This window comes from Vipera berus (genome assembly GCF_964194415.1).
Source record: "Vipera berus genome assembly, chromosome: 1".
NCBI lineage: Eukaryota > Metazoa > Chordata > Lepidosauria > Squamata > Viperidae > Vipera > Vipera berus.
Genome location: NC_138202.1, coordinates 175,706,356 through 175,850,534, shown reverse-complemented (window position 1 = coordinate 175,850,534; position 144,179 = coordinate 175,706,356). Strand labels below are relative to the sequence as shown.

The window sequence follows — 144,179 nt, the reverse complement described above, 5'->3', positions numbered from 1 at the left end:
GGAACTTCTTCCATATATGATACGATGAAATGAAAAAAGAAGGGAAGTATATTTTAAGTCTTTGGATAGAAGAATCTTAATATGATGATGATAGTGCTTCATTATTTATACAATATCCTTTCATAGAAAGCTGAAGGGGTTATATGAACAACTCAAGTACTTCAACAAATGTATTTATTTTCCAGAATACTGGAAATTAACTTCTACCGGAAAGCAATGCTAAAAATTTATTTCTCAACAGAAATAGAGGAATTAAAAACAACTATTTTACTATGTACATGTAACAACTTATGTAATTTGTCCTAATTTTCAGCAATAATTTGGCAAGGGTAATTGTACACGGGACTATACTGATTCAGATATACCATTTTAAACAACATGGAATACACATCTTGGAATCATAGTATAACTGCAATGCATCAAAATTCATAGTGCATAGTTTTAGATAAAACATTAAATGCCAATGTTTAAAAATTGTAAAGAATTTTTTAAACATAATTAAGATTAATTTATAGGGTGTAGAATTTAAATACTTAATGAATTTCTGACTCAGTATATAGAGCAGGAAAGCACAGCCACACAATGCAATCTAATATATACTGACCTGCCTTAGTAATTCAGGACTCAGCCAAGGAAGCATAGAAGTACTCAACTGGGGGAAATCATACACAGCTTTTAATTGCTGTCCACTGCTGACTAAACTATAGAGGTGATTTAAGCCCGACAAGTAAACTAGGCCATCCCCTGAAATCAGTATGTGGCTAGCTTTAATACTTCTGAAATACAAACAAACAAATTAATTATATAAAACCCCAATTGTCTTGCTAGAAAAATTATCCTATTAAATACATATTAAGATTCTGACACATCACCTATGTAGGTTTGTTTCTTCTCAATAGCTATGATCTTTTCTATAGCTTAAAGGTTATACTATTCTTTATTTATCAGAAACAGAATTGAAGCATACTGCTTATGTTAAACTTGATGCTGCTCTTGCCTGTGTTACTCTTGAATTTAGTTAAGAATTACTCTTGACTTAAGAAATAGCAGATCTCAGTCTGTGAAGATGTATCTAGCAAAGATGCTCACCTCAATATAAATGATGCCTTGATTTGAAGTGACAATTTCAAATGATCGATTAAATAGGCCTCAGCCCAAGAAGGTACCAACTCTTTCTCATTCTACTTCTCTGCAAGCCAGGGATGAAAAACTGGCTTGCAGGCTGGATTCATTCCACAAAGCCTCCCTAACCAACCATACAAAAGTTCAGCTTATAACAGGGGTGTCCAAACTTTTTTCAAAGAGGGCCAGATTGGATGAAGTGAACATGCTGGAGGGCCGAACATTTTTCCGAACATTCTTTGAACAATTACAATTAAATGCAAATGAATTATTTTATGCCAAGTTAATTGCAAATGGCATACTTTTCATTTTATAACATAAGATCAACTGACAGCTGAGTTTTCACAATGTATTTTAAATAATTTTTAAAAAAAACTTACCTGCACTAATGTGAAGGGTGAAACTGATTCAATTCAATTCTCCGTGCTATAGTGTTACGAGCCAGGCAAATGTTGGCAAATGTTATTTGCTTTGACAAGGTCAGACTCTCTGGTAACTGCTCACACACTTCCACCACTTCACAAATTCTGCTAGGCCAGGGCCCTACCTACCCCTGTCCAGCTCCCCACATCCCAGCCCATAAAATGGCTGTGAAACACAGAATGCGCGCACGTGCACACACACACACACACACACACACACACACCCGCCCTTCCCTGGACGTCGCCTTCGCCCAGGGGAGCCAGAGGGCTTCGAAGCCGGGGCAGCTCCGGCGGCAAAGAAGGCGCACCCTCGCTGCACCGGCACAGACGCCGCGCCAAGCCCGCGGCGGGGGGAGGAGCGTGGCGGTTCGGCCAGACAGGAAAAGGTGCGGGAAGCGGCCGCTGCCTGGTAACGGCGCCCGGGCTCACAACATGGAGGCGGTGTAGCGAGGCTGACGGTGCGCGCCTGGCCTGGCTGAACGGGAGAAGGGCCTGGCGGGCGGAGTCTCTGAGCTGGCGCCAGGCAGAGCAGAGCGGGCGCCCCGGCCGAGCTTTGCTCGACAGCAGCGCAGCCTGGCCGGCCACTCCCTCGTCGCTCTTCCCTCACTGGACCGCGGCCGCCTCGCCCTGAGCGCGCGCTTGCTCGCCGCCTCCACGTTGTGAGCCCGGGCGCCGTTACCAGGCGGTGGCCGCTTCCTGCACCTTTTCCTGCCTGGCCGAACCGCCACGCGCTCAGCCAGGCCAGGCGCGCACCGTCAGCCTCGCTGCACCGGCACAGACGCCGCGCCAAGCCCGGGGTGAGGGGAAGGAGCGCGGCGGTTCAGCCAGGCAGCCGGCCCTTCAACCCACCGGAGGAGCGGCAGATCGGCGCGGCCGGAGTCGGGAAAGCCACTAGAAGGGGGAGGGGAGTCACCTCTCCCCGCCGGGGGGTCGCCCAGCCCGTCCCGGGAGGCTGACATTTCTGCAGCCAAAAAAGTCGTCTCGGATTCCATGGCGGAAGGTCACCCCCGGGACTCCAGCGCCAGGCAGGGCTGAGAGGGGGAGGGGGGGAGGAAGGGAGGGAAGGAGACAGGGAGGAGAAAGGACGAATGGGGGGAGGGAGGGAAGGAGAAAGAGAGAAGGAAGGAAGGAAGGAAGGAAGGAAGGAAGGAAGGAAGGAAGGAAGGAAGAAGAGAGAATGGAGGCAGGAGAGAGGAAGAAGAAAGAGAAGAGAGAGAGAGAGAGAGAGAGAGAGAGAGAGAGAAAGAAAGAAAGAAAGAAAGAAAGAAAGAAAGAAAGAAAGAAAGAAAGAAAGAAAGAAAGAAAGAAGAAAGAAAGAAAGAAAGAAATCGGAGGCTTGGACAGACCCCGCTCCAGGCTCCGGGGCCGCCGCCACGGAATGCCCAGCCTCGGGGGGGAGTCTTCTGCAGGCGCGCCCTGGCCCCCTCCCCTCCCCTCCCTCCCTCCCGCGGCCCGTTCCCAAGGCGGCGCCCGCGGGTCCCCGGACTCACAGCACGCAGAGGGCGAAGGCGCCGGCCACGCTCTCACTGTCGCGCACCAGGAAGCTGCCAGCCCGCCCGGCCCACGCCAGCAGCTCCTCGGCCGCCGCCCGGCTCAGGTCCTTGTGGTACCAGAGCGGCCAGCCCGGCACCGCCGGAGCCCCCGCGCCCGGGAGCCCCAGCGCCGCCGGAGCCGCCGCCATGGGCAGCCGTGGCGCGCAGGGAAGGTGCTCAGTGGGACGGGCGGGCAGGCCGAGACCCCCGCCGGCCACCCCTGCCTCGCCCACAGCGCCGCATGGCCCGACCGGAGACCCCCGGCCGCTCAGGGCATGCCCGGCCCAGCGGCTCCTCCTCTGGGCTGCGCTCCGGCCGGGATGAGGGCGCGATCCGCTCTCCGGGCCCTTCCCCTGCGCACTGGAGCCGCCCCGGGCCCTGAGCAGGCCTGGAGGAGGAGGAGGAGGAGGAGGCGGAGGAAGCCGCGTGGAGCCCCGGAGCCTGGCTGGCGGGGTGGGGGCGCCAGCTGGGCCGGCCTGCGCTTCCTGGGGCGGCCCCTTGGTGGGGGAGGCGGGAGCAGCTCCCAAAGGGGCGGCCCTCAATCAGAAGGGAGGGCCGTGGGACGTGGGAGGGCCGCATTTACATACAGCAGGGAGGGCTGTTGAGGGCCGTATTAAACCGCCCCGCGGGCCGCAAATGGCCCGCGGGCCGGACTTTGGACATGCCTGGCTTATAATTACATGCACAGAGAGAAAATGGAGAGCGACTGGGTGGCTTCCTCTGTCGGCTAGGCTAGAATGAAACAGAAAAGGTTCATGGGCAACCATTACCAGTTTATAGCCCTCAATCTTTCTAGTACTGAGGAAGATTTTTTAAAAACCCACATATGAAATATATGAGTAATCCTTTGGTCAGTGCAACATAAGAGAATTATTCTAGGTTAATGTGACCCATTTTTTCACATTATTTTTTTCTAAATGGCGAGGGTCCGGGATATTTGAGGGAACACCTGCTGCCAGCATCAAGCTCCCTTCGTCCAGTGCGCTCCCACAGGGAGGGTCTTCTCAGGGTGCTGCCGGTTAAAGATTGCCGGCGGGTAACACCCAGGGGTAGGGCCTTCTCAGTGGGTGCGCCTGCCCTGTGGAACCAGCTGCCTGCGGAGCTTAGGACTGCCCCCGACCTCCGTTCATTCCGCCGGGACCTGAAGACCTGGCTCTTTGAGCTCTCTGGCCCAGGCTGAGAATTTTTTAATTTTAATTTTAACTGGGTTTTTTATTTTTCTCAGGGTTTTATTTAATCTTTTTTAATTTGTTTTAACGTTTGTATTGACTTTCTTTTAAATGCCCTGTAAACCGCCCTGAGTCCTTCAGGAAAGGGCGGTATATAAATCTAAATAAATAAATAAATAAATAAATAAATAAATAAATAAATAATTCTCTTCCCGCCTCTCCCAATCAGATTTCAAGTCTAAATATTTGATAGCAAAATTAGCTTGGTGACTCCCCCCCCCCTTTCCCCCCCAAAATGCAAGTTTAAACAATATTGCATGAATTCTAATTTTAATAAAGCTATAAGTATTGTATTATATGTTTTTATTTGTTCATTTGTTTTCCACAAAACTATGTAGGGATCTTGCTACCTCAACATACTCAGTTTATACCTGAGGGTCCCTACTAGAACTCTATAATGTAACTTAAGCCCTTATAAAGTAGAAGTCATAGCGTATAGAACACGTCCATATTACTTCACTGCAAACAATTGTGATAATAATTCAGAGAGATCATTTAGCTATACACAAGTGCTCCTACAGATGGCTCAAGCTTTCCTTTTCTCCTATCCCTTGTGCCAATTCTTCACAAAGTATTTAGAAATGTCAAATACTTCTTAAAATTTAAGAGTCAGCAATTAGAGACCAGGGGAAGGAACTCTTAATGAGCTCATGCATCTCATCAGAAAATACCTTAAAGTTTCATATTGTAATACACTCAAACACAATATATTAAAATAATTGGAGTATTTGTGGAGGTTTAATCTATTTTAAAGCATTTTGGAATTCCATCTGAGAATGAGAAATGAAAACAAATTGTTATGCTTGGTAAGGACATACATCTTAATCAGAGAATGCTACTAAAAGAAAATAGATAAAATAATCACAGAACTTTTCAAGCTTCAGCTTGGATGGATTCCAATAAAGTTCTTCCATATTACCTGTGAATATAACCATGTTGATGCATATAGTTCAATCCACTAATTGCACCAAAGAGGATATTTCCTATTAAAGCTTCACTCATGCCTTCAGGGAAGTAAGTCCTCAGGAGACAACTGGCTGAATCTAGAAAAAAAGAGCCCAAGGTTTATAATAAACCTTTATTGTCAAGGTACAACATGTGTACATTGAGATTAGCTGAGCCTCCCCCCGTGCTCTCTCCCCCCAACACACAGTGACAACAAACCCTCCATCCTACCACATCATGTGAACCAACTACACCACACACCGGCCTCCCAAGTCAATTCTGCATAAGATTATGTCCCATTTAAAAGCCTAACAGCCCACGGATAAAAGCTATTTTTCAGCCTGTTGGTACGGCTGGCTATATTCTTATATCTCCTACCGGATGGTAGGAGAGTAAAGAGATACCATCCAGGGTGTGAGTCATCCCTGAGAATCTTCCTCACTCTTCCAAGGCAACGAGCCCTGGCGATGTCATCCAGTGGTGTCAGGGAACAGCCCACAATGTCTTGTGCTGTGCTCACTACCCTCTGTAATACTGTCCTGTCCGCGGCTGTCAGACCAGCATACCAAACCACAATACCATACGAGAGGACGCTCTCTATAGTAGACCGGTAAAAGAGGGTCATTAGCTGTTGTTCTACCCAGTTCTTCCGCAAGACCCTAAGAAAGTGAAGCCTCTGTTGGGCCTTTCTAGCCACCTGGGTTGTGTTAACTTTCCAGGTCAGATCTTCACAGAGGTAGACTCCCAGAAATTTAAAGGAGGAAACTCTCTCTACACAGTCCTCCCCGATGTAAAGTGGGGCAGGTTCCTCCTTTTTTCTCCGGAAGTCTAACACCATCTCTTTCATCTTGCCGATGTTTAGGTGCAAGTTGTTGTTAGTAGTAATTCCTCATAATATCTTTATAAATATAGGAAGGTCAGGGCTGGCCCAGATATTTTCTACCATAATTAGGATGATCAAATTCATTGATCTTTTGCAATGTTTCAAAAGAAGCTCAAGAAGAGCTCCTGGGTAGAATATAGATGTATATGATCAAAGAAGCACATTAGCACTGGCCTCAATTCTGTTTCAAAAGGTGGTCTCAATGGTTTCCCCTTTTAAGTAATTATTCCACTTAGAAGTATAAAAGATTGCACAAACTAGGTACCAATAAACTGAATTGCTCTGCATGTGCAGAAGGAATTTAATAATAAGGATATATTTTTGTAAACAGAGTACTTACTGTAAGCCATGAAAGGGGAAATAACCCAAAGCCACCTTCCAGCAGTAAACATTGCCCAAAAAGTCAAGATATTTGGATGTCGGAAAAAGTGGGATAATATCACCTCATTCTAGAGAAAGAAAGGTTTTAATAATCTAAAAGACAGGAAGTACTCCATACAGTTTTAGCCATAGGACAATGTGTGTGTGTGCGCGCGCTTTCAAATCATTGTTGACTCCTGGACTAGTCCCTGAAGTTTCTTGGCAAAGTTTTTTGGAAGTGGTTCACTCTTGCCTCTTTCCTAGGGCTGAGAGTAACTGGCCCAAGGTCACTCAGCTGGATTTTTCCTTAAGGCAGGACTAGAACTCACAGTCTCCTAGTTTCTACCCTACCTCATTATAAGGCACTAATGATCTGAAAACAATCCTTGAATCAGAAAAAAATAGATGGCTCATTATAATGTCAGAAATATAAAACCGAAATTACTTGAGAAGGCTATATGCATGAAATCTGCATGAGCATATTTCCAGATTTCTTTGCATATCTAGAATTACTAGGAATATGGGGATACAGGTAAAAGTCTCAACTTATTATATATCAAGTTTAAAATCATGTTTACTTGTAAAGCTTTTAAGAGTTCTTCAGAACATCTTTCCAGATCTGTAATTCTTACAGCCACTAGTGTTCCTGTCGGGATATGACGGGCGAGGTAGATTGAAGTTAAGTTGTTGCATCCCTTTCCTATAAAGAAAAGTTAATATACCACTTAAAATTCTAATTAATTCACTTATAATCTTTTGGAATGGATGATACACAAATAAGGTAAATAAATAAATCATTTTTTATGACTCAGAAATTCTCAACTATTGTGAAAAAGAACACCTTTCAAAGCAAGCATAATTAAATATCTGACTTGAACTAGAAGACAACAATCTGATTCTGAAAGCTATTTCCTAGTTGAAACAATCTAAAGCAGTTTTAAAAAGAGGATTACAGATAGTCCTCATTTAATGATCACAATTGGGACTGGCAACTGTTGCTAAGCAGTACAGTCATTAAGTGAAACATCACATGGCCACATCAGACTTATGTCAATTCCATACAATTGTTAAGTGAATCATCCCCAGTTATTAAGCACAATGTCATGTGACTGTAACTTGCAACTTCTTACTGGATTCCCCATTGACTCTGCTTGCCAGGGGCCAGCTTTGAAGCTCACAAATGGTGATCATGTAACCATCCGATGTTATAATTGCAAACCAATTGTGACGCACCCAAATTGTGGGCATGTGACTATGGGGATACTATAATGGCCATAAATTTGAGGGCCAATCAAAAATCTAATTTTTCAGCACCATTATAAGTTTGAATGGTCACTGAACAATGCTGTCCTTAACTGTATTATGCTCTGGGAACTATCAAATAATAGACCCCAAGTGTAATTTAGAAATTTACATAGTATTCAGAACAGATCAATGAATATTGGTATAGCATATTAAATGTTTAAGGCAATAATGTACCAAAAAAATGAAATAAGAATCAAAATTAGTATTTTAATAGGGATTACCAATTGAAATTCATTTGAAATAAATCTTAAGCAGCTCATTAGAATAACAGATATCTTCATATCAATTACCAGCACCATGTGCTAATATCATACAAAGATGCTTGTGTAATACCATCGTGAAGAGGCAATATTCCAATCTTATTCATTCAAGTAGGATCTGAGGCAATGAAAAAGAATGCAAACATGCATTTTCTTCTGGCTAAAAAAGAGGTGATAGATATTGCATCTGAAAAACAATTATTCATGCACGATTCCACAATGTAAGTTATCCTTATACTACTGAAGCTATCATGAATAAAAAAGACCAATATCAAGACTTGCTAAATCAAAGGCAAGAAGTTAAATGGAAATAGATTGTAAAATACAAGCATTAATGAAGATAAAACTATATTTCAGACCTATTAGCAGGGCATGGCAAAGGGTAAAATTTCCTATCTATATCTTCAGTTCAAGTATACACTTAAAGATCTCTCACTTAAGACAAAATAGGAGCATCTTTCCATCACAAAACAATCACCTATTTCCACTTGGAGATCATAGTGTGATACATCAGAGGACCATGGTATCTGTTCATCTCCTCTTTGAGTTGATTGGCCCCAACATACAGCAAGTTCTTCTGTCTGTATAGCAAAAATATTTATTAACTTTTATTGTTTAAAATGGTGTCATTTCAGATAAATTTTGAAAATCTGCCAATATTCCTCCTGTCTATGTATCATTTCAAAAGCACCAACTGATTTTTAGTTTTGCCTGGTTTTCATGGCAAGAACTTCTTTAATTGGGGTGTGATTTTTTTATCAAGTTCAGTGTATTTAATTTCTAAAGAACCCTATGTGGCTGATTAGATATGGTACACCTTTCATTCTATCAACCAATCCATGAAAAAGCCAGGCAACCCTTTTCACTCAAAATATTATACAGTGTAAGTCCATTAAAACCAAATTACTAAAAAATATATCCTATTTAAAATGCTACTATACTCTACAGGACAAAAATGTATTTGGTATGTAATTATAATTCTCAAATATATAAATAGTTCTCACTTATTAACCCACTCATTCGGTGATCATTTGAAGTTGCAACGGTGTTAAATGTGTGGCATTTACGACTGGTCCTCGAAGTTACAGCCATCACACAGTCATATGTAAATATGATTGAGATCTGGCAACCAGCTTGCACTTGTAGAGCTGTTGCACTGCCCAGCAGCCATGTGATAACCATTTATGACCTTCCCTGCTGGCAACAGCAAGTTACCAGCCTGCTTGCAAGTCACTTGTGAGTTGCATCTTCCTGCTGGGTTCCCCACTGATTTAGGTTTTTGGAAGCCAGCAGAAAGTTGCGAGGAGGTCTTCTCTTAATGACCTGTACTTCTTATTTAACAACAGCAATGGGGACAGTCAGGACTGCCAAGTGACATTTTATCACAAGCGAAGACACGATTGTAATAGGAAACATAACTACTGGTTCTGTTAAGGTGAGATGAATTTTATCTTACCAAGTCTTGACTACTGATGTTTTCAAATTGCTTTTCTACTCTAATGGATTCAACTCGTGTCCGTAGAATACAGGAACAGTCCTAAAAGAAATATGAAAGTAGAGAAATAAAGCCTTTAAATTGTAACTCACTAATCTACACTCATCTGTTATGATATGAAACTGCAATCTTACTGCATAGTAATAATGAATTAAAGTCAACACACACCAAATCATCTTGGTGGGTTTAGGGACATCTAAGAGCCCATTTTTAAAAATCATGATTAAAAATCATGATACACTTTTTCAAAACTACAGTATAGTTCTCTGAATTCAAAGCTACATAAATATGAGAGATGCTGGACTTAATCATCCGAGTAACTCCCTTTTTATGACCCTGTAAAGTGACCCTTCCAATTATTAATTTTATCCCTGTAATCTTTAGTTTGGGATACAACAACTTGTTGTGGGGCCCAAACCTGAACATTACATTAAGATGTAATAATCATTTTAATGTATATTAAGATGTAAGAGGAGGGGTTAAAACACAATTTGGGGCTATATTCTTACAGTTCAAAGAAGATTCTATTTCAAAGCTTTCATTCTGAAAAGTGAACCAGAGTTCTGACCCTTTCTCTGCAATGGACAAAAGAATCTTATTCTCTTTATCTCTTTATTATATTTCCAACATTTATATAATATAAGTATAAACTTAACATGTGCTAGATTTCAAAGATTAAAACAAATATATGCTTACCAAACAAGACATGGAACTGTTTTAATTCATGGAAAATATCATGTTAATCCATTTATTCTGAAAGAGAACATTAAGATAGTAAAGATTACAGTACATTCAACATCCAGATATCAACCAAAGATGTCTCTTTTCCTGTTTGGCCATAAACATCCCCAGAAATCCTCCAGCATATAGTGTTCTGGACAGAATTAATGATCCCTAGCACAACTCATCAAAAATTTTTAAAATCATATTCAAGCATTATTGGAGTTATAGCAGAAGCCTTTTCAGGACATGATTTAAACAAAGAACAAGAAGAAAATATTGGGCTTTAATTTCTTTATATGGTCTGTATTAAGACTGAGCTATCACATGTCTGAAATCAGTCCATGTGACCATGACAGTAACTTAACCACAATTGGTACCCATAGCTTATAAGGTTTACAAAACTTAACCATAGCACCACTTGTCTGAACTAAATTGAGAAATATTTCTTTCTGCTGCTTTTGAAGAGATAGAAACTGGAGGTAAGTACATATGGAGAGTAGGGAAATTAACAACAGCAAGAAAGCTGGTCACCACCTCCTTTTAACTCTAGTGCTGATAATGATCTGGCATTATATTTCTTTTTACTAAAATGTAACCCTCTGTCAACCTTAACAAATGAGGCACAATTGGTTGTGATTTGACATACTGACTGAATATACTGTATATTTATGATTGCATGTCAAATTAACAAATCATGCAAACCTATTATTTGAGCAACCACTTTTTTTAAAAAAATGTACTATTCCTTTATATAGACATATTTTATAAAATTGTATGTCCAGAAATGAACTCTGGGGAAATTATTTCCAAAATTCTTTGCATCAAGAATGCTTTTCATCACACAAACAACACAGTAATATTCTCCTCAACGTCTGCAGTTCCTTTTAAAGGGTTTCCCTTTAAGCAAAGCATGCTAACTTTAAAAACTCAGAGTTTGCACACATATACCTAAGTCCTCATCTCACAAATCCAGCCTTCTCAAATGCCAAAGATTTTCTGTAAGTTATTGTTTTAATATTATTAGCTAAGATGGGAGTAAATACACAGGTGGAAAACATCTCTCTCTCTCTCTCTCTCTCTCTCTCTCTCTCTCTCTCTCTCTCTCTCTCTATATATATATATATATATATATATATATATATATATATATATAAACTGAGGGGTATTAGAAAGTGTGGTTTTTAAGCTGAACATGCATACTTTCTATTTTGACTACAACCTACCCATATTGTCCCCTTAGTAAGATCACAGATTCTTCCATTAAAAAAGGATTGTGTATATCTCTTTCAGAGCCAGCTTGGTGAAATGGTTAAGGCATCAGGCTAGAAACCAGGAGATCTGCCTTAGGCAGAAAAGCTAGCTGGGTGACTTTGGGCTATCATTTTACTGAAACCTAGGAAAAAGGCAATGGTAAACCACTGCTGAAAAATCTTGCAAAGAAAACTGCAGCGACTTGTCCAAGCAGTTTCTGAGAATCAGACATGATTGAACAGAAGAAAAAAATATTTATGCCTTAAAGATGAACATGTTAATTTTATTATAAAAGCTTTTCTCAATTTGGACTACATCATCCATCTTAGCTAAAAAAAAGCAAGAGTCAGGAATTATAGCCATCAATAGAGTCTAACTTTAACAAACTCTAAGAGTTCTCCATCCCACTCCCTCTCCCCAAATATATTACAAACTACCACAAAATAAGGATGAAGGGACACAGAAGGAGCAAGTCAGATGCCTAAGGTCAATATTCAAATCATTGAAATGTATTAGGAAGATGCAGGGGACAACTCAATCCATAACAGAAAGATATGTCAGTCTTGCTTAAACGGTTGACCTGTTTGTTGGGCTAAATGCAGACAGGTATAATAAAAATACCTGTATTCAAGCTGCATATAGGATCCAAGATATATCATGCTAGGCATCTTAACGTTAACAAATACTAGTGCTAACCTTCCAGTAAGGACTATGAACGTAGAACCTTCAAAATCGCATAGGCAGCCTAGAGAAGCAACATAAACATAAAGTTTTGTCAGAGTGCATGATATAATCCAGGGGTCTTCAAACTTGGCCCTTTTATGACTTGTGGACTTCAACTCCCAGAATTCCTCAGCCAGCAAAGCTGGCTGAGGAATTCTGGGAGTTGAAGTCCACAAGTCATAAAAGGGCCAAGTTTGAAAACCCCTGATATAATCCATTAGAAAGACGCAACCACTTCATTCTCCCAATGAGTCACAACTAATTCAGCCGGAATAATAAGCAACTAGGAAAGTTTTCAACTTTTCCCTCTTACGGGAACTGTGTAGGGAGGTGACTTTGGGCGTCCTGCCTTCCTATTCCACACGTACGCTCGTTTCTTCCCACTTTGCACGGACTCTTTTTCCTTTACGCCCGGCCCGACCTCAACTTGCGTCTGTTACCTTCTGCGAATTTACCAGGAACTCTGCCCCATAGCGCCTCGTTGGGGCTTCCTCCAGAGCAGAATCACCCCCCGAGCGAATTAGGCTTGACCCGGGGCGCGCGTGCCTTGCTTCCCCGCTTCTCGGTGAGCAGAGGCGGGAAGTGTCGGGGTGGGGTGGGGCAAACGCCCCCCAGTACCCTGAGGCAGACCGAGAGCCGTCCGCCCTCCACCAGCTCTTTTTCCAGAACAAAACGACCGACGACGGTCCCCAGGCCCCTAAAAACTTTAGGCCCCCCCCCCGCCCCCCCCCCAGAGCGACTGCGAAGGAGTCCAAACCGGCGGAGGAGACCAGCACGAGCGCCTCCCACTTAAGGACTACGAGCCCCATAGTGCTCTGCGATTCATATTCGCTCGAGGGACGTTTCCAAGGGGGGAGGAGGAATGGAAGGAGCTGTTCCCGCCCCACTGTTGCACGATGGGAATCGTAGTTTCAAAAACCAACGGAGGGAGGGGTGGCCGAAGCAATTCGACGAGCTCCTTACGGGATAGGCAGCTCGACCTCCTTTCCGGGGGGCCGCCATCTTGTAGTCCAGCGTGACCGCCTCCTCTCTCCCTACCCCTCCCACGTTGCCTCGCTGCGTCCGGTGCTCCGAAAGAGGGAGAGGCAGCTGCAGCGCGTAGCTTGAATGGAGTGAGGTGGAAGCGCCCAGGTGGAGAAAAAAAGTCAAACCCAGGAACCGGTAAGGAGCAAGGGAGGGGGAGCCGAGATCATGGCTCCGCGTTTTCCCTGGTTTTTATGCACCCGCCCATTGCTGTCTTCTGTCCTTCTCTTTCTCTTCTTCCATATCTACAGTCGGTTCCCTCGTCCCTTCCCCCAATTCCGTGTTAGATGGATATTATCTTGAAGAAGAAACCCTGGAGCGAGAATTTGATCTGGGCTCCAAAACGACCGCGAGATGCTCTCCTTCCAAGAGATTAGAAAATCTGACCTGTGTCCATTATTAGGGCTGGAGGGAGTCGAGCATGACAACGATTGCGTTCTCACACTCTTCCCTCCTTCCCTTCCTCCAGTGTTGCCTGGTCCTCCTCACCTCCGTTTGAAAAGGGTCCCTGTCCCCAGATTTTCACCCCTGCCTTTCTCTCCTATTTCACCTGCCGTTTCCATCTCCTGAACAGGCTCTGCTCTTTCCTCTCGTAGCTCTAACGAGAAATGTTCAAAAGCGAAGGGAGAGGAGTGTTGTTTTTTTTAATTCCATTTATATCCCGCCCTTCTCCGAAGACTCAGGGCGGCTTACAAGCTTAGCAGTAGCCTTCATTCTATGTATATGCCTGCTTATTAGGGCTTTCACACACACCCCAAGCGGCATTATTACAAAGTCAGCTTAATTGCCCCCAACAATCTGGGTCCTCATTTTACCTCCCTCGGAAGGATGGAAGGCTGAGTCAACCTTGAGCCTGGTGGGACTCGAACCTGCACTAATTGCAAGCAGCTGGTGTTACTTTAAGGAGGCATTAGCCCACTGCTCCACCAAGGCTCTTTTAAAAAAAAGAATCAAAAGCCAAGTTGGAAAAAGAGGGGGCTGTTCCGTGAGCATCTGCGGTTTGCACATTTTTGTATCAGTGCCTCATATAAATCCATCCCAAGCTCCAAGCAGCTCCTGGTGTTGATATTTTTTTGTCATTGACGTCTTGCCTAGGACAGTCGAGATTAGCCGGTGCCTGTTTCTCCCTCCCACCGTTCTTTAGGGAAATTATAACAATCGGCTCTTTCTCTATTTCGGGATTAGCTCACTTGAATCCGTAGTCAAGGAATGAAGAGTAATTATTATGAGCTCCGAAGCTGGTACCGTTGTTTGTTGGCATGGGCAATCAAGGAAGGGTAACCATGTCTATGGACTACAGTAATCAGGTTGATTTTAAGTATCAGCAATGCACTTATTAAAACATATGTATTGAGTCTTTAGTTTTATAACCACTCCTAGCTGCAGTCTCTTGGTATTTAATAGTACACATATTTTGATCAATTCAATGAATTACAATATAAATAAATATAATCATAATATAAACTTAAAAGTATAAAATAAAAATAAAGACTGAGTTATATCAATTCATCTTTCAAAGACTCCAAAAATGAAAGCTAAAACAGGGGCCAATCTGATTTCTAATGGGAGTCAATCTACTAACAACAAAATATTCTTTTTTTAAAAAAGTTGATAAGCAAATAAAAATAACAAATAAATTAAAAGAAAATAAAAACAAAAACCTTGATGGACCATTGGGTCTTTTTCTGTTATCAGTTTTCTATGTTTCTAATGACAATTTTCATTGATAATCAGTGCCTGATTTTACATAATACTACTGTACAATGTGGTTTATTTGTTTTTAAGATAGTAAGAGATGCAAATGCATCCCAAGTAAGAATCTGTGGGTTACAAATTATAGAAGATAATTAACATGTATTACATCAAAACCAAACTACTTTATGAGTTAATATTATATGTGAATCAAAGCCATGTTTTAATGTAAACTGTTAACTTTATTACTAACTTCATAACAAAGAATTAAATTTTTTATTTGAAAATTAGCATTTATTATTCAAATGAACAGAAGATTAGATAGAAGATGGACTTTCTGAAAAGTCAGATAAAGCAGATCGCATATGTTACTCAAAGTCATTCAGTTGGAGCAAACTTTTTCCATTGTAAAATTGATATCAGAAAGCAAATATGTGTATCCATCTGTAAGAAGATTAAGGCAGGTAAGGATTTACAGGTAGTTCTTAACTTACAACCTCAATTGAGCCCAAAATTTCTCTTGCTAAGCAATACAGTTAAGGGAATTTTGTCTCATTTTACAATCTTTCTTGCCACAGTTGTTAAGTGAATTGCTGCAGTTGTTAAGTTAGAAATGGTTGTTAAGTGAATCTGGCTTCCCCATTGACTTTACTTGTAAGGGGGGTGTCACAAAAGGTGATCATGTGATCCCAGGACATTGCAATTGTCATAAATATGAGTTGCCAAGTGTCTGAATTTTGATCACGGGACCATGGGGATGCTGCAACGGTTGTAAGGGTGAAAACGGTCATAAGTCACTTTTCAGTGCCATTGTAACATCAAATGGTTATTAAATGAACTACTTGTCTGTCTTTCTCTTGTATATCAGAAGCGTTCTAAGGAGTGCAGGGTATAGAAAAGGTTGGGAGCCGCTGGCATAGACAAAAAACCCTTTGTGCTTAGTGTTTATCCTTGAAGATTGCTATATTGTTGAATAATATCCTTTATGGTATATCTTGTTCTCAAAAATATTAACCATATGGCTTGGGGGAAAGAGTTCTTGATTAAGGTTAAGATGCAAGCCTGAACAAGCTGCATAATATATTGCCAAGTATATTATTGATAATGTAACATTCAGGTGGATAATAATTGATGATTTTTTAAAAAATCAGATTATTTTATTTAAATCAGATTTTTTTTATTTTTATCAAATTTAATAAAATGCTTTTGGAGTAAAAATCTATCTAAATATAGTTTTCTATTTAACTTACATTAATAATTTAATTTATTCAGTATGAAATGGAGCTTAGTTATGTAGCATGAGGCTGTATATTCTGTAGTATTTACATTTTGGTAAACTCATTCAATGAATCCAAGCTCTGCAAGCTGAGATAACATGCACTGCATTGATGCATTCGCACAATTTCTTTCTTAGCCTAACTCACTTCACAGAGTTGTTGTAGTGGAGAAAATAGGAGAAGGAAGGAGTATTAGATATCTTTGCCACTTTGAGTTATTTATAAAATAATAATGATAATAATGGAAATAGCAGAAGAGAAGAGAAAGAATTAGAAAAAAAATCACAAAAGACAAAGAGCTGCAAATAGTAGAACAACTATGTCAGAAGAAAGTAAAAATAGTATCAGTAGTAATGAGGGCCTTGGGTACAATCCCAAAACATCTGGAGCACCACATGAACACCACTGGCATTGACAAAATCACCAGTCAGTTACAAAAGTTTACTCGGGACAGCTTACATCCTGCAATGATACATTTAGCACCATCAAATAATAACATCTGCCTATCTTGGCTCCTTGGGAGAAACTCCATAAGTGGATAAAAATGCTTAATTATTATTTTCTTACTTTCAAAAATTTGCGTTAACACAGAGTTCATTGAAATTTTCCAAATTAAAATATTCAAAATTTTCTAATAGGATAGTGCTGAAATGACAGGATCATCTGTGATTTCATAAACTATCTGAAAACATAGTTGTTAGAAAAATAGCATTACTGTACAGTTCATTTTTGTCTTATTTTTATAGGCAGTAGATAAAACAAAATTATACTAATTTTTTTGTTGCCAGTCTAGTAATACTGCAGTCTTTTACTTTTCCAGCATTTAGATTTTCAAAAAGGTTTAATGTTTACATGTTTTAGTTATTTTTCGATGACAATAAGCCTGACATATCATTGAATGTTGTCAGTATCTGAATAATGCTGCTAGAAAAACCCAGGCAAAGGTTTCTTTTTAGGTTGATATGCAGTATATATTCCTAACTGAAAAATCATATAGTTAATTAAATTATATTTCTGATTCTGACAAAGCTTATAAGTTATATAGAAATTGTTCCGATTTGTTTCTAAGAAGCTGTCTTTAACTAAATCACAGTAATGTTTTTCCAAGGTGGAGAACTTTTTATCTATGAATGGCTGTTGACTGACATAAAGGATCAGTATGTTAATAAACAAAAGCAAAAATAACCAAATATTTGGAGAGTTTTAAGTAATCCTTATGATGGTGTTTCTATGTCTATATTTCTCTGTATTTTGAATTCTTGAAGGTAATAACCATTCTTATTTCTGAGTGAAAAGTAGAGGGTCCTACTTTTTATGAATAAAAAGCAGGTGAATAATTTATGAATGTTATAAAATCAAAATTTGTTAATTTAAAAGTTTTTTTAATTTTAAAAAGGCTATTTCCCCCTGATTTAAATAGTCATTTGTGACAGAAGTTTTCCTTCTCCTCTAATGCATCTTGAAGAACTATGTAAGGACTTTATAGGAAGCAGATTAAAATGTAGCAAAAAATAATCAAGCAATTGCAGATTCAGATAAACATATTACTGAGGGACATCTAGAATTTCTAGCCAAGAAGTACTATGGAATCCACTTATGAAAATCTTGCTAAGAAAATTGTTAGGACTTACCTAAGCAATTTCCTGGAGTCATGACTAACTTAAACACAAAATAGAAATTGTTATATATAGGATATTATTGTCTAGCTTCAAACTTTTGAGCATGATTCTTAATCAAGCTAAGGTTACTTAATTGAAATGTTAAAAAATGGTGTGCAATCCTTTACATGTAAGAAAGAAGGCTATAATACTTTTAAGTTATGTAAAATATGATTAACCTGTGTTTTTTTAAAAAAAAGTATTGTGTATTTATGTGTGGGTGTATAAGGGTGGTGCATGTGTATGCATTTTTCCTAAATGACTTTGCACTAAGAAAACACATGCATTATTATATATGTTATAAAGTTCAAAGTTTTAATTTGCTGTAATTTATTTCTGTTCTGCTTTTTAACCAAGGACTCATGGCAATTCAAAATGATTAATACAGATACAAAATTATGTATTGCAATAAATTTTATATAATTATATTAGTAATATCTTATTTGTAGGAAAGTAATCTTTCCCACTTTGTTTAATTAAACAAAACAATATAGAGGGGGGAAATAAAACAGCAAGAGTATTTGAATTAAGCTTGGCATTCTTGCAACTGATATTTAGACTTGCCTATGAGACATCTATATTTTAAGCCATGAAAAGAAATTTGGATTCTCATTATTAATTTTATAGGTTCAAAGCTCTCTCTACTATTTTATGTTTTGCTTCTTTTGTTTGTTTTTAATTCATTTTTAAAGAAAACATTATTCCTTTTTAGTATTTGGGACCTAGCAATTTATGCATGTATGTAATGCAATATACTTTTCTATAAAATCATGCAATGGTCCCTCCCAAAGGAAAATTCATTCTAATATCAAAGTGTTTGATGTTGGGATATTTCGATTTCATATTTGAGTATACAGTGTAACTGGATATATATCAAAAGTAACTTTGTTATATATTCAGGTTTCTTTTCCATTCTAGATTTTCATATGCAAGGATAAAGCAAAAAAGAGTGACAGAAAATGAATTAGAAAACTACTTTGATTAAGATGGGGAAAAGATACAGTTACTCATTTATCAGTAGTTAGAAGAATTGTTTAACATTAATGTCTGAAATTGAATTTTAACCCTTGTTTTCCTCTCCCCCCCCCCAAGATGGTGAATGAACTGGGCAAGATTGTGATGTAAAGATAGTGAACCTGGCAGTTTCAAATGTATCTTCCTTTGGCCTAAATTATCCTCTTGTCTTGCTAGTTGACATGAAATGAATGCCAGCAATAGATTATTGCCAAATGATCATTCAGCTCAAATGAGAAGGAGCAAGATATAAAATGGAAAGAGGATGTGGTTTTCGAAGAATTGAGGCCTGAAGCACCCCTCATGAATTTCAACCACAGCAATTCAGAGAACATCACTGGTAAGCTGATGAGTTAATTAAAAGATGCTGGTAGATGTTTTGGAAATTATAACTGCTTCAGCGGTGCAATCTTCAGTAGTTTATATTGAACTTTAGAATTATCTCAAATTTACAATGAAGCAATGCCTTTATTAGGCCAAACTCAAGGTTGATTAAATGGCATATAAATTTTTCCAAAGTGCTTAAGCAGGCAAATCATATAAAAATTAGAAAAAGAATTGGGAAGGGGAAGAAAGAAAAAGCAGCAGGACAAATTAAAATACTAATAAAAGTTGTATTAAGAAAGAAATCCATCTTAAAATCAGTACAATTGATGAAGAACCATAGTTGTTTTGTTTTTAGTTACGGATAATTGTTTCCTAGAGACATCACCCTGCCAACAAAAGTGCGTATAGTCAAGGCTATGGTTTTCCCAGTTGCAATGTATGGCTGTGAAAGTTGGACCATAAGAAAGGCTGAGCGCCAAAATATTGAAGCCTTTGAACTATGGTGCTGGAGAAGACTCCTGTGAGTCCCTTAGACTGCAAGGCGATCAAACTGGTCAGTCCTAGAGGAGATCAACTCTGACTGATCTTTAGAAGGCCAGATCCTGAAGTTGATACTCAAATACTTTGGCCATCTACAGCTGAAACTCAAAAAATTAGAATATCGTGCAAAAGTTCATTTATTTCAGTAACACAACTTAAAACGGGAAACTAATATACGAGATAGAGTCATTACATGCAAAGCAAGATAGTTCAAGCTGTGATTTGTCATAATTGTGATGATTATGGCTTACAGCTCATGAAAACCCCAAATCCACAATCTAAGTAAATTAGAATATTACATGCAATCAATAAAACAAGGAGTGTAAATAGAACAATATCGGACCTCTGAAAAGTATAAGCATGCATATGTACTCAGTACTTGGTTTGGGCCCCTTTTGAAGCAATTACTGCCTCAATGCGGCGTGGCATGGAAGCTATCAGCCTGTGGCACTGCTGAGGTGTTATGGAAGACCAGGATGCTTCAATAGTGGCCTTCAGCTCTTCTGCATTGTTCGGTCTCATGTCTCTCATCTTTCTCTTGGCAATGCCCCATAGATTCTCTGTGGGGTTCAGGTCAGGCGAGTTTGCTGGCCAATCAAGCACAGTAATCCCATGGTCATTGAACCAGGTTTTGGTGCTTTTGGCAGTGTGGGCAGGTGCCAAGTCCTGCTGGAAAATGAAGTCAGCATCCCTATAAAGCTCGTCTGTGGAAGGAAGCATGAAGTGCTCCAAAATCTCCTGGTAGACGGCTGCATTGACCCTGGACTTAATGAAGCACAGTGGACCAACACCAGCAGATGACATGGCTCCCCAAATCAACACAGACTGTGGAAACTTCACACTGGACTTCAAGCATCTTGCAGTGTGTGCCTCTCCATTCTTCCTCCAGACTCTGGGTCCTTGGTTTCCAAATGAGATGCAAAAGTTGCTCTCATCAGAAAAGAGGACTTTGGACCACTGAGCAACAGACCAGGTCTGTTTTTCTTTAGCCCAGGTAAGACGCTTCTGACGTTGTTTGTTGTTCAGGAGCGGCTTGACAAGAGGAATACGACATTTGAAGCCCATGTCCAGGATTCGTCTGTGTGTGGTGGCTCTTGATGCACTGACTCCAGCCTCAGTCCACTCTTTGTGAAAGTCCCCAATGTAGGGAAAAGAATTCAGACCCGGGTCGATAGAGATGCTCTGAAACAGCCAGGCAGCCTCGTTTCTCTAAAAACACACTGAGCACCTGCCCGCTGAACTTTTATTCAACTCCTTTTTCTGAATACCAAATACAACATTACATAAACCCCATCAATCTCAAAAAAATAGGATACATAGTGATAATTGGATACGTAGTGAGAACTTCTCAGGTGCCTATGAGATCATTACAAAAACAAGATACTAAAAGATATATGTGAAAGCTCTATCATTGTTCTGTACCAGCCTACTACCGGCCCTGCAGAAAAGGCAGGGACAACCCCTTTACAAAACGGCAAGAGGCTGGAACTAAGCCTGCCAAATTTATTAACATAAAACAGAGCAAACAGAGCAAACACGAACCATGAAACAGGAGCTATTCAAACGGTTGCCTTCAGCAAACCAGCCCTCCCATACATTCCCCTTTTAAACAGTTCAGGGCGTGGCTTCTCTCTGCCTCCTTCCGAGGTGCCCCATTGCCTTCTTCTGTTTACTCCTGATTGACTGCCTCCTGCGTTGGGTGTCCTTGAACAGGGCCAGCTGTGGGTCATCTTCATCCACGCTGTCAGGCTCACACAGCTGGGTCTGCGTCGTAACCAAATGGGAGGGGCCTGGTGAGGGCTCTGCGAAGCCTCAAGGCTATCCTCAGCAAGCTCTCCAACACCCCCCTCCTCCTCTGAATCGTCCGACCCAACTGCCGAACCCACAGGCTGACCCTGAATCACAACAATCATAGCGTTTCCCAAACCTCCCACATGGCATCCTTTGCGAACCAGGAGAGTGTGCTCATCACTGTAATTCACGTAGAGGCCGATAAGAAACGTTTGGGAAAGCTGAAGGTTGGGAGGCCAAAAACTGGCCGTTCCCACACCCCAACACTTTTGAATGGCCTTTTCCTGAATCCTCTCCAGGCTGCGGTCATCCCTGCTGCTTATGCACCTTTTTCTTCCACACTTTTCCCTTCCACATAACTTTCTATTAATGTGCTTTGATACAGCACTTGGGGAACATCCAACTTCTTTTGCAATTACCTTTTGAAGCTTTCCCTCCTTATGGAGGGTGTCAATGATGGTTTTCTGCACAACTGTCAGGTCAGCAGTCTTCCCCATAATTGTGATTCCTACTCAACCAGACTGAGAGACCATTTAAAGGCTCAGGAACCCTTTGCAGGTGTTATGGCTTAATTAGCTGATTAGAGTGGGACACTTTGAGCCTAGAATATTGCACCTTTTCACAATATTCTAATTTTCTGAGATTGTGGATTTGGGGTTTTCATGAGCTGTACGCCATAATTGTCACAATTATGACAAATCACGGCTTGAACTATCTTGCTTTGCATGTAATGAGTTTATCTCATATTAGTTTCCCATTTTAAGTTGCATTACTGAAACAAATGAACTTTTGCACGATATTCTAATTTTTCGAGTTTCACCTGTAATGAGGACTCACTGGAGAGGAGCCTAATGCTGGGAAAGATTGAGTGTAAGAGAAGAATGGGACAATAGAGAATGAGATGGCTGGATGGAGTCACAGAAGCAGTAGTCATGAGCTTAAATGGACTCCCGACGATGGTAGAGGACAGGAAGGCGTGGAAGAATGTTTTCCATGGGGTCGCGATGGGTTGGACATGATTTCGCAACTAACAAGAATAAATTGATTTCTAATAGAAGTAAATGTTTAAGATTTGTGCTGTTTCTTACTAGCCTTAGTTCAGAATAGATAACATTACTCATTTGTTTCACAATGTTGAAAATCATTTATTTAACAAAGAAAACTGGTTTTCTTTCAAAGTTGATCGGTAGTATGTTGTCTTCATATATCTTTAGATGTTTGCCCTAATGAAGACCTTCCTGAAGTAGAGCTAGTAAGCATGCTAGAAGAACAGCTGCCTCAGTACAAATTACATGTGGATTCTTTATATCTTCCTGTAAATGATGATTGGATCCAGTCAAGAAGCTCTCACAGTCATGATCCTGAAATTTCTTCTCCTGTCCTTGCCGAGGAGGCACTCCATTATATGAGTAAGTAACCCAATACAAATATAAGCATTAAAGATTCGATCAACCTGCAAAAAGGGCTTAAGTATCTCCAGATTTGGAAAACTGTATGTTTTCCAAAATTGATACAAAGAACGAAGCTTGAATATTTATTTATATATTACAACCTAGCAGTTCGAAAGCACGTAAAAAATGCAAGTAGAGGACTTCCGGTGGCGGCGCGGCGCCGGAGACAGCCCTTTCGGGCTGCCCGCGGCTCAGCTGTGTTATTTCCACCCGAAACAGCGCCGATCAGCTGTTCGGGTGGATTTGAAGCCCCCTCCTCGGGAGAAGAGGAGGGGGTGAGCCCCCAGGTAGGGGTTGAGTTCTCCGGGGCCGCCTGAGCTTAAAGCTTGGGCGGCTGAAGGATCGAACTCCCCCGTAGCCTGGGCTGCTCCCAGCTGGTCAGCGTCTCTGCTCCGTGATTTCTGGAGCGGAGCCAGGCGTTTGCGACCACCCCTGCCAGAAGGAAAGACCATGGAATAAAAGGAGCAGGCAGAGCGGTACAGGAGGAAAAGGTGAAGAGGATTTTTATTGCTGCTTTCTAGCTTAATGGATTTTATAAATTTAAAAGTGAAAGTGCGTAGTAAGTGAAAGTAAAGATGGCGGCTAAATCTCTCCCAAAAGCTCTTTGGAGTGCTGGAACTTCTCCGGTGCAGCAGTCATCATTGCAAGCGTTGCTTCTTCCTGATGTATTGACACCGAAGGATTTACAAGATGCTCTTGGAAAATTTGCCCAGGTAATTCTGGAAGCAATGGGTGATAAATTTGCAAAGATGGAGGAGAAGTTGGAGAAATTGGAGGAGAGAATAGAAGAGAGGATGGAAGAGAAGTTCAGAGTGATGAAGGTAGACATTTTGTCTTCAGTGTATAGAGTGGCTGAATGTGTGGAAGATTTGGATGAAAAAGTGGAAGACTTGACTCAAAAAAATGCCATATTAGAAGCAAAAGTACTGGAAAATGAAGATTTAAGAGACAAAATGGACAAAGAATTGAGTCTTGCTCAATATTACCAGATGCAGTACGCTGTTAGAATCAGAGGTTTAAAAGAGAATATTAAGGAAGATCTAAAGCAGCTGATTTCTGAGGCTTTGGAAGTAGTATTGAGGCAGCCAGCATCTGAAATAAAGGGAGGCATGGATAAAGTGTTTCGTGTGAATTCATGGATTGCCAGACAGAGAAAGCTACCTAGAGATGTGGTGGTTTATTTTGCAAAGAGGGAAATTAGAGACGAAGTTATTCAAGCTGCTTATGGTACTAAAGTCGTGATTGCTGATCAAGAAGTTTTGGTTCTAAAAGAAATTCCTCCAAAGATTTTAAGGAGAAGGAAGGATTTTACATTTGTAGTGCAAGAGCTCAAGCAACGAGATATAAGGTTCAGATGGGAGATTCCAGTTGGGTTGATGGTGATGCATGAAGGTAAAAGGTACCGTTTGGCTACTGTGATGCAGGCGCGTGATTTTTACAATAACGTTTTAAAAGCAACCCCACTATCACTTTTGGAAGCTGCAAAGGGATCTGGAGAAGGAGAACACCAAGAGGCTGAAGATGGACAGACAGAGGAGAATGGTGCTGGAGGAGATCAAGCTACAACTTCTTTGGATGATTCTAGAGAGCAGAGGGAGACGCGTGCTGCTTTAAAACGATCAAAAAAAAATAAAAGAATAAGATCAGCAGAAGTCTATGGAATTTCTAAAATGTATTTACAGCCAAGTAGTGGGAGGAGCACGGCCTAAAACAGATAGTCCTATTTAAGCAAAAGATGCTTTTAGTTGGATTATATGCTCCTAATCAACAACAAGTTGACTTTTTTAGTTTATTTCATACAAAGTTTACCTAGTTGGATTATAAAATTTTTATTTTTATGGGGGATTGGAATGGTGTTTTGGATGTACAGATGGACAAGGCTGGAGCTTTTAAGCGCGGCCCAAGTCATGCTAGACTGTCTAAATCCTATTTTGAAATGAAGGATGACTTGGAACTGCGAGATATTTGGCGTGAAAGACATTCGCATGAAAAGGATTATACTTTTTTTTCTGACAGACATCAATCTTTTTTCAGGATCGATTTTATTTTGTTGACTAATGACTTTTTTTTTAAGGATTAAGAAGGTGAAGATATGTGCAAGAACTATTTCTGATCATAGCCCAGTTTGGCTAGAGATTTATAAGGAGAATAGAGATAGGCGCTCGTGGCGCGTAAATGAGAATTTGTTTAGAAACCAGAGAAATGTGGAAGAATGTAAACAGCGGATGAAGGTTTTTTTTTTTAAATTTATATGAATAAGGGCACCTCTATGGATATGGTTTGGGATGCTAGCAAGGCCTATTTGAGAGGGGTGTTGATATATATGAACAATAAACATAGATGTGCTGTGGAAGCTAGGAGGGAAGAATTGGAGAATGAATTTGGCTTTGATTTTGAATTTAGAGGTTGTGAAGTCTAAGGAGGCTATTAAACTGTTAAGAGGAATGGATTGAGTATATCCAGAACAAATATGGGATTAAGAAGTTTCATGTAGTATTTGAATAAGTCTTCCTTTCCTTTTTTTCTGTTTTTTTTTAATATATTCTATATTAATAGTGTTTGTAGTTATCCTATGTGAGCTAGAGAGTGATAGATTTTAGAGTCTATGGTTGTTAGCATATGGTTGTTTATGATTCTTTCTTTGTTTTTTTATACCTTGTACTTAGCTCTGGGAAGTCGGGGGTGGGGGGTGGGGAGGGGGGGAGGGGTAAGGAGGGAGGGACAGGGGAGGGGTAGGGGGGACTGTCAAAGATAAAATGTATGATAAAACTTTTCAATAAAAAAAAATGCAAGTAGAAAAATAGGTACCACTATGGTGGGAAGGCAACAGCGTTCCGTGCGCCTTTGGCGTCCAGTCATGCCGGCCACATGAAAAACGGAGACGTCCTCGGACAAGCGTCCTCCTCTTCGGCTTTGAAACGGAGATGAGCACCGGCCCCTAGAGTTAGAAACGACTAGCATGCGTGTGCGGGGGAACCTTTACCTTTTTAAAATTCTCAAATCTGTAATAATTAACTGGCTGAAACTGTATCATAGGGCAATATGTTTTGAACCAATGCCTCAAGTAGGCTACTTTACAGAATGTTTCCAAAATCCAGGATCCATCACTCCCATGGAATTGTAATTTGGCAAATTTTATAAAACATTTTATGACATAAAAATTATGATAAAGCATTTTATGATATAATACAAAATGCCATAAAACATTTCCTGTAGTCAACTGCTAATGTTTGACTGTGCTATATGGTTCAATAAGGGTTACTCTCAAGGCAGATATATCTCTGAATATCTCCCTAAATTGTTAAGAACTTTCCAGCCACATTAGAAGCTCTTCCATTGTTGAAGGCATTGAAGAATCTAGTAGGGACATAAGTAGTCTTTTGTTGTCCTTTTTCTAACAAAATTTTAAAAACAGTGGGATGTCCTATGAACATTGCTCTTGTTAAATGAACTGTTGAGGAACATGGGAATAAACAACAGTGAACAGATTTGTTAAAATGGCATTGATTGCAGATTATGTATAAGGCAATAACATCAGCCTATGTCAAGCCCTACAAAATAAGACTATTAAAATCTCTTCCTACTATCTGTTACTCAAAAACAATGTATCAGTTGGTTAAATATTGACTTATACAACTTTTTATTATCTGTATTTTTGATCAGCATTGTGTGTGTGTTCAACTTTCTGATCTTTCGGATTGACTTTCAGTCAACCCAGAAAAGTGAAATTCAATATTGAGTAAATAAAAAGTGCAGCTTTAAGGAGCTGCTGGCAAATATAACAATTATGCTTTTGCTTGATCCAAAGCACTTTTCTACTTCAGATTGAAATATTGGATTCATCTAATATTGTATTACATTAGTATGCTAACATCTACAGGTGAAACTCAAAAAATTAGAATATCGTGCAAAAGTTCATTTATTTCAGTAACGCAACTTAAAAGGGGAAACTATGAGATAGACTCATTACATGCAAAGCAAGATAGTTCAAGCTGTGATTTGTCATAATTGTGATGATTATGGCGTACAGCTCATGAAAACCCCAAATCCACAATCTCAGAAAATTAGAATATTATATGCAATCAATAAAACGAGTGTACATAGAACAATATCGGACCTCTGAAAAGTATAAGCATGCATATGTACTCAGTACTTGGTTTGGGCCCCTTTTGCAGCAATTACTGCCTCAGTGCAGTGTGGCATGGAAGCCTGTGGCACTGCTGAGGTGTTATGGAAGACCAGGATGCTTCAATAGCGGCCTTCAGCTCTTCTGCATTGTTTGGTCTCATGTCTCTCATCTTTCTCTTGGCAATGCCCCATAGGTTCTCTATGGGGTTCAGGTCAGGCGAGTTTGCTGGCCAATCAAGCACAGTAATCCCACGGTCATTGAACCAGGTTTTGGTGCTTTTGGCAGTGTGGGCAGGTGCCAAGTCCTGCTGGAAAATGAAGTCAGCATCCCCATTAAGCTCGTCTGCGGAAGGAAGCATGAAGTGCTCCAAAATCTCCTGGTAGACAGCTGCGTTGACCCTGGACTTAATGAAGCACAGTGGACCAACACCAACAGATGACATGGCTCCCCAAATCAACACAGACTGTGGAAACGTCATACTGGACTTCAAGCATCTTGCAGTGTGTGCCTCTCCATTCTTCCTCCAGACTCTGGGTCCTTGGTTTCTAAATGAGATGCAAAAGTTGCTCTCATCAAAAAAGAGGACTTTGGACCACTGAGCAACATACCAGGTCTGTTTTTCTTTAGCCCAGGTAAGACGCTTCTGACATTGTTTGTTGTTCAGAAGCGGCTTGACAAGAGGAATACGACATTTGAAGCCCATGTCCAGGATTCGTCTGTGTGTGGTGGCTCTTGATGTACTGACTCCAGCCTCAGTCCACTCCTTGTGAAAGTCCCCAACACTTTTGAATGGCCTTTTCCTGACAATCCTCTCCAGGCTGCAGTCATCCCTGCTGCTTGTGCACCTTTTTTTCCACACTTTTCCCTTCCACATAACTTTCTATTAATGTGCTTTGATACAGCACTTTGGGAACATCCAACTTCTTTTGCAATTACCTTTTGAGGCTTTCCCTCCTTATGGAGGGTGTCAATGATGGTTTTCTGCACAACTGTCTGGTCAGCAGTCCGCCATGATTGTGATTCCTACTGAACCAGACCGAGAGACCATTTAAAGGCTCAGGAACCCTTTGCAGGTGTTATGGCTTAATTAGCTGATTAGAGTGGGACACTTTGAGCCTAGAATATTGCATCTTTTCACAATATTCTAATTCACTGAGATTGTGGATTTGGGGTTTTCATGAGCTGTAAGCCATAATCATCACAATTATGACAAATCACGGCTTGAACTATCTTGCTTTGCATGTAATGAGTCTATCTTATATATTAGTTTCCCCTTTTAAGTTGCATTACTGAAATAAATGAACTTTTGCATGATATTCTAATTTTTCGAGTTTCACCTGTATAATAGAAAAATGGATTTGTCAGTGAAGCTAAACTCCTAATATGATTGTGATAGTCCACTTTTAATGCCCTTTATAATTCCCAAACTAGAAAACTAGTTGACTTCTGTATTCAGAACTGCAATAGCCAGTATTGCAGTATAGCTCCTCCTATTTTATGATACTTCTGCTTGGAGAAATGTTGATTTGATAGCTGAGTAAATACTAGGGAGGGTTGCTTAAAGGTTCAGTAGCATATGTACTGCAGAACAAAAGGTAAAGGCTATCCATGACTTCAGCTTGCATTCAGTTCTTCCAAACTACTCCTTGAATATAAGTTGCCAGATGGATATAGCCCTAGATAAAACGGATATGAACCAAAATGAAGAGCTACTTATGGGTATAACTCTACAAGGTAAGTGTACACATAAACATTAGCATACACACACACACACACACACACACACACACACACACACACACAAATACTAAAATCTAAGAGTTTTATAAAAAAAACTATGCATTTTTATATGTTTATAACTGATGTTTGGATTTTTTGATGTTTGCTACCTGATTACAAATCAGAAAGTCCTGAGATTCAACTTTTTCAAAAGTTAAGCAATTTTAATAAGGTCTTTTTGTCTTAGACTATAAGGAAAAACTGAATACAATCCGCAACTGAATACTCAGTTGTGTAAAGTAAAATATTGTAAACTTCGCATAGGCAAGAGGTGGTAAGAAGGAGAGTATTTTCACTGATTACCCCCTTCTCTATTATTTCTTTACATCTATTGCCGCTAAAACTCTTTCCCAGAGGTTTGGGAGACCATTTGGAAGACAGATTGCTACAGTGAGGAATAATATGTATTAAAATGGATCCTCCTTCCTGATGGACAGAAAAACATCTAGTTTACAGTGCAGAAATCTTCAATGATTTCTACGTTACTTCTGAAAGTAGAAGGAACCCTTTTATTTTTACTTGTGCAATTTATTTCAGATATTTTTCTTAGTGGACTTTTAATATTGCTGCACACTACTTAAGAAATAGGATAACTTGGTTCTCCTATCTTTGACTTACTGGTTAAGCTGAGCAGGTTTTTGACCTTTCCTTTTAATAAAAATGGGTACTTTGATAATTGGGTCTATCTTCTCTAATAATTTGTAAATTATTAGGATATAAATATCCACAGGAAATATTTGTCATACGTCTGTTTCCTGTTTGTGTGGTAGAGGGTATTGCTGCATGGAATAATAAATTGAGTCTTGGCTACATTTTTTTCTTTCAACCTGAAGAAGAAAAAAATTATGTACAGTAAAGAAGATTGGGACTGTGTCTATCTGCCTGTCTTGACTATTTGCCCTTTGGCTAGATAACACCAATTTTGAAAGAGAATTGAACTAAATTTGGTTTTTAGAGATAGAAGTGAGCAAAAGAAAGACTATGATTCAGAATTTTGTTGACTTCTCTACTCTATCCTTTCCTCCTCAGTCACCTAACCCAGAACAGAGCTATTATTAAAAATTTGGAGAAGAAAAACCCGAAAGCCATTTTCTGTGTGTTTTTGCTACTTTATTTTTTGCCTAAAGTTAAAAAATCAAAACTTCTGGTGACTACACCAGCATAGGATTTTTCTTTGAAATAACACAGAAGTAGGCTTGCCACTGCTGTCCTTCAGGAATGTTATTTTCTTTCTTACAGCCCACCAGCCTAGGACTTGTTAGTGATGTTCCATCCAAGTACTAACCCCTTAGATCAGGGGTGTCAAACTTGCGACGTCACATGACGTCGCGCAACGTATCAGAGCTTTTTCCCCATTGCCGGCAATGGGGTGGGTGCAGTTTTGTCGTGACGCGTCTGGCCTGTGGGCCGGCCGTTTGACACCCCTGCCTTAGATTCTCAATATCCCTTTTATCATCTCTTATTGAGATCAGCTGTGTTCAGCCAGTTGCTGCAACATGTTCTGTCAATCTTTGCATACATTTGTGTGTGTGCGTGTCCTTAAATCAGTTTTAGACTCCTACTGAATGTCTGGACTAGTCCTTGCAGTTTTCTTGACAGTATTTCTGGAGATGATTTGCCTGGGACTGAGAAAGAGTGACTGGCCCAAGGTCACCCAGCTTGCTTTCTGCCTAAGATACAACTCCGAGACTCCTGAACACTAGATCAGACTGGTTCTCTTGGCTCTACCAATTTTTTTTCTTTTCATTTGGAAGTATTGCTTGCTTATTCCTGCAACAGTTGATAAGGGAAGAAGAGAAATGGTTGCCCTACTCTTTTCCCTGGGTAGCTGAAAGATGAATACAATTGATTTGTGAGTAGCTGAATGGTGGATATAGACAGTTTGTGAATAAGCAAGCTGCCACAACACACTTTTAGGTAAAAATAGTAAAAAGTACAGGTTTTCTTTAAATGAAGTTTCCTGCTTCTACTTGAAGATTGCCCTTACAGTATTGAATGAAGTTGTCCAATTCTTGTATTAAAGATAATACTTCATGACTCGAACATGCAGACCTTTATATACCAAAATGTCTTTTGTTACTATGAAAACTATTTTTTCCTTATTTTCTTTAATTAGATTTTATTCCACAATAATATAATGCAATGAAGTCTAAATGTCTTTTTTCCAATTTTTAAATCACTGGTCTTCACAATTTTTTGTACATTCTCAAGTATGTTATTCTTGGGAGTATATTATTTTCATTTGTTTAATCACATTAAGAAATTGTTTTGTTTTTCAGTTGTTGGCACAGATAGAGGAGAGTATGTACCAAAAAACTGCAATGATATTGAAGTAATCACTCATCTGTTGGCTGAGGTAAAATTGTCATTGTTGTTTTATAACTAAACATAGTTTTACAAATTGGAAATAAATATTTTAAATTTTAGAAAGAAATGGATAACTTTAAGAATAGGCATTTTAATAGTGTTATTAGGGTGTTCCAACATTATAATATTTCGCTGATTCATGTGACCCAAAGGTGGCTTAAAATACGGTAGAATCTCTCATGAAGTGTCACTGGTAGAGAAATAGTAAAGACATTGCTGAACAACACTGGCTCTTTTACATTCCAAATTTCAGCCTGATTTTAAACCTGAAACAATAGCCAGTGGACTAGGATACAGGCTGGGAAAAACAGCTCAAAGTTTTATTTTCCCCAGAATAGATCCTGAGAAGAGCAAAAACTGTAGAACCACTTTTTTTTTTACATGACTGGCCCCAAAGCTCTAGGAGAATAAGAACTAGTAAGATGAAGTCAGCAAAAAAGTACAGCCTGAACCACCAGAATTTTAAAAAAGAGACTGGACAAACATTTGTCTGAAATGTTTTAGGGTTTCCTGCCTGAGCAGGGCGTTGGACTAGAAGACCTCCATGGTCCCTTCCAACTCTGTTATTGTTATTGTAATGATTGGAAATGACTTTGAGAGACAGAAGAAAGAGCCCAGACTAGCCAACAATCTAATAAGAAACAGCTAACATTCCTTCCACAGAAGGAATGTGGGCATGGCAAATGTCTCAGAAGGGATTCATTCTAATTTTTTGGATCGTAAAGGCAAAAGGAGGGATTTGCAGATTCTGTTAATGTAATCTTCAAATAAAGATAGAGTGTAATACTCCTGGGTGTTCTTGTCTGGATTATCTTGTAAGGGTGACAATTACCATTTTCAGAGTTGGTTTGCTTAGTAGCTCGTGCTTCTATCCTCCATTCCTCCAGTGTTTCTTTCCTTGCTGTGTTAATGATTGCTAGCATTGGTATGTATATCTGGGCCTTTGTTTTCTTGATTGTAATTATTTATTCTTTGATCAAGTGATATGGTGGCCTACTACTGAAGGCACTCACCTCCCACTCGGAAGGGTGAGAGTTTAATCCTACATTGTGACAGATATTTCTGTCCTAGGGTGAAAAGAAAAACATTTGCTGCAAATTCTGCCTGGCATGAGGAAGGGCATTCAGCCAGTAAATGCTCAGCTCCATCCAATTGCCCAGATTCTACCCCGAATTAAGGGATGTAAAAAGGGAGTTTTTAATTATTAATTCTTTGATATTCCAGTGTCAGATTTATATTAGAACCATGGCCACATTCTCCAAAACAACTTGGACACTGATAAAACCCATTTACAAAGGAAAACTGAAGCCGTTTATTAAAAAGTTTAGTTGTCAATCTTTATGCTTGATCCAGATTCTTAGTAAAGTGGGGAAGGGTGTCTTCCCATTCAGTAATAGGCTGGCAGCTTAATTCCAGATTTGGGTGGAATTTTTTATATTGGGGGATAGCTATATCCAAGGTACCCACAGAACTCAAGAGTTTGGAAGTTGAAGATTAGAGATCTCAAGAAAAGAAATGACTTGTGTTTGTGGTACAGCTGATTCTAGATTATTTTTTCCCTAAAGGGCTGGCTCAGAGATTCAGTTGTGGATTGTATTCATAAAAGCATAGTAATGGCTTTTATGTTGCTTTTGATTTCTGTCAGTTCTCAAATGACAAATATTTGAAAAAGATCCTGTGTTTTCCTGAGGTATTTTTGAAGTGCCACAACATTATCAAACTCAAAAGTCTGTCTCTTTTCTTCATTTATGTGCAAAATGAAGAAAATGCTACCATTTGAATAACTTCTGGGGGGAAAAAATAATGCTGTTTTTAATGGTTTTCTGAGCAGAAAGATAGAGATCTAGAACTAGCAGCACGGATTGGACAAGCCCTTCTTAGACGAAACCATAGCCTAACTGAGCAAAATGATGTTCTGGAGGATCAGTTGGGTCAAGCCTTTGACAAAGTAAGTGAACAGGTTTAAGCTTTGGGGATTTTAAGGGGTTAATGCATTATTTAAGCATCTGTTGAAGTTATATTAACTATGAAAGCTGCTTTTGAGAAATCAGATGAAAACTTTCAACCTATTGATGTTAGAAGCTTTCTTTCCTACAAAGTTTCAAGTTACTCTTTGTTCAGTGAAGAAAGATGGAAGAATGTTGCGGCCTATTTTATTTATTTCAAATGTGGAAGCGTGTATGTATTATGCAGAGCTGAATATTCAGCTGAACTCTTCCTTGTGTACTTATTTTTTTGCACCATGTTTCAAACTATTTATGTGTGCTGCATCCTAAATAGAGAGTAAAAATGGGAATTACAATCCATGTAAAGAAAATAAAAATTGAGTCTAATATTTGATGTATGTGAACAAAATTCCCAATTGTCATGATTCTTCTACCTAAAAATAGAAAAGGGTTAAAAAAACAAAGAATATATTTGAAAGTATTTGATTCAGCAACTTTAGTGAATCCTAGGTCTATATAATGTTTGGACTGGTACCCATTTAATTTAGGTCCCAGGGAAAAGCATCTGAGATATAATTGAAATAAATAAAATTTACCTATGGTTTTAATCTCACTACATACAGAAGCAGTTGGACCATGTATAGATATATCACATTAAAAATAAAGAATTCTGGTGTTTGATGAATATGGAAAATAGTTCTTTATTTTCCTAGAATTAAAAAAATACTGGATGATAGACTGGTAAATATTTCTTTAGCCTTAGAACTATTGGCTTTAAAAAAGGGACTTCTGTCAAGGAAAATTGATGTATTTTCACATTATTGAATTTTAGATAATGACAGTCCGGGAAAGAAAATATGATACTTGGAACATGGAATGAGCAAAGATACCTTCCATTAATATTTCTAAGCTTTTTCATAAAAATGTAATTTGGAGCAAATCTATATTTAATACTATTTTTTAAAAAAAAAAGTGGGGGGAAATTAGCATATTCTAAAGAAGTGGTAATGAAGATAGCAGTACAATTGTATTTTAACTAGTCTGTTGATTCACTAGCGTAAATTGCATTGTTTTCAGTAAATGGTTACGTTTACTAAACAAATATGCTTTAAAATCAGATTCACCAGCTACAACATGAACTAACAAAAAAAGATGAACTGCTTCGTGTGGTATCCACTGCTTCTGAAGAAAGTGAGACTGACTCTAGCTGTTCCACACCACTTCGCTTCAATGAGTCCTTCAACTTGTCACAAGGTTTCTTACAGTTGGATATCTTGCAAGATAAACTCAGGGAACTGGAAGAGGAAAACCTGTTACTTCGAACAAAGGTAACTTACATCCTTATTCCTGTTGGGAATTATTAACTGAATTAAATTCAAGCATTGAAAAAGGATATATTAACATGGCTAAGGTCATGCTTATGGAAGAAGTAATGAGTAGGATTGTTCAACCAAAAAAGGACAGCAAAAAGCTCCCAAAGGGTATCTCCAAACTGAAGAAATGGACATCAGAATGCAATGTAGATGCAAATGACCCAAAAGCAATTCTAACTTCACATGGATGCTGTGAGACTTGAGATGACAGAGACTGACCAGGACAGAAATGTAAGCTGACTGTGTGGATGCTTCAGTGAAAACCTTTCTACACTGTGGCTGCTATAAAAAATGTGAATTCTTTTATTCAAGGCATTAGAAATTGAAAATAAAATTAGCAATACTGTAATTTCTTTATACAAATCAGTGGAATAACTCTACTAGAGATATTTATAGAGGTATTAATTCTGTCTGTCTTGGTGCATGCCCTACTTCTCTGTGGTGTATCTCAAGACCATAGTGTCTTCCTTGGTTCTGCTTATGTTCACTCACTTTTTTTCCAGATAGGTGCAGCTACAGCAGACAGATACGGCCCCGGGTCAACATCCAGGAAATAAATAAGAAACATGCAAATCAATTTCAACCAAATACGGAGCCTCTTTTATTCCCCAAAGTCCTTGATTGTTGATTCAGAAGTCTGGCAGCTATGCTTGCCTAATTGATTTATAAGCGAGAATTTAAAAAACAGGTTCAACCCAAATTGGACAGCTTGAAAATCATCAAATTGACTATCCAAATTAGCAATGATTTAATTCTTTGGTTAGATTTCAGATGAAGTTATATACTTTATATTTAGAAAAAATTAATACAGGTAGTCCTCAACTTATGACTGATCGTTTAACCATATATTGTTCACGTGAGGAAGGTTCCTGTTGCTGAATCATGATCACTATTTTGTAAGAAAGATGTATATCCAGTGAAAGAAAATTTGGGGGTATTTAGTTATGAAAATTTTGATGCTTCTAACTGATACTGGTGACATTATTTGATTTCAGACAAACAGATTCTTATGACATATGCAGTGAACTTGAATATTTTACTTTTGGAATTATTTGTTCTGGACACTTATCTAATTACATATTTGATCTTAGCAAGTCTTATGTTTTTAGATACTAGTTTAAATGAAACAAGTGCCACAATGGATTGTCGTATTTTTAATTCTAATGTAGGGCTATATCCAGTGGTGTAGATGTGATGACATCCATTAGTGGAAATATTCCTCTCTTCCCTCAGAATGTTGGAGATCCTTCTGAAGAACTTTCTGTTGGAGCCAGATTGTAAATACTCCCCTAACATTAAATATATTCCAGAGTGAACATTTTGTTATATAGAGAATGGAAAAAAAGAATATATTATAGTGTTCCTCATAAAATTAACGAAACTCATAAATTTTTGAAGGCATGCCATCTGAAGACTGAAACCATGACATACGAAGATAAGGAGCATCAGCTAGTCACTGATTGTGTTAAAGAAATAAGTGAGTATTTTGATCATGTCTTCCACAGAGAATATACAAATTCAGTTCACCTGTATACCTGCCTGTTTGAGCTCTGTACTATTCTTAATTTCATTCGGTCCTTTAAAAGGCAGTTGTCATGGTTCTGGCTGAAAAGCCCAACGAAGTAAATCCACCAGAGACATTGCAACCTCTAATGTAAAACTTTATTAGTCATAGCATACCAGTACTGTAGAAGGAATTCCAGCTCTGGCAATATGGCGGGAAAAAGATAATTAAAAGAGTAAAACCTTTGCACCCCTCTCTGATAGTTCATGTCACAATGTCCAATTAGTCTTCGAACAGTTGTCATGAGAAGACAGCCTCTGTTGCCAAAACATCTCTTCTGTAACCTCCACTCTCACACTGATAGAAACCACTTGTGAATGCCAAACCTTAACCCTTCCCTCCCCCCTCGTAACTGTAGGCAAGCTAGAAGCATCATGGCAGGTCTTCATAGCTTGATAGTGTTATTTCAGGGTCCTTCAGCATATAATTGAATTTCAATTTATATCATCCCCCATATTTGGCCATACTTGCTTGAGTGCAAGGGGTTGTAATTCAAATAATTAGCAGGTAATAAATCCCCCAATTTAAAATTTATATGTGAATAGAAACATGTACACTTTTAAACTGTATTTTTTTCTATCGTTCAATTCCCCATACCTTTTATCTGCCAGTCTTTAAATATGGTTATTAATTGTGAATCCACTTGCCTTCAAATTAGGTTAATAGCAAATTACCTTTGCTATTAAGTAGGGTATTAAAACCAGAGTTTTGGACTGGCTTTAAAAACTTGATTAATGGAGAATCCTTGTTGTGGACACCTACGATTCAAGCAGGCACACTTATTTAGTTTGCATTTTTGGGGGGGATTTTGCTTAAAATAACTTTATGAAAGGCTTTAAGGAGTTTGTTTTTCAGAAAGGATGATATGCTGCTGGTCTCTTAACAAAGCATGTATCTTGCTATATATTTTAGAGGAAACAAATGCTCAGATTGCAAGAATGAGTGAAGAACTGATGAGGAAGGATGAAGAACTGATTCACTACCAGGAGGAAATCTCATCCCTCTTATCTCAAATTGTTGATCTTCAGCATAAGATCAAAGAGGTAGATGTGCACAAAGTTCAGAGAAGAAAAATGGTGAAAGTCAAACCATTACTTGTAGTAAGAAGTTAATACCTCTAGCAGAGTTCATATAGGATTAAATAATCATATTTTATATACCCTCAGCATGTAATCGAAAAAGAAGAATTGAAGCTGCATCTGCAAGCTTCTAAAGATGCCCAGAAACAGCTGACAGCAGAGGTATTGATGCCATCTACTTTCCCATTTTTGATGTAGAGAACAAATATGAAAAAAGAATAAAATGTAAATATTTTACATGAGAATATTCAGATTTTTCCTGAATATTGATGGAGAATTTCTGGGACACAGCTTTGATTCGGGTGCCATTCACTTTGGTTTGGTTTAACATATTATTATTATTATTTATTGTATTTGTATACCGCCCTTCTCCCGAGGGACTCAGGGCGGTGAACAGGGCACATATAAATAGAGAATACAAAAATTAAAAAATTAAATAATCGCCCAGATAAGAACAATAACAGTATAAAAACCCCATTAAAAACCCTAACATCCCCCATCAGGCCAGGCCAGCTTGTTCAAATAAATGGGTCTTCAGACCGCGTCGGAAGGAGCGAAGGTCCGGTGCCATCCGGAGCTCGACCGGCAGCTGGTTCCATAAAGCCGGAGCGCCCACAGAGAAGAAAAAACAGATTTTTTTTTAAAAAAAGAATCCAGATTAATTTTTATTCATTGTTTAAACATTTTTCCTACTGCCAGAATATTATGGCCGGAACATTGGAAGGAGAAAGAAGCCATGAAACGTATTTCAAATGGTTCATGGTGCAATTCTGTATATGTCTGTGTTGAGGCAGAATTCACTGGTTGGTAACACCAGACTTCTGCAGAATTGTTGCTTCTCTATTGCTAAAAGGCTCAACATGCCTGCTTTCATCTCTTCCTTGAAAGGCTTTTGATTGTCCCTTAAGTATAGCCAGAAGACCTTGGTGGATCTTAAGGCAGCGTAAAGCCTTCAAGAGACTGTGGCTAATGTATACTTTATGCCATGAATCTGGCACATAGACCTAATATTTTATATAGTAGCGATAGGTTTCTGGCCTTATATATTACATGCAAATAAGTTTAGAGCACTACTTAAAAATTAAGATTGCATCCAATGTTATTATTCCTAGTTTTACCAGAATAGATTCCTCTTCTTTCTGGCAGCTCCTTGTGCTTCCCTCAATTCTATCCTAGCAGAAAAGAAACGCTCTGGAGAAAAGAGAAAGCCCCCGTGCCATGCTGGCTGTTGGCTTTTTTTGGAGGTGGGGGGGAGGAGGATACTGTAATAATTTATATAGCATTTATTGTATCTTGTGTTTTTAGCAGCTGTTAACGTATTTCGGCCACACTAAGTGTTTCATTAGTACAGTTGTCATTTTCTAATGGTAATTGGTTATCTTCTATTTATTATACGCAATTGTCCCCAAAATTTCTGTTGGTTAAGTGAGACGTTTGTTAAGTTACCGTTCTCACGGCTGAGCAAATGATTGACCTTTTCTATTCTTGTAAGTTACATGAAGTGCAAGAGCGGAACGTGGAATGTCTGGGGATGCTGCATGAGTCCCAAGAAGAAGTGAAAGGATTGCGCAGTAAAACAAGCCAAGCTGCCCTTCACTGTCGACCCCAGTTGTGTGGAGCATTTCCTGTGGTAATTCAAGCTTTCTGACTAGCAGATTTCATTAGTTAAGCTCTTTCATCCTGCCAATAAAATTTCAAGGGCAAACTCAAACTGTTCTGCGGAAGTTGACACCGGTGATCCTTTCTAAATTTAGCTTCTTTATCTACATCCCACTTTATTCCATAATGGCTGAGTAATTTCTTTCATTTGGAGAACAAAGAAGGCAATGCTGTATTGAACGAGGCCTGACACTTCTTGTTTAATGTGACTTTCTTAATTTTATTGTTGTGAGCTGGAAGAAACACTACGCTGCTTGAGCTAGAGTTGAAACTAAGATTTGTGTCCACCACCTCCTTCTGACTTTACTCTCATTATAAAAGAGTCTCCTATAAACTTCTCAAGCAGTTTTTTTTTCTGTTGTGTGTCAGTTTCTGAATTCTGAGGGAAATGGAAGGAACAGATTCCTTGGAGAGACCTTTGATTATCTGCTTGTTAAAGATGTCTATTATATTTGCTGACTTTTCCCCTTTTAAGAAAAAAAGAATGTTGGGAACATACGTCTTTGGAAGCTATGTTTTATTTGAACATGTGGTTTGCCATGACATTAGAACATGTACATTTTGATACAACTCATAAAAAACTAGAAAAATTACATTTCCTCATCTGTATTAACATCAGTTGCAATTTTTCTATGTAGTTGTCCACTTGTAATACCTGCTAATTTCTTTTGGCATTTATTGTAAAGAAATATTGTATGAAATATTTTATTGCTACATAAATAGATTAAACAGCAAATTTACTCTTAAGCAGGATAGTCAGAATAACACCAGTAGCGTTACAGTGGCAGAAGCCCTGCTCCTTTTCTCAGTGTGTCATGACATTCCACACCTTCCTGGCAGGGATAGGCTTATATCAAGAATGCCATCCTAATGAACAGTCAATTCTTGTGGATACTAGGAATTACCTCATTCTTTTATTGTTGTAGAAAAAAACTCAATATGACTGTACTATAGAAATTAAGCAATGAATTGCCAAAGTAGTGCTGCGGACAGGCTGTCAAAATCACTTCTGAATGGTTTTTAATAAAGCTACTGGTTCCTATTGTACTTCATTTTTTAATGAAAATACAATAAATATCTCTTTAGAAAAATGTCTTTGTTCTGAATTATAGTTGTCAATTACTTTGGCACCCTTTACATTTTGTTAACATATTTAGCAAGAGGACGAGGATGAGGAAACTTTTGGATATGAATGTACTGATTTCCTAATTATTCCAAATTAGGTACTTATTTTGTCCTAATTGGAGATTCCTCAAAAGAAGTAATAATTGTTGTAGCTCTTAATTATTTTGTAAACTGAGCTTAAGAAACTTGTTAATTCCCACTGTCTTAAATTTGAAGGAATCTCTGGCAGCAGAAATCGAGGGAACAATGCGGAAAGTGCTAAGTTTGGATGAGGAATCGCTGTCTAAACAAAAGTAGGTGCAGTTCTTGTGGTTTTTTTCCCTTAACCTGTTTTGCGGGTTCTCCTGTAGAGCTTCTTCCCTATAATATTATAGTATAATATTAAGAGAAGTTGATATAGTTCCACATAGATAGCCTTTATTATTTTATAGTAATATACTCTCTCCCTCTCTCTCTCTCTCTCTCTCTCTCTCTCTCTCTCTCTATATATATATATATATATATATATATATATATATATATATATATATATATATATATAAAGCTATTATGCAATTTGTTAATTACACTCTTAATGAATGCAAGCTAAAATCAAATCCTTTGTGTTTAATTCATGCTAAACTCTGAAAGATTATTCCATAATATTTTAAGATAAGAACATACGCAGTTCCAGTAATTACAAGGCTAGTTTTCTTTCATTAGAAAAATTACCAGCTACATTTTTATTTTCACAACTTTTTTTCAGGCATATAAGCTAATTGCCCTCTATGTGATTTCCATTAGAAAATTGTGTAGTCATTTTTTGTATCTTTTACTGCATATTAGGAGAACATTTGCAATAATTTCCTTAAGGTTTCTTGGCACACGGATATATTACACCGCTACTTCTCAATCCATAGGCTAACTTAAAAAAGTTAAAAGTGGAAGGAGCTGCAGCATAAATCACACATAGGACCCATTATCTCTCAGTGCACAAAGTGCATTTGTTTCTGTAACTCCCATACTGTAAATAAATGGGTGAGATAAAGCCCGCCTATCAAAATGAGATGGTGAAAGGAGAAATACGTGCATCACTTTGTATGCATTGTTCCTGTTCTGCTTTCAAAAGCACGCAGGATCTTTGGTACCACCCAGCCATTTACTGGTCCATCTCTTCTCATATGAGTGTTGTTTCAGCAACTGGGGAGATGTTTTTATTATCCAGACAAGGTTTTTGTATTCATGGTCACTTTCCCTTTTTCCCTAGGATTCAACAGAAACGTATATTTGATACTGTTAAACTTGCTAATGATATGCGTGGCCGTTCTGCTTCGTGTCCTGTTTCACTGTCCATTCCAGGATCTAATCGTTCAAGTGTTGTCATGACAGCAAAGCCTTTTCATTCTGGCTTGCAATATGTGGAAGGAAAAGGACCTCAAACTCTAAAGGCCAGCCCAGAGGATGTTTCCAAGTAAGGAAACAGCAGTGTTTGAGCTTTAATTGGCTATCTTATATTCTGCACAACTGCCTTTTTTGGGGGGGGGGAGGGGGGAATTGACAGCAGTTTTTAAGCCAAATTCTGCTTTTTTTCTTATGCTTTATTCAACATATATGTTGAGGACTATCGAGTAGAAGGCTGCATATAACCATTTTTCCTATCAGTAATTTAATGTTGTGCCTGCCACGGACAGCATTTTGGCATCAGTCAAGTAGTATAATAACATCAGTTTAGAACATGAAGAAGCAACAAAGAAAATGTAGTTTTACTTCTGTTACCCAGATTTCCTTCATGGAGTTTTCACCCAACTCTCTTCACTGTGGGTGGAGACAACACAGTTAGGAGACAACAGGGACAGGATGGAGCTTAGCACAAATCACTTTACAGTAGCTACCAGAGGAGCAGATTATTATTATTATTATTAGTAGTAGTAGTAGTAGTAGTAGTAGTAGTAGTAGTAGTACCTCCAGCAACATGTAACATTATAAATGCTTCTATATCATCTACAAAAATAAAAATTGTGCTAAAATTAGACAATACCAGTTTATGTCCTATTAATGCAATATTTAATTCTGTATTTTGATAGGGAAACTCAGAAGCTAAGCCACGCAGGTATCCCTTCAGAAGATGATGTAGCCACTGCTTTACATAAACTTAATCTCCGTTGTCAGAACTACCTAAGTGAAAAATGGTTTTTTGAAGAAGAATGGAAGCGTAAGATACTTTTGCTGGATGACCAAAAGGAAGAACTCACTGGCTGTAGCACACCAGTAGAGAACTGTTTTTCAGTGAATAGCAGTTCAGAACGTGCTGATTTCTCTGGATCTTCTACCAGCATGCGGTCCCTTCTCCCAGAGAAATTGCAAATCGTCAAACCCCTTGAAGGTAAGGTAATCACAATCACAAAACACAAAACTGTTTTCAATCACAGTTCACTGTGAGCCTATTGCGGGTGTCTTCCATTGGCTACTTTGTATCCTGGCCTTAGGATCAGTTCTTGATCATTCATTATCTCTCAGATTACTTCCAGATATAAGTTTGTGCTGTGCCACAAATGGGTGTTGGTTCTGTTTCTGTTTATTTTGCATCCAAATTATATGTATTAAAGGGAAACCATTGAATGCAATTTTACACCTTTTGGTTTTTCTGCCTGACGTACCTCAGCTTTTAATCCTTATTATAGAGCTCTGTGTCTCACACCTCAACTTACGTTACTGAAAATAATCCACATCCAAGCACATTTTTACAATAGAACAGAAACAATAAACTGTTAACAAGCAAATAAATTGCTGCTGTTTAGTCCATTTTTTTTTCTTTTTATGACTAATCCCTTAATTCGGGGTAGAATCAGGGTGACTGAACGGAACTGAGCATTTCCTGGCTCAATGCCCTTCCTGATGCCTACATGGGGTTTACCATAGATATTTTTTTGTTTATGTCTTGAAAGAGAAACATCTGCTGCTACTTAGTATTAAACTTTAAACCTTCTGAGTGGGAGGCAAGCATCTTTACCACTTGGCTTCTTGTTTAGTCCATTAAAAATGCTATCTAAATATTCACTGAAGGAAAATAAATGAGTGAAGGTTTAACCCAAATCATAATTTTCTGTTTCAAAGTAAAACCTCTTTGATTTAAAATCTGAAGGATCCACAAGTGGAAAGGTCCTTTCTAGATTTGCTACTGTTTTACAAAATCCTACCAATTTGCATTATATGCGGCAGTCTCAAGCTCCCAATTAATACTTCTTTAGTTGGCTGCCAAGTATTAAGACATATGGAGTATTAAGTATTAAGACATTTGTGATTTGTACTTCTCCAGGCTCTCAGACCCTATTTCATTGGCAACAGCTAGCTCAGCCCAACCTAGGTACAATTCTTGACCCTCGCCCTGGCGTTGTCACAAAAGATTTTGCACCACTGTCTCAGGAGGATGTTTATTACCTTTCTGATTTGGAAGAAGACGAAGAAGAAAGGGATGAAGGTATAACCTTCCAAGTGCAGCCCTCTTTACAGGAGGAAAGTAAACAGACAGTGCCAAAGTCAGTGCCAGGAATTTTCCTCCCACTTGTTAAATTAGCAACAGTTCCTCACGCAGGTAAGGATTTGTGGCATGACCATTACAATTTTTGTTGAATTTTCTAATCACCAACTGTTGTAGATCTGCTGAAGATCAATTTTTACTTATTCTTTTATGGTGTGTGATCAGTCCTGTTAAAGCAGTTCAGTTCTCATAGGAAGCTATATATTTTTGAGAAATGTGTGGAATTCTATCCCACTTGCAAAAGGGAAGCTGTAGAAACATACTTTCCACTCTCTTAAGATACACACACACACACACACACAGAGAGAGAGAGAGAGAGAGAGAGAGAGAGAGAGAGAGAATTCAGAAACCTCTTGAATGGGCTACACTGTTATGTGAGGACGAGCTGGAAAGATTCCTGCCAAATTAGGCAGACACTTTCAATGATCAAGCTTACTTGCAGTAACTTTCTTCCATTAATATAAACCGAGGCTTATGTATAATTAAACTTGAAAACTTTAAAGTCTGAATCATGTTTTAGTCACTATTTTATTGAGGAAAGTGATTTTATGTGTTACTTTTGTAGAAAGAAACAGTAGCCTTATATTCAGTCAAGAATAATGACTAGTACAGTAAAGTAGATGTTGAGAAAGACAATGTTGAGCTAGTGCTCAAATAATAGTAATTTTACAGTGTGACCATGAGATTGGCTTCTTCCTGAATTTCTCTCTACAGGTAGTTCTTGACTTATAAATATTTGTGTAGGTGACTTAATCATTTTTCACACTTGCAACTGTTACAGTATCCCTGTGGTCACGAGATCAAAATTCAGACACTTGACAATTGTCTCATATTTATAACGTTGCAGTATCCCAGGATCATGTGATCTCCTTTTGTGACCTGACAAGCAAAGTCAATGGGGAAGCCATATTCACTTAACCACCATGTTACTGCAGTGATTCACTTAACTGTGGCAAAGGTCATAAAATGGGGCAAAATGTACTCAACAACTGTCTTGTTTGGAAACAGAAATTTTTGGGCTCTATTGTGATCATAAGCCAAGGACTATCTGTACTTGATTTAATTATAGGTAAAGCTGATCTTGGCATGATACTTATCTATCATTAACAAATAGAATTAATCCAGCTTTTGAAATTAATTAGAACAAATCCTTAAACACTACTAATTGCAAAAGTGGGATTTGGACCAAAAAAGAGCTGTAGGATGCTTAAACATGTCCACATTTTAAACTATGATTAACAAATGGGGAAGAATATTTCAACTGTTTCCTAATTGCCATATTCACAGTAGCCCATTCTAAAATAGCAAAATGTTGAGTTTTAAGAGTCTTAATTTATCTGCCTTAGGCATCATGTTAAAAAGATGATTTAAAGTAATGTAGAAGATCATGTTTTCTTTCATATATTTGCATTGAATTACTAAATTAATTATGCATTAATTCAGATTTTCATTAGCCTGCTAGTATGCTTCTCATCTCCTTCTCAGCATATATGTTATAATTTGCATTGTAGCTTCCAATCCAGGAAAATGTCTTTCATCTACAAACTCTACATTTACTTTTACGACTTGTAGAATACTTCATCCATCTGATATCACACAGGTTACACCCAGGTAAGGAGGTTTTCTATTACTCTTAAAAGTTGGTCATATTCAGGCAATCTGGAATTGATCATCTAGTTGATACACTTTATATATTAATTAAATTAGCAGTATTCACATTTCAATTTTTTGGAAAGCAGTGAAAATAAAGGTTATGTACAATGTAGTGCAGAACTAAAATTGGCAGGGTACAGAGGTTCTGACCTTGAATACTGAATATCTCCTTCCCTCCTCCCTTTGCACTTTCTACAGAAGTTATTAATAACTATATTTAATGTGCTTTATCTTCTTGTTTTATTTTTCAGTACTTTGTATTCTCCTTTGTGCTCTGGAAGTTGTAGCAGTACAAGCAGTGTAATTACAAGCGCTCCACCCATGTTGTATAAGCTTAGTACCGGAGAATTCCTTACTAACAGAAGAGATTCAACTACCACCTTCAGTAGTACTAGAAGTTTAGCAAAGCTTTTGCAAGAACGAGGCATCTCAGCCACAGTTTATAACAGTCCAGTCCAACTTGAAGCACCACTGCTTCATCATTCCAAGATACCTGCTGTGCCCTCGACACCTCCAAATTCTCCTTTGCATTCCCCTTGTTCCTCTCCTCCCTCTTTTGAGTCTCGAGCGTCTGTGTCTGAAAACTTTTTGGCCTCTCGACCAGCTGAAACATTACTACATGAGCTGTATGGACAAAAGCCCTCAAATTCTTCTGATGCAAGACAGCTGAAGATCAATCTGGTAGAGAGGCTAAAGAAACTGGGGATTGCTAGGGCTGTCAAACAGCCTGAGGCAGGGGGTTATAGAAAGAGTCAGAGGGAAAGTAGCTGTCTCCGAAGACAAGGCTCAGGAGTGTATGTTAGTCCAGGCAGCAATTTGATGGGGGGCTTGAGAAGGAACCACAGTCTTCCCGTCTTGATTGGAGCACTTGCAGGCCCAGTAAGCACATCCTCCACAACAATGGGAGTCTTGAAAGAGGACTGACACTTTTAGCATCAGACACTTTTAGTTGGGAAACAAATGTTTTGAAAGGGAAAGATAGATTAGTAAAAATGGATGCATTAAACATAAGATGGTTGAATGATAAAGGTAGGTGGCTAAATGGGATGTGGGAGGCTCAGCATAAAAAAATTGTAAAAATTAAGAAAGGAAGAAAATATAGAGAAAAACAAAATTTAGTCTTGAAATGATTGAAAAAACGTGGTCATGATCAAAAGGAAATAAGGCAAACAAATATATTTTCTACCATTGATATTAAAAGAACAAGCCAATGTCTATGCAACTTTATTTTAGAATCTGTTTTATTGGATGTCATCCAAGAGATCCATGTACATAAATAGACCATCTAAAGTTATAGATGATTGTAAGGAAGTACATTCTTCAAATAACAGGTGCAATCTGTTTGTAGAGAAGAAATATTTATTCTAATGTAGAAAGATCAGGTGCAATATTCTTTTATTAAGCAATCTCACACGTTAGGAGAAATCTAGGAGTGCAAAATAACTATATAATATGTTGAACAAACAAAAAAACAAATGTTTAAAAAAGCAGTCAAATTTATGTGCTTTGTGGAGGTTGTATATATGGGGGGGATATGTTTGGCAAGGAAGAAAGTATTTGTTACTCTGTACATAGCTGTATTTGGAAAATGTTTACCATATTGATGTTGGAATAATCTTGGAGAAAATTCCATACCTTTGGAACAATCAGTAGTTAATAAAAATTATCTTTAAAATGTTATAATAACAATTTTCGGATTCTTGGGAAGCTAAGGTGCAGTTTTCAGGGAGAAACCTCGAGATTTACAAAATAATAGGTACAACTTATTGTATTAATGTGAAACAGAATGATAGCTATTCAAGCTGCAGTAGACAAAGAATTGCCATTCATAATTAAGTCTAAGATAAATTCCAAGCTTGATGTTTCTGAAGCAGGATTTTGTGTTTCGCAAAATGAGCACAGTGGGACAGCTTTGAATGTGAAGCAGAAATAGGAAAGAGAAAAGGCACAAGTGACTCAGATTTTTCTTTTATATTTGGATAACCGAAGGAAGAGATTCTTAAAATACGCACATCTCACTTGCTCAATTAATTGCTAATCAAAAATAGTTGCAAAGAGTGTCATGACTGCGCTAAGCTGCTTGATTTATGGTTATGATGAGCAAATATAGCCTTCTTGCCATAGATCAAACAGGAGATGATGAAGATAAAAGCTGAATGGTTTGAAAATTAAGCACAGAAAGTAACTATATCATTTATCTGTGGGTTTTATAAGGCTATTCTCTATATTAGTTAAAGAGATCATAGGATGCATTCAGAAATACTAAACAGACTGGATTTAAACGATCCAGGTAGCTTTATATATCAATGAATCAAATGTAAGCGTTTTCCCCCCCTTGAATAGGCATTCTAGGTGACCGGTTCAGAAGGATTCCTTTAAACAAATGTTTTCAAGGTTACAAACAGCCATGCAAGTAGCTTATCAATTCAGTCTTGGTATCAATCAATGAGCTTGGCATCATTGGTTGCAGCTACTAAATTGTAAATGGTGCTTGTAAATAGTAAAAATGTATTATTTTAAGCTTCTATATACGGGTTAATTCTATTTAAATTCTATTTTAATTTTTTAAGTGTGTAAAGCTTGTAAAATGCATATCCTTTGTGATGTTTAAAAAGTTGCTTTCCTTGGCAAGATAAATAATAGGGAATATTTAAGTTGGGTTCCAAAGCAGCCTGCCACATTTTTATATAGACAGAAAAACCTGGGTAATGAAACAGAAGCATTCTTCAAGATAATCCGTAGTAACTATAGGGAATCAAGCACAATATTTCAACTACTGTGGATTTGATGCATGTCAGTTTTATATATTATGTAAATTTGTCTTAAATCGTAGTGATTTTGAATGAGCATTCCTAATGGGATTTCATATCTTTGTCTTTTTAAATTATTTGTATTGGAATGGCTCAAAAGAAAGTCTGACTTAATGAGGTTTTCTTCTGCCACTGATAACAAGACCTTGTAAATCAGACTTATTTCTGTTGAACCATATCCTATAAAATTTTGTAAAATTATTCAGTAAATACATCTTTATTTGAAAAGGGTTTTTTTCCCATTTTTTTCCAAGTATGGATTGTCATATTCTGATTTTTTTTTTTTACTTGGGGTTGGCTTACATTTTTTTACCTTCTGTATTAGTAATGAGTGTGCAACCAGTAGCAGAAAAATCTAAATCTACTTACCTCTAAAGTGAAAAAGCTACTGGTAGTTTTATAGCATGCCTAAGGACTCTCCTCTCAAAAAAAATTAACTGGGAGCTAGAGGAGCAGTACTTTTGTGCCAAAGCTCTTTTAAAAAATGAGCCTTGGAAATAGAAAACAGATAAAGAAATAACAATCAATATAGTTACAAAAAATACATTATATCCCAGATAGCTGCTGTTATAATGAATGACCTATCTTGCAAGATTGATACAGCTAACAATAACAACCCTATAGAATCGTTAGAAGAATATGATCACTTTCATATGTACTTTGCTACCATATTTGAGTGCCAATTTTTCATGAAGAAATAGCTGCTCATGTCATTTAAAACAATATTGGTAAATATTTCATTATAATCTAAATTCTTTATATGTTTCATAACAATATGTATGCTTCAGTCTGCTCCTTGAATGAAAAGAATGCTTTTTTAAAAAAACAAAAAAAAACAAATATATCTATTTTAATATGCAAATATAGATGTCATTTTTTTCTGCAGGCAATACTTGAAATGCATTTCATTTGAGAAAGAAATAGCTGTAATTCAACATATAATAAAGGATATTATATCTTTTTGGCTTTCACCTTAGAGTTTGCATTTCTTAAGGTTATAATCAGTGACAGGTTGTTTTTGCATATTATAATAAAATTGAAGCTTGATAATAAAAATAATAAAACCCATCTTTTTACACATTTTGATGGTATGTTTTCTTGTATGCATACGTAATTTTTATGTATTTAAAAATGTATGCTTCTGTTCCTAGAGGTGAGATTTAAGGTGCTGGTACTTACCTTTAAAGCCCTACATGGCTTAGGCCCGGGATACTTGCAGGACCATCTGCTGCTGGGAACGAATTCCCATCGCCCAGTACGCTCACACAGAGAAGGCCTCCTCAGGGTACCGTCGGCTAGACAATGTCGGCTTGCGACCCCCAGGGGAAGAGCCTTCTCTGTGGGAGCGCCAGCCCTGTGGAACCAGCTCCCCCGTGAGCTTCGGATGGCCCAAGATCTCCAGTCCTTTCGCCGCGGCCTCAAAACACTCCTTTTCTACCTGGCTGACCTGGACTGACAGGGATTTTAATTATGTTTACAATTTTAACTCTAATCTTTAATTTATTTTAATTTTTAATTTTAATTTATTGTACAGAGACCTTTAATTTTGTTGTTGTTAGCCGCCCTGAGTCCTTCGGGAGATAGGGCGGGATATAAGTCCCATTAATAAATAAATAAATAAAACTAATGGCAAAAAAGAATTACCAATATTTAAATAAATTTAAACTAATACAGTAAGTAAAAACATTTGACAGCCTCTAATAGTCTACTCTAGACAAACAATCTTGATCATAACAGATTAACAATAATTAAAAGCAAGACTTCTATTTGAACCAAGCACTTTCTTGAAGTGACAGATTTATGTATACTGTCTAAATACAATACAATATTCTTAGTTGGTAGACTATTCCATAATGACTGAAGAATTAGACTTTATGGGTGACAATCAAACTTCATAGAATTGGGGAATGCAAAATAAGCTTCAGGTAGAGATAAAGTGGCAATCATTGAATTTAGTATTCAAACAAAATAGGTGCAACCTGATGAAAAGTTACCACATTTGGTTTCAGTTGCAATTTCTGGATATTTGGGTGGCCACACCTGTATAGAACATAGTACAGTTTATAATCTGGAGATAATTAGAGCATGAATGACTTTAGAAAGGTCTATTTTTGGCAGAAAGTAGTGGGGGACGATCAGTCCAAACTGAAAACATTCTTTTAACCCAATTCATCTTGCAAATTAATAGGAAATATTTTAAATAAAATTATTTGCATTCTAAAAACTTTTTAAAGATAAACATTCAGGATGTTTTATTCCACCTAATCTATCACAATTGTCTTTCTTTTGGAATACAACTTAATGTAATCACACAGAGAAGGAAGTATCCTTTGCAGACTTAGTGACTTCTTTCAGACATTAAATTGGAGGGTGGGGGGGCAAGACCGCCACATAGAATGCTATTAGCCACCAGCAGTTGTCCTGCAACACCACTTTCTACCAGCAGTGAATGGAATCCTATTTGTCCGTACTTTGGTACCAACGATTTCCATTCCCTCAAGCATAGGTCTGCTCAGAAAGTCTGGAGGAATCAACAATGTTCCATTTTCTTCATCTATCAAAAAATAGAAGTCATTTGGAAGACCTTGAGTAAGCAACCTGGTAATTTTCATGTATTTTGGACTACTGGCTGAAAATCCCTTCCCACCAACCATATCACCGTGTATAATAGAAAGTAGAAACTCAAGGTATTAGGAGTAACTGTGTTTGTGTGTATTCATTGTATACTTTGCTCAAATACAAGTCATTCAGTATCTTTTATGAAGTAAATCAAAACAAGCTTAAGAAAAAAAAGTTGTAGTATTCATTGTAAGGTTGAATACTCAGACGAGTTTTCAAAGTTTATACTGTGCAGTACAAAGCTTATAGATGGCTTGTTTGCTGATGTGCCTCAAGACTGAAGTGCCAGGGAATAGACTGAAAAGCTTTGAGGAATGACAAAATGGCCCAGTAAGAATGGGGAGAAGCAACAGCGGTCACCTTATTTATGAAGACAAGTGGAACTGGCAAGGGAGAAAAGAATTAAATGATTTGAGAGGTGTGTTACTGGGCTTTTCAACCAGTGGTGAAAAGTGGTACGTCGGCACCTGGCAGTTGGTATGCATACAATGGGTTGAAAAGCACTGTAAAAAAAAGTGTAAAAGTATATGAGGTGAAGCAGTGGCAGTGCCGCACAGGCTTGTAAGAAAGTCAGCTGGAACTGCGTAAGGCATTGCCTGGGTCCTGCTGAGAGCCTAGGATCAGCACGCGCAGCTCCAGCTGATTCGGGGTGGCAGGCAGCCTCACATATTCTTCAGGCTTCAGCTGGAGCTGCATGAGGCGATGCCTAGGTCCTGCTGAGAGCCCAGGTTTTGGCCTGTGCAGCTCCAGCTGATTGCCGATGGCCTTGGGGATGGCAGGCAGCCTCACACAGTCTTCGGGTGGAGATTCAGCTGGAGCTGCACAAGTGTTGCCTGGGTCCTGCTGAGAGCCCAGGATCAGCATGCACAGTTATAGCTGATTGGCGCTTCCAGTTCACCCAGAAGAGAAAAGGAGGAGGGGGGAAGAGAGAGAAGTGGCTAGAAAAGGAGCAGGTTTTGGCAGGAGAGGGAGATTTAAAAAAGACAACGGGGGGGGGAAGAGAAGGGGACAGCAAAAGAGACGGAGAAGTGCAGCCTTGAGGAGAGCAGTCAGCTGGAGGTGCACCAAAGAGAAAAGAGGGGGAAGAGGAGACGATATAAAAGAAGAGGGCAAAAGAAGAGGATATAAAGAGGGAAGAGAAGAGAGGATATAAAAAAGGGAAGAAAAGAGAAGATATAAAAGGAGGGGGGAGAGATGATATAAACGGGGGAGAAAAGAGGATATAAAAGGGAAAGAAGAGGATATAAAAATGGGGAGAGAAGAGAGGATATAAAAAAGGAGGGAGAGTAGAGAGGATATAAAAGGAGGGGTGAGAAATTTGTTAAATGGGTTTTGCCCCATTTTATGACTTTTTCTTCCCACATTTGTTAATCACTGCACTTGTGTAATTAGTAACACAGTTGTTAAGCGAATCTGATTTGCTTGTGGGACAATGTGACTATTATAAATATGAATCGGTTGCTAAGCATCTAAATGTAAATTACATGAACCTGAGGATGCTGCAACGGTCGTAAGTGTGAAAAATTGTCATGTCACTTTTTTCAGTGCCGTTGTAATTTCGAACAGTCACTAGGCAAACTGTTGTAAGTGAAGGACTACCTGTATTTTATCACTTTTTTCCTTTTTTTTGTCGTTAAGTTTTTGACACCTTGCTAGGCGACTGGTGGTACTCGACTATTGCCATATCCTAAAAGTGGTAAAATAGGTGAAAAGGTTCAAAAGCCCTGGTGTATTATACTCTTCAGTGCTATCCTGGAAGAGACCAAATGCATGTTACACAATACCATTTGTATTGCCAAAAAAGGTTAGGCAGCCATTTTGTACTAACCTCATTCTTACTGCAATTTTGCCTCCTAAAGTTGTGAGCGTAAATTTAATACTGCACAACATGATACTCAGAACAAGTCATATAGGTTTTCAGGATCACATGACAGGGTATATTTTCAGAATTTCAAAAGCCAGAAATGACCTGTGACTTAGTAAGAATGCTCTCCCTTATTTCAATTCATTGCTTACTCTGATTGACCTGTAGATGGTTCAGGAAATCCAGTATTAGAGCACCCCCTTTAGTTTGGAATAAATTAAGAACAAGCGTGACTATATTGTTTTGTGTACCGTGCCTTTAAAAGTAGAATGGAAGATGGCAGACAGTAAATCTGTTTCCATGGTGAGAAAAAGCTTAAAATCCCTGGAGGAGCCACTAAAGTTCCAAGCTTTAATGGATGCCATCCCCACGTGGTAAAATCTGTTCACTTGTAAGTTTCTCTCAACTGGTTTTAAATGTTCTGTATTAACCAACCAGTAAAGGGGACATCCCAGATGATTTCAGTCTAAGTGCAAGTAAACCTCCCTCTTGAACCAGAAATGGTGGTAGGCAAAGATCCATCTGTTACTATGGTATGACCAAATGTAGTTTTGATGCTTGTTTCTATTACTTAATCATTTCATAATGCAACAAAAGTAACAGAGTGATTTCCAACACTTTTTTTTCAGTTGGGATCTGCCAGTTTCTCTGTTCTTTAAACTGTTTAATATTAAAATTCTTGTATTTGTTCTTAAAGTGGCAGGCTGGAGATGAGAATGCAGTCATTTTGGCAACTGAACATAATATTTTTGTGCCCACAGCCCCACAGTTTCCACTCTGAAATGGCAAATTCATGTCAGCCAGGTGTGGATTTATATAACTATAATTAAAATAATTGGTTTCTGCCCCACTCTTCTGTTTCCAAAGGCAAGGGCTGTCTGCCTATTTATAAGTTTGCTTGGGTTTCTAAAGTATTTTAAAATTGATTTTTGGAAGTTTTCTTATTTAAACCTAATGAACTCTGTTGTGTATATTAAGTATTGTAAGCCACCTCAAGAGTGGATGAATCTTTTCGAAAGGTTCAGTATAAAAAACTTTGTAAAAAGACTTCAGTGGAAAAAATTGTTTAAAAATGATGGTTTTTTAAAAGAAATTCTCACATATAAAAGCTAAACATAATATAAAGATTAAAGAAAATAAAAAGTGAAGTGAGAAAGTAAGAAAAGTGTTATGTATTGAATATATATAAAGTTGTGTTAATCCTTGCTAAAATAAAACTAACTTAACTCCAACTGTTTGTGAAGCTAAAATGAAACTAACCTTGAGATGACCCTGACTGTTAACTCCAACTGTTTTGAGGGAAATTTTGGAACATTCATATTTGGGCGGGTTTTTCAAGTATTGTGATTGGTGAAGGCCCTGTGGGTTCAGAGTATAAATTACAGGCAATTGCCTGCAGTTCTCCATTATAGTTTGAGTCAATAAATAATGTAGCTATGCTGGTCTGCTCCTTGCCTACTGAAGCCCACTACTCAATAAAAAGTATGAGAGGAAAAAAAGATATATGAAAAACAACTTCCAAGCTTCTTTACTGAAGTTACAGGCACGTAGATCCTCACACCTCTTTAAAATTACATCATGTTTCCTTTTTTCCAAATTCAACTCTTTTTAATCAGCAAATCATAAATCGCCATAAATCTTCTCAGTGGGTGCGCCTGCCCTTTGGAACCAGCTGCCAGTGGAGCTTAGGACTGCCCCCGACCTCCGTTCATTCCGCCGGGACCTGAAGACCTGGCTCTTCTTTTAGTTTTAATTTTAATTTTAACTGGGGTTTTACTTATGCAGGGACGAATATAATTTTTTTAATCTGTTTTTAACTTTTGTATCTTTGTTTTAATCACCCTGTAAACCGCCCTGAGTCCTTCGGGAAAGGGCGGTATATAAATGTAATAAAATAAAATAAAATAAATAAAATAAAATCACTTTTTTACATTTTCAGTAAAAATCCACAAAAGGTTTCCAGTCTTAATAAAAGTACTTGTCTTGTCCTGATCAAACAGGTACGTTTTGCTATTTCTGAAAATTCCATCATCTTCATAGTCCATTCCTCCATTACAATAGTTCAGTATTTTCTATCTTTGTCCATAACCTTGCTACAATCACCATATGCAAAACCAACATTTTCAGATGTTTTTTTTCTAATTGGCTACCCATAAGTCCCAAAAGAAAAAGTTCTGGTTTCAGCAATTTAAAAATTATTCCTGCTCAAAAATTTTTCAAGATGACTTCCCAAATGTATTTCCCATAGAGTTCGATTAGTCTGTACTTTAAAGGAAGATGAGTTGGAATTTGGTTCAAATTTCAAATTCAGTGTGGCAGAAGAAACTTTATTTAGTTGTTTTCACATACTATAGTGCTTTAGCATACTTCTTCAACATATTTGAAGTTAGACCCCCAAACTCATCCTCCCCGGCCATCTAAAATCAGACAAATACATGTCATCCTTAGATGCACGTTTTGGTAGGATAAGTCTTCAAATTATGAAGATCTATTTTGTCTTTCATCTTGCAGGTTTCTTGACATACAACTTTCAAAATCAGAAGATTATGTCCCAAGCTCCCTTATTATACTGCCCTTGTTGGGATCCTTGGAAAGGAAGGACTAAAAAACTTGTAAAAACTAAAGCAGGCTCATTGAATCAGAAGCCCAAGTAAGTAAAAGTACAGGGATGGAGTTGTATACCTGTAAAGGTCAATAATTTCTCAGTTGCTGAACTATGAACATTTGAACAACCCCAGAATCTCCATAAGTGTTTTGTTAGTGGTTGAGAGGGTTGTGGGGCCTCCATGCCATATTTTAGTTTGGGGAAATGCAAAACAACTCAACTTCCAAATCAGAAAAGTCAGTATGTGCTTAAGAGTGACATAAGATCATCTCTCCAATCATTCATTAAGGAGTAACTAAATACTGTATTATGACGGGGAAGAAATAATATACAATTGGTAGAAAAGTCTGTGTGAGAGAGAAAGCACTTCATCCCCAGAGCATATGAAAACTTGGATCTTATGTAACAGTATTGCTGTCAGATAATCTGAGAGCAATACTGTTGCCCATGATCCTGACAGAAATACACACATAACAGAACCACTAAAAACCTAAATTGTCCTCATGATTTATAGAAACATCAAGGAACCCGCTCCCCTGCTATATTTTAAGCAAGTAAATGGCAAGGACCTCACTTACCGGTAGTTCCTTTTGATTTACATGGAGCCTGGGAAAATTGATTCCTGACATACCATAAACTGTTTGTAGAATGTATGTAACTGTCAAATTAATTGTTTCTGTGATATGCATTCAGGTATAATATTGGAATTCAGGTATATTATTCAGATATAATATTATATTATTATTCCAAAACAATTTCAAAACATATGGAACACTACTTAAAAAAACATCAGCACTGACAAAATCACCATCAGTCAATTGCAAAAAGTATCTTTACTTGGCAGTTTTGCTTTCTGAGACAATAGCTTTAACACCATCAAACATCAACATCTGCCTATCCCAGGTCCTTGGGAAAGACTTGATCAGTGGATTAAAAATAAATCCAGTCTAAACATTTAGTTGTCTGTATGAACAACCATAATATATTAAATTTATATGCCACCTGATTCCAAGTGACTCTGAATGTATTCCAATATTCAAATTCGATTACAAGAAAATGACAGTGATTACATATAAAATCTAAAATAATTATATTAAAAAACAATAACTAAAAATATAATTATGTATTTTTTTATGTAATGTAACTTTCAAAGAAAAAAAACATGAAAAGGAATGTCCCTCAGTTTATGTTTTGAGACTGAAGCTTTTGAGACTGGTTGGCAGACGTGATCTCGGAACCATTGAACCATATCTTTCATAGATCCTGAACTACCGGAGAATTACCAGAGGACTGGAAAAGAGCTGATGTGATTCCCATCTTTAAAAAAAAAGGGGGGGGGGGAAGAAACAGATCCAGGAAACTACAGACCAATAGGTCTGATATCAACACCTCAGAAGATCCTGGAAAAGATAATCAAGCAACAGATCTGTGAACACCTAGAAGCAAGCAAAGTTATAACCAGAACTCAACATGGGTTTATCAAAACCAGATCATGCCAAACGAATCTTATCTCATTCTTTGACAAAGTGACTAAATTAGTGGACCAGCAAAATGCAGTGGACATAATATACTTGGATTTCAGTAAGACATTTGATAAAGTAGACCACAACCTACTTCTTGGTAAACTAAAAAAAATGTAGGATAGACAGCATCATCACCAAATGGATTTGCAACTGGCTGACAAATTGCATTCAATGAGTAGTCCTTAATGGAACTACTGTACATAAGATGGAGGGAAGTAAGCAGTAGGATACCCAAGGTTCCATTTTAGGCCCAATGCTCTTCACCATCTTCATAAATGATTTAGATGGAGGAATAGAAGGGGAACTCATCAAATTTGCAGACACCAAACGGGCAGGAATATCCAACACCCCAGAAGATAGGCTCAAAATCCAGATGGATCTTGGCAGACTTGAACACTGAGCCTATCTAACAAAATGAAATTCAGTGTACAGAAAAGTGAGGTTTTAGACTTAGGCAAGAAAAACCAAATGTACAGGTACAGATTATGTGAAACCTGGCTCAAAAGTAGTAACTGTGCGAGGGATTTTGGAGTCCCAGTGGACAATCACTTAAATATGGGCCAGCAGTGTGCAGCAGCAGCCAAAAAAGCCAATGCAATTCTAGATTGCATTAACAGAGGGATAGAATCAAGTTCATGTGAAGTTTAGTAATGTTTTATAAAGCCTTGGTAAGACCACACTTGGAATACTGTAGCATTGCTGTGAGCCAGAGAGGACAAATGTATAATTTAGAAATGGATTTTATCAACATTTAAATTCTAATGCTGAGAAACACCAGTTCTATTCAGGTCAAGAAGGCTCAGAAATACTGGTGAGACTTAATGACCAATTGCATTTTAGGCCTGATATTTGAAGACATTTTTTAATCCTTTCTAAACAATGTTTTTTCCCCCATATTAGAAAACCATCATTGGGAGGGATCCTTAAAGACCAGTCCAAAGTCCAGTTAAATCCTTCAAATAGTTCTAGGTAAGTTTATTGTGCCTGGAGATCAAAAGCAAGGGTTGTGCAAGATATAAAACTTTATGTGTATGCTGTGAATTTTAAATTGTTTTCGGTCAGTATTCTTCAGGGCACATGGTCAAACAAGACATTCTTTTTGCCATTCTTGACACATCTGTGTCAGTCTGTATGTCCAGAAAGGATGTGATGCCACAATCAATCTGAAGTCCATTACATATAAAGATACATGTACATGGGTGCAGATCACCAGTTGCTGAAAAATATATTACCGTTTACAAAATTGCCTACTATGCTGCTTATTCCTAGCACCATTTCCAGTATAGAAACTCAGGACAAATTCTCTCTGTTGCAAACTTGTTCCACTATACTGTGTTTACTATGTCAGCCCAATGATATGTACACAAATATCCTGAATTATAGTGTGGAGTATTTTCATTTTTGAGAAATCCTGCTGGGTACTATTAAATATTCTTAATACTTTATCAGAGTTTTCCCCATTTTACTCAGATCTGATACTATATTAATTGAAGCCAGGCCAATTTGTGCCCCTATTCAGGATCCATTTTTAAACTTGCTGGTCTGTAGTGTCCTGCTTTGGAAGCCAGTTGTAGGAACAAATTTAATAGTGAAAGCAACAAAGTAATGACAGTGTCCTTCATTTTAAAAAAAATATATTTTATTGATATTTTTCCACTCAGTAATTGGTGAACAGTGCATTGTCTGGGTTACATTTATAAAAGAATTATTAACAATTAATTTCTATAATCCGTATTCCACATATTAATTTTAGTTGATTTCCTCTTTCCCCAAAATAACCTCTTTTCCAAGCATTGGGTTAATACAATTCTTATTATTTTGATAAATAACAATTATATATATATATATATATTTCCAATATTCCTAAAAATAATAATCATATTAGTATATTTCTTTTCTATTCAATCATTCTGATTGCCTCATCATAAATCCTGTTACAATCCTTATTTTAGTTTATTTCTCCCACCAAATTCTAGATATTCTTGCTGGTGAAGATTTTCTCAAAAGTTAATTACATTTACATTTACAAATTTAACACTATTTTTTCCATATAAGCCATCTCACCCTTTTACATTTCTTAAGAAATAAATAAAACAATGAAAAGAGAAAAAAAGAAAAAGAAAACGGCTGCATCACGCCAAAACTGGCTGTTTGCCGCCTCTTGTTCAGTGCCGCTGCTAAGAGGTGGAGGAAAGGAACCTGGTTGGGGCTTTGCGAGGGTTGGGTCGGGGTGGCGGGAGAACAGCGCTTTGCGAGGGTTGGGTCGGACGCACATGGGCTGCTGCCTCACTTTCCGTACTATGCCGGGGCTGGGCTGGACTGGACACAGAGCCTCCATGCCACTTCTTCCCCTGGGGACTTTGGGAACACCATCCCCACCTACCGCTCATCCCGGGGCACCTTCTACCATCCCATGCTCTTCAGCTGGCCAGCTGGGCATGCCAAGCTCGGGCCTCAGGCAGATGGAGGCCAGAGGAGAGTGAGAGCCATGGCTGCCTGGCTCCTTTGTCTGAGGACACATGCAGGGAGAAGTGCCGCCCAGCTCAGTAAGCTGCGGTCCGCCCACAGAAGGAGAAGGAGGATTGAGGAGGAGGGCTGGCCGGGGACAGGCACAGGGCTTCCCACGGGAATTCAGATCAGCCCCAGCCTGATAGGAGGCCAAGGGAGCCCAAAGAGAGGCCATAGCTGGCCAGCGATGGGTTGGAGAGTGTGGGATGGTGGCAGCCGCCCCGGGACAAGTGATAGTTGGGGTGTGGGCTCCTGATGTCCACAGGGGAAGAAGCCGTGAGGAGGCTCCGCGCCCAGCCCAGTCCCAGCAGGGCACGGGAAGCGAGCAGCAGCCCCATGTGTGTCCCTGTGCATGAACGTGCCCCCGCCCTGCCAGGCAAGCAGAGCCATGGCGAGCAGCAGAAGGCATGAGCTCCGATCACACTACAGCCCCTCCCCACTCTCCTCCTCCCCCCCTCAGAAGAGCTGCGGGGCTCAGGATCCTCCCCCATGCCCCTCCACCTGCTGAGCAAGACGCCCTCCTGCCTACTGCCCTACCCACCAGAGAACCCCTGGATCTCCCCCAACTGGACATTTATTTACCCTCTGATTTAAGATCCTCCTTTTAACTATGGGTTTGCCTTTGCTGGACCCTCATGGACAATTATGGTCTGTTTACACTACTCCAGCACAGATTTACTCGCTCTCAGGGGTACCCCCCCTTCCTGGGTGTGACCCGCCTGTTTTTCTATTTCTCCTCTTGATGACGGGCCCAATCATTGGGACCCTGAGAGATGGTTGGGTAGGGACAGGAACCCCTTGTATAAATTTAAGAAGAGGCTCCTGATTTGTTTCTTATCTAAATATTTTATAAGGTTAGGGAGGGGGGAGGGTTTGCGTTCTTGGTTGGACTTTGGGGGGTGTCCACCATTCGCTGTTCAGGCCAGGCCTGGAATAGATCACGGTCGGACGGGGCTTGGGCAGGGCCCCCGGAGCGGGGTGTGGGAATACCTATTCCCACGACGTTAGGGAATGGCAGCAGATGCTCGAACAGAGGGCCGTATCAGTACCCGGGAGTGCGTCCCCGCTGTCTTCAAGCGGTGATGCGCTCCGACCCTCTGGTTTCGTCCCGTGGTCCCGGGAACAGGGATGAGCAGCCACCCGAGCTCAGGCTTGTGTATTTCAATGCCAGGTCCGTAGTTAACAAGGCCCCGCTCATCCGTGATCTGGTTGAGGAGGAGTGTGCGGACCTGGCTTGCATCACAGAAACCTGGTTGGGCCCAGAGGGAGGTGTCCCCCTGGTTGATATTTGCCCACCGGGTTTTTGGGTGCTGCACCGGCCTCGGGCTCAGGGTAGGGGCGGGGGTGTGGCGGTAGTCGTGAGGGAGACCTTATGTCCGCAGGAGGCCACCGTTGTCCAAATAGCCAGGTATGAGTCTCTCCTCATGAGATGTGGCCCTAGGGCTCAGTTGGGCTTGCTGCTTGTGTACCTTTCGCCTAGTCGCATAGCAGCAGCCCTGCCTGAGCTTCTCGATATCCTCTCGGGGTTGGTAATTGAGTTCCCCAGATTTATAATCTTGGGTGACTTCAATCTGCCATCCCTGGGGGGATCATCTGAGTTAGCTCGGGAGTTCATGGCTTCCATGACGGCCATGGACCTGAGGCAAGTAATTCAGGGCCCGACTCATGGGGGGGGTCACACGCTCGATTTGATTTTTCTATCTGGCTGGTGGTTGGATGATCTGGGTGGGGGCTCTCCAATTGTTACGCCCCTGTCATGGACCGATCATCATCTCCTGTGGCTGGTCTTCCATTTTGCCAACCCCCGTCGTGGGGCTGTTGAACCAACTAGATGGTTTCGCCCCAGGCGCCTAATGGACCCTGAGCAGTTCCAGGCGGCCCTCGGGTCCCCACCTGCCGCCTTAGTTCACAGCTCAGCCGAGACCCTAGTGGAAGCCTGGGAAAAGGCAGCCACTGAGGCACTCGACCAAGTTGTACCCATGCGGCCCCTGACCCGGTGCAGATCCCAGTGGGCTCCGTGGTTCTCCGCGGAGCTCCGGGAGATGAAGGGTCGGAGACGGGGCCTAGAGAGCTGTTGGAGGTCTAGCCGGTCTGAATCCGACCGATTGCGACTAAGGTCCTTTACAAGGTCTTACCTCGCGGTTATGAGGACAGCGAGGTCAAACTACTTTGCTGCCCTCATCACGTCCGCAGATAATCGCCCGGCCGCCCTGTTTAGGGTGACTCGCTCCCTCCTGAATCAGGAGGTGAGGGAGGAGCCCTTGCAGGGTCGTGCCGAGGAGTTTAGCCAGCATCTGTCAGACAAAATCGCTCGGATCCGGACCGGTCTGGCCTCCGACTGGGCAGAGTCTGACGGTGAGAACATGGGTGATCTTGTCAATGTCATCTGGGAGGAGTTCGACCCTGTGACTCCGGAAGAGGTGGACAGGATTATGAGGAAGCTGAGCTCCACCACCTGTTTATTGGACCCGTGCCCCTCCTGGCTGGTTTATTTGGCTCGGAAGGGGACACGAGGCTGGCTCCAGGCAGTGATAACTGCTTCTCTGAATGAGGGTAGTTTTCCCACCGCCTTGAAGGAGGCGGTGGTGAGACCCCTCCTCAAGAAGCCTGCCCTGGACCCAGCTGTTTTAAACAACTTTTGACCAGTCTCCAACCTTCGCTTTCTTTCGAAGGTTGTTGAGAGTGTGGTGGCACAGCAGCTCCCTCTGTTCCTGGAGGAAGCTGATTATCTAGACCCATACCAATCGGGCTTCAGGCCCGGGTACAGCACGGAGATGGCATTGGTCGCGCTGGTGAATGATCTCTGGCGGGCTCGGGACAGGGGTTGTTCCTCTGTCCTAGTCCTATTAGACCTCTCAGCAGCTTTTGATACCATCGACCATGGTATCTTACTGCGGCGTCTTCGGGGGTTGTGAGTGGGAGGCACCGTTTTACGGTGGTTCTCCTCCTACCTCCTGGGACGTTCACAGTCGGTGTTGGCAGGAGGGCAGAGGTCGGCCTCAAGGCCTCTTGTTTGTGGAGTGCCTCAGGGGTCGGTCCTCTTGCCTCTCCTGTTCAACATCTATATGAAGCCGCTGGGTGAGATCATTCGTGGTTTTGGGGTTGGGTATCATCAATATGCTGATGATACCCAGCTTTTTATCTCCACCCCAAACCACCCCAGTGATGCCCTCTCCGTGATGTCCCGTTGCCTGGAGGCGGCCCGGGTCTGGATGGGGAGGAACAGGCTTCGACTCAACCCTGACAAGACTGAGTGGCTGTGTGTGCTGGCGCCTCGGGAAATTCAGAATATTCCATTGCTAATTATGGGGGGTGAGATATTACTCCCGTTTGGACTACTGCAATGCTCTCTACATGGGGCTGCCCTTGAGGACTACTTGGAGGCTCCAGCTGGTGCAGAATGCAGCCGCGCAAGTGGTGGTGGTGGCTTCCCGATACTCCCATGTAACACCTCTACTCCGTGAACTGCATTGGCTTCCGGTTGTCCTCCGGGTAAGATTCAAGGTGCTGGTTACGACCTATAAAGCCCTAAATGGCATGGGTCCGGGTTACTTACGGGAGCATCTGCTGCCGGCATCAACTTCCCTTCGTCCAGTGCGCTCCCACAGAGAGGGCCTCCTTAGGGTGCCGTCGGTCAAAGAGTGTCGACTGGCGGCCCCCAGGGGGAGGGCGTTCTCTGTGGGCGCGCCAGACCTTTGGAACCATTTACCGGTGGAGCTCCGGATGGCTCCCGACCTTCGCTCCTTCCGACGTGACCTAAAAACATATTTATTTGAACAAGCCGGCCTGGTCTGATGGGTTTAGGGGTATTTTAACATTTTGTATTAATTTATTTAATTGGGCTACTGTATTTAATATTTCTTTTAATTTTTATATATTGTATTTTATTGTATTGCCCTGTACACCGCCCTGAGTCCTTTGGGAGAAGGGCGGTATAAAAATTAAATTATTATTATTATTATTATTATTATTATTATTATTATTATTATTATTATTATTATTATTATTATTATTATTATTATTATTATTATTATTATTATCTCTGCCCAGCCCCCACAGGCATCCCTCTCTAGGAGGAACATCAAGCTGGTCATGTCCATCCTGGCCATGCCCACTCAGTCTGCCATGGCCACTGTAGCCACACCCAACCAGTTGGCCACACCCACCCAGTGGGCCATGCCCACCTGTCACCCGCTGGTACATAAGTGGGTTTTGGGTTGCAGTTTGGGCACTCGGTCACTAAAAGGTTCGCCACCACTGCTATATTGTTTAAAGAATTCATCCCTCTTAAAATAATATATTCCAAAAATTTTCTATTTCTTTAACCATATTCAAACAAATGTTTCTTTTTTAAGTATTCTCTCTGATAGGTCCCATCATCTATTTTCTTGGTTTCCATCTTAATCTTTTCCCTTTGCTGAGTATCTTTCTTAATCAGTGTATTTTGTTGAATCAAAAGGTTTTTCCATATGTTCCTAAATGTTGCTGTAGATATAAAAGGTAAGTCAGTATCTTTATTAGGGGCATTTACCGACTGCTTTTTATTAGGAATATTTTTCCTTCTTTTTCTCTCTGCTTCTCTTGTCGCTTTTTGCCACTCTGGTTCTGGTGTTTTTCCTGATATTTCTGTAGAATGTTTTATTCAGTCTTTTTTGCTGTCCTCAAATTTATTTTGTAGTGTTGAAAAATCTAGTATTTCTTGTAAAAAATTTTCCACTTGGATTAGATCATACTCCTTTGTTTTGTAGAATTCCATCTTCAAGTCTCTATCCTCAAATTTATGTTCAGTCATCTGTTTTGTCTATTCCTTCTCTGCTATATTTTCCTGAGGATTTTTTCAGTATAAGCTTAAATTGGAAATAAGTTGACTTATATTTTCAAAGTTATTCTGAATTTCTTTGTGATTTGAGATCATTGTTCTTTGAATTAGTTGCAGCTTTACATATGTCTCTTGAAAAATATTCATTTTTTCTTGATAAGTATTTCCTATAAATCTGATTTTCCATGATGGCCAAAAGTCCAGATTTTTTCCCCCACTTCGGAAATAGCTTTGAAGTCAGAATTGTTTTTGTTCCCTCAGGTTTGCAAGTCTCACTTTATCTTTACTTTATCTGTACTTTGAAGGTCACAGGCAAGATTATTTTCACACACACACACACACCAGTTTTACCTTGACTGTCATAATCCTCATCCACCAGTAGGTGTCACCACTAGTTCATTTTTCAGATTTTGTTCCTCTGTGGAAGGTTAAAATTCGCTGGTAGCCAAAAGGTGGGGGCAACCCCCCCTTTTCTTCACTTTTGGAGGGTTGGGTTTTTTTTGCTTCTTGGGAGTTTCTCCCCTTCAAGAAAGTAGGTAGGATAGAGAAAATCAATGCTCTTACCCAGATTCAATCACACTGTTTACGATCAGCTTAAATTTGTGCTTTTGACTTCTGTTGCTTGCAGCTGGGGCTGGACTCTGAAGTTAAGCCAGCCTTTTTCCTTTTGGTTTCTGGAAGGCTTCTCCTGGACCGATCGGGTCGACCGCCATCTCTCTGCAGTCCACGGGACTTCCTTCCTTCATTGCCGCCTCTCCGGGGTGGCTTCTGGCCCATTTAGGGTCCCCTAACAGGGAGAAACTCAGCTGGAGGGCACGGAGTCCTGAGCTTCTCAACTGCTTCGCTCCTTGCAGGAACCAGAAGTCCTGACAGTGTCCTTCAATATGCTCTTAATTATTTCTGCAGAAGTGGTTGCAGATGAGTATTTCTTTTTGTGTTATTGCTGGCACGTTCAAGGAATTTTAGAAAGAGTCTGGACACCATAATCTTTCTATATTTTCATTCTTTTGTCTTTTTCTCCATAAAAAAGTCTGTTAAGGAGAGAAGGGTAAACTATCAGCACAAGGCCTTTTATAGGTGCTACCTATTGTATTTTAATTATTATGTATTTAATTTTTTAATTTCTTTGGAGGACGTTTCCATGATTCCTTGATTTTTCTGTGATGAAATCCTTATAAGCATTCTCTTATGAATTTCTGAAATACATGTCTTTTCTATTTTTATGCAGAAGGTCCTGGTTTTGACAAGAGTCCCTAAGCAAAACAGTTTTTTTTAAATTACATTTATATCCCGCCCTTCTCCGAAGACTCAGGGCGGCTTACAAGCTTAGCAGTAGCCTTCATTCTATGTATATGCCTGCTTGTTAGGGCTTTCACACACACACCCAAGCGGCATTATTACAAAGTCAGCTTATTGCCCCCAACAATCTGGGTCCTCATTTTACCTACCTCAGAAGGATGGAAGGCTGAGTCAACCTTGAGCCTGGTGGGATGCGAACCTGCACTAATTGCAGGCAGCTGGTGTTACTTAAGGAGGCATTAGCCCACTGCTCCACCAAGGCTCATATTAGTTTTGTTGCCATGGTATTTTAAATAACATTAAGTTTTCTTTCCAGAATGAGTTTTTCACCTTAGAATAAACCTCTTAATACAGCTGCACAATCCTCAGAAGGCCACTAAAGCCTTTTGTACAATGCTTAAGATGAATAGATATTCAAAGCAAGATGCTAGCTATCTCTCAAATTATTTCAGCAACCATCCTATGCTCTTGCTTGTCCTTCCAGAATGTGAAACTAAATTAGTTTCCTGCAATGCTGAAGAAAGCATTAGTAATGATTGAACTCTAGAATCAGGAAAAAAACATCTTCAGCAAAAATGTTAAGCAGATTCTTATGCAATCTGCTGATGGAATTTGTTGCAATTCAAGAATGAAACATTTATGGTAGAGAAAACAGATTTCATTTCTTATTAGGGAAAAGTAATGAAGCACTACAGTATTTATTTTTTATAGTATGTTCTTTCTAAAAAAAGTGATTGACAGCATACATACCAAGTTTGCTTTTGTAGAGAATAATTTGCTTACCAAAATGTAATTTGGGGTAATTTATATCAGACGTTGTTTTTATGTATTCTGTAAAGTTTTCCTTTCCAAATTGACATTCAGATGTAAGTGTTCTTTCTAGTTTTGTGCAGAGATCAATTTTTTGACACATGCCTTTATCTCCTTGGTAGTCTAAATAATCTTATTTTTTCCTTCCAGATTGAAATTTTCTACCAAAACCTATGTGCAACCATTAAGAAGCCGAGAGCCTCAAGACGTAAATAAAATATATTATTTGTTATTTTATTGCATGCATTATGTTGGTACGTGAAATATGAATGTTTTAATCCATCTTTTTCCAAACTACTGAATAATAATAATAATAATAATAATAATAATAATAATAATAATAATAATAATAATAATAATAATAATAATAATAATAATAATAATAATAATAAGAAGAAGAAGAAGAAGAAGAAGAAGAAGAAGAAGAAGAAGAAGAAGAAGAAGAAGAAGAAGAAGAAGAAGAATTTGGAAGGGACCTTGAAGGTCATCTAGTCCAACCCCCTGCTCAGGCAGGAAACCCTATACCATTTCAGACAAATGGCTGGCCAGTCTCTTCTTAAAAACCTCCAGTGTTGGAGCATTCACCACCTCTGGAGGCAGGTTGTACTGGTTAATTGTTCTAACTGTCAGGAAGTTTCTCCTTAGTTCTAGGTTGCTTCTCTCCTTGACTAGTTTCCATCCGTTGCTTCTTGTCCTGCTTTCAGGTGCTTTGGAGAATAGCTTGACTCCTTCTTCTTTGTGGCAGCCCCTGAGATATTGGATCACTGCTATCATGTCATCCTTCACTCTTCTCTTCATTAAACTAGACATACCCAATTCCAGCAACCGTTCCCTATATGTTTTAGCCTCCAGTCCCCCAATCATCCTTGTTGCTCTTCTCTGTACCCTCTCTAGAGTCTCGACATCTTTTCTACATCGTGGTGACCAAAACTGGATGCAGTATTCCAGGTGTGGCCTTACCAAAGCATTGTAAAGTGGTATTAGTACTTCACTTGATCTTGATTCTATCCCTCTGTTAATGCAGCCTAACACTGTGTTGGCTTTTTTGGCAGCTGCAGCACACTGCTGGCTCATATTTAAGTGATTGTCTACTAGGACTCCAAGATCCCTCTCACAGTTACTACTATTGAGCAAGGTACCACCTATACTATACCTGTGCATTTGATTTTTCCTGCCTAAATGTAGAACCTTACTTTTTTCACCATTGAATTTCATTTTGTTAGATAGTGCCCAGTGTTCGAGTCTGTCCAGATCCTTCTGTATCTTAAGCCTATCTTCTGGAGTATTGGCTATTCCTGCCAGCTTGGTGTCGTCTGCAAATTTGATGAGTTCCCCATTTATCCCTTTGTCCAAATCGTTAATGAAGATATTGAAGAGCACTGGGCCCAGAACAGAGCCCTGGGGCAACCCACTACACACTTCCTTCCATGTAGATGCAGTTCCATTGAGGACCACATGCTGAGTACGGCTTGTCAGCCAGCTACGAATCCATCTGGTGGTGATACTGTCTAACCCACATTTTTCTATTTATCAAGTAGTAGGTTGTGATCTACTTTATCAAATGCCTTACTGAAGTCCAAGTAAATTATATCTACAGCATTCCTCTGGTCCACTAATTTTGTCACTTGGTCAAAGAATGTGATAAGATTTGTCTGGCATGATCTGTTTTTGACAAACCCATGTTGACTTTTAGTGATGACTTTGTTTGCATCTAGGTGTTCGCTGATTTGTTGTTTGATTATCTTTTCCAGAATCTTCCCAGGTATTGAGGTCAGGCTGATAGGTCTGTAGTTTCCAGGATCTATTTTTTTCCCTTTTTTGAAGATGGGAACTACATCAGCTCTCTTCCAGTCCTCTGGTAGTTCCCCAGTGCTCCAGGATCCTTAGATGTGTGGGTTTGCACATTTCACAATGATTAGTCAGAATGAGATTATGGCAGTCATACTTTTACATATCCGGAGGATGCCAAGTTAAGGAAGGCTATTTTAATCAGTCTCTTTTCTCCATCCCTGTAATATCCTTGTCTTGAAAAGTAAAAATCTTGTACCGATTTCAGTGAAGTAGAAGCATAAGGGAAAAATTCCTTACCCCACAGAATAAGAATTTAATGATTAAAGTTAGATACCAGTACTTTGCTTCTGACTATATAGCTCCTCCCTTGTTAATCAGAATGAAGTCTTTCATCCAACACTATTCTGGTCTGTTTCTAAGATCCTAAGATCCTGTGGCATAGAATAGAGATTAATGGTGGTGGTATTATTAATTTAATTATCAATAATTATAAAGCCCTTATATTGTTTAACTCAAAATGGCATAACTAATGTTCATTGCTCCTGTGTTTCCCACAACAGCAACCCTTTTAGAGGGATTGGACTAAGAGAGAAAGACGGTTCGAAAGTCACCAGATGGCATCTGTGCTTAAGGGAGGACTAGTTTGAACTTGGCTAGATCTTAAGAGAAAAGGAATTTGAGGGTTGAGCAATACCGGCAGTTACTGAAAATGTCTTGACATAAGGATGCTGTGACATAAGGATGCTTTTGGCAAGAAAAGATGTCAATTTTAACGGGGGCAATTCTTAAAGCAGAGAAAGCAATTGCAAGATACATAAAGACGCAAGGCACATATGGTCTTGAATAAATTAATCCCCGAAGACACCAGGCAAATATCACAAGAACCGAAACATTGCAACCAATAGACTTTTATAGTATAAGGCAGTACTTCATCTAGAGATGGAATCCAAACCCAGCAAGGGGAAAAAAATTACTATGGTTCTCTTGAAACAGAGTATACATTTTAAATAGCTCAGTTTCAAGTTTAATATTCTACCCTCAGCTTCTCCTCCGGTGTATAATGCATTGAGTGGAACGAATGATTCAATGCATCACAGAGTGAAAAAAAGTAACAGCTTTGTGATGCCTTGGTGAGGAGGGAGAAGATGGGATTCTGAGACTGATGAGATTGACAAGAATAACAGCAGACCTTGTAATCAATTATGGGATCATGGCCTGGAAAAAGAGAGGGATGCATATCTTCACCATCTCAACTTATTATCCCCCAGGTGCACTTTAGCCATTGATCTGGGACAGTATACGATGGCATTTTCTCTTAAAGAATGCCTCCCTGATTCATTTCTAAATTTCTCATCATCCTTATTTCCATTCTTCTCTAATCCCGCTGCAAATATCTGTTTCTCAAATTAGCATTCCAGTCCTTTCCCTCTTTCACTTTCCCAACATATTTCATATTTCAATTTCATCACAATTTCATATTCATTATCTAATTCTTCAGTTAAGTGACCATTTGCTTTTATTTGTTAATATTGAAATATTGTTATGTGAGCAGTTTGGAATTTTGGTTTTTCTTTTGGCCCTTGTAAGTAATCTTCTGAATGATTCCATATTGGATGACTCTGTGTCTGTTCAGGCAGGCTGACCCTCTCCAGGCAAATATTTGTATGGGTATAAAATTTTTACCTATTTTGGATACCGTCTTTCTTTCAGATTGTTTCTAGCAAATGAGATTGTCAAAATATTAACTGCTCAGGAATAAATCTATCCGTCAGCCTGAGGTTTCCTGAAATTAGAAAACTAAAGAACAGCACACATCAGCTTTCCCGTTTGGAAGAGCATACAATTCTGGCTTCTTTTATGAGAAGACAGCACCTAAGGCCAAAGAGCCAGATCAAAATGCATTAAATACATTCAATTTCAAGAGGCATACAACTGGTTTGGATTTTGAAGCTATTCTTCTAAGGTTACTTCTTTTTTCATCCCAGCTATCCAAAGTGTTTGAAGAAGAGATCGCGCCTGGTTTTACCTTGTCTCACAGTAAGGAACATATTGATGTCACACTGGGCGAAGAATTCTTTGAGAAAAAAAAGCCCACAGAAGAAACCATCAAACCTACTGTGCCCAGGTAATCTTACATTGTGGCCAGATGATGTATTCACATAGCATAATTCCCAACTTCTTGCTGTCTGACATGTTATCAGTGTTTTGTTATTTCATGTATGTGGGAACAATGCAACCAGCTAAGCTTCCACATCTTTATACAGATTCCCAATACATTTTGAGAGAGGATTCAAGCATGTGCTTTTTGCAGATTCAAGTATTCCCAGAAAACTATTTTAATGGAGGAAGAAGAAGGCAAAGGTAAATAGAGCAGCCAGCCACAGCCAGCCTTCCTAATGTGTTAGATTTCACCACCCCTTGTAGTCTCCAGAGACTATAACTAAGGGCCATATTGGCTTGGAACCATGAAGAATTCTTGCACATTTGGAAAGCAATAGGTTGTTAAGGTGAAGAAGGACATCTTAAGCTCAAGAGTATGTGCAGAGCAGGCAAGGGAATAAATAAGGGCCTGATGATACATATTATCACACAATTTACAAATCTGCATCAGAGATCTTTGTAGAGGTGGGTCATAATTCAAGGTACTGGTTATGACCTACAAAGCCCTACATGGCATGGGTCCGGAGTACCTTAGGGAGCACCTGCGGCCGGCATCAACTTCCCTCCGCCCAGTGCGCTCCCACAGAGAGGGCTTCCTCAGGGTGCCGCCGGTCGGAGAATGCCGTCTGGTGACCCCCAGGGGGAGGGCGTTCTCTGTGGGTGTGCCTGACCTGTGGAACCGTTTACCGGTTGAGCTCCGGATGGCTCCCGACCTTCGCTCCTTCCGACGCGACCTAAAAACCTATTTGTTTGAACAAGCCGGCCTGGTCTGATGGGTTTTGTTTTTAATTATTGTTTTAATGTAATTTATTTTCTGCATTTGGGCACTAGGGTTTAATTTGTTTTTAATTTCTGTATTTTGGGTATTTTGGTATTTATGTCCCTGTTCACCGCCCTGAGTCCTTCGGGAGAAGGGCGGTATACAAATAAAATAAAATAAAATAAAATAAAATAAAATAAAATAAAATAATAAAATAAAATAAAATAAAATAAAATAAAATAAAATAAAATAAAATAAAATAAAATAATAAAATTAAATTAAATAAATAAATAAATAAATAAATAAAGGCATACACATGTCTCCCTCAGTGCCAATGTCCCACCATTTTGGCATCATGGTGGTTTACAGCTTAGGTCTTGTTAAGATAAATACAAAAGAATCAAGTTCAAAATAGATGGCTTTTTCTGTCCTAGAGTGAAAGTGAGAGCTGCCTATAGAAATCTATGAAGAAATCTAGAATTTAGCAGTGGATATGACTAGACATACATTTAATTTTCTCTCTCCCCCCCCCAACCCCACTTCCCAGAAAAAAAGAAGCAAGCATTTCCTACCTTACAAACCCTTTGAACTGTTTTTACATGTGCTTGGGATATCTCTTACATCTTAGAGTTGGGAAGATGTATGCTGCTTCAAAAAGCCTTTAATTACTGTAATTTCCCATGGCATCTTTGATTCTCAAAATTAGCCTGAATACATTTATAGCTGAGATTTTAAGATGAGATTTTGATTCAATGTTTAGTTCAACTGGAATGGTTTTCTGTTAATGCTTTTCCGCTATAATGAAATTGTCTGGAGATTTAAATAAAAGACACATTACATAATAGTGGTAATTGAGACAATTTAATTATTTGTCTCAATCATTTGATCATCAGCTTGTTTTATGCTCATTACAGAACTGAGTCTCAGTCTGAAAGCTCTAATAACATCACCAAATTCCTGTATTGTATTAAGACATGATGCTTATATTTGCTGTAATTACACTATGCCTCCGGATTGCAGAATTTGCCAAATATTCTAATCCACAAAATTGAGCCCATACTTTCTATATACACAAATGATTATAGATTAGATCTTGAATGCAATGTCTTTCTAAAACAAATGTGTCTAATAGAATGCAATGGGGGTTTTATACTGCTTTCTCTCTCTCCCTTTCCCTTTGCAGCACTCCACCTAAGCTTGAAACGTAAGTATTGATACAGTCTTTTGCCTCTTATGGTTTTCTTGGATTGCAATCAATATAGTGCCTAAATGTGTCCTCTGTTCTGTTTGCTCCTCTATAATCCTGTATTTTGTTCATCTGAGTTAATCTCATTTCTTTATGGTCTATTGTAATCTGAGTTTACCAAGTATTTTAAGGAACAGCGTACCAAATCTGCTACCCTGGAAACAACAAAATTCTTGTTCTGCAAAAATGACTGGGGTGCTGCACTTATTAGACTTTTCTCATGTGTATTTGTCTGCTCTGGAGTAAGAATGGACAGTTTAATCAGCTTCATCACTGCCTGCTGCCTTTGACAGAAAAAGATAAAGAAGGTCCTATAAATTATATTACAGCACGGTTTCCTATGGTGGACAGGATTTATGAGTCCTAGGCCAAATAAACTGGAGACCATCAGGTTGCTAGTCTGCTGAATTAGCTGATATTCTTCCTACAGTAATTTTTTTTGTAGTTACAAACCTTTATGTTTAAAAGCCTCATTTTCAGGGCTATTCAAAAGAGCCTCCTAAACTGAAGAGGCAATTGTAAATGATAGTAAAATTGGGAAACCTTTCAGATTCCAAAGTTGAGTTGCTGTTGACTTCACAAGAGAGGCTTTTAAAAGGGAGACATATTAACATGAAATGTTTCAATTGGACTACAAGACACTTTGATTCTGTTTCTTTCAGATTTAGCATGGCATTTTGATAGGCAATCTGATATTCTCCAGATGCTTGGACAGCAATCTAGCTGACCTGGCCAGTAGCGGGTATTAAGGAACCTGTGGAGGACATCGGACTTCCTACCTGGATATAGCTATTCTCAGAGACAAGCATTACCTTTGTTGATATGATCTTTGCTTTTGTTTTTAAAATTTATATTGAAATGGGAAACTGTCCTATTCCATTTCGTTCTGACTGTATCAGATTGATAGAATTGTCCCTTTGGAATGTATTACTATTTACTAGTAAATTCAGATAAAAATGCCAGAGGAGCTACACCTTACTACACCTATCTATCTAAACTGCCATTGGGAGGTATTTCCTAGTATTTCTTATATTTATTAGTTCTCGGAAGTTATTTATTATTTATTCAGGATCTTTTAATGGACTTTAGTAATCCAAGTTGTACATTGCATTTGCCTCCAAGTGCAGGGTGAGTCACACATTCATGTGACAATGGTGTAATCCAGAGATGTTCTTACAGATTTAATGACACAAATCGGATTTCCAAATTTCCCAAGCACTTTTAAAAAAAATGAGTCCACTGGGAGAAATGATAAAAAAATGCAATATGATGTTTAAATGTAGAAACCAGTTCTTTGTTGTTCAGTTAGGGCTGATTTTTCATGGTATCATTTTGCCAGGATTATCAGTAACTAGTTGGGTTCTTTTAAACTCCTGCTTGTGTCGTTAATGATGGTATCTAGCTTGTCCATCTTATGTAAACATCTTTTTTCAATTGACTTCAATTTTTGCAAGCAGCAGAATCTACTCCAAGGATGTTTGCATTTGTATAATGTGTCCAAAATATTGATTATATTTGGAAGCCCACCTTGAATGAATGAATGAATGAAGAAGGGGAGTATACCTATTTCTAGAATGAACAGGGTGAGCAGAAACAGTTGGAGATAGATGCTTTCTTAGGGAATCCAGGCTTTATGCCAAGAGCTTTGTAGTTAATAACTAGCATCTTGAATTGCATTCAGACTGGCAGCCAATGCAGCTCACATAGCAGTGGTGACATATGGGCATACCCAAAGGCACCCATTATATTCTGATTGGTCTTCAAAGGGAGCTCCTAGTAGAGCACATTGCAATAATTCAGTTATATTCATTTAAATCCAAGCAAATTTACATTTCAAAGTAATAATTATTATTTCTATGGAACAATTTGTACACTGTATTTTGTAGGGAAGATGTTGTTGCTGACTTAGTGGAACAGATTTCTGAACTGACAGCTATTATAGAGCAATTGCGCCGAGATCATCAAGTGACACATAAACAGGCAAGTCATGTTGGTCGTGGAGAAAATTTTCCCTGTAGATAATTAAGAGATTTTGCTATATTGGGAGAGAGACTACTGGTTGGGAGGAAATTATTAGGATCTCTTCCAGAAACCAATTCCTATCAAGTTAGGTGAACTGAATTTAAAAAGACATTTCTAAAGCAAAGGTATTAATGGGAAGAATTAGTGTGGAGATGGGATGAAGTGGAATGTATTTAGTCTCTTGGTTGCAGATAGAACTTCTATGCCTAGCTGAACTGTGTACCTTTGAGTTAGTCTTGATTCCAGTAATGATTCCAGCCATGTTCCTGCATTTTCCTTGGCAAAATGGTTTGCTGCTGGCTTTTTCCGAGGGCTGAGATAGACTGACCAGCTGGCTTTGTAACTAAAGCAGGACTAGAATTCATAGTCTCTTGAAGTCTAACCATGTGTCTTTAAACACTGCCCTAGCTATCTATATATACAGTTACACTGCTAAAAAAATCCATTAGGGAAGTACTTATTAAATGTAATTGTCTTTTTTCTTTTTTCTAGCTGGAGAAAGATATGGAAGAAAAATGCAATGAAATGCAAGAGGAACATGACAATAAAATGAGGTCTGGCTGTCCTTGTTTGGAAGTCTTGAAGTAGCTTTTCTTTTTCCATAGTTATAGGAGCAAAAGAGGAATAACAATATATTAAGGAAACAGCTTCCCTCCCCTTCCCCCCCCCCCCCGTCCTTAGAAAGGAAGCAGATAGCATGTGACTTTTTAGCATTGTTCTGTGGAGGCTTACTCAGAAGTAATAATGAACAAAATGTTTTGACTATTGATCTTATTTGAATCTGTGTTATTGGCCATTTTCAGTCACATAAACATTTTTTAATGTATAGCACAAATAGAGTATACAAATTAAATTATTAATTGTTAAATTATTGCATTTTTGCACACTGTGCTTTTAGTCTTTAAAGTTAATTTTTGTATGAATGAAAATGGCCAACAAAGGAAATTGAAACAAAGTTATTCAGAAGTTAAGTCCATACAAGGTTGGTGAAATTTTCTTACAAATATATCTGGATGTTTAGAGCCACATTCAGCATAAGTTAAATAGTGCTGCTACTCTATCCAGAGTGCTGAACAATTCCCTCCCAGGATGTGGTCCTGTTGAAAATCCTTCTTGTGTTATTTACTCTGTGGGGAAACTCCCCATTGATGCCATGACAGACTTTCTTCCTAAGCAGATATAAGCACAAGGAAGTAGAGTTAATTTTCCCTACCTTACTGCTGGAACCCAAACACTGATCAGCTTTCCCTTCCCATCAGCGCCTGCTACTTTACCTACACATCAGATGGAGCTTTGGGCCCTTAAAAAGTCATTCTCCTTGTCATTAGTTCCAGTTTCCCACTTACTTGTCTATACTGTGATTAGAATTATTTCCTTAATAAACCACAGTAGCAATTGGTGTGGGCGTGGCATAATTTCACCCAGAAAAAATTCCTGTGAGTAAAAACACAATAACGATAATGTGGTATCATAGGAATAATAAAAATAATCACAATAATTGTTCTTCATATAGATTACAAACATGCAATAAAAATAATATGTAAATATAATTGAACATTGGTTTTGCATGCACCCTGGTACTCAACTGCTTTGAAACTCATCAAGTTTGGTATCAACACATTTTGACATGAAAAGTTTGTCCTCAATGCATAAGCTAGAACTTGTCAGTGTCAGCTGCCTTATGATTCACTACATTATTCCTTATGGGGGAAAAATTGTTTGGTACTCATCGGTTGTGGTACTCATTGTGGCTCCTGGAACCAATTAATGTTGAGTACTAAAGTACCACTGTAGTAAGAAAACTTATTGAAAATCCTAGGTTTAGCTCCTGTGCAAGTTACAAGCAGTCCAGAGCTTTTCACAACAGGATGGATTTATCCATTTTCCCAATTTCAAGAGAGCTAGTAAGGCTTTGCTACAGAGATTTTTCATAAAAACTGAAGCTAATACTGGAAGAAATACAGTACTGTAAGCTGTTTCACCTAACCTGGAGCCTTTTCAGACTAAGTTGAAGTTCCATTTAACAGTCCTTGAACCAGCAGAGAACTATACTAATATGAATTTGCTAATCCCTGTTCTGCCTCAATAGGCAAACAGTGATGGACCTTAGTTACTATGTGCAAAACCTATTAAGGAAAGGAATTGCTGACTTGCTTTGGTTTCCTTCCTTCGCATCCCACCAAACATCCGATGGGGTTGGCTTTGAGAAGAGATACGCTCTGATAGATGGCCTGAAGAGTAACTGTTTGTCTTGTTAGCTTGCATTCAAAAGAAGCCCGGTCAACAGCTGACAGATACTATGGGCTTTTCCTGCTTTCTTGTGGAGTTCTCTACCAGATCTAGTCACCTGTTAGCTGGGCTGATCTATCTTTCAAAGCCAGGTTGGCCCGGAGGTCTGGCAAGTTAATGAGAAAATCCCAGAGGCTCCCAGTGCCCAGACCAGAATGGCCCTGGAGTATTGTAACCAGTGACCGGAGAGAAAGGAGGTTCCCAACACTGTCCAACATCTACAGGTGTCCTCGACTTAAGACCACAATTGAGCCCAAAGTTTATGTTGTTAAACAAAACATTTGTTCAATCAGTTTTGCCACAATTGTTAAGTGAATCAATGCAGACATTAAGTTAGTAACATAGTTGTTAAGTGAATCTGGTTTCCCCATTGATTTTGCTTGTCAGAAAGTCAGAAAGTCTCTGACCCTGGCACACTGCAACCATCATAAATATGAACCAATTGCCAAGCATCCGAAATTTGATTATGCTGCAAGGGCCACGTGAAAAACAGTCATAAGTCACTTTTTTCAGTGCCGCTCTAACTTCAGTCAGTAAACGAATGGTTGTAAGTCAAGGACTACCTGTACTGAATTGATCTCATGCGTTAGGTCCACAAAGAGAATGATACATGAAGGGCTGATCTTCCTTACTTTGTCTCTTCAGGCTAAGACATACTTGTGTATGTTTCTTCTGTGCTTTTAGTGCTGCTTTGCTGTCACCCTCTCCAGTCACTGCAGAGATTTTTGTAGATTTCTCTTCCCCCCTAGAGTATTTGAGTCCCTCTGATTTCCTCCTGAAATGTAAAGGATATTTTACAACCAGATTGGATATGATTTTAGATAGGATTAAAGGCTGTATAGTAAAGTGACAAAAATCAGGTGCTGAGACTTGTACAAGAGAAGAGCTTCTCACTAAGGCAACGTTACCACTCTCTGTGTATCTCTTCAAGTTTATTATGAAGACAGACTAGAGGACCTAACAGGCCACAAGTGCAGAAATGCCTCTTTTACCTTACTTTCCTGTTATGTTGTCTTGGCAGGGAGATTCGAGGATTTCACATAGTAGAAGTGAATAACCTGGAAGAGCAGTATAAGAAAGAGTTGCGGAATGAGAGGGCAACTGCACAAGAAAAAATGGGTATGATGCCTAACTATCTATTTATCTCATACCTACATGTGTCCTGGAATGTCAGCAAACAGAGTTGTTTCACAAGGAAAATTGGAAATTTATAAATAGCCAGGGACAATGAGATGATTAATACACCAGTTTGTTGTAATGGTTAAGACCCAAGGTTGGAAACTGGGGGACTGTGAATTATAGTCCTGCCTTAGGCACAAGGCTAGCTGGGTGATCTTGGGTTAGTTAGTCACTCTCTCAGCCCTAGGAAGAATGCAATGGCAAACCACTTCTAAAATCTTGCCAAGAAAACTGCACAAACTTGCAGGCAATTGCCAGGAGTTAACGTTGACTTACACACACACACACACTTGTATTTCCATCAACTGTTGCTATTGCATTTAGAATTACACAAGGAACAAAACTGCTCTCTCTCTTTTTACAAGCTCAGAGCACTTTGTAAACTATTTGATTGGTATGTGGGGGGGGGATTGAAAAAAAATCGAGAATCATCTTATTTTTATATCTTAAACACTTATAGGCTGAATATTCTATGCTACCAATCACAGACATGATATTTGTTATCTGCTCATGCTTGTTGTTGCTGTAAATTGAGCTTCTATCAAGGAAGGAAATATATGAATTCTGTGGAGCTGCCACAGAAAGGATATGTTTTAAAGTGCTTGTAGATGTCAGTATCAGAATCCTGGCAAGGCAATTTTAATCAGTGAGGCGCACAGTAAGCTCTGTTCCTAACATCTACAGAAAGGGACAAAATTGTTAAACTAGAAATTGTGATCTTCTGTATTTCACTAAATGCAATATGTTAAAAATCCTGGCTGAAAGTAAATCAGTGACAAACTCAGTAGAGATATAGGGCCAGTCTTTCCCAACTTGCTGCCATTCAGATGCATCAAACTATCCTTGGCAGTCCAAGGGACTCGCAGGAGTCTTCTCCAGCACCATAGTTCAAAGGCCTCAATTCTTTGGCGCTCGGCCTTTCTTATGGTTCAACTTTCACTGCCATACATTGCAACTGGGAAGACCATAGCCTTGACTATACGGACTTCTGTTGGCAGGGTGATGACTCTGCTTTTTAGTGTGCTGTCTAGGTTTGCCATGGCTTTCCTCCCCAGGAGCAAGCATCTTTTAATTTCTTGGCTGCAGTCCCCGTCTGCGGTGATCTTGGAGCCCAGGAAAATAAAATCTGTCACTGCCTCCATTTCTTCCCCATCTATTTGCCAGGAATTGAGAGGGCCGGATGCTTAAGACATTACAAATCTCCACAACTTTCTCAGCCTCTCAAACCACATCCAGCCTTCTAATTCCTAATTAGGATGAGGGGAAAGATATTTCCCTGACAAGTCACTTCCTAGTACATTGGAACAGGCAGTTCCGAGCAACAATTAGAAAGTATTCTCCTAGCAAAAATGTCATCAGTGACTGGGACAATTAAAACGTTGTGCTGAAGCACTCCTGGCTTTATTACTCTCCTATCTGTATTGAGAAGTGGGCCCTGGATTTTAAAAAAAATAATGAGGATGATTCTGTAGTTAATTTCTCAGAAAAACACACTGAAATTAAGACAATTCAAATTTAAAAAAAACATGGAAGAAAAGGTTGAATCAGTAGTTTATAGTGCTACAGCTTGGATGCATGGAATGCATTATTCCTTCCCCTTTTTCTTCCATCAGCTACAATGCAGAAGGAATACAAATACTTGAAGAATGCATTTCGCATGTACCAGGTAAATATTTAAACTGCCATCTAAGAATTGATGAAGTAGGGTTGTCAGACTTGTGGATTTATGAGCATATTTAGAATTTGGAGATAGAACAGAGACACCTTTTCACACCAGCCTCCAGTTGGCTGTGGCTTTCCCACAATGAGTGGGAAGGGTAGCCACATGGGGCTACCTTTGAAAAGCATCCAGATATTGCATGGTGGAAAGTACAGGAGGGAGTCTGATGTACTTTGAAATACATTTAAGCATTTTGTGGCATCCTCCCCAAATTATCTTGTCTGATACCTCAGTGGAGGTGTAGCTTCTTCTCCATTTCTGGACCTATTTGGCCAGATATGTATTCTTTCTCCTGGTGGAATCTCAAGTGGGGAAAAAATATGGAGGCTGTCCAGACTGTAAAATATTATCCCTGATTCCTAATGAATGTCCCATAAACATCAAGTTGTCCTTAAGGTTAATGAGTTGCTGCAGTGGGGAGACATTATTCAGGAACTAACCTCTCTCTTCCCCCCTTTTATTTAGCTATGTACTATCTATCTTCTTGCCTGCTTATCTCTATAGTCAAGAACATGTTATTATACAGAGTAATTTTTATTCTCAAAACTTACTTGAAAGCAGAAATTAAACTCTCTTCTTACTAAAAACTTATTTTTTATTGAAAAACTAGGGTTCCCCCCCCCCTTTTTTAACCTTTGTCCACAGGTCTATTGTTAAATTTTGGTTTTCTTAAATCTTACTAATTTAGTATGCAAATGTGCAAGCAAGAACTGGTGAATTCTTCATATTTTGTAGAAGACAGCACAGAAGGTCCTTGACTTATGACCACAGTGGAGCCCAAAATTTATGTTGCTAAGCGAGTGAGTTTTGCCCCATTTTATGACTTTTCTTGCCACAGTTGTTAAGTGAATCATTTCAGTTGTTAATTTAGTTACACAGTTGTAAAGTGAATCTGGTGTCCCCATTGACTTTGCTTGTCAGAAGGTCGTAAAAGGTGATCACATGACCTTGGGACACTACAACTGTCATAAATATGAAGCAGTTGCCGAGCATCTGAATTCTGATCACATGACCATGGGAATGCTGCAATGGTCATGTGACAAAAAATCATGTCACTTTCAAGTGCAGTTGTAACTTCAAACAGTCACTATGGTTGTAAGTTGAGGACTACCTGTAGTTTATAGTACTCCCCTCCCAGCCTACATGCCTTTTGTGAATTCTCAATATCCCATGGAGTTCATGATTTATAAAGTCATATATGCAGTGTCTCACACAGGAGAAAATAAGTCAGATTTAAAGCCTCCTGTGTACAGATGTGGTTATAGTTAATCCACATAACTGAAGGAGCCATAAACTCATGACTTTTGAAATATTTTTTAATTGGACCACAATATCCTGTTTGATGTGAGTGACAGATTTTAATACATTGATAGGCAGAACTGTTGCCTATATGCATTTCAAGCTGGTTGGTGGTTTTGTTTGCTTGTTTGTTTTGGTAGGATAGCATTTCTGATGAAATGGAAGAAAAATGGCTGAGAAGGCAGGCCGAATGGAAAAAAAGTGAGAGGACTGAGCGAGAAAAGGCATTATTACAACAAAGTAAGTAAAGGGAATGCACTAATCTTACACTATTGTGATCAAAGCACTGTTTTCTGTTCAATCATTTTTATTATTATCCCATAGCAAGTCTTCAGGAAAATAAACAAGGACACCCAAATGCTGCAGATGTTTTGACTGATTTTACATATACATATATAGTAATATATAGTATAAAATCAACTAAACAAATCCAGGGTATAATAACAATAGCAATAGCCAGGGCTTTTTTTGTCATAGAACACTCAGAACGGAGTTCCGGCACCTTTTTTGGATGGGACCTTGTAGGGTAGGCAAGGCGGGTTGCATGACATGTGTGAGTTCCGGCACCTTTTTCTTTTACAAAAAAAGCACTGGCAATAGCACTTAGATTTATATGCTGCTTCACAGTGCTTCACAGCCCTCTCTAAGTGGTTTACAGAGTCAGCATGTTGCCCCCAACAATCTCATTTTATTGTCCTCAGAAGGATGGAAGCCTGAGTCAATCTTGACCCTGGCAGTTAGCCTGCATTCTGACCACTGTGACACCATGGTTACTATAATATTAGTAATTATAATTACATAATTAATATTATTAATACTATAAAAATATAAAACTCATTATAAAATTAGTAAGAGCATCCTGAAACCAAGCATAAAGACCTAGAGTTTTAAGAAAACACCAACTTTGGAATGAGGAGTAGTATCAAGTGATGGGGAAAGAGGAGTCCAACGTGTAAAATAGAGAACAAAATTGAACAAGGTGGGGGGAAACAGGCACACCGCACCATCCTAGGCTATCCATGGCTAAGTAAGGATAAACTTAAAATATGGTTATATATTATATTTTTTTTAAAAAATTGCCTAAATAAATAAATAGTACATAACTCAAGTAAATATAAATATATTAAACAAATAGGAAGAAAATCAGTTGTCAAAAGCAGAAGAAAGCAAACAAATTAGCAAATGGGAGAAACAAAAAGCAATGAGAGAAACTATTTTACTAACAAGTTGCAGGCACCAGCATTTTGCCATATTCTGTTTACGGTTGAAGTTTCATTAGACAATAGAAGCAGCATACAGAAATGCTTGGGGTGTAGGGTGTATATGTAGGTGCTGCATACGTGGCTATTTATATCAAATTATGCTAAATTCATATGAGAGTTTCCAAGACTCGGGAACAAAACAATTAAGTAATACATTTTTTTAAAAAACAAAACCCTGTCAGGGTGGATCCTACATGTTAAATGTTAAATTTAATTGAACACTTTTTCTTTTTTGTACACTATTTTTTCCTTTTTTGTTTTTGTTAGGGTTGAATGTATGCTGTTTTGTATTTTATTCTCTATGATATAACAATAAATATAAAAAAAACTTTTATTCTTTCCTCAGAGCAATCTTTAACAAGGAGATTTGAGGGGGAATTAGAGGAGCAGAAGAAGATTATTCAGAATAACAGTTTTTTGCTAGAAAGAGTTTATGAACAGGAAAGAGAAGTAAGTGCATTTTGTACTTATCAAAAGTTGCTTTGCTTTTTTCGGAAGGCTATTGTAACTTGAATTAAAAGCTTTTTCTTACAAATCTCAGCCATATAAACTTGTATTCTTATAATAGCCTGACTTACTGCTCTATTTATTGTTTAGTACTAAAAGAGTAAAAAAAAATTAAACAAAAGTCACAAACCATTAAAGTTTGCTTCTGAGTGGAACAAAATTTCTTCAGGAATAATTAATCAGAAATCTTATCCATTCATTCATTCATTTCTTGGAGATTGGAATGGCCCCAATGCTCTTAGCCTGTCATAAGGCTTTAAAAATATGACTCTGTTCCCAAGCTTGGACACTGAAGGTGTTAAACCCCCCATTTCCTGACTTTATTTTTAACTGGTTGACTATCTTGGCTGCTGTGTACATTTATTTTGGATGTTTTTTTATTGTTTTTATAGTTTTAGAATCATAAGCCACCTAGAGTCATTGATTGAGATGAGCATGTATAGAAATTAAATAAAGAAACAAATTATTGAAGCAAACAACTCCAGATAGGAAGCAATAAAGTGTTGGGTTTTGAACTGATATTGTAAAATGGCTTTATTGCATGATGATTGGGCAGATATCTTGCAAGTAAGAAAGGTCAATACTGCAGTATCTCATTGGGTCATTTCAAACTGTTGTTTTTTTCATTCTCCTTTCAGTAATGGAGAAAGATTAACCCTATGGCATTAATGAGCCCGAGCAACTTTAGCCAGAGATGTAAAGGCATGGTGTGTCATGGAATCTCAGTTTGGGATTAATGTCATGGTTCTGATAGATGAAACCAGTAAAAGAACTTCAAGGCATGAATTCTTCCTTAAAGAACATTTTATTCAGCAACAAAATATAGGCACTTACATAGTTGAACCCAAAACTGAGATTCCCTCCCCCCAGATACAAAGTAACAAGTTGAAATTCCCATCCCGTAAATGCTGTCATAAATCACATTCCCCAATTAACGCAAGACACGGGCTTTTCTCCTTGGCCTCTCAGCCCGCCAAATCTTATCAGACCATGTCCTTGAGTTCCCACACTGCTACACTGTTATAGCTAGCTAAACCCGCAGACATTCATCTCATCCCCTCTTCTACATCTGAACTCTAAAAGAATAGAAAAGGCACGTTGGAAGTAAAAGTAAAAATGGCTGATTCTCAGGTGTCAGAGCAACGACATCCATTGTCACAGCGTTGACATGGTGGTTAAAAGCTGGTAAACTTTCCATGCAGCCCAATGTTCTTGGTTAGATAAACATATGGATGCATTTTTTTGATGTGTGGGAAGTAGTATTTTTTATAAATTAGTTAGAAGTAGAGATTAAGCCTCCGAGTTTCAATCTGAATGGAAGTTTTCGGTAAGATGTAAACTTACAGAAACTTATTCGTAAGCCTGTTTTCTTCTACACAGTTACAGTAGTCTCATCCAGTGCATAGCTAGTCAGTGTGAATTGAGCTTCATAAGGGGAGATGCGCACTGAGACTTCATTGGGAGCTCACAAAAATATTAAGAATTGAAAGTGCATTTTCAGGTATATTTTTCTGTTAACTCCCTATCTTTTTTTCTTTTCAGGAATTTCAGAAGCAGCAACAAATTGCCTTGGAAAATATAGACATGTTAAATGCCAAAATCAAGGCATGTGTATTGATTTTTTTAAAATAATAAGTGCAATTAAGGCACCTATTTAATAAGTAGCAGCAATGTGGTTTATTGTAAGCTTCCTCTTTATATATATTAGATGCAGCTTTCCCAACATTCCACCTGTAGGTTGGGGAAAAGGAGAATTATTAGTTGGAATAACAATAATAATTTATTAAAGTAGCATTTGCTTTAGTATTTTGATTAGGTCCAGCAATCCTTGACTGGATTAATGCCTTTTGAACCATTAAGCAAATCTGTGAAGAACAAAGTTAGAGGAGAATTTCTAATATTGGAATATATTGGAATGTATAACTAGAATATAAATATCAATAATGTACTGTATATGTATAGCTATAATCATAAATGGAATCTGCAATAGAATGCTCTTGCTCAGTCTGCTGGCCAAGCTTTTTTTCAGGATACTTTAATCCATTTCATCCCCTCCTTCTCTCTCCAAGCAGAACAATAAAAAAGTTGGCTTTTTTTTAGCAAGCCCATGGAAACTGTAAACTGCTATTACTGTAGATATTAACCCCCTGGTGTTTTGGCATTTTCTTCCTCTGATAAGGTGGTTGAATATCATTTGTATATTTATTTTTTTAAAAAAAACACTTGATTTTGTCACCTAGAATTGCTTTGGCATTTGGGGTAGACGATCAATTAAGTAAATAAATAATTTTCTGTCTTTGGCACCCTTTAAATATGGCTTCATTGGCTTTTTTTTTGCAATGGAAGCTTTGCCTTCAAAGAATTCTTCTATTTCCGTTAATGGATAATATGGCAAGTTTGCCAATACATTCTTTTTTTGATAACCTCCTTTTGACCATTAAATGTTAAGTTCAGTGTAAGTACAGTATATACAAATTAAGAACTGGTTTATTCCCTGCCACTGCAATTCTTCAAGGGTTCATCTGAGAATTCCTGCACGAACAAGGCTTCTGCATCTATGCGGAGTCTAATTTTGAACCTTCCAGAGTTTAGAGTTATTGTACAGGATCTCCACTCTCCATGCATACCAAGCAACAGGTGAAGCTCCCACAGAACGTCTTCAGTTCCCAAGACCATCATAGTGGATTTGAAGGGAATAGTGAGATCACAAGACCAGATGGGTCTAAGAGGATAACATGTAGTGAAGTAACAGATTATCACCTGAACTCCATTTACAGGGAGATAAGCAGCTCTTCATTATGATCTCTATAATTCATATACATGGAGAAGATCTAGCTGTCCTAAGGTGAAGAAGATAGTTCTTCCAAAAGTTGGACCATCTAAGTATTAAAGGTTCCCCCGCACATGCGTGCTAGTCGTTTCCAACTCTAGGGGCTGGTGCTCATCTCCGTTTCAAATCCGAAGAGCCAGCGCTTGTCCGAGGACGTCTCCGTGGTCATGTGGCCAGCATGACTAGACACCAAAGGCGCACGGAACGCTGTTACCTTCCCACCGTAGTGGTCCCTATTTTTCTACTTGCATTTTTATGTGCTTTCGAACTGCTAGGTTGGCAGAAGCTGGGACGAGTAACAGGCGCTCACTCTGTTATGCGGCCCTCGGCATTTGACCCGCCAAATCTAAGTATTGGTCCCACCTATAAGGCTTGATTGGGGGAGGAGAGGTTTAGGCTGAGCTCATCTGGTTACCAATAGAGTTCTAGTAGGGGATTTCTCTGAGGAAAGCAATCAATATTGCCGTTAAGTCTTGTGCTGTATGTGTGAATAGAAATGGGGCACTGTTTTTTGGTTAAATTATACCAGTACTTGAACTTTGCCACTGAAATTCAGGAGGGGAACACAACAAATTTTAGATGAAGAATAGCATGCAGAAAATGCAAAGAACAAATGACTATTTCCTTTGATGTAGAAAAGATGAGAACATGATGTGGAGATGCATGGGAGAGGCCCCTTTCAGCTGTGCCTCTTGGCCCTCCCCACTGCCAGTCTGGATGCGTAGAAGTGATGCAGCTTCTGCTTTTGAATTACTGTACTGTAGTAATTTCTTGCTGCCCACTCCAATCTTCCTGGAGGGGGAAAAAAGCCTTGTTTAACCCAAGCTTATGTAAGAGGGGACTCTCACAGTCTGACATGCTTAATTTACCTGTAACCATAATAATAATGGTTACGATAACAACAATGGTGATAATAACTATAATAAATGAAACGGAAAACTAATTCTCTATCACAATCTTTTTAGCATAATAACTCTGAGGCTTTTGGTCGGAGAATAGCAATCCTGTCTCCTTTTGAGGAGACAATTAAAACATCAGGACTTGTGATTTAAAAAATAGTTTTATTAGAAATAAAATAATAACTTTCTTTTAGCTTGGGTAGCCAAATATCCAAACAATTTCAGTGAGATAGTATAAGGCATTTATGGCTGATGAAAATCCAGTGTCCTCCACGTGAGTTTCCCATGGTATCCAAGGTGCAGGTTGGACACAGACCCAGGTGGACAGGATTCAAAGTGCAACGAAGCCTACAAGAATGAAGTTTCAATAAAAATGATCAATCTCCGATTCAAAAATCAAAGGCATTTTTAAAAACAATTAGACACATTCAAAATACCAAAGAATATGCCAGCAGGTTTTTGTTTGCTTGTTTTGTATTGATTCCTAATAACTGCCTGGTTAAGCCCCTGCAGTTTTCCTGGCAGGTTTTTGGGAAATAAGTTTGTCACTGCCTCCTTCGTAAGGCTGAGAGTGAATGACTGGCCCAAGGTTACCCAGATGGCTTTGTGCTTTAAGATGAGGCTAGACCCCCCTATAGTAGATTAGCATATGTTAATGCAAAATTATCTGAATGCACATCCTGGTCAAGAGAGTCCACTTTATCTCTAAGAGGGATTTCTCCACCCAGCTTACTTCTTCAGCTGCCTGGTTCTGATTAACTGACTTCTGCAATTGCAACTTTCAAGCTTCTGTCTGGATCATATTCAGCACCTTTCAATAAGCCTCTTATTTTGTTCCAAGACAAACTTTTTTTTTCATAGCAAGGGTGAGGCTGAGGTGAAGAAGTCCAGGTTTTCTCTTAGCCCCTCTACTTAAGACTTGGACATTTTATTTTAGCTGTGGAAATCCAAACTCGACTCCCTTATCCACTCATGCCTTTGCATGTGTGCTTTGATGAAGATTTTAATTCATGCTTGGGAATCAGCTTCAATCTTCCAGAAGCTAAATGAATGTAGGAGAGCAAAGGGCTTGCCATGCCTTGTGTAAGGGTGTTTGCCCATTCACTGCAGACTTTAATAGAGACAAAAAGAGAGAACCTGCAGGCCAGAGGAGGCAGTGGACTTGCAATTTGTCTCACATCTAACCCACATCTATATAACCACCCTAACTTCTTCTCCGTCTCATTCCAATTTAAATCTTGCATCAGCCAAGCCACTCTGTGCATCTTCTGATGAAGTGAAAGCTTATAGCTCATGAAAGCTTATGCCTTTCGATAAAAGTTGTCAGTCAGAAAAAGTGTCCAGCAAATTGCTTTGCTAGGTCTTTCATGAAATGGTTTATTGGTGAGTTAGAAAAAAGTAAAGGAGGTACCCACAAAGCATAATTTTATTGAAGAGAAAGCTATTCTTAGGTGTTTTAAATATGCGCAAAAGAGCTAAAATGAGATTGCTAGCATAAAATTGATTTTCTATTTAGATACATAGGAAGTCCATGAGAAAGACTTCTGAAAAACTAACAAAAATTGCTTCACTTTGTCTCAAATGGCTTGTAAAAATGAATGATGATGGTATCAAGATCTAAATGAAATTCTTGTCCACGATAGATAAAAAACTAAGTAGAAGATGACAATTTGGAAGGGAGAAGCATTCATGACACAAAACAGAGGAATGGAATAGGCCATAACTCTTAAGGTGTGGGGAAGTGTGTAGTTGGTCTTTACCATGGCACTGGTAAACGTGAGGGAAAAAGGTAATGATTAGCTGTTGAGATAGGCAACTGTAGAATTCAATTAGTCAATCAAATAAAAAAAATCCATTAAATTTAGTAAGGAACTGGAGGTCCAGCCAACTCCTATTTGAGATAAGGCTGCTCTGGCCAAGATATTCCTTTGTTTTCTGCATAAATGCTTTCTATCCTATAAATTTAATTTGGTTGGGCCCATATAATCTGAATCCCTGATATGCTCAATATTGTCTGGAAAGTTAACTCTAGTAAGTGTACTTTATTTTACTGTAAAATAAAAGTCACACATTTTCATGGAACAACTGTGGAAATGTGATGCAAATGCTTGAAATAATTTTAAAAAATGTTTTTATCCAATAAAAGAAATTGGAGAATGAATTGAATGAGAAGAACGAAACTCTTCATGCTATTGCTTCATCTCTTCACAAAACAGAGATAGAACTTCAGAAGGAGGTGAGATCTGTGATGTGACTTTTGAAACTTGTCTAACGTTACTTTTTAGTTGCTGGTGGTAGGTGATTATTTTTTTAAAAAAAGATAGCCTGTCTTTCCTTTTAATAATCCCCCAAAGAGCTCAGAATAGGATAATTCTACATCTTCATGTACCCAGTAACATTGGCTCCTTCCCAGGGACTGGGATCCAACTATTCTCACTCTGCAATTCCAGGGTTTTTTTATTCTTGAGGATAGCAAACTCTTTGTTCCTTCTGCTGCTTTGGGGATGGGTGGGTCTCCTAGCTTTTGCCTAGAAGGTTCTTCCTCAAAGGCCAGAGGCATAACCGTCCAATCAGCCTTGCTCGCAAGCTAGGGGCTTTTCTTTACCTCTGCAAGAGAGAGCTTTCATCTGCATCAATATTTCATGTATATCCTTTTTTATTCCAATAAATCCTGTGGCCTTTGGTGAAGTGTACCTCTACGTGTGGTTGTCCAGCAACAGCAAAGTCAGTTCCCACGTTCAGCTAGTGCTCCATGGATGTTCTTGAAATGGGCATTAATCATTTTGTTTCTTTTCCCTATCATACCCAACAGAAATAAACTTAAACTCTGCATCTTAGAGACTGTTTTTTCTACTCTGATAATGTGCCATCCGCTAAATACTACATCGCTGAGAATTCTGAAACGTGGCCTATTTAATGGTTGCTGTAGTTGCTTTCAATTGCCTCTGGTTTTGTTTGCCTCTCACTGCTATAGTCCCTTGCCGTGGAACCTTATTCCTGCAACTCTCTCTTACTTGCTTATCACTCTGTCCTCCCAAACAAGGCAGAGGCAAGAGATTGTGCAAGTCACTGAATCAACGCATTAATTCTTTGTGCAAGCAAAGTTTTGTTTAAGGAGAGGAAAACATATGGGGAGAGCAAGACATGAGAATAGCTAACAAGCATAACATTAATAAGATAATGGCAAGAGCAAAAAATGTAAGATTCATGTTTACTGAATACAGCAAAATTGTTGATTGTGTAATCATACCAGAATGTGCGATGTAACAAACACCTGATTATTATTCTGAGGAACTGTTAAATGAACAGATATTGGCACTGAATCTGGAGAAGAGAATGCATACTGTAGAATACAAGAATACTGAGAATACAAGAATAGCAGGATTAGTAGAGATGACAGCAGGAATTAGAACTGGAGATCAGAACATTAATGAGAGATTTGCAGACACCATCATTTGTAGCAAAAAACAAGGAGGAAAAGCTCATTAGGAAATAAAAATAGTTAAAATTTGGGTTGTTAAATACCAACAAAGATAAGGTCAACCGGCAGTGATGCAGAAGTTTTAAGTTACAGTTTGGGGACAGTCAGTTAAAATTCCATCCTTTCTTGCATAGTGACCAAGCAAATGACTACCTCTAAAAAGAAATGGCCACAAGGTGCCTAATATTAAGATAAAAATTCTCTAGTTCAATGCTAATTTAAAGAGTGCTCAGGAACCAATGCTCTTCCAAATAATGGCAAGAGAAGATTTCATTGATGATAGAAGTTTGCTGATGATAAAGAAATTAGTATGTTGCTTCCCACTTTTCCAAAACTCAAGTTTGTTTTCTCCACTATAGAAAGGCAAAACGGCAGAGACAGAGAAAACTCTTCAACAAAAACTGGTAGCTGCTGAAGAGAAATATCGAATTAATATAGCTTCTTTGACAGAAGAAAACAACATTTTGAGGTGGGGGGAAAAACCTTGTAAAATTAGTCTGTTGAGTTTTTTTTTTTAAAAAAAGCCTTGCAGATTCACTGAGGTTTGTGAAACAAACCATGCTAAAAAGGTAGGATTTCCAATTTATTTATTAAAATTGTTTGCTGCCTATCTATGAGGTGATTTAAATATACTTGAATTAAATTATTTAGGTAGGAGATGGAGAATACCTATCAAGATTAGGTGTTCATTCTGGATACTTGTATTTTATTAGCTTGGTGAGATTATTTGCCAAATTCACCCTTCTGGAAGATTTTTTTAGCTTAGGGGTGACAAGGGCAAAGATGTAGGGAGGAAAGGAGAGATTTCAGAAAATCTTAATGAATGGGAAGCCGAATGTCTAAACTTCTTGTCCTTGGAAATATTTGCTGTTAAAATAAACATTTAAAATTATTGTTAGAACTGCATGCAGTAACATTCAGTAATAACAGAATTGTATTATGCATTGATTTAATAGCTTAAGTTCCAGTTGTAATATTCTGTATCATTAGGACAATTGAATTTACTTTTGAGATAATGAGTTGGTTGGGAGTCTCACTGATATCAGTAACAATATTCATGATGAGATCTGATTCCATGACTGTCCCTATGACTTAATAGCACGCCCTTACACACAGATTGTCAAAAGTAAGTCCCATTGTTTCAAGAGGAATTACTCTCAGGTTAAGGGTGAGAGCTGCACTGAAATTATGCTTTTAGACTTTTCTTCCAAAATGTTCCCATATCTTCCAAGCACATTTATCTAATCATGGAGTCCCCAAACCAACTAAAAAACCAACAAAAACTGACATGCTCAAATGTGCCTTTGTGGCATGCTGGATCATAAACAAGAGAGTCTTTAACTTCATTGTACAGAACCAAGCCTAAAAACTGACTTTTTCCACAACCCAATTTGAATTTATAAATCAATTCAGGGTGTGCTTTGGTACATGGGTGCCCTTGCCACACATGGTTATAACTTGGCCAAACAAAACATTTGATACTTTTAGTTGTTTTAGTACAGAATTTCAACCAGCTTCTTATAAACCACTTTCACTTGATTGTGCAATGAGTGACACACCACGTGAGGGGGAAATTGGGGGTGTCTGTCACTCCCCAATATGATCTGGGATTGAAGGAAATGGTTTCCAACATTTTGTATGCTATAGGTTCTGGAGTCTCCCTGTACAAAGGCAGGAAAAAAAACATTGCTCTTTTTTCTTCCTCAGGAACAAGCTTATTGAGAAGAATGAAGAGATATTTAATGCCCAAAAAAGTAGTGTTTATGGATTGTTTGATTAAAGCCATGCATGAAGAATTGGCTTACGGAGACTTGTGTGAAGCTGTTTCTTCAGAACATCAGGCCGAAGCTGGAAGACCAGAAGTGTTACTTACATACATGTATCACTCTGTTTTTCACTTTATTTTTATCAGTTACTGTCCAATGGTTTTGTGCCATATTTTTCCCCTCATTAGCTGATAAATAGAATAAATGTTTCCTTGGCCAGATGGTGGACATGTTATGATATAGATTATATAAAAAGGGCATAACCTGCCGACGTTTGGGGAGGTTTGGGGAGGCGCCCAAACCTCCCCAAACGTCGGCAGGAGGAACGGAGACCTGCCGACGTTTGGGGAGGTTTGGGGAGGCGCCCAAACCTCCCCAAATGTCGGCAGGTCTGCGCGGAGGAACGGAGACCTGCCGACGTTTGGGGAGGTTTGGGGAGGCGCCCAAACCTCCCCAAACGTCGGCAGGAGGAACGGAGACCTGCCGACGTTTGGGGAGGTTTGGGGAGGCGCCCAAACCTCCCCAAACGTCGGCAGGTCTGCGCGGAGGAACGGAGACCTGTCGACGTTTGGGGAGGTTTGGGGAGGCGCCCAAACCTCCCCAAACGTCGGCAGGTCTCCGTTCCTCCGCGCCCTGCCTGCCTGCTTCTTTCCGCTGCGGAAAGAAGCAGGCAGGCAAGGCGCGGAGGTCCGGAGACCTGCCGACGTTTGGGGAGGTTTGGGGAGGTGCGCACGCACCTCCCCAAAACTCCCCAAACTTCGGCAGGTCTCCGGATGGCGGTGGCTTGGGAGAGGTGCGCGCGATCCCGGAAGCACCAAAGCCTCGGCCGCACACAAGCCCTCGGTAAGTTTTTTTGTTGACTGGAGTATAAGCCGAAGTGGAATTTTTCAGCCCAAAAAGTGGGCTGAAAAATTCGGCTTATACTCAAGTATATACAGTACTTAAAACACTGAAATGATCATCAATAAAAAGGAGCTGAATTTTAGAGATACATAGCACTTCAGATCTGAAGCCAAAAGGCACTATTGGTGCTTCCGTAACCCATATGTTTGTGGAATTGTATAGCTACTGGGCACATCCAGGAAAGGACAGCTTCCTTAAGGGATGCACATGGCCCCAGACTTGCTCCAACCTCCTATTTGGCTCTAAATCCTGGAATGTGAGTCTACATGTGAGATTCTGCCTATTTTCCAGAAGATATAAGTACAAACCTTTTTTCCAAAATACATAGCAAATCAAGACTTCTGTTACTTCCTTCCTGATACAAGTTTTTTAACGGCTTCAGATTTGCCTATTTGCATCCTCCTTTGCCAGTCTTTGCAATAACGTATAATTATTTATCATTACTTCTTACTGAAGTCTTATCTCACTGCTCTAAAAACACTGCTTTGTAATTTATCATTTCACTTCATTTCCTTCTCCTCATTGTAATACAACCGTTCAAATGTTCAATTTACAACTGCACATTTACAATGTACAGGTATGGAACTGTACATTTACAATGCACAGTGCATATCTACTCTGTGGATTAGAGGAAACATTTTCCCCTTGAACAGGGGAAAAAGAACTACCAGGTTCTGTCTTTTATATGGATTTTGTTCTGGATTTCATTAACTTCTTGCAAAAGAGTTGGAACTTAGGCAAGCTCTACAATCAAGATTTCTTAACATAAGGCAGCAGTTCTGCAAACTGCATCTTCTCTGCCTCAATAAGCGTTAAATAAATATAGCAGAGTATCCACTGTATTTAATAGCTGAAGGGCATGTTAATTTATTTATGGCAAATGTGGTTGTATTAAAAAAAGATCACTGTGTTTAACCCACAAAAATTGCTGCTGGGTTTGGAGATCTACCCCTGAGCATCAATGATTCTCATCAAGCAAACCTAGTTAGACCACATCTGAGACCCTTCAGCTCTAGCAAAGGAGGCTCGCTCAAGAAATGTGCTGATCATTCAAATCATTTTTGATATATGCAATGAGTGGCAGATGGGGAAAGTGCCTGCCTCTTCAACTTCTTAAACCTCAAACAGCTTCGAGAAGACAACGGGTATACCTGTTCAAAGCACAACAAAGAATTAATGAAAAGAAGAGAAAAGAGTTCTTTTGGAACTCACCACTTTTCCCTCTCTAAGTCCCCAGCAATCTAAATTATTGCATGTCTGAATTCTGTTCCGATGGTGCAAAAGGTTCTTTAGGCACAGGGAAGATCATTTTTTTCCTGAGAGTATAAGCTGGTTGGGGCATTTGTTTCCACCTGTGGTGAGGATCTGCACATTTGCTCACTTCTTCATTGACTTCGGTAAGAATGGATAATATATCTTCACCTCTAAAGAGAAGAAAATGAACATGAACAAAATATCAATTCTTACTTTGCACTTACATTCGTATTATCACTGGATTATAAACTACTATAATTACAAATCAAAAAGCACAAAATCAACTGTGTTTAGGCCTGGAGACAAATTCTTTAGCATGTTAGAAATTTCTTAGGACCCCAGCTTCTCTGCAATCAAGAATTTATGTTATTATTTCCCCAAGAACAGAGCTTATTAGAGCCAGGGTGGCATTGTGGCTAAGATGTTGGGAAGACTGGGAGACCCAGGCTGAGGGCTATTGTAGCTCCTTGGAATAGTCACATTCTCCCAGCTCACTCTCTCTCACAGGATTATGGTTGAAGGGAAATCCCTAACTCAGGCTAGACTGTGCTATCAGGATTTTGAGCTGGTGCCTGGTGGCTTGTGTGAAAGTCCATTTAGAGCGGGCTAAGTGGCCTACTTACAGCTTATGAATCTATACTTGGTAGTTCACTCAGAACAGTCACTTTAAAGAGAAGGCTTCCATCTACCATGAATCCTACCTTGGCACCAGGAGCTGCAACTTGCGGCAAAGAGCCTGAATGTACCAAGACCCTTCATAAACATGTCGGAAAGAGAGACAGCCATCTACAGTGGCCATGCCGAGCAGGAAATCTGCTTCATCTGGAATACTTGAGGTCATCTGCTGGGAAGACACAAATCCTGAACTCTGTGCATCTAGTTCAAATGAGGCATCTTCTTCGAGGAAGCTTGGCCGCTGTTTCTTTTCACCCTGACATGCCTGGATGAAGAAGATCTTAGGTTTCTGAGCCAACAATGGGCAGCTGTTGGCTTTGAAGTATGACGTGATGGTACGGATTGGAATCAGACATTCATCTGTCCCAAAAATTTTCCCAGATTTTCCATGAGATAGAATGCAGCATACCAGACAGTCACTGTCTTTCCAGTCCTCAGAAGACTGCCAGAACTTCAAAAGTTTTTCAATTTCTGTGGAACTCTGGTCGTCATACTTTTTCACTTTGAATCCAAGCCAGGTGAACACACGTTTCAGCTCCACTGTTACAAAGACATAAGGCAAAGATTTTCATAAACTCTTCATAAAATCAGGTCAGTAAACACACAGTCAATGTGCCATTAACATGGCTCTAAATTACACAGAAAAGATATCCCAACATTTTCTATTTCTGTATTTTTAGGATAAAAAACAGATTTTGCAATTAGTAACAAAATGGTCTTTTCTGGTAATCTACTAGGCTTATGACAGTCCTTACTTGTTTACTTCTTATAAACTTGCGATATACGCAGAAAATAAATAATGATCTGAACTGAAACTTAACAAGAGAGCCTATTGGCCCATTTCAATAGTCTGATGGAGTTTGCAGAGGAGCTGTGGAATTGTAAACACCAGCCAGGTCCCTGACATCTCCAATCTTTCTTCATTGAACAGGAAGGACTTAAATGTAGACAGCCATGTGAAAAGATATACAAACTGTTCTCTAATGGCTATTGTCCTCCCTTAATCACTACAGCACTAGGGACGCGGTGGCTCAGTGGGTTAGGACGCTGAGCTTGTCGATCAGAAGGTCGGCAGTTTGACAGGTCGAATCCCGAGTGCCGCGTAACAGAGTGAGCGCCTGTTACTCGTCTCAGCTTCTGCCAACCTAGCAGTTCGAAAGCACGTAAAAATGCAAGTAGAAAAATAGGGACCACTACGGTGGGAAGGTAACAGCGTTCCGTGCGCCTTTGGTGTCTAGTCATGCCGGCCACATGATCACGGAGACGTCCTCGGACAAGCGCTGGCTCTTCGGCTTTGAAACGGAGATGAGCACCGGCCCCTAGAGTTGGAAACGACTAGCATGCATGTGCGGGGGAACCTTTACCTTTACCTTTAATCACTACAGCAGACATCTTGCTTATATTCAACATGAGGAGCGGAAGTAATAACACACAGGTAATCTTCATTTATTGACCATTGAGAGTTACAGCAGTGTTGAACAAGGAGACATACCATTGGTCCTCAAAGTTGTGGCCACTGCAACATCCCTATGGTCATGTGATTAGGATTTGAGCACTTGGCAATCAATGCACATTTATGATTGCGACAATGTCCCTCAGTCATAGAATTGCCATTTGTGTGCTTCACAGCTGACAAGGAGAAAGAAGTTGCAGTCATATGACATTGTGTTTAATGACCTGTGATGATTTTCTTAATAACCGCAGCTGGAACCAACCAACTTTGTAAGTCAGGAAGTCATCTGACTTTTCACTTAACAACCACATCACTTAGTGACAGAATTGCTGGTGGCAATTACGGTTCATGAGTCAGGATTATTTGTACTCTCTTATGAGAAAGTTGATGGAAAAAGAATTGCCACTCTCCACAATATACATGGAAGCTGCAGTGCGAACGCTCCAATCCATTAGAACTGCAACTTAATTTTCATTTGTATATGTCAATTCTACTTATTTTCACTGAGCTAATGATCTCTCAGTGATAAAACCTTAGCCTGGCACCTTCTGTGGAATAAACTGGGAGATTAAAAAAATCTGGACACAGGCAGCAACAATACCAAAAAAACTTTTACAGCCCAAAACCACATTAAAGGTACATATTAGTGATCATTTGCTGCTCAGTGGGTTAGGACGCTGAGCTTGTCGATCAGAAGGTCGGCAGTTTGGCGGGTCGAATCCCGAGTGCCGCGTAACAGAGTGAGCGCCTGTTACTCGTCCCAGCTTCTGCCAACCTAGCAGTTCGAAAGCACGTAAAAATGCAAGTAGAAAAATAGGGACCACTACGGTGGGAAGGTAACAGCGCTCCGTGCGCCTTTGGCGTCTAGTCATGCCGGCCACATGACCACGGAGACGTCCTCGGACAAGCGCTGGCTCTTCGGCTTTGAAACGGAGATGAGCACCGGCCCCTAGAGTTGGAAACGACTAGCACGCATGTGCGGGGGAACCTTTACCTTTACTAATGTTAAAAGCACTTTATAGAAACATACAGAAGCAATTAAAAAAAGAAAGGGGGCATTCCAATATAAACGTTTAAGCCACTTACTGGCATCTTTTTCAGATCCATTTCTTTTTTTGAGATCACCTTCAAAGTTGACATTGTTAATAATAAGACAATATCCTCTGTACTGCCCATCCATTTTATATTGTTTCAATGTCTGCAGAATGAAGGACCGGAAAAAAGCATCAGACTTCTGTTTGTGAGATCTTAATAATATTAGCATTACCAAAAGTGCCTGTGGATGATATAGGGAAGGGGTAGGCTCAGGAATTCTGGGAGTTGAAGTCCATGAGTCATAAAAGAGCCAAGGTTGCCTACCCCTGGTATAGGGAATGCCCCTGAAGGACAGGAGGGAGAGTCTCTTAGAAGGGAATGATTTGACCAGTGCATTCAGAGTTGCAAGATTCTTGTACTACAGCTGTTCCAATAAAAGTAGTTTTAGATCTGTATGGCATTGCTTTCTTGGTCTGAACTACCTTATACCTGACAGCTAAATATCAATGAATTTCAGTTGCAACAGTGTCTGGAATCCTAACAAAACGTTCTTTAATTGAGGCAGTCTGGTCTATGCCAGCTTCATTCCTCAATTGCTGGAAAACCAGCTAGGATTTAACAGCAATCCTGCTAAGTCACACCAAAGGTATCATATCCTAATATTGATGACTTTCAATTCTCTGCTCTTAATTAACAGGCTTTGCACTCCAATGTTTGTCACAAACATCTAACATGCAAAATTCATTGCCTTTAAAACCAACACCACTATTACAACTTACAAACTGGACATTATTTTGTGTGTGAAGGACAAACTATCTCAGAGTCATCCAGATCACTTCTCTAATGACTCTATAGCTTTCTTTGATTGCTTCTAGAAATGAGGCCTGAGTTGAAAATGCAGCTATAGCTACACTGGTGTCAGGTCCTCACAGATCAAACAAAGTTGCAACAAGGTGGGGAGAGCAATAGATGGTCTGTTGACCCATTGCATTACAATTCTCATGAATCCTGGCTATTAAACCTCCTTACTGGGTCTAATGAGAATTGAAGTTCAATAGCATCTGAAGGGCTTCATATTGTCCAACATGTTGTAAAAGGATTTTTAAAAGTTAAGAATTGGCCAACATAAAAATATACTAAACAGCTAGATTTGGGGTATATGTTGCTCCAATAGATATACTGATTGATTGGAATACACGAGAAACAATTCAGAAGATACAAACCACTGGTGCAGCATGCAAATCATTCTTCCTGACAGTTTGTTGTAATCCCTGTCTCAAGGAATCAAGCACAGGTTCTGCCTTGAGACCTAAAAAAATGACAAAGAAATAATTGGACTTAAAAAAGATTTATCTTATCTCAATTTAATCATTTGAGAGTAGAATGCTGAAGACAATACAGGTAGCCCTTGAGTTGTGATCTTCCTTGCTGACTTCCTCATTGGCATTGCTTGTTGAAAGCTAGCCGAGAAGTTCTGAAAGATGTGGCCACAGGGTTCTGCAACCAGTTGTAAGCGCAAGCTACTTGCTAAGCATGCAAATTTTGTTCATGGGACTGCATTGGTGCTATAGTGGCCAGAACTTCCAGGACTGGCTGGTACAGGTAGTCCTTGACTTACGACCAGTCACTTAGCAACTGTTTGAAGTTATGAAAGACACCCCCCCAAAAGCTACTTACAACCTGGTTTTGAAGTTACAGCTGCTGCTGCACCACCACAGTCCCCCAAACTGCACCCTCAGCCCTTGGGCCTGCTTCCTCTCCCCCACCCCCACCCCCAGGTCACAGAAGGGCTTGGGCTTCCTCCCTACCTCCCATTACACTCACTTATCTATTCAGAGTCAGGACCTCACATTGAGGGAGAAGGATAGGCCACTCTGCCCCTCAGCATCCCTGGGCCACGCAGCTCTGTCCCAGAAGGGACCATGCTTTTTTAGCACGGCCACAGCACTTTCCACAACGCAGACTGCATTAGGAAAGCACAGCAGATCACTTTGTTGGTGGGCTACACAACCACATCACATAAGCAATCACTATTTCAGTCTGGCCACAAAAAATTGTGACAAGACTTGAAACAATGGCTGCTTCTGGGACACAGCTGCGCAGACTAGGGACTCTTTAAGGAATGGAATGTCTGCCTTCCTTCCCTGTGCGGTCCGGATCTCTGGAGATCCTCAATCATCTGGTCTCTTTTGTATCCGTCCATCGAACCACTCCATGCTGGAAGGCCCTTTTACTCCACCCTCTCCTATAAGCTGCCAATTCTACCACATTAACAGATATAAAAATTCTGCTACCTTTCATGACTTTTGGCAGTTCACAAAAGTATGAAATAAAAATAAAATATTCACAATACATTTCTATTTGCACTTTAAAATAGATCACAAAACTTTTAAAATGAGAAGACAAGCAGGGTCAGAGTACTGAAGTAAGTATCTTTTGGGGAAAAGCACACAAGTAATTGGATGTCGTCTGGCTGGATCAAAGCATCTCCCATCAGTTCCAATTAGCATGATCTAGAGTTGTTATGTGATTTGTAGCCCAAACGATCATCTTATTTCTTGTCATAAAAGAATCACACAGAGACTTCTTAAAAAAATAGGGGGGGGGAAATCATAAAAAAAGACTGCCCTAATGTCAGTCTGTGTGTGTGTAACATATAAATATGTTTTGATGAAGTGTCAGGCAAGAGGATCAACCTCACATCTCATTCTAAGAAAAGGCTCTTTGAAACATTAAAAACAAGGCACCTCATCACTTCTTTCTACTCCCAGATCCCGTGACAAGAATCTTAAGGATCTCTGTATTTCTACCTTTCCTCATTTCTTCTATGTCCAGATTGAGAAGGACACTGGATATGTTTCCGGAATCTACTGTGGTCAAGTATGAAGTACTTCCAGTTTCATACAATGCCAACCAGAGCACCTACTTATCTTAAAACTAGACTTTTAAGCATAAATTAGGTCCCAGTCATATAAAACTTCTAAACCAACCTGGATTTTCAGGTAAAGAATAAAAATTTCCAATGTGCTCTTGCAGGCTCCCAAAATTTCCATTGTAAAGATGTTCTGAGAAAAAAAAGGGAAATTCAGATATTTCTATTTATTTCTATTGCTTGATTTAGGAGTTGTGCACACAGCTTGATACCAAGTACTAATTGATATTTTACCTAACGTTTTACAATGGCTGATTCAGATAAAAGGCAGTACATTTCAACGGCAGAATTGGCAATTTCCAAAATAGTTATTTTGCAAATTGAGTGCAAATAGTTATTTCTTTTTTATTCATATATTTAATTTCTATCATTGCCCATCTCAATCAATGACTTTAATATAAATCTTATATAGGCAGTTCTCAACTTAAAACCATTCATTTAGTGACCATTTGAAGTTACAACGGCACTGAAAAATTGACTTACGACTGCTTTTCAAAATTACAGCCACTGCAGCATCCCCATGGTCGCTTAGCAATTGGCATGTATTTAGGATAGTTGCCCTGTTTCAGGGTCATGTGTTCAACATGCGTGACATTCCCAGCCAGCTTCCAAAAGCAAAGTCAATGGAGGGAGCCGGATTTGCTTAACAACGGCATAATTCACTTAAAAACTGCAGTGATTCACTTAACAATTGTAGCAAAAAAAGTTTGCAAGATGAGGTAAAACTCAACAACAGAAATTTGGGGCTCAATTATGGTCATAACTCAACCTTTATTAGCCACAGCTTATTTTCCATGTCAGATTCTTATTTTCTTTCAGTGCCATATCTCAGCCTACTGATTTCCCAAACATTAAAAGGGACCTCTGAGTATATTTCTAGTCTGTCTATGACAGTATTTACAAAGCAGAACTGGAAGTATTCTGGACGCGACACCACATTATTCAAATGATCTTTTAGAATAAAGACTGGTGGCTGCTCTACCAGCGGTCTGGCAAAAGGGACTGCATTCCTGTTCATCTGGCATAAACCTTGGGGGACCTATGAATCTACATACAGGACGTGTTACAATGCTGAGGTGAATTGCAAGAAAGTTTAACAAAAACTTAAATCTAACAGGCAAATTAGAAAAAAACAGAACATTTCAGTAAACTGCAAAACTACCTACCATAATTCTTTGGAAGAACAGGATCCTGCATGGGGGGGGGAAAGAAAAATTAAAATGAGGTATTTCTTGGCATATCTACCCAGAAGAATGCCATCTTTGAGTTTAGCTTACTCCTAAAGATGCCATCCTAAATCGACTTAACTGGCTAAACATTTCCTAGCAAATACTGTAGAAGTCTGATCAGGAAAAAGAACAGGATCAAGGATGTTAGAAATTAAAACTTTTGGTAAAATATTTTTGTTCCATTTCATTTCCATCTCTTTCATCATAATACTAATCTAGTTCTACTTCCTCCTGATGCAAATTGTAATCTATGCATACTAGCTGCAACATTTTAAAAGGAAAAAGTGAGATGGAATATTAAAACACTGTCAGAAATTGGTGCCTTCTATTAAATAAAGCAATAGGCATTATTTACATTTTATGATATATATATGCAACAAGGATAGAGGACACGCAGAACAATAGAAGAAAGAAGAAGATATTTCTCCAAATCAGAATCACCAATGTGGGTATTTTTAATAAAGATCAAAATAATGGATACTCCAACCTCTCTAATACATGCTGGAACATTAAATACTGCCATGCATTTATGTTCTAACATGTAGCATGGCCTCTATCTAACAGATTTTAAAAAACAAAAACCTCTTTCCCCTTTGAACTCACTGTCAAGTAGCTTTTCACTTGCTCAAAATCAAATCCAGACTAGTATTAGGACCTACTTCACCCACATCTTAAGAAGCAGAACTCTTGGAGATAGTTTTTTCCAAGCAGGAACTTTTACTAAGAAATAGGAGACAGCAGGCGTAATAGACAGGATCTGAGGGATTCCCTTACAGATCAATATTTTTAAAATGGCCCCAAACAAACTCCACCCCACAGTTCATTCGGCCAGTTTCAGATCAGCCAATCTCCAGGTGGCAAGGCCATCGTGTGAAAAGAAAAATAACATCAGTCCGGTTCCGTTTGCAGTTCCAGTTCCTCTAGGACAGAGGTTCCCAACCTATGGGCCGTGGCCCACTGCCAGACCGTGGCCTACTACCAGACCATGGCCTCTTGGATACTGTCCCACGTGAGTGTCTGGTCAGCGTGCGGTGTCCGCATGCGCTCACCCTCCCTTGCACTGGTGCTAGCCGAGCCATGAGCCTTGCGCCAGCACTAGCAGCCCCATTTGTGGAGCACACATGCTCGTGGCCCCGTTTGTGCACATGCGTGCGCAGCCACATTAGCATGTGTACGCATGAGTGCATAAAGGTGCCTGACCCTCCCTTTCCCACTGCTCTAGGAGACACAAAACTGGAAGAAGCTGGCTGAAGAGGTACAGTTTTGGGAAATTGTATTCATTCAGCATTGTTAGCAAAGCAGATAAGCAAGGAGTTCAGAATGCAGAAATAAAATAAAATATTATTAGTCATTAAAAAAAACTAATAAAATAATCAAAAGGAAGTAATGGAGAAATTGAAACAATTGAGTCAAAGCAGCATTAAAGAGCCCCTATAACTAGTGGTCCTAGACCAGGGGTAGGCAACCTCGGCTCTTTTATGACTCATGGACTTTAATTCCCAGAATTCCTGAGCCAGCCATGCTGGGTCAGGAATTCTGGGAGTTGAAGTCCATGAGTCATAAAAGAGCCGAGGTTGCCTACCCTTGTCCTAGACTGAACAGCTAAACCAGCCTACCCATCTTTCAAAAAGGTTGTAAAGTACTCTCTACTAGCCTTTCTCAACCGGGTTTCTGTGAGAGGTTGCTAGTGACCCATAAGATATGTGGAAATTAAAAAATCATTTTTAATCTTTGCGTATCATACAATGCTAGCATTTGAGAACTCGAATATTTAGGTGTTACAACATAGCTGCTGGCCTGCCCCTTTGCTGGGATTATTAAGAGAGACCATGAAGAAAAAAGGTTTTTGAACTTTGTTGTCACATGGATGGAATCTTTAAGTACAACAACTCAGTTTACTGTTCACACTAACTACTGTGATATAATAATTCCCTGAGATCCGACCATTTTTTCAAAGGTTCCTCCAGGGTGAAAATGTTGTGACAAGCTTCTGTACACAAATGGAAAACAACATTTCCTAAGGCATACCTGGACAGAAGTGTTTCCCAAAATTGGTGTGTTAAAGGCACAAACAGAAGAGGGAACAGTTTCTTTGGTTTCTTGATGAGGCACTACAAAGCAACAGGTAATAAAATGATTTGGAAAGAGCAGACTTTTTGTTTTCCAAATAAGTACTAAATATTTTTAAGAGTGCTAACTAATCGACTAAAAGATGAAGGAAGAGTCATATGACAATGAACAAAGAAAATGGAACTCTTTAGAACACCTAGTTTTTTAAAGTGATTGCACTCCATATTAACAACCGTGTTGCTAACACAACTGCGGTGATTCACTTAACAACTGTGGCAATTAATATTTGGCTTAATGATTTTACTATTTTTTTATAATAGTTTCTATTATAATATAACTTTAAAGTTTGTTTTTTTATAGCCTGTTGGGTTTCTGTATGCTAACCAGAATCATGCATGGGAGATGGGTTGCCATATCAATGCGATGAATGAATAAATGAACTTTTGCACAAAATAGCATTAGCAATAGCTCTTAAGACTTATATTCCACTTGACAGTGCTTTGCAGCCCTCTCTAAGTGGTTCAAAGAGTCAGCACGTTGCCCCCAACAATATGGGTCCTCATTTTACCAACCTCGGAAGGATGGAAGGCTTGAGCTGGTGAGACCTGAACTACTGGTGAGACCTGAACTACTGGTTGACTCAAGGTTGACTCAAGGTTGACTCAGCCTTCCATCCTTCCGAGGTAGGTAAAATGAGGACCCAGATTGTTGGGGGCAATTAAGCTGACTTTGTAATAATGCCGCTTGGGGTGTGTGTGAAAGCCCTAATAAGCAGGCATATACATAGAATGAAGGCTATTGCTAAGCTTGTAAGCCGCCCTGAGTCTTCGGAGAAGGGCGGGATATAAATGGAATTAAAATAAAATAAATAAATAAATAAATAAAATACTGGCAGCCGGCAGTCAGTATAAGTAGCCTGCAGCACGGCATTCTAACCACTGCACCACCATGGCTAATGCATAATACATGTCTTATCCAAACATGATGCCTTTAAGAAAGACTAATGGGGCAAATTCAGCCCTGATCAGCTTAGGAGATGCTTAAGTTTGCCACCTGCAATCAACAAACAAAAAGGTAAGAGACAGGCGAGGTTGGGACAGGATGCTGAATGAAGAGGAAAAAGAAATGTGAGGTTTCTTTCTGGCCTTTCCCTCAATCTTTTCTGGCAATGCCATTCTATACAGGCAGATGCAGCTCTGAAGCATCTTGACTAAAGAAACACCTTTTCCACCTGCTGGATTAGCAGTCCCCCCTAAAGATTTTTTTTTACCTCACATAAGGGTGTTTTTGTAGAAGTTAGAAAATATTTATGGCAACTTTAATTACGGATCAACATTTCTTTTCCATATGCTTGGAAGTAGTCCAAAGCCACTTAAATAACCCATAATCAATAGGAGTTGCAGGTTAGCTGGTATATTTGAAATTGGGGGTAAACCACCAGATGGTCCCAAGTCACATACTAAATATAGTTTTGTGTTAACTATATTCTTGCCTATTTGTTACATGATACAGACGGTATCTCTTTACTCTCCTACCATCGGGTAGGAGACATAGGAGTATAGCCAGCCGTACCAACAGGCTGAAAAACAGCTTTTATCTGTGGGCTGTTAGGCTTTTGAATGGGATATAATCTCTGTGAACTTATGCAGAATTGACTTGGGAGGCCGGTGTGTGGTGTAGTTGGTTCACATGGTGTGGTAGGATGGAGGGTTTGTTGTCACTGTGTGTTGGGGGGAAGGAAGAACGGGGGGAGGCTCAGCTAATCTCAATGTACACATGTTGTACTTTGACAATAAAGGTTTATTATTATTATATGGAAGGAATGGAGTGAAGCCCAAGCCCTTTCCCTGCCTCCCTTCACGTTCTCTGTTCCTTTTTGCTCTTTTTCTCCCGAAATCTGAAAAGTGAGTTTACAGAAGAAAGACATCTCTAACCAGATACGGAATACAGGGTTTAAGGAAGTAAAAGGAAGGCAGTGAAAGAAAGAGGCTATGTTTCATATTTGCCACCTGCCCCCCGCCTTCAAAGGATAACAAAGACATACTTAATAAACCCTTGTTGGCTTGGGATTTAAGTCAAGGGCCACGTGACTTGCACAGAAGAATGATACCCACATATATTTGATAAGCGGTATTTTTCAAAATTAGACACCTTTTGTTTGTTTGTATATCTCTATTTTCTTCAGGAGATGAGGTGCTGTTCTCCGGCAGATATATTCAATAACAGTCAGGTCAGACTCCTGTAGAAGGTCTTTCTTCTGCAGGGAAGTCAGAAGCTCCAAAGCCGACTGGGAAAGAAAAATCAATGTAGCAGTCACAACTTAAACGTGCTTTCCATTCTACCCCGAGTAACAAAGCCATTCTGTGTCTCCGATCAAGTTTCTGTCAGCAACCTAAGAGCAACCTCTGATGTTTCTTCAACCGAACTGAAAATCTCCTAAACTGCGCAGACCTAAGTCAGTCTCTAGGATTGGGCAAAGACAGCTTTGATGGACGTGTAAAGCGCATTTCAGAAAACTTCTACCTTCTATGTTTTTCTCAAAATGTCTGTATGTTAAAGCCTACCTCAGGACCAGGACTAAGAACAGTCCTTTTTGCTCTTGACAACACAACTATAGCACTCTTTTCTTAGGGAAGTGGATTTGATATTAAAACTCATTTAACTTTTTAGGATTTCTTTTATAACTCCGGCTTTATTTAGATTTTTGGCAAGCATGTTTTAATATGTTTGACATTTCTTGCTTCTTGACTTGTCTTTGGTTTACTCACCATAACGGGTTGCTTCTTTGGGAGGTAGGCCGTCAGAAGAAAGGCAGCATCCTTCACGTTATCCTTTGTGAGCTCTTCTGTTATTTCATACAGCAACTGTCTGGGTGACAAGTCTAAACATGTAAGCTATTTTTTTATATAAGATTATAGTAAGATATTCATAGCACTTTGCCTACTCAGTTTAAGATCTGAAATTTTGGACAAGGAACTTTGATGGCAAATATTTAGATATAGGGTCTAAATAAATAAATAAATGATTAAAATGCTTCGTACACATTCAGAAGGGAACTAATGTACCAATCAAAAAAATTTTTGTGTAAGTTTTATCGTTTGGAAAACTCACCGATAACCAGATACCTTTCCTCTCTTAGGGAGTTCTTCCTGAACAATCTCTTTAGTAAAACCAAGTTTCTGGAGTAGAGAGGGACACTTAATAATGTAGAGAAGCTCTGCTATGAGAAAAGTATCATCCTTATTAATTAAGTCCTCGTTGATGAGAAATTGGAAAATATCCTGGGCTGATTTCACTGTTTCCAGCTTCTTTAACGGGATAAAATCAGAACAGAGAAATTTCAGGCCTTCTACATCTTCCTTCCCTAAGTTTTCATCAATCGATAGTAGCTGCTGGCGAAATACCACATTGTCGTCGTCAGCCATGAAGAAATATTTTCTGAGGAGCTAAAATCTCTAAAACAGGAGGAAAAAAAAGTAATGTTCAGCATTTAGAAGTAAGGTAGTGGAAAAAGAAAAAGTCTCCCTGGAAGATAAACACTTATAAATTCTCTCCTAACCAACCAAAAGCGAACACTTTTGCACAAAACAATTACTGGTAACAGCAGCAGTTATAGGAAATAATATCAATCTAAATTAAATTTAAATAATTCAGCAAAATATCACAGATAAGGAGAACTGCTTTTGTAATGTCTAGAACATTTTTTAGTTTTTGCCATGCACACTTTTACACACTAAAGAAATCAAATATATCAACTGTTCCATGATCAGACCTTTCCTTCTATTACACTGAAACATGACACTGGCATCTATTTGGTTAAAAGGTTATTTTCAAAGGTAACCAACACTATACTAAAATCCTGACATAATTCATCTAGAGCCTTGGTGGAGCAGTGGGCTAATGCCTCCTTAAGTAACACTAGCTGTTTGCAATTATTGCAGGTTCGCATCCCACCAGGCTCAAGGTTGACTCAGCCTTCCATCCTTCCGAGGTAGGTAAAATGAGGACCCAGATTGTTGGGGGCAATTAAGCTGACTTTGTAATAATGCCGCTGGGGGGGGGGGCGAAAGCCCTAATAATAAGCAGGCATATACATAGAATGAAGGCTACTGCTAAGCACATTTGATTTGTGCTTTAGATTGTAAGCCGCCCCGAGTCTTCGGAGAAGGGCGGGATATAAATGGGATTAAAATAAAAATAAAATAAAATAAATCTATTTGTTAAAATAGCTAAACATTAAGCAGCATGGTGGATAGGAACGCCAATCCATATTAAGGCAAGAAATCAGATAAAAGAAGGCGCAATTAAAAAATTTCCCATAAAACACCATGAAATGCACCCATTCTAAGGAATAGGACTCCCGCTTCTTGATCACCACTTGTTGTTTTAGGCAGTTCCATCTATTTATTCCATACTTAGTTTGATTTTAATCCGATTAGAAATTATCAAATTTAAGATTAAAATACTTTCAAGGCTCCCTCAAAAAATGAATAAAAGTACAAATATTCAAATACTAAATTTCTATATAAAAGTAGTCTTTAATAAGAACAGTATTAAAAATGTAATCATAAGTCTCAGTAAAATACTTAGTCAAAGTCTTATTTGACCGCCAGTTTGGTGCAGTCTTAAAAGCTCTGGATTGAAGGCCAGGAGACCATGAGTTCTAATTCTGCCTAACGCACAAAGCAGGCTGGGTGACTTTAGGGCAAGCAGTCTCAATGTTAGGAAGAAGGCAAGAACAAATCACTTTTGAAAAACATTGCCAGAAAAACCTGCATAAGCTGGATCCAATAATTGCAGGGAGAGGCGTAAGAACAAATTAAAATAATCAATTCCAATTGACCAAGAATAACACCATAAGAAAAAACCCAAGAAATTCAATGTTTCGTCCTGTGTCTTGTGGACACCTGATCCACTCCAGAGCTCAGTGTTTCCCCAACCACTGCTTAATAAATCCCCCCCAACTTGATTATGCAGCTATGTTGTTCAGGTGTGCCCTGGCAGCCATACAGTTATTTTTTAAGTAATCTAGTCCAAGGTATTTCAGATTTAAAAGTGAAAATCACAGCTCTCCATGGGGGCTGAAAATGTACCACCAACCAATAGAACTGCTTTAATATAGTTGTCAATCATCAGTCAGTCTAAATCTAGCAAGTAAGTAATTTCATTATTACTTTAGTAAGTAATTTCAGTAGGTGCAAGGTGAAGATATATGTCAGTGGTGGCAAACCTTTTTGAGACCAAGTGCCCAAACTGCAACCCAAAACCCACTTATGCATCACGGTGCCGGTGGCATGGCCACCGAGTGGGCAATGCTCTAGCAACCCAATCTGGGCATCGGAGGCCTGCAAAATCAGCCATGTGGGTGGGAGTGAAATCACTCTTCAGCCCTAGAAGCGTTTTGCAGGCCTCCGATGCCCGGATCGGGCTGCTGGAGCATCGTAAAATGCTCAGCTGGGGGGCGTGAAATTGCTCCGGAGGCTTACCTGGACTCATGCTGCAGCTGCCTCCACCATCCAGCCCAGATCCTCCCAGCTCTTGAAGCTGCTCCATGACTCTAAGTGCAGAGAGAAAGAGAGCAAGAGCGCAGGAGCATGTGGAGAGGGGGTGGGACAGCCTGGCCCCACCTCCCTCTTGGGTGATGGTGCGCATGCCCACAGGGATGGTCCTGCGTGCCACCTGTGGCATGCATGCCATAGGTTCGCCACCCCTGATATAGATACTCTCCTACAGCTTCACCTTGTACCTACCAAAATTGCTAATTTAAAAGATAAATACCTCCAGAGTATATCACACTTCAGAGCAGTACAGGTAGTCCAGGACATAGGAGCCTAATAGAGCCTGCCTATTAGACTGGTAATCATCAAATGAATCAAGACTCAATATTACAACATTTTAAAATCAAACTCATTAACTGAACCAAATGGGTTATTAAATGAACAAAGATTTGACTTACTATTTCCTCAATGGCTGCCTGAACTGATTTTCCCGCTGCTATTGCAGGCTGTTTCCGGCTGCCAAACACGTTTCCGGTTTCAGTAACCACAATTGTAAACTGCCTCCCAAGCAGGCAGCATTTGTTGCTAGGCAGTTCAAGCTTCTTCAGAGGAGGGAGAACTGTATAATTGCAGCTGCCACTAAAGTACATTAGCTTAAGCGTCTCCAGAGGTTTACAGAAATCTCCAATTGCTTTTAAAAAACAAAAACACACACACTTGCTGGCTATTAGCTTAAGCATCTCCAGCCAGGTATGGGGATGGAGTTTACAAAACTTTTGGCTTGCAATAGTAACTGAGATGGGATGGACCTTGAGGTCATCTAGTGAGTCTAACCCACTCTTCTCACAAGAGAGTGTAGTACTGTACTGTATTTCTGATAAATGCCTATCCAGTCTTTTCTTTAAAGCCTCCAGTGAGGGAACACCTTTAATTTAAAACCTTTTTTTAAAACAACAACAACAACCACACTTCCCCTGATCAGCACAAGCCTCTCCAGGCAGAATCTCTGAGGGGTCTGTGCTAGGAAGAGGAGGCAACAACAGCCACATGCTATAAGTTTCAGGCAAACGCAAACAAACAATCTTGCAAAGTACTGTACTTACAAACACAATAAAAAGCAGAGCAGTTCCCAAAGTGATTACAAACAATACAGTACAGTACTTTAGAGTAACAAAAAAGAATATTTTAAAATACTTACAGAAGTTAATTTTAGCTCTCTACAGTACTGTAGTCCTCAAGCCCAGCAAGCAGAAGATCTTCCATGCAGCTCCAGGAAAACAAAAACAAAGGGTCCCGCAGTCCTGCTGGCTGCAAAAATCACCGGATCTTGTTTGGCCGTGTGACCAGGCAAACACACACACACACACACAAACAACACCAAAAAACAACAACAACCCCACCCCTTCTGGCTTCTCCTAGGCCTGAACCAGAAACCAGCTCCCAAAAATCAGCCCCAGCCCCTCTTCCTCCAACCAGAAAATAGGCAGAGGCCAACTTTTAGAAATGCAAATTCAATAGTCCTTTCAGAAAGATTGGAGCCAGGAAGCTAGAAGCTGAAGAGATTAGAACAGGGGTTCCCAACCAGGGGTGCGAGACAATATTCCAGGGGGTGCGAAAACTTGGGTTTTCAAAATTATAGTGAATATGCATCATTTGTTGCCATTATTTTGAACTTTTGTAAGGGGTGCGAGAATATATCAGAAGCGTTCTAGGGGTGCGGGGTATAGAAAAGGTTGGGAACCCCTGGATTGGAAAGACCCCACCTGTAGTGTATGCGACCAAAAGCATACACAGGATGTCAGCACAGCAGGGGACTGGACAGCTCCAGGCTATAACCGTTTTTGGCGGGAAAGCCTGCTTGCGAACAAAAGCCTGACAGCCCGAGGCATGATCAGCTCTGGCGGGAAGCCAGGGGTTAAATCTATTGGTCACCTGCACTGGCGGGAAGCCCAGGTTTGAATCCAGTGGATGGCATTCACCTGGGCAGGTATAAAGAGACGCCAGGTAACCCCTTTTCCCCAGCCTTGTTCCTGACCCCAATAAAGAAGTTAATACCCAGTTGAGTGTCCGTCTCTGTGTGCGACCACGCGACTTAACACTGGCAACGAAGGTGGGATCCTGCCCTGGACATCGCTAGCCGCGGACGAGACCCCATCGGCAGCACCAAATCAGGACGCAGGACGACTGTGGGTTGCGGGATCGGAAGCTGCGGCAGAAGATGTTCGCAAAACAGAAGCTAACCCTGAGGGACGTTCAAGAGGAGTTCCTAGCCTGGGACGTGGCCAAGGAGTCCAACGCAAGGGAAAGCGGAGCCATCCACCAGATGAGCGGCTGCAGCGGAGCAGAAGAGCCAGCATCCGAAGTGGACGCCATCAACCAAACCCCTCGTCCCTTTACCACCACCCGAGGCAACTTGAGGGAGCCAAGACCGGCCGCGGAAGACCAGAAGTACCAGGAATGCAAGTGCGGGGCAAACAACCCCCAGTCTACCCAACCCTCTGGTTACAGTGCGAACCGGCCCTGGTCTACCCAGCATTGTGGCTGCAACCCCCGGTCTACCCAGCACGGCGGCTGCGGACAACCCCGGTCTACCCAGTGTTCCGGCTGCAGCACAAACAGCTCCCGATCTACCCGCTGCGCAAGTTGCGGAGGACAACACCCCCGGTCTACCTGCTGTTTCAAAATGGCAGTGTTGGGCGTGTGGAAAGACCGGGCACATCGCGTCGGTCTGCAGGAGCAAGCAACGGGACAACCTGCACGAAGTGGAAGCGGAGTTCCAGTCCGCCACAGGTACCGGGGAGAGGTTGCAGCGACAGACAGTCAGCCACATGGAGGGACGGGTGGCTGTTTGTTCAACAGGGTCCCCTCAGACACTCACTCCAAAAATAAAATTAAGGGTGAAACTACAAGGGATCCCCTGCACGATGGAACTGGACTCGGGGTCAGACGTGTCGATCATCTCCGCCAGAACGTTTAACGAGATTTGCGAGCGGAGCGGCCAGTGGGTTCCCTTGAGGTCATCCAGACTGACCCTCTCTGACTTTCAAAATATGCCGATAAACGTTCGGGGGGAGGCGTCACTGATGGTACAGTACAGGGGGTTCTCGGGCAAATTAAGTGTATTGGTCGTGGAAGGGCAACGAACCAGCCTCGTGGGGTTAGGGTGGTTCAAAGCGCTGGGCATTGGAATCACCGGGATTCACCAGACACGGAGCCGCCATTCACTTGAATCTGTCTGCAAAGATTTTGCAGATGTGTTTGATGAGCAGTTAGGGAGGTACACAGGCCCCCCAATTTCGTTTAAATTAAACCCCCAGGTCCAGCCCATCAGAATGAACGCTAGAAGAGTCCCGTTTGCGTTAAAGCACAAAATAGAGCGGGAACTGGACAAGCTGGTAGACCAGGGGGTGTTAACTCCAGTCGATGGTGCGGAATGGGAGACCCCCATCGTGACGCCCCTCAAGGCAAATGGCGAGGTCCGTATTTGCGCCGACTATAAGGGGACAATGAACCGAGCCCTGAGCATACATTCCTATCTGGTCCCCGCCGTTAGCAGCATCCTCGCGTCCCTGCAAGGCGGGTCGGTGTTTGCCAAGCTGGATCTTGCCCAAGCTTATCAGCAACTACCGGTCGACCCGGAGACTGCTAAAGCGCAAACGATAGTCACACACAAGGGGGCGTTCCGGGTAGACTGGCTGCAGTTCGGGGTAAGCGTAGCTCCTGGGATTTTTCAAGAGGTTATGGAGAAGACTCTCAAGGGGATACCTGGGGTTTGCCCATACTTCGATGATGTCCTAATTGCAGGCAGCTCCGAGGACGTTTTGGCAGACCGTCTGAAAGCTGTGTTAGAAAGGTTTAGGGCTGCAGGACTGAAACTCAAGAGGGACAAGTGCAAGATTGGGGTGACTGAAACAGAGTTCCTAGGGTTCAGGATTGATGCTCAAGGCATCCACCCATCAGCATCAAAGGTCAGGGCAATCAAAGAAGCCCCAATTCCACAGAATAAATCAGAGTTGCAGGCATTCCTGGGCCTGCTTAACTTTTATCACACCTTCCTGCCACACAAAGCAACTATAGCGGAGCCTTTACACAGGCTGCTTGACAAGCAATCACCCTGGGTCTGGTCTACCACACACACGAACGCATTCAACGCACTGAAAACCCTGTTAGCAGGCAATGCTACAGTCACACACTTCAGGGAAAACAAGCCAATCTGTATTGCGTGTGATTCATCCCCTTACAGGATTGGGGCAGTCCTCAGCCATGTAGAAGAGGATGGGACTCAAGCCCCCATCGCATACTACTCCAGGACATTGTCAGCTGCAGACAGGAATTACGCACAGATTGATAAGGAGGCACTGGCAGTGGTCGCAGGAGTAAAGAAGTTCCATGATTACCTGTATGGTAGGGACTTCCTAATATACACGGACCATAAGCCACTGTTAGGATTGTTCACAACTGAAAAACAGACACCACAAATTCTGTCACCCAGGATGTTACATTGGTCCATTTTTCTGTCGGCATATGCATGCAAGTTGGTACATAGGCCAGGCAAAGAGATGGGGGCATGCAGATGGCCTCAGCAGACTGCCCCTAAGGGACACTGAGCCAGACCCCGCGCCTGCTGCCCAAATACTGGCAATACAGGAGCTGCCTGAATGCCCTCTCAATGCTAAGGACGTGGCCACAGAGACCCCCAAGGACAAAATCCTGAGCAGGGTGCCAGTGGGTGAGCAGTGGGTGGCAGGACAAATCACCAGGGCAAGAGTTCATTGCATACTTTTCCAGAAGGCATGAACTATCAACACACAAAGGGTGTCTGTTGTGAGGAAGCAGAGTCATTATACCCAAAGGGCTAAGGGAAAGAGCCCTTCAGTCACTGCACGAGGGGCACCCAGGGGTGGTAAGGATGAAGGCTCTGGCAAGGAAATACCTGTGGTGGCCGGGGTTGGACAAGGAAATAGAAGGGTTAGTTGCAGGGTGCTACACGTGCCAGAGGTCACGGCCCGAACAACCACATGCACCAGTACACAAGTGGGAGGAAACACACACCCCATGGTCCAGGGTGCACATAGACTATGTGGGGCCTTTCCAAGGACACACATTCCTAGTAGTGGTAGATAGCCATTCTAGATGGCTGGAGGTGGTCCCCATAGGCAATATGACCTCAGCAGGAACCATTCAGGCATTAAGGGGGCTGTTTGCAACCCATGGTCTTCCAGATGTAATTGTGTCAGATAACGGAACACAATTTACTTCATCGGATTTTCAGGTGTTCCTGAGGACCTTGGGGATTAGACATGCCACCTCAGCCCCCTTCCATCCGGCCAGTAATGGGTTGGCGGAAAGATTCATGCGCACAACCAAGGATGCCCTCAAGCGCATTGTTCAGGGGGAATGGAAGCAACGGCTGGCCACCTTCCTTCTTCACCAACACTCAACACCCTGCTCCTCAACTGGGAAAAGCCCAGCTGAACTCAGATGGGGCAGACGTCTGATAACGACACTGGACAGGCTTCACCCCGACAGAGTAGCAGCAGACGTCGGACCCCCAAACATCAGGAAAGTTTTTAGCACTGGGGATTCCATCTGGACGAGAAAATATAGCTCAGGCCACCCATGGGTGCCAGGGGAAATAATAGCCCAAACAGGGCCCCTGTCCTACAAGGTAAGGGTGGAGGGGGGACTCCTGTGGAAGAGGCACCTAGACCAGCTAAGGAAAAGGGCTCCTGAAAGGATTTTTGAGGACACACTGGGATCCGATGAGGAGGAGGAGGAAGCATCAACACAAGCACCCAGCAGTGCTACCAGAGGGTCACAAGGGCAATCCTACGCCAGGCAGGAAACCAGCAGTAGAAACAGGGAAACTCCAAACCCCAACGAAGGAAGGGCTCAACAATACTATCAAAGCGGCCAACTAAACCCCAGCATTACACAAGCCCCTGGAACAACACACACAACAATCCACCACCTCCACAGCAACCAGGGGGAACAGGTGACAGCACACCACCACCAGCTGGAACAGTCCTAAGACAGTCAAGCAGGGCCCACAAGGCTCCAAGCTATCTCTTGGACTATGTGCGTTCCTAAGGGGGGAGGAAGTGGAAATGTCAAAGAAACTAATTGAAGGTAACAAATTGTACATAGTTAATAAGTTGTATATAGTTGGAGAGAGGGGATAACCCCTCACTATGGGGGAAGGGGTGTAGTGTATGCGACTAAAAGCATACACAGGATGTCAGCACAGCAGGGGGCTGGACAGCTCCAGGCTATAACTGTTTTTGGCGGGAAAGCCTGCTTGCGAACAAAAGCCTGACAGCCCGAGGCATGATCAGCTCTGGCGGGAAGCCAGGGGTTAAATCTATTGGTCACCTGCACTGGCGGGAAGCCCAGGTTTGAATCCAGTGGATGGCATTCACCTGGGCAGGTATAAAGAGACGCCAGGTAACCCCTTTTCCCCAGCCTTGTTCCTGACCCCAATAAAGAAGTTAATACCCAGTTGAGTGTCCGTCTCTGTGTGCGACCACACGACTTAACACCACCCAAACTCAAAGGACAGGAAACATAATATGATTAACCCGCCACTACCAAAAGGGCACAAGTACGTGACACAGGAAACACAAAACCTCAAACAGGAAACAACCTCAAGAGCCCCAGAAGGTATAAAAAACCCAGCCACATGTGGTCAGCTGCCCCAGAGCCTCATGTTCAATAAACTCCAACCTTTTTTCTAAAACAGTCGCCATTTTGTTATTCCCGGCAAAAATCTGATGAAGATTTTTCTTTCAACAATCATTCACAAGGAGTGCAGCTTCACTTAAGATCAGTTGTAAACCTCCATTCACAACAAACAGCTGCTCTCTACCTTTTTTTTTTTGGTTAAATTTCTATTTTTCCCCCCACCCTGATCCATTCTCAAATTTCCTGCAGGTCCTGATACAAGAGGGATATAAGAATAAGAACTGAATCACATCACACTTTAATCCAAATTCTAAATGGCACTGCTTCAGGTGGGGGAGAGGGGATAATAATAGGACATGTTCTGGAACACAGTAAATTACAAGCTAAGTATCATCTAAGATTAGTCCTTCAGGAGGATTTTACACCACTGTATTTCCAAAGGTCTATCCCACCTTATCTCCCGAGAGAAGGAGAAAGAAAGGGAGAGAAATAGAGGGAGAGAGAGAAAGGGAGAGGGAAAGAGAAGGAGAGAAAGAAAGAAAGAAAGGGAGAGAGAGACAAGGAGAAAGGAAGAGGGAGGGAAATAGAGGGAGAGAGAGAAAGGGAGAAATAGAGGGAAAGAAAAATAGGGAGAGAAAGGGAGAGAGCGAAGGAGAAAGAAAGGGAGGGAAATGGAGATAGAAAGAGAGAGAAAGAGAGGGAAAGAGAAAAATAGGGAGAGAGAGAAAAAGAGGGACAGAGAGGAGAGAGAAAGAAAGAGGGAGGGGGAGAGAGGGAGAGAAAGAGAAGGGGAGAGAGAGAAATTAAATTAGTAACATGATTGTTAAGTGAATCTGGTTTCCCCACTAACTTTGCTTGTCAGAAGGTTGCAAAAGGGGATCACATGACCCTGGAACAATGTGACCATCATAAATATGAATCGATTGCCAAGCATCCGAATGTAAATCACATGAACCTGAGGATGCTGCAACGGTCGTAAGTGTGAAAAATGGTCATAAGTCACTTTTTTCAGTGCCGTCGTAACTGAACAGTCACTGGGCGACTGGTGGTACTCGGACATTGCCTTGTCCTAAAAGTGGTGCAATGGATGAAAAGGTTGAAAAGCCCTGTTTGGTTCAGAATATTTTTTTTCTTGTTTTCCTGCTCTAAAAACTGGGTGTGTCTTATGGTCAGGTGCGTCTTATGGTCCGAAAAATAGGGTAGTTCTTGCCTTGCTCAGCAGTGCAGGTTGATCCCTTTGCATCGTCCCACCCTTCCTTTCCTCACACAGCCTGTTACTTGACCACAAAGAGCTGCTGCCCAGCACATTAGATTACAATAAATTACTGGTTGACCTCTACCTTCTGGAGTGTTCAGTTTCTAATTTTATGGCCTGTATCAATCAGATTATTGAATGGTGTCTGAAATGCAGCCATCTAACACAGAAATCCAAGCCACATGGAGTGGAGCCTTAAGAGCCAGACTAGAGTTTACAGATGCTCATTTTTCATAAACTAAATCCTTGGCCAGGAGGCAGAATCATGCATCTCCTTCCTTGTGATCAGAGTTACTGATAAAACACACTATGCAAATACACAGATCTGGGTCAGTAAAGAATCCATATAGATAGTCTGACAGTATTTCTTATTTCTTTGAATCCACAGGTGTTATGTATTCACATATTAATAATGTTGTATATATGTTAAACAGGGCTGAGGTAAAAGCCGCGGCAGCTTTTGACAGCTGTCAAAAGCTGCCGGACAGAACTACGCAGGCGCCAACCGACTGACAGCTCTCGGCTGTCAAAATCACCTGGTAACAGCACGCGCTACCGATGACAGCTCCGAGCTGTCAAAACCAGCCGACTCCGATTGGCGGAAGCAAACGGCGCGGGAACCCGGCTCAGCCCTGATTGGTTAACCTATTGACAGCTGCCAGTATAAATAGGAGCCATGTTCTTCTGTTGTTTTGCCTGGTTCGTAAATAAAGTTAAGTTGCTCAACTTGCTGTCTCGCCTGCTTCTTCGCTAAAGCACTGGCGACGAAGGTGGGATGCCTGCTTGCATAGCTGAAGTCACCGCCTAAGGGGAAAAGAGATTTTTCCCTTTAGCCTGAGCTAGTCACTTGCTGAAGTCACTCGGGAGCCTAACTCCCATACAACGCAAGCAGCTGCACCCACGACTAGACAGACAGCATGACGAACCACGGCCACATTCGAGAGTTCAACACCCGCCACCCAGAATGCTGGGAATCTCATCTGGGCCAGGTAGAAGGATACCTGGTGGTAAAGAAGATTACGGACGACCGGGCGAGGGCAGCCGCCCTCCTCTGGCTCAGCGGGCCCGCTGTCTACGATGCCGCTGTGGGACTCTTCAGTCCAGAACCAATCGCCACAATCTCCTACGCTGATCTCACCGAGGGGCTGAGTAAACACTTCATGCCCACCAAGTCAGAGCTCTTCTGGAGGGTAAATTTCGCCCGAAGAGTACAGCTCCCTGACGAGCCCGCCAATGACTTTATAACCCAGGTCAGACACGCCGCACGGCGATGTCGGTTCCCGGACTTAGAGGACCGAATCCGGGACCAAATCGTCATAGGGCTTAAAGATGAGCGGCTGAGGAGGAAGCTGATCGCCAAGCCCGAACTGACACTGGCTGAAGTGGCGAGGGAAGTCATTGCCTACGAGGATAGCCACGGTGACAACCAACGTTCCCCTGACAGCGGGCCCAGCGGGTCCGTGCACCAGGAGGACGGTGGTTTCAGCGGTCCAGAAGATGATGACGTCTCCATGGACATCGATGCTGTACAGCGGCGGTTCGAAAAGCTCAGGCTGCAACGCAACAACAGAGGGGGCCCTGCCAACAACCAGAGGGGCGCTAACTACCAGCCAAACAGGGCTAAATGTGCCAGCTGCGGCGGAAGCCACCCGAGAGCAGCGTGCCGGTTCCGCAGTGCCAAGTGCCATGGATGCGGAAAGACAGGTCACCTCAAAGCCATGTGCCGCAGCCGGAGCCGAGAAAATCTGCATGAACTGGAGGTGACGTCCGCAGGTATGAACCAACACATACCCAGGGTCAGGCACAATTCCAAACCCCTAGTGCTAAACGTGAAGGGAAGGGCGAGGGAACACACAGTCCACAGCACCCTTAAGCCCAAAGTCAAGGTGGACGTACTGATTCATGGAATTCCCTGTGAGATGGAAGTGGACTCTGGGTCCTCCGTCTCACTCATTTCTTGGCAAACTTACAGGGACATTTGTAACCGCAGTAGAAAACGGCCCGCCCTTCGCCCCACCAAACTCCGCCTAGCGGATTTTCAAAAAACGCCCATTAAACTCCGGGGAAAGGCTTCCGTCCCAGCGGAGTTCAAACAATTTAAAGGACCCCTCACTATACTAGTGATCCAGGAAAACAGGACCAGCCTGCTAGGACTGGACTGGTTTGAGGCGCTAGGGATAGCGTTGACAGGCGTCAACGCCATTCAGCTGTGAAACTTAGAATCCGTCTGCCTTCAATTTGCGGACGTCTTTGACAGCTCGCTAGGAAAATACACAGGGCCGCCTGTATCATTAAAACTAAACCCAAATGTAATGCCTGTCAGAATCAAGGCAAGAAGAGTTCCCTTCGCCTTAAGAGAAAAAATAGAAACTGAACTAGACCGATTAACTAACTTAGGAGTCCTAGAACCAGTAGAAGGGGCAGAGTGGGAGACACCCATAGTGACCCCAATTAAGCCAAATGGCCAAATAAGATTATGTGCTGATTATAAAGCGACACTAAACCGCGCATTAAATGCCCATGCCTACCCGGTCCCGGCTGTCAAAGACATCCTCGCGGCCATTAAGTCAGGCGCCATTTTTGCTAAGTTAGACTTGGCGCAGGCGTATTTACAGCTGCCTGTCACCCCTGACACCGCATTAGCTCAGACAATCGTCACCCACAAAGGAGCATTTAAAATTAACCGCCTTCAATTCGGCATCTCTGCAGCCCCAGGGATCTTCCAAGAAATCATGGAAAAAACACTTAAAGGGATCCCTGGGGTCTGTCCATATTTCGACGACATCCTAATTGCAGGGAAATCAGAAAACGACTTAGCTGACAAATTAACAAAGGTGCTCCTTAGATTCAGGGAGGCTGGCCTTAAATTAAAACGAGACAAATGCTCCATTGGGGTGCCCTCAACAGAGTTTTTAGGATTTAAAATTGACGCAAAGGGAATTCACCCCACTGAAACAAAAATTAAAGCCATTAAAACAGCACCAACCCCTAAAAATAAACAGGAACTACAAGCCTTCCTAGGGTTAGTTAATTTTTATCATACCTTCCTGCCTCATAAAGCCTCCATCGCTGAACCCCTCCACAGGCTATTAGATAAAGGCAAACCCTGGAACTGGTCACCTCAGCACGATAAAAGTTTTAATCTACTAAAAAAATTACTGACTAGCAATGCTACGGTGGCACTGTTCAACGAACAGTTACCCCTATGTCTGGCTTGCGATGCCTCTCCCTACGGCATTGGAGCAGTCCTAAGCCACCTAACTAAGGAAGGTACGCAAACCCCTGTAGCGTTCTATTCCAGAACACTGTCAAAACCTGAGCGAAATTACGCTCAAATTGATAAAGAGGCTTTAGCTATAGTTGCTAGCGTAAAAAAGTTTCATGACTACCTATATGGCCGTCCATTTACCATTTTTACGGACCATAAGCCCCTATTAGGAATCTTTACAGTAAACAAACTAACGCCCCAAATATTATCTCCCCGCATCCTGAGATGGTCTACCTTTTTGTCAGCCTATTCATTCACCTTAGAATATAAACCAGGGAAAAATATGGGCCATGCTGACGGGCTTAGCAGACTGCCCCAACCAATCATCGACCCAGACCCAGCACCAGCTGGAAAGATACTGGCTATCTCAGAACTCCCTGAATGCCCTTTATCTGTTAAGGACATTTCTGCAGCCACTGCTGCAGACAAAACACTAGGCAGAGTTTTAGGCTATGTCACGGCTGGCTGGCAATCCACACCGCCAGACCCAGAATTCCAACCTTATATTTTGAAACAAAAAGAATTATCCACCCATCAGGGATGTTTATTATGGGGCAGCAGGGTAATCATACCTGAGAAGCACAGACTAAAGGTTTTAGAAAGCCTCCATGAAGGTCACCCAGGAACCGTCAAAATGAAGGCTCTGGCCAGAAGCTACGTCTGGTGGCCAGGATTAGACAAACAGATAGAAGCGCATGTAGCCGGCTGCTATCCCTGTCAACTTGTCAGAGCAGCCCAGCCCCAGGCTCTCATACACAGATGGGAAACTACAAAAACACCCTGGTCACGTATCCACATAGACTATGCAGGTCCATTCCAGGGACAAACATTCTTAATAGTCGTGGATAGCTATTCGAGATGGCTCGAGGTGGCCCCAGTGACAAGCTCAACTTCGGCAGCCACAATACAGGTTTTAAGGGGGTTGTTTGCCACACATGGGCTTCCGGATGTAATAGTCTCCGATAACGGCCCCCAATTTACTTCCTACGAATTCCAGAGTTTCACAACGGCGAACTCTATTAGGCACACCACCACGGCTCCGTTTCACCCATCCACCAACGGCTTGGCAGAGGTGATGGTGAAGTCAACTAAAGAGGCACTGCGGAAAATCATCACCGGCAACTGGCACCGCAGACTTGCTCAATTCCTTTTGGCACAACACACCACCCCCTGCACAACTACAGGGAAGTCTCCAGCAGAACTCCGCTGGGGCAAGAGACTAACTACTAGATTGGACCGTTTACATCCCGACAGATCCCCTCCAAACCCAGAACTTCCCCTACAGTACAGAACTCTCAGCAGAGGGCAAGCTGTCTGGGCAAGGAACTATGGAGGGGGCAACAAATGGACACAGGGGGTTGTCATTGAACAAACAGGTCCCCTATCATACGTCATAGACACAGGGCACAATTCCCACATCCACAGACACATCGACCAACTTCGGCGTCGCAGCCCACAAAATACAGGGGAAAGGGGGAACGACGAAATGCAGGCAGAAGCCCCGCCGCAAACATTATCACACCAAACCCCCCCCCCCGATCAAATTGCACCACAACAAGACCCCACACAAAACGACTCTGAAACGACGGAGCCATGCCCCATGCCCCCCGAGCCAGATCCCGATACGCCTGGGGAAAAGGAACGACCAGCTAAGACAACCCCCGGCGCTCCGAAAGAATAAAAAGACCCCCCGCCTACTTGGAAGACTTCGAATGGGGAAACCCAAAAAAGAAACAGTTGGGGAAACATCAACTCAATCAGAGGGAGGGGTAAGGGGTGTTATGTATTCACATATTAATAATGTTGTATATATGTTAAACAGGGCTGAGGTAAAAGCCGCGGCAGCTTTTGACAGCTGTCAAAAGCTGCCGGACAGAACTACGCAGGCGCCAACCGACTGACAGCTCTCGGCTGTCAAAATCACCTGGTAACAGCACGCGCTACCGATGACAGCTCCGAGCTGTCAAAACCAGCCGACTCCGATTGGCGGAAGCAAACGGCGCGGGAACCCGGCTCAGCCCTGATTGGTTAACCTATTGACAGCTGCCAGTATAAATAGGAGCCATGTTCTTCTGTTGTTTTGCCTGGTTCGTAAATAAAGTTAAGTTGCTCAACTTGCTGTCTCGCCTGCTTCTTCGCTAAAGCAACAACTAATCTTTGAATTGGACAGCATATCACATACCTGTGTCTGTTATTATTACAGAGTTATAAAATAGACTGCTGTCACTAAATAATTATATGAGATTCTAGATCTATCAGCCCAGTTCATCGCAGGTCTGAACTCCCATGCAGTGAAAAGGAGAGGGGTTGCAACTTCTGTTTGTAGTTATCCACGTTTCTGCACACTGAGATAATCGGCCATCGTACAAATACAGAGCCTATCATGCTTTTATATTTATATATGGAACAAAATGTATGTTAAGAATTGAATATATAATTGTTTAATTATATAAATAAATATATAAATAAAATTATATAAATAAATAACAAGATGAGAGTTCCGGCACCTTTTTTTTAGAAAAAAAGCCCTGGACAGAATGATTGTAAAGGACAAGCCAACGCACTCCTGAGAAACGACAGTTATATGTTAAACTTTCAGGGAACATAAAAAGATTGGCAGTACAAAGATGAAGTGAGGACAGCTAAGGCTCAAAATGAACTAAGGCTTGCAACAAAAGTCAAAAATAACAAAAAAAGCTTCTTTCAACATGTAAAAAACAAGAAAAAGTTAAGGAAATGATTGGTTCATTAGTGGGAGAAAGTGGCAAGAAGGTGACAAGCAACAGGGAGAAAGCAAAACTACTCAACTCCTTTTTTGCATCCACATTTTACACAAAGGGAAAAAAACTGTCCAACCTATCAAAAACAGTACTGTAAAAAACAGATTAGAAACACAAGTTAAAATAGGCAAGAAAATGGTAAGTGAGCACATTTCCACCCCAGACAAATTCAAATCACCAGGACCACCCCAAGGTTCTGAAGGAACTGGCAGATGTGATCTCAGAACCACTGAACTATATATCTTTCAAACATCCTGGAGCACTGGGGAACTACCAGAGGACTGGAAAAGAGCTGTAGTTGTTCCCATCTTCAAAAAAGGAGAAAAAAAAGGTTCCAGGAAACTACAGACCTATCAGCCTGACCTCAATACCTGAGAAGATCTTGAAAAAGATAATCAAGCAACAAATCAGCGAACACCTATAGGCAAACCAAGTAATTACCAAAAGCCAAAAAGGGTTTGTCAAAAACAGATCATGCCAGACAAATTTTATTGTATTCTTTGATCAGGTGACAAAATTAGTGGACCAGAGGAATCCTGTGGATTTAATTTACTTGTACTTCAGTAAGGCATTTAATAGACCACAACCTACTACTTGATAAGATAGAAAAATGTGGGTTGGATAGCATCACCATCAGATGGATTCGTAGCTGGCTGACTGGCCGTACTCAGCGTGTGGTCCTCAATGGAACTGAATCTACATGGAGGGAAGTGTGTAGTGGGGTGCCCCAGGGCTCTGTTCTGGGCCCAGTGCTCTTCAACTTCATCAATTATTTGGATGAGGGGATATATGGGGAATTCATCAAATTTGCAGACACCAAGCTGGCAGGAATAGCCAACACTCCAGAAGGAACCTTGGTGGAGCAGTAGGCTAATGCCTCCTTAAGTAACACCAGCTGCCTGCAATTAGTGCAGGTTCGCATCCCACCAGGCTCAAGGTTGACTCAACCTTCCATCCTTCCGAGGTAGGTAAAATGAGGACCCAGATTGTTGAGGGCAATAAGCTGACTTTGTAATAATGCCACTGGGGGGGGGCAGCGAAAGCCCTAATAAGCAGGGATATACATAGAATGAAGGCTATTGCTAAGCACATTGGTTTGTGCTTAAAATTGTAGGCCGCCCTGAGCGGGATATAAATGGGATTAAAAAAAAATAAGATAGGTTTAAGATACAGAAGGATTTTGACAGACTTAAACATTGGGCACTATCTAACAAAATGAAATTCAAAATAAGGTTCTACATTTAGGCAAGAAAAACCAAATGCGCAGGTATAGTATAGGTCAGGGCTTTTGAACCTTTTCCCCCAATGTACCACTTTTAGGATATGGCAACACCTGAGGACCACCAGTTGCCTAGCGAGGTCTCAAAAACTTGATGACCAAAAAAAGGAAAAAAGTGATGACATACAGGTAGTCCTCGACAGTTTGCTTAATGATTGTTTGAAGTTACAATGGCATTGAAAAAAGTGCCCCCCAAGCCACAGCTGAGCAAGACACCTGCCTGCCTGGCAGCACTCTTCCTCCTGTCTGAGGTTTTCATTGTCATGAGCATTTCTGTTGAGGATTGGCAGCAGGGGTGGGGTGGGGGGTGTTTGGTTTTTATTCCCCCCATCTGCTGGGTGGTTCCAGCAGGTTTTGGTCACTTAAACACGACCCTGTGACACTGTGACCGTCATACATATGAATCAGTTGCCAAGCATCTGAATGTAAATCACGAGACTCTGGGGATGCTGCAACATTCCAGCTGATGTTGTGCATATCTTAGAAACAGAAACCAATGGAAATAAACTAATATAGAGGGGTATGTTTTTCAAAAGAAACAATGCTCTTCAATTTAGCTCACCTGTATTTTGACAACATCTGAGGGTGCTTGGCCAAACTGGCTTCCATGGCTGCTCTTCCAGTCCCCAGGAACTTCCTTAACAAATAAAATCTTTTCAGCCTGTATAATACCGTATTTTCCGGCGTATAAGACGACCCCCGACTTTTAAGATGATTTTCAAGGTTTTTCGTCTTGTACGCCGGAAAATACTTACATGCCAGTTGCCAAGTGTCCGACACAAGCCCGATTCAGCCCCGTCTGATGCAGATGGTGCAAAGCCTCCCTTTTGAAGCCCAAAGGGGCTTTTCCTTCCACCCACCCATTTGAGAGCACATTTGCAGACGGAGCAGCCGCGTGTCTGGAGCCAAGCCCCGCCCAGGAGGCAGTCAGCCAGGTGGGCTCGGAAGACGCGCTGGAGAGCCGGGCTTGGGGCGGCCATGCCAAGGCCGGCTGGCGAGGGCCGCTGCGTGGTCTGCGGGCGAGAGGGGCGCCAGGCCCGCCAGAAGTCCCCAGAAGTTCCTGGAACGGGCTGGCAGGCACGCTCTTCCCCGGCCCGCCGGAAGTCCCCGGAAGTTCCCCAAACTTGGAACGGCCTGGCAGCGGGCGGGCGCTCCCTCCCCAGGGGGGATGCAGGGGAGAATGTAGTTTCCTCCCCTCATTTTTGGAGGTTTTCTTGCTTTAGGGATCTTTCCCAGGGACTTAGTTGCAAAATAAAGGAGAGAAGATCAAATACTCTCACCAATTCCAAGCACATTGTTCACCATTGTTCTGGCTAGTACTCTTGGACTTTGGCTGCAAGTAGCTTGGGCTACACCCTGGCATGCGGCTACCTTTCTCCTGTCAAATCAGAGGGCTTCCCCCGAATCGAAACAGAACAACCGCCGACGTTCTGTGATCAATAGGGTGCCCTTCTTCCTTTGCCGCCTCTCCGGGGCAACTTCAGATCCATTTAGGGACCCCTGGCAGGACGAAAACAGCCATGGGATGTGGAGCTTCGCAAGCCCATGACCATGCAAAAACCGGAAGTCTGGAAAATACATGTTTGTATACAAACAGGCTATCTGAGCAATCTTTGGGCATTTCCACAGAGAACTGGAAGTGTCACCTGAAGTTCTGGGGAACCAACATTGTGAACATTACTGAAAAGGATGGGCTGACTTAGTTCTTATACAGCAGCTTCCTCTGTTCCTAACTTCATTGCAACCTTCATATATATGAGTCAATTGCCAAGTGTCTGAATTTTGATCAGGTGACCATGAAGATACTACAATGATTGTCAGTATGAAAAATGCTCATAACTCACTTTTTCAGTGCTGTTGTAATTTCAAATGGTATGCCTCTAGCAGTCACACAGATACTTCTTACACAGAAACACTACAGAAGACCAAATACATACATTCCCCTCCTTCCTTCTAGCAGAAACCGGGACAGAGAATCTATCAGACTGGAGATAGTGTTCTGAGGAGCTCAGAAGGCAAAAGAGGGCAATCAGGAAGACAGGAAGGAAGGAAAGAAGGAAGGAAGGAAGGAAGGAAGGAAGGAAGGAAGGAAGGAAGGAAGGAAGGAAGGAAGGGAGTCAAGATAAGTCCTTATATGAGTTTAAAAAATCACCAAACAGCCACTCGCCAAGAGCTTCTCAACAGAATGCCCACTAGTAATTTCTACCTGCTGATCATTTATTTACAACATCATCTTCTATGCCTTTTCTTATCAAATGTAAGGTCAACTACTTGGGGGTAAAGGAAGTGAGAGAAGATGGTCTCTAACCTTGGTATTTTCAAAATATAAATTTCTAGCCATTTCAATTATTCAAACTACTCCACATTCATTACATCATTTTGCTTCAGCCCACTCTTGTAACTAAAATCCACTACTTAGCCCAAAATTTGCACTGCTAAGCAAGTCAGTTGTTTGCCCAATTTTATGAGCTTTCTTGCCAACAATCCCTGAGGTTAAGCTAGAAACATGCTTGTTAAATGAATCTGGCTTTCACATTGTCCTTGCTTGTCACAACAGGTCATGGCACACACCATGCCAGGCACAGCAACCATCATAAATACATGCCAGTTGCCAGATCAGGATTTTACAAATTTAGAATAGCAACGTCATGGTTTCGATAGATGAAACCAATTAAAATAACTTCAAGGCAAAAATTTCTTCCTTAAAAAACATTTTATTCAGGAAACAAAGTATCAGCACTTACATAGTTGAACCCAAGACTAAAGTTCCCTCCCCCTTGCTACAAAGTAACAAGTTGCCATTCCCATCCCAAAAAGGCTGTCATAAATCACATTCACCAATTATTCTAAAACACAGGCTCTCCTCCCAACTTTTCAACCCGCCAAAACTTTTTCTAACATTGACCTTGATTTTCACACAGTTGCAATTGTTATGGCTAACTGAAATAGCTGAACCATTATTTCCCTCCTCTCTTCTCTATCTGAAAATACTAAACAACAGTAAAAAGCATAATGAAAGCAAAAGGTAAAATGGCTACGGTTTCTCAGTTGTCAGAGTGATGACAAGCAACTTAAATCACTGACATAACTAGACAATTGTTTTAGACAAATTCTTAATGATCTCTGAATAAAATGTTGTGAGGAATTCTCCTGTTCCGGCTCTTCCAGCCGCAGCGCAGAGGAGAACAAATAGAACATGAAGAGAGGTTTAATCACGGAGATTAAAGTTGAATGACAATTCAGCACAAATCCCTGGCTAGCTAGGCAGAATGGTCCTCAAGCATGAGTTCTTATACCTTTTCATGGTTTCCAAAATTGTCATTTCTGATTGGTGAGTTTAAATTTGTCTTTTCTGATTTGTTGGTCGGTGTCTATTGTTGGGTTAATTTATTTCTCAATTGCCTAAGTTGTTAACATTTGCTGCAGGAGGGATCCCAAGTGTTAATTATTTTATTGTTCTGTACCTTTTGGTGTTTCTATTTTAATTCTATCAATCCTGATTGCTGTTAATGTTAATGTTAATGTTCTGCATTCCCTGTAGCCATGTGTGTTAAGTGTTTGTTTATTTAGCCTCAGGCTGCCGCTGAGTCAGACTAGTTTGTATTGGGTTCTTCCTGTATTTGCCAAGATATTTTTTCTTTGAGGTGAGGAGGGGGGTGTCCTGCTTTTATCAAAAAAGGACACATACCTCATTAAATATTACCTCTGTAAGATTCCACAGTACTTCATCAATCAAGCAATCATTTATTTTTATTCCACTTTTATTGTTTTTACAAATAACTGAAGGCAGCAATACTCTTTCCTCCTTCCATTTTTATTTTTTTATTTTATTTTATTTATTTTAATTCCATTTATATCCCGCCCTTCTCCGAAGACTCAGGGCGGCTTACAAGCTTAGCAGTAGCCTTCATTCTATGTATATGCCTGCTTATTAGGGCTTTCACACACACCCCAAGCGGCATTATTACAAAGTCAGCTTATTGCCCCCAACAATCTGGGTCCTCATTTTACCTACCTCGGAAGGATGGAAGGCTGAGTCAACCTTGAGCCTGGTGGGACTCGAACCTGCACTAATTGCAGGCAGCTGGTGTTACTTAAGGAGGCATTAGCCCACTGCTCCACCAAGGCTTTTGCCATAACCACCACCTGTGAGGTGGGTTGGCCGAGAGTAACTGGCCCAAAGTCACCCAGCTGGCTTTCATGCCTGAGGCAGGACGAAAAATCCCATGAGTAACATTTCTAAATGCCATAATCAATAATAAACTGACTTACGTACATAGTACTATTTGAGCTTGGAAAAGAGGAAGAAGCCTCATTTTTATAGGAAAAGATTCATAATCAAGATCTGAAAGAAATCAACAAAGATACCAAGATTGCAATTCTATGCTTCCAAGCATGGAAACAAATCCACCAACTTTAGAGTAAAAGTGCATAGGATTACACTGCCAGAATTTAAACATCACAACGTCTGCAATCTGATACTGAAAATAGTAAAATATATTCAACAATCACCAAAAGGATATTATTCCAATAAATATTAAGACTGATTTAAACATACCCAGAGACTAAGGTTGCTTTTTTATAATCCATAATCACTGTTTATCTTTGTTCAGATTTAGTTTTCAAGACTGAAATGAATCCCTGTGAAGTCAAGAATATACATAAAAGAGAGAAAACATAAAACTAGGCGTCTACCCCTTGCAGCCACATAGGAAATTCCAGTTTGCACTGAGGAGGGACTGAAGGGACTGAAGCCTTGACAGTACAGGAATTCCAAGCAAACCAGATAGGGCAGTTATATCCTTTCATAATTTTTGCAAATCAATGATTAGCTACAAAATCTGCATTCTTTTAAATAACAATAAATTTCTAATAATGAGTACTCTAGAAAGATTCAGAAAGTATGCATGCTGTGTGGAATCATGTGTAAAGCAGCCAACTGGAAGGAAGATAAGAGTGCAGGGGGTTGAGAAAGAAACATGTAAAGCAAGGATTGAAAATTGTGGTCTCCATATTGTACAGTTAATTGTGCGCATGTTTTATCTTTTCATTGGGATTTAGTGAAAATAAAAAATAAGTTTACTATTTCAGCAGCTACAAGCTGAACCAGAAATATGACATAAAGTACAATCGGTGACTAATTTCAAATCCCGTACATGCCATATCCTATTTTGTCCCAAATAGGTCAACATTATGCAGTCACTGAGCATAATTATACTGTATCTCTCTCAGTATTTTCAGTTTCCTTTCTAAAAAAAATATGACTAAACTTTTATAAACTGGGGAATTTCCAGAGTTTCAGCTGACAGCTGCAGTGTGCAGGAAGGACTCAGTTCTGTAGCATAAGGCTATTTTTTAGTTCGGGATCCAGAAAACACAAGGGGTCTCCATTTTTACAATATTTTACAATTCTTCTTAATACATTCCATTTAAATTCAACTTAAAATATATACTTTTAGAACCTAGCTGTGGTTGTTTCCCTTTTAAAGTAAGGTGGTTCTGGAAGAAGATTGACTTTCCATCTCTTGCAAGGTACATCCGTAAATAAAAAGTGATGTATTTCCTGCATTAACTCTGTAAATTAGGTATTCTCAAAGTGGGGGTGTGGGGGGGTCAAAGGATGGGAAGAGTTGCCAGGAGGCTACTTTCTGTGAGCAGGTTTACCAGTTTAACACAAAATCACAGAGGCCTTTTTATTTTTGTATGCCACCTTTCCTTTCAGAGGGAACAATCAAGGTTGGAGATTTCAAAAATTTAAGGAAAAACTGATCTTCACGAATTACAAATGGGAAGGATAGAGATTATTGGGGAGAGATCATCAAAAGCAGCCAATTTCAAGAGAAATTGACTTAAGGCAAAGAAATACCCGTTTACTTCCCCTCTGACTAGTGAAAGAAAGTGGCTGTCTTCAAAATGAAATTCAGATTTCAGAAGGATACAAAAATTAGCAGGTTCATCCTTCCATTAAAATGTGATTTTACACTTTTTCTTCAATTTCCAATTATTGCTTTTTCTTCAATTTCCAATGGTGGTTTTATTTTATAAAGCCCTGATAATGTGAGGTGTTCAGGCAATAAGTCTTGTCCGACTCTTTGTGACCCTATGGACATAGCATGCCAGGCCTCTTCTCCCCCAGTTACCCAAAGATTGCCCAAATTCATCTTCATTGCATTGATGACACTATCTAATCAGAGGGGGTGGGTACTGTAACAGAAATTCAGGTTATCATTTAAAAAGATTACGGTATTTGCAGAGTTTGAGAAATCTTCCATTCCTTGAATTTATCACTGAACATCACACTTTTTAAGAGGTTTTCTCAAGGAAATCCACAAATTCCAGTAAATAAAAAGAACTACTTCCTTTTTAAGAGTCACAAACAAATAATGGAACATAACAACGGCTAAAAGAGAAGGCTTCAGATGACATGTGTCAGGAAAGTCCAGGACTAGAGCTCCAAATTATTAGGCTAACAAGAACACCTTGTTATTAAAGTGAAAGTTATTATTTTAATCATAGTGGATAACTTAATGAAGGATGCCATCAGAAGCAGAAAAACGGAACAGAAACGGAGTTCTCATCTTGAGGTCAAACAAAACAAGTCACCGGGCCCTGCATTATTCTCTCTGCCTTCTGAAGACTAAGTCAGAATACACGCCTAGCATTCCCGCAACAAAAGCGCCCCGCGCGTTCGTCTAAACGCCTCTCCGCCACTACGGATTAACGCGGCCATAACTTTTGTTTAAGCGCGTGGAGAAAGAAGGCTGTCTTTTTTCCGCCGCTTCTCGCAAGCAAAGGCAATCTTAGGAACTTTACTCCATTAGTAAGCTCCCTGCCTTCAGCGGGGCCCGCTCGGCCAAGCGCGGACGGCCAGCCTGAACGCGACTCTCACGCGTGGCTCGCTCGGGATGGCCTTCTGATTGAATTCAGCGGCGCTTACTTCGCAGAAACCGGCACTGAATTGGGAAGGTCAAGCGCCCCTTTCCTTTGCAGACCCGGATGATTCGTAACACGGGTCTCCTGAAGCAGAGTCGGAACTAGCCCGGGTTTTTGTTGCACAGGCGCCTCGGGAGAACATGGCCGCCTCTTCGGCTTCTCTTCTCCGAAAACTATATAGCCAACGCCTCGGTCCACGGACGCCCCGTTCCCCAACTCGGCTTCTCAGCCGGCTCTACTCACAGCTCGAGCGCCCTCTTCGCCCCGCTCTGCGTCTCCTCAATACGGCAGGCGCCCTTTGGGAAACCAAGCGGCCTTTGAGTAACCAAACGTCACTTACTGAAGGTGACGTTAAGCTTGGGAGCCGCCCAGCTCCCAAATAACTCGGCGTGCATTCGAGGGACGAGAGAAAGACCAGCAAAACATTACTCTCTTTTTTTTTTTGGAACGGGAGGAGATATACTGAAATTATATTTGTAATTAAATTCGTGTTGATGTATGTTGCTGGTAGTTTATCTGAGTTCTATAACCAGAATACATGAATATGCTCCTTTTTACCTCTGATAGTTTTAGTACTTTCATTTTTGGAGGGGGGTGGATAAGACTAAGCGGAAGTTATCATTACAGCTCCCCTTGGCTGTGATGCCCTAAACTAAAGGAAAGCTTTTTCTTCACAAGATGTATCTTCTTGCTTGCGCGTTTCTATCATGCATCCATAGAAGTTAACAACCTACAGTACTCTGAACTTGTATCACAAACAAACTTAATTTAAAAAGACAAATATTTAAAAGGAACAAAAATAAAAGTCATAACTTAAACGTTCTCTGGTCATACTGGTAGAGATAGGTCCCATTTAATTCTGTGATTAATTTTTTATTCATTTGTAAGGTTTTACGCTTAGCCTCACAATTTTCCCAGTATTACTCAGGAATTTAAAAGAGCCAAAAGAAACTCCTGAGCCGAGGTTTCAGCAAGCAAACAACTTTTATTTTGATCAAAATAGAGTTGGGTGGCCATATCTCTCTTTGTGGCTGGTAGAGAGATGAAGGCAACAACCAAGAAAGATGTCTTCCACCTTTTATACCTTTCCAGAACAAAGAGATCCGGTCTTGGTACTAGGAACCAAAAAGTACAGAAAAATAATTCCTAGATGATGACTCATACACAACAACCCAGGCTCCACCATAACTCCTTTTCCCTCTCCCCTTACCATGGTCTTTTCATGTAAGCAATCCCCTGTACCTAAAGCATGAAACATTTGCTTTTATACAACTAATTTCCCAATATAAAGCACCTACAAAGCTGCTTGCACATAACAAAGATGATTACAAAGTGTCACTACTAATATCAATATTACTAACATCAACCTTAAGCATAATAAAATCCCTTCACATTTTAGGTATTTTGTTATAAAATATTTACATTTACATTACATTATAGACCACGGTACTTTTTACATTAAGCAGTCTTCTAACTTTCCTTTATGTAATAATGAGTACACATTTTCTCAGTTATAAAATTGGCATAAAATTCTGCCAATTCCATAAAATAACAGTTCCCCAACTTCTTTTTTTAAAACATTTTAATTTTTAGACTTTTATTAGGGAGAATAGTGACCAAATGTGACCTTATAGAATTATCCTGAAGTGAAAAAAAAGAGACAAGACACAAAAAACTGTATGAAACATGAATAAATGCAGTTAGAATATATTCCATAATGTAAGCAGATTTATACCTGGAATTATATAAAATACAGTAGTGTATCATGTAGTACCGTGGTGGCAGTACTATCAAGTTATTTTTCAAGAAAAAGATTATACACTTCCATTGTTATTTTTTGTGATAATTATTTCGGATGGCGTAGCTTTTGATGCATGGTAAACTGAAGAGGACAGAAAGGCCTGGAGGAACGTTGTCCGTGGGGTCACGATGGGTCAGAAACGACTTCACAACTAACAACAACAAACTGAAGCAAAAGATTGTGAACTCTCTGAAAAAAGTTTGTTTTTTGATTATAATATACAACATATTTCAGAAAAAAGCTAGCATAAGTACAGGTCTTCGACTTACAATAGTTCATTTAGTGACTGTTCAAAGTTACAACAGCACTGACAAAAAGTGATTTATGACCGTTTTTCACACAACTGTTCAGTATCCTCTTGGTCACATGATCAAATTTTGAATGCTTGGCAACTGGTTCATATTTATGACAGTTGCAGTGTCCAGGAGTCATGTGATCACTTTCTGACATGCAAAGCCAATGGGGAAGCCAAATTCACTTAATAACCCTGTTACTAACTTAACAATTGTGGCAAGTAGATTGTAAAATGTTTCATTTAGCAACATACATTTTGGGCTCAACTGTAGTCGTAAATCGAGGACTGCCTGTAGGAATTCTGATTAAAAAAGGAAAACCAAAAACTAGCTTCCACCTGTTTTATTTTGCTTCTCTTTAGCAGTTTTAAAGGTGAAAGCCTTGTTATTATTTCAATATTGTTCAAAAACAGGTTTGGGTTTATGTTCACCCAATTCTCACCACTATGCTACTGTTCACACAAATTGGAAATCCTTACAGAAGCAAGTTATAAGACTTGGTAAGGGAATCCTACTGTGGAAGTACTGTGGTAAATTTTAATACTTTATATCTTTGCTTGTAAAGAAAAAAAAACAGATTGTTGAGAAAAGTTAAGAAAATCAACTCCTGTTCTTATGTTCTGGATTTATAAATATATATAGAAGTTTTGATGATTGTGTGTGTGTTTTTTTAAAAAAAATGCCATTGGCTTCAAGATGGCAGTTCTTTAGTATGGCTAATTTATTTTTCTTCAAGGCTTTAACAAATGCCAAGATAATATACACTATGCTTATTATCAACTACCACTACCTGAAATAGCCAACAACTAGACAAAGCATTGAATACAGAATTACAAAATATATCTTTTTCTATCATACAAAACATTATTTTGTGATTTGCACTAAATAATAATTTCAGTTACCTGTGTGCAGCTAGTTCTTGCTTATTATTTTGCATTTTTCTTTGGGCTGTGGAGAAGACTGCGCCAACAATGGCAAACATTTATTCTTGAGAAAGGTAAGTATTAATGAGATTAAGTTGGCTAATGTCGTTTCCTCAGAAGAAGATGGCAGATCACCCATGTGTTTGAGGAAAGCAGATTTGATCTCAGATGACAGCACATACTTCTGCTAGTTAATACAATCCTGCAATACTATCAACCAGTCTGGTAGTGATGATGCCAAATGCCAAGTCTTAAAACTTGGAAGGAATTTGAAAAGAACTGAACAAAGATGATCCCTATGTTTTTTAGAAAGAGATATTAGGACAAGGAATTTGAAAGGAATGAAACACATCAGCTTTGATGCTACCAGAGGTTCTGATTCTTTGTCAAACATCTAGCTTCTCTTGAATTCTTGGACCCCTGGACTTATTAGATGGCTTATCTTGTAATCATGTCAGCTCTCACTTCTAAGATTGCCCTTTCTAATTCAGTAGTTTTAACTTTATATCAGCTTACCTTGTAGCTATGGTTATCTATTTCCTTGCCTCTCTATTGAATTTGACTTTTAATAGGAGATTGACTTTCACAAGAAATCACTTAGTCTTGCCAGAACAGCATGTATGCTTACCCTTACCGAAGCCATGTTAGTTCCTTTTCAAAACATTTTTTTCTTTATTATCCAATTGTTGTATGTTTCATAATACTTTTACTATTTTATGCAGAACAATTAATAAAGCTGACTGGCCTATATCCTGTGTCCTCTCTTAAAGCTCTTTTTTTTAAAGTGAAATTGTTTTGGTTATTTTCAGACTCTGAGGGATAGATGTTAACCTTAAAAAAATCAGCATTTTTATTAAGTTGGGCATATTTCATCAATTTATCTCTAGTCTCAGCATTTGGCAACAGTAACTCTAGCAACTAATGGGATTTTTTTTTTCAAAATAACAATTGCATATAGTACCATAGTAAAAATCTATAGAAATAGTTTTGATAAGATCATGTTAATCAATAGTTACAAAAAAAAGCTTATCAATCAGGTCAATTTAGATATTTAGGACTTTAAACATTAGTTCAGAAAAGATTATCTGCCTTAAATTAGAATGGATACTGTACAGGAAGTCCTTGACTTACAAGCACAACTGAACCCAAAATTTCCATTGCTAAGCAAGGTAGCTGTTAAGTGAGTCTTGTCCCATTTATAAACTTTTTGCCACAGTTGTTAAGTGAATCATGTCATTGTTAAGCAAATCTGGCTTCCCCCTTTGGCTTTGCTTGTCAAAAGCCATCTGGAAAGGTTACAAATGTTGATCACCTGTAACAGTTACAAATATATGCTAGTTGCCAAGTGCCCAAACTTTTATTATGTGACCATGGGGCAAGTGTGAAAACCAGTCATAAAGTCATTTGTTTTAGTGCTATTGTAACTTTGAATGGTCACTAAACAAGTGGTTGCAAGTCAAGAATTACCTGTGCTATATAATGGCAACACCTAATATAAATCTGCTTAAAATAATCTTGATCCAGGTGCCTGATAGATCTGGGTGCTGTTCTGAACATGCCTGATTTGTTGTCCTTTTTCCTGTTTGCCTTCAGTGGCTCCATTTTGCCAATGCCCCAATAAGGGTAATCCCATCAGTGTGAGCAACTCTATCACTAAGCATCACAGTCATAAGATGAAGTCACATGACTGTGCCTAACCTATGATGTCATTTGTTCAGTTTCTGCTGCGATTATTAAGCCTCTTCTATCCTATCCCCTAAGGGACGCAGTGGCTCAGTGGGTTAGGACGCTGAGCTTGTCAATCAGAAGGTCGGCAGTTTGGCGGATCAAATCCCGAGTGCCGTGTAACAGAATGAGCGCCTGTTACTCGTCCCAGCTTCTGCCAACCTAGCAGTTCAAAAGCACGTAAAAATGCAAGTAGAAAAATAGGGACCACTACGGTGGGAAGGTAACAGCGTTCTGTGCGCCTTTGGCGTCTAGTCATGCCGACCATATGACCACAGAGACGTCCTCGGACAAACGCTGGCTCTTCGGCTTTGAAATGAGCACCGGCCCCTAGAGTTGGAAATGACTAGCACGCATGTGTGGGGGAACCTTTACCTTTACCTTTATCCTATCCCTTTCTCTCCCTCAGGCTTACCTCCTAAAAGCCTCTCCCATTCTCCCCTATTATCTCCTTTCCCAGGCTTATCTTCTCCAACCTAGGCCTCAGCAGACTCCACTCCTCCCTGCCCTCTCCTGACTCCTCCCCCAGGCATCTCCCCTACTGTCTCTTCAGCTCACCCTTTCTAACCTTAAATGAGCCCCTTTAACATTTCTTTCTACATTGATTGCTTCCTGGGAGTTGTTGTCTTATAATTGCTATAATAAGATGAAGAATATAGTAAAATAGATATATGAAGCTACATTGCTTATACAAATATTCCTTTAATAAATTGACTCTTGGGTAAGCAAATGACCACCTACATGTAAAAACACCCTTCCCACAATATTTATTACTTCTGCTTCAATTTTACAACTTATATAGTGTCTTTGTCTTCTTAATCTTCTATGTGGGGGCCTCCAATCTTCCTGGATTATTTACATCTGCATTTCTACAGAGCTGGTTTCTGCTTGGGGGAGGGAGACTTGGGACTATTAAGAAAAACTGGGCATGCTTTTCTGCCTCTTTAAGATCCCAAGGCGGGAAAACCAGGTGCAGTTATTGGTTGTTACATTCTCGGCGGGAGATTCTGGGCTGGGGATTGGTTATGTTTAAAGGCACTTTGGGATATAAGATAGGGCTCAACGGCTGTTAGCCAGTTGACCCATGTGCATTCAATAAACGTTCTCTTGTTCAACCTCGCTGTCTACGCTCGTCATTCCCGACCTAACACAGCCCTTTTAATATTTCCTTCTCTGGGGGGGCTGACTTCCCACAAATCCCCCTTGTGCCATAAGTGTGAAAGGAATAAAAGTATTATTCAGAAATTTCTAATAAGTCTAAAGGTTGAAGCAGAAGCCAACTGAAGATCAGAAATAATATTTTATCTAAGTATTGACAAGTACAAATGTGAAAAGCAGAAGTTACAAATTGTAAAGGGAAATATCGAAACAACTATAGGAGACGGACTGTGGTAACAAAAAATTAAATGGTGAAAGATAGGATATGAAATGAAATGAAATGAACCTTTATTGTCAAAGTACAACTATGTGTACATTTATTTATTTTTATTTTTTTTAATCCCATTTATATCCCGCCCTTCTCCGAAGACTCAGGGCAGCTTACAATTTAAGCACAAACCAATATGCTTAGCAATAGCCTTCATTCTATGTATATGCCTGCTTATAAGGGCTTTCGCCCCCCGCCAAGCGGCATTATTACAAAGTCAGCTTTTTGCCCCCAACAATCTGGGTCCTCATTTTACCTACCTCGGAAGGATGGAAGGCTGAGTCAACCTTGAGCCTGGTGGGATGCGAACCTGCACTAATTGCAGGCAGCTGGTGTTACTTAAGGAGGCATTAGCCCACTGCTCCACCAAGCTATGAGATTAGCTGAGCCTCCCTTTGTGCTCCCACCTCCCAACACACAGTGACAACAAACCCTCCATCTTACTACACCATTTGAACCAACTACACCACACACCGGCCTCCCAAGTCAATTCTGCATAAAATTCACAAAAGTTATTTCTCATTCAAAAGCCTAACAGCCCACGGATAAAAGCTGTTTTTCAGCCTGTTGGTGCAGCTGGCTATACTCCTATATCTCCTACCTGATGGTAGGAGAGTAAAGAGATACCGTCCAGGGTGTGAGTCATCCCTGAGAATTTTCCTCACTCTTCCAAGGCAACGAGCCCTGGCGATGTCATCCAGTGGTGTCAGGGGACAGCCCACAATGTCTTGTGCTGTACTCACCACCCTCTGTAATACTTTCCTATCCGTGGCTGTCAGACCAGCATACCAAACCACAATACCATACGAGAGGACACTCTCTATAGTAGACTGGTAAAAGAGGGTCATTAGCCATTGTTCTACCCTGTTCTTCTGCAAGACCCTGAGAAAGTGAAGCCTCTGTTGGGCCTTTCTAGCCACCTGGGTTGTATTAACTTTCCAGGTCAGATCTTCACAGAGGTAGACTCCCAGAAATTTAAAGGAGGAAACTCTCTCCACACAGTCCTCCCCAATGTAAAGTGGGGCAGGTTCCTCCTTTTTTCTCCGGAAGTCTAGCACCATCTCTTTCGTCTTGCTGATGTTCAGGTGCAAGTTGTTGTTACTACACCATATGGATAGTTTTTGTACCTCCGCCCTGTATGCTGTCTCATCCTCACCTGTAATGAGACCCACCACAGTTGTATCATCTGCGAACTTAATTATTGCAGTGGATGGGTCAGATGATACACAGTCATATGTGTATAAAGAGTACAGGTAGGGGCTAAGCACACAGCCCTGTGGTGAGCCGGTGCAAAGCTTCAGGGGGGTGGACAAAGCAAACCCAACTCTCACTGTTTGTAACCGGTCCCTAAGAAAGTCTTGAATCCAATCGCAGATGGCGGGGGAGAATTTCAAGTCAGTCAGCTTCTCGATGAGAATGCTCGGCAAAATGGTGTTGAAAGCCAAGCTATAGTCAACAAAAAGCATCCTGACATAACTTCCAGGTTTCTCAAGATGACTTGCTACAGAGTGTAAAGCAGTAGCTATGGCATCGTCTGTCGACCTATTTCCCCTATAGGCAAATTGATGTTTATCAAAATCCAGTGGGAGGCATGTCCTGAGATGTTGGAGAACCAATCTTTTGAAGCATTTCATGACTACAGACGTTAATGCGATAGGTCTGTAGTCGTTCAGGTACTCAACTGCGGGTTTTTTGGGGACTGGGAGAATGGTAGCTGCATTCAAGCATGATGGTACACATGCCGTTTGCAAGGAGATGTTAAAAATCCTTGTCAGGATTCCTGTTAATTGGTCGGCACAATTCCTAACCACTGTCCCCAGCACCCCATCTGGGCCTGTGGCTTTGCTGGGATTCACAGCCTTCAATACAGCTCTCACTTGGTGTTCACACAGGGTGAGTGGCTGATAATCAGAAGGCCGGCCAGCAGAGACTACGGGATCTGGTCTTTTAACCTCGTAGCGAGTGAAGAAGATATTCAGCTCCTCAGCCAACGAGGCATCGGTGTTAACCATGCTCCTCGTACTACCCTTGTAGTTGGTTAAGTGCTGCAGTCCCTGCCATACTTGCCTCGGATCGTTGTCTGCTAAGTGGTTCTCCACCTTATGTTTATATTGTTGTTTCGCCATCCTAATGCCTCTTCTGAGATTTGCCCTGGCTTCTCTGTATGTGTCCCTGTCCCCTGCCTTAAAGGCAGAATCCCGGGCTCTCAGGAGTGTTCATATCTCTGCCGTCATCCAGGGTTTACAGTTCCCATAAACTCTAATGCACTTATCTGTTGTTACACTATCAGTGCATGTTCTAATATAAGAGAGTACGGCATCTGTATATGCATTCAGATCTTGTTCTTTGAATACACTCCAGTCAGTGGTTTCAAAGCAGTCCTGCAACTGGCTGAGAGCACCCACTGGCCAGGTTTTGACCCTTTTTGTGACTGCCTGAGTTCTTTTCCTGAGAGGGACATACTTTGGGCACAACAGGAGTGAAAGATGGTCAGATGTACCCAGGTGGGGGAGAGGGAAAGCTCTGTATGCCTGTTTCAGATTGGAATACACGTGGTCTAAAGTGTTCTTCCCTCTGGTGAAAACTTGCACATATTGTACAAACTTGGGAAGAACTGTCTTCAGACAAGCTTGATTGAAGTCCCCAGCCAGGACAAGAGGGCCCTCTGGGTGATTTTGCTGCTGCCTGGTGATGACGTCATACAGCTTGGAAAGTGCCATGCTGACATTGGCATTAGGTGGAACATAAACAGCTGTAATAATTATATGAACAAAGGGGCTTCCTGGAACATGGGAAGGACAGTGGTTTTAGGTGGTCCAGAAAGTTTATCAGATGATTAGGGAAGGGGTGTTGAGTGCGATAGGGGAGGGGGGGAATCTGCACACTCCCTGGTCTAGAATTCACATAGACTACACTGGGCCCTTTCAGGGACAGCATTTCCTCATAGTGGTGGACAGCCACTCCAAATGTCTGGAAGTAATTCCAGTAGCTAACATGACTACCGCTAGGACCATCCAGGTGCTGAGAAAACTCTTTACCAGATGTCTTAGTTTCGGACATCTGAAACTAAGACATCTTAGTTTCACTGCTGCTGAATTTCAGGCCTTTCTCAGAGCAAATCTTATCAGACATGCAAGGTCTGCCCCTTTTCACCCGTCCACTAATGGTCAAGCTGAACGTATGGTGAGGACAACGAAGGAATCACTCAAGCACATTGTAACAGGTGACTGGTACCACAGATTGGCAGATTTTCTACTCTGCCAGCATTCTACGCCCTGCACTGCTACAGGCAAAAGTCCTGCAGAACTACGTTGGGGGAGGCGACTGATCACTAAACTGGACAGGTTGCATCCAGATAGAGTGGCAGCAGAGGCCTCTCGACCAAAACCCCCTAGGGGGCTGCAAATGGGTGATTGCGTATGGGCCAGAAACTATGGACATGGGAATCTGTGGGTTTCTGGTAAAATTACCAAATCACCTGGGCCCCTGTCTTATGAAGTGGGGCTGGAGGGAGGGCGAGTTGTCAGACGCCACATTGATCAACTCAGAAAACGGTTTCCAGAACGGCCACTAAGCGAGGACTGCATCATAAGTCTCCTTCTTATTTTGCTGATTACATTGTAAAATAAAGAACTATAATGTTGTATGTACTGTAACTTGTCACTGTACTGAAAAAAAACTGGAGCTATGATGTTAATTGACTAGTGTACTGTCAATGAAAGCCTATTCATTCAGATGCTATGAAGTTTAACTGTCTAGTGTGCTGTCAATGAAAGCTTATTCATTCAGATGCTATAATGTTAACCCTTGTAACTTGTTTTTATTTAAGGTTGCTATGATGTTTAATCTTGTTAATTGTATTAAGGCCAACTATTGCTATGATGTTGTCTGATCTAAGAGGGGAGGGGTGTTATGTATTGGGCTCAATTGTAATACCATGAGGTTAGCTGGAGCAGCTAACGGCTCTCCAGCAACCCAGACTCCAGGTCTCCAGTGCTGCTATTGGCTGTCCCTAGGCGGCAATGGTTGTTTTAAACCTATTGGCTGCCGCCTAGTGGGTAGGGCCTAGGCTATAAATTGCTGCTAGTTGCAGCCCAATTCTCAGATTTTGCAAGCAATAAACCATGAGCTTTCCTGAACTCACTTGCCTCGTCTTCTTTCCTGCGTGAAGAACCCACGACATAACACTAACAGTCCTGACGTTTTGCGGATTCTACATCACCATTACCAGATCCTCATGCCAAATAGCAAATCATGTCTTCAGGTCCTTTCAGAAGGCCAGTAAAGTTGGGATCAGTCTGACATAAGGTGACTAATCCATATGTTTATGCATCTTGTTGAAAATTAGATTAATAATTACAGTTATACAAGAAAAAATTTCTCCCATCATTTTTGTGTTAAAACATACAGAAGAATCTCAATTAACGTATTTTAATAAATTTCAGAAATGGGAGGTTTATGATAATTAAAGAAAGAATAGAAAAACAGCAAGATTAAATTATACCATTTAGTTTTATTTTGTTTTTTTCATATTTGATTGCTTCTTTAAAATAAGATTTGACTTATGGTTGATCTTTTCATTTCCTGGGATATGGTAAAAAGCTTGATGAGAGTAAAATTGTTTTTGCTCTCCAGACTTCCTTTCACATAAAATGAAAAGCCAATCAGTAGTATTTCCATGGACAAAAGGGGAGTTTCAGATATAAAGTATTTCATTGAGCTTATTTATCTATCATACATATGGTGTTAGACATACAATTTAATGTTACTGCTACATGTACATACCATTTGCCCCCATTTCAGAAAAACGTTAGTTCTGCTTGGTAATAACTGATTTTAAGGGTTTTTTTGTTGTCCCCAAAACTGGGTCTTAGCTTGGTGTTGAACGCAATTGATCACCAAACCCAAGATGTAGACAGACTTTTATTTTGGTACCAAGAGATAAAAGTGGCCTTGGCTTTGAAAGCTACTAGGGCCCCGATTACAGTTTTACAGCAGTTTTTATATTCAAAGGTATTCATATACACCCTTTGCCCTCCCCCCAATAACACATGCATAACATATAATATTGATTGGTTACCTGGATTGCAGCCCCCAAAACTCTCTAGCTTGCTATGCGAAATAGCTAAATGTCATGCCACCTATTGCCCTCCTCAGGTCATGGGTATCTTGCAAAGCTTCTAGCTTCCTGTGCCAGCTATGCGGTTTTAGGTTTTCTTGTGAGACTCAACATCCTGGCTAAGTGGTTGAACCTGTGAATTTGTCTTGCTTCATTGTACCTGCAGCCCTCCCCACCCCCACAGCCTCCCTCACACTGTTCAACTGTTAGCAAGCTTGTGCTGCAAATCCCTCGGTGAGCAGAAAGGAAAAAAGTGGTTAAAGAAAAAGTTGTTTAAGCCTGTGCGCAGCACAGCAGTTGAGGGGTTCTGGACTCCGTGCCCTCCAGCTCAGTTTCTTCCTGTTAGGGGACCCTAAATGGGCCAGAAGCTGCCCTGGAGAGGCGGCAATGAAGGAAGGAAGTACTGTGGACCGCAGAGAGATGGCAGTTGACCCCGTCGGTCCATGACAAGCCTTCCAGAAACCAACAGGAGAAAGGCTAGCTTAACTTCAGAGTCTAACTGAAGCTGCAAGCAACCAAAGTCAAAAGCACTATTTTAAGTTGATCGTAAACAGCGTGCTTGAATGTGGGTAAGAACATCATTTTTCTCTATCCTACCTATCAATTTTCCTAAAGGGGAGGGGGGAAAAACTCCCAAGAAGCAAAAAAAACCTCCGAAGGAGGGGTTTTTTGCCCCACCCTTTTGCTAACAGAAGTGGGGAATTGAACCTTTTATGGAGGACTTTTATGGAGGACTAGAGTTGGAAACGACTAGCACGCATGTGCGGGGGAACCTTTACCTTTACCTTTAGAATTTGAAAAATGAACCAGTGTTGACACCTACTGGTGGATGAGGGTTATGACAGCTATGGTTTGCATGTAAGACGGTAAAATCTGGAAAAAAACTAATCTCTACTTGTGATCTTCAAAGCTTTAACAACAGAGAACAGCTGTGACAAAAAAGAAAATAATCTGGCCTGTAGATGAAGTGAGACTTACAAACTCTAATAGCTAATAATGCTATCAAAATTATCAAAATTAAGTGTTATAAAGAAGTGTCTACTGTGATAGATGAGCAGCTTGCTGGGTAAGTGACTGTGCCTTATAAGCTAGTGCTAGTGCATAACGTCTGCTAGACCTGCCTTTTGCCTGTCCATATTTAGGCACCCACAACTTTTGACAGCAAGCTGTTCCACTGGTTGATTATTCTCACTGTCAAGGAAATTTCTCCTTAGTTCTAGTTGGATCTTTCTTTGACTAGTTTCCATTCATTGTTTCTTTTCTTGCCTTTGGGTGCTTTGGAAAATAGGTTGACCCCCTCTTCTTTGTAGCAGCCTTTCGGATATTGGAACACTGCTATCATGTCACCCAGGTCCTGTTTTTCAATAAACTAGCCATTCCTAATTCCTGCAACTGTTCTTCATATGTTTTAGTCTTCAGGCCCCTAATCATCGTTGTTGCTGTTCTCTGCACTTTTTTCAAAGTCTCCACATCTTTTTTATAAGGTGGTGACCAAAATTGGATGCAATTAGATTCAGCATAAAACTAACATAAGAAAGGTTATAAATCTTCCTATGTTAGATTTCAGTACCCCGCCTGATATCTAGTTCAACATATTGGCAGGTAATTTAATGGTGCATGTTTTTTTCATTTAGGCATCATTGTGGTAAGAAATAAAGTGAACTATATCAGACACTGGTAGCTATATACAGGTAGTCATTGACAACTGAGCCCAAAATTTGTGTTGCTAAGTGAGAAATTTGTGAGCTTTGCCCAATTTTACGACTTTTCTTGCCACATTTGTTAAGTGAAACACAGCTGTAGTTAAATGAATCTGGCTTCCCCATTGTCTTTGCTTGTCAGAAGGTTGCAAAAGGTGATCACATGCAACCATCATAAATATGAACCAGTTGTCAAGCATCCAAATGTAAATCATGTGACCATGGGGATGCTGCAATGGTCGTAAGTGTGAAAAATGGTCATAAGTCATTTTTCAATGCCGTTGTAATTTTAGTCACTAAATGAACTGTTATAGGTCGAGGAGTACCTGTATATACATATATAGCCACACACATATGGGTGGGGGAAAAATTGATAGGATGTATGAATCCATTATTTGCTAGTTGGAGTTGGTGGGGTTTCTTAAAAGTAAAATAGATGTATTAAGCCTACTAAAGGCTTAACATACTGTATGTTTAAGTATTGGTCATAAAGTGTTAAAAGTTAACACTTTGTTAAGTGTTGGTCATACTTCTTTTGTGAGGACTCTTGACTAATTTCTAAAGGGCCAAGATAGGAGCACCAAAAGCAGATGATGATGATATTTTCCATTTACCTTAGTGTTAAATTTAGAGCCTGTTTTCAATGATTGTTCCACTTGTTGTAA

At 40.4% G+C, this 144,179-nt stretch overlaps 4 protein-coding genes across 13 annotated transcripts in view; 2 read left to right on the top strand and 2 right to left on the bottom strand.

Annotated features, from left to right (window-relative positions):
* The window catches only part of STRADB (STE20 related adaptor beta), a 19,886-nt gene extending 6,917 nt beyond the window's left edge, over nt 1-12,969 (bottom strand). The window contains exons 1-8 of one of the 2 annotated variants that reach the window (XM_081328229.1): nt 12,691-12,969; nt 10,250-10,306; nt 9,515-9,595; nt 8,537-8,639; nt 7,072-7,193; nt 6,474-6,582; nt 5,225-5,348; nt 605-776 (exon numbers count right to left, since the gene is read on the bottom strand). In XM_081328229.1, coding sequence (XP_081184355.1) covers nt 605-776; nt 5,225-5,348; nt 6,474-6,582; nt 7,072-7,193; nt 8,537-8,639; nt 9,515-9,595; nt 10,250-10,261 — 723 coding nt within the window. In that variant the 5' untranslated portion in view covers nt 10,262-10,306; nt 12,691-12,969. The remainder of the gene's footprint in view (nt 1-604; nt 777-5,224; nt 5,349-6,473; nt 6,583-7,071; nt 7,194-8,536; nt 8,640-9,514; nt 9,596-10,249; nt 10,307-12,690) is intronic. The other variant, XM_081328228.1, reaches the window with a different exon arrangement.
* A 280-nt stretch (nt 12,970-13,249) lies between these two features.
* On the top strand, nt 13,250-48,993 carry TRAK2 (trafficking kinesin protein 2). 4 transcript variants are annotated; one of them, XM_081313040.1, is made up of 17 exons: nt 13,316-13,411; nt 15,257-15,429; nt 19,092-19,254; nt 22,787-22,981; nt 31,211-31,287; nt 33,130-33,246; nt 34,363-34,572; nt 36,016-36,094; nt 37,094-37,224; nt 37,348-37,422; nt 38,753-38,890; nt 40,261-40,337; nt 41,291-41,494; nt 42,108-42,406; nt 43,340-43,615; nt 45,073-45,172; nt 45,466-48,993. In XM_081313040.1, the coding sequence occupies exons 3-17, from the start codon at nt 19,218-19,220 to the stop codon at nt 46,136-46,138; spliced, it is 2,688 nt and encodes an 895-aa protein (XP_081169166.1). In that variant the 5' UTR covers nt 13,316-13,411; nt 15,257-15,429; nt 19,092-19,217; the 3' UTR covers nt 46,139-48,993. The 4 variants fall into 4 exon arrangements, with proteins under 4 accessions (XP_081169165.1, XP_081169168.1, XP_081169166.1 ...); XM_081313039.1 differs by lacking the exon at nt 15,257-15,429 and having other exon boundaries at nt 13,250-13,411; XM_081313041.1 differs by lacking the exon at nt 15,257-15,429 and having other exon boundaries at nt 18,993-19,254.
* A 5,956-nt stretch (nt 48,994-54,949) lies between these two features.
* On the top strand, nt 54,950-91,341 carry FLACC1 (flagellum associated containing coiled-coil domains 1). The gene is made up of 15 exons (XM_081342406.1): nt 54,950-55,157; nt 57,536-57,604; nt 66,222-66,279; nt 69,848-69,987; nt 71,966-71,986; nt 73,915-74,008; nt 74,543-74,604; nt 77,361-77,458; nt 79,132-79,184; nt 80,678-80,777; nt 82,146-82,249; nt 83,849-83,911; nt 88,182-88,271; nt 89,876-89,985; nt 91,224-91,341. The coding sequence occupies exons 1-15, from the start codon at nt 54,988-54,990 to the stop codon at nt 91,294-91,296; spliced, it is 1,305 nt and encodes a 434-aa protein (XP_081198532.1). The 5' UTR covers nt 54,950-54,987; the 3' UTR covers nt 91,297-91,341.
* Nucleotides 86,178-130,859, bottom strand: CASP10 (caspase 10; the record flags this gene model as incomplete). Of its 6 annotated transcripts, XR_014028298.1 has the most annotated exons (14): nt 108,790-109,502; nt 105,945-106,288; nt 105,602-105,701; nt 104,985-105,120; nt 102,792-102,874; nt 100,701-100,725; nt 99,593-99,667; nt 97,826-97,911; nt 96,654-96,765; nt 94,141-94,654; nt 93,398-93,609; nt 91,322-91,364; nt 89,286-89,359; nt 86,178-86,383 (listed from the first exon to the last, which is right to left on the bottom strand). XR_014028298.1 is itself a non-coding variant. In XM_081342262.1 (12 exons), the coding sequence occupies exons 2-11, from the start codon at nt 106,256-106,258 to the stop codon at nt 93,432-93,434; spliced, it is 1,623 nt and encodes a 540-aa protein (XP_081198388.1). In that variant the 5' UTR covers nt 106,259-106,288; nt 130,771-130,859. The 6 variants fall into 6 exon arrangements, 4 of the variants coding, with proteins under 4 accessions (XP_081198388.1, XP_081198387.1, XP_081198386.1 ...); XR_014028299.1 differs by lacking the exon at nt 89,286-89,359; XM_081342262.1 differs by lacking the exons at nt 89,286-89,359; nt 91,322-91,364; nt 108,790-109,502 and adding an exon at nt 130,771-130,859.
* Nucleotides 130,860-144,179: the final 13,320 nt, after the last annotated feature.

What these genes read in the sequence shown, in the direction of transcription:
- TRAK2 (XM_081313039.1), top strand. Translation starts at nt 19,218, where the DNA reads ATGAATTTCAACCACAGCAATTCAGAGAACATCACTG. An exon ending in CAATTCAGAGAACATCACTG is followed by an intron (nt 19,255 to 22,786) that starts GTAAGCTGATGA and finishes ATATATCTTTAG; the next exon opens with ATGTTTGCCCTAATGAAGAC. An exon ending in ACCTGTTACTTCGAACAAAG is followed by an intron (nt 34,573 to 36,015) that starts GTAACTTACATC and finishes AAATTTTTGAAG; the next exon opens with GCATGCCATCTGAAGACTGA.
- FLACC1 (XM_081342406.1), top strand. Translation starts at nt 54,988, where the DNA reads ATGAAGATCTATTTTGTCTTTCATCTTGCAGGTTTCTTGACATACAAC. An exon ending in AACTGCACAAGAAAAAATGG is followed by an intron (nt 77,459 to 79,131) that starts GTATGATGCCTA and finishes TTCTTCCATCAG; the next exon opens with CTACAATGCAGAAGGAATAC. An exon ending in AAAGGCATTATTACAACAAA is followed by an intron (nt 80,778 to 82,145) that starts GTAAGTAAAGGG and finishes TTCTTTCCTCAG; the next exon opens with AGCAATCTTTAACAAGGAGA.